This window comes from Anopheles stephensi, chromosome 3, assembly GCF_013141755.1.
Source record: "Anopheles stephensi strain Indian chromosome 3, UCI_ANSTEP_V1.0, whole genome shotgun sequence".
NCBI classification, from domain to species: Eukaryota; Metazoa; Arthropoda; class Insecta; order Diptera; family Culicidae; genus Anopheles; species Anopheles stephensi.
This window is the reverse complement of record NC_050203.1, coordinates 16,310,402-16,432,297: the sequence shown is the minus strand read 5'-3', so window position 1 is coordinate 16,432,297 and position 121,896 is coordinate 16,310,402. Positions and strand designations below refer to the sequence as shown.

The following is a 121,896-nucleotide window of genomic DNA, read 5'->3' as shown; positions in this document are numbered from 1 at the left end:
TGATGGCCTAGCATAAATCTGGTCATCGAATTTTGCTCGCACAATCGAGGCGACGGTGGAGCGAACCGAGACTGAGACGAAAAAGTGGAACCGAACACGAGACTAATTCAATTTGTCTAACAATCACCACGTCACGATTCGACGGCCGAGAAACACCTCATTAGCTCGGGAAAGCTTCGATCGATGCTTGGTTTGCATTAAAGAGCCAGTACGAAGAAGAAAAGAAAAGCACACACGCACACAAGCCATTCTACTTGCTTCTGATGCGCTTGAGGGATTAGCAATTGAGAATTGGGGAAAAAAAGGAACTCCCGGCCATTATTCAAGCTTCGCGCTGATGATGCTCAGCAGGATTACTCGAGCTACTCGAGAGCGAGAACATTTGCAGCGAACTTGGCATTCAAGCATAATGAACGTTATGACGCGAAATTTATTGGAAAATCATCTTTCCGCCTCGTGTTGCAGGTATGGGGAGAAAACAAAGAAGAAGAAAAAAAGTGGACATGAAAACCGGAAAGAGCATCCACCGCCACCGAACGGACGGAAGTCAATTTGAGCTGTCCGTTTTAATTATCTTCCACCGGGAGCGGTGCGATATTCGCGATTGGGATTCATTAGTGGTATTGATTTATTTTGTTCGCTATCGTTTCATTAAAAGATGCATCATTTTTTCTCTTCTTTACGTTCTATTCAAAATTGATTTATTATCGTTAGATCAAACTATTGGGTGATTACTTAGTGGACATCTTTATTGAGAGGAGCTTAAGCTATGTGATTGTTTACGATGAGTAACATTAGAGGGTGTGTTGGGAGGTTGTGTTTAGAATTTTTTAGTGTAAATATCAGATAAATATTGTGAGCAGATTAAAATGTTAGCATTGCTCGATTGTGGGCCATACTAAAACGTCGAATCAGTGCGACGAAGACAAAGTAGGAAGTTGCTGAAGGTTTCGGCTTGCCACTGGAAAACTTAAATCTGGTTCGTCTTCCAGTTCGCTACGGCCACCTAAAGTATCTCTCGAGGCAGTATCTCTTGAAGATCAAAGGCTGAGTTTGTGATCAAGATTGGAGGAGAACTAGAATAGATCACAATTTATCAGATCCGTCATCAGCGACATGTTCGGTACGGGGTGCAAAACAAAACAGAAAGTTCGTTAGCTGGGGACAGTGCTGTCAAAGCTGTGGTAGATCCGATGCAACTCTTGGCAGAAATTTCTCAACTTGGTTTGCCGGCCTGGTCATATAAGAGCAATGTGACTACTCTTGAATTACCCAAGAAGAAACAGAAGAATAATTCTGTTCTTGACTGTTGTCATCAGTAATTTTAGAACGGACGGAACCAGACAAAACAATTGCTCTTATTGAAATAAATAGACAAACTAGCCTAGCTATGGCTGCAAAAATTGAATTAAACAGATAATGCAATGATTTTTCTCAAAATTGATGGACCTTGTTGAAAGGAATAAAGCGATATAAAAAGCCCACTTAACACCAAAGCTTATGGTTCGATTCGCATCGGAAAATGTTAATCCATATTTCATTTCAACACAACCACAACACTTTATAGCTTTCTTGATAGTGGCAAAAGGAAAATCGAATAAACAAACACTTGTCGTTGTGGCATTGTTTCTGCACTCCGGCACTCAGCAACATTGATAAATTGTGCGCACCCATACCTACTACAAAACAACGATGCAGTTGAGAGTGTACTGCCCTTGCATGTATGTTTCCTGCAATGCCACAGCTTTTTCGAGGTTATCGAGAACCAGGAAAAACCCGCGGTCGAAAGGCAACAAATACAGTAAAAAATAATTATAATGCATTAATAACGAGTTGTGTCGGGGGTAAAAAACACACACACAAACAAAAAAACCTACAGCATCCGATCAGATCGGGGTGGAAAACCCCGGTTGACGCTTCTTAACCCGGTGGGATGGGTGCACGTACGATAACACTTTTCAATTTGCACTTAACCACTCACGCAGTTTACAGCCAGGTTTTTTTAACTGTACGCTACCAGACACCCGCACACCTTCAAAACATTGGTTCGATTGGTCATTTTGCTGGCGGAAAAGAGCGGATGTGCACGTGGTTCATGATTCATTTCCAGCCAACCCCGCTTCATCACGGCCTCGGGTGGCTGCGGTTGTTATCCTTGTTAATGGAAATGGATTAAAATTTTATTAGCAACTCTGCAGGGTTTGCTGGTGCTCGATGCGAGTGGGGCTCCAATGAGCTGCCGGTGTCGCAGGACGTTATTTTGCCGTATTTATTCACATGTACACTGCGGGCACCGGATACCGCGCGAGCGCGTGAGGGGGCAAACTTTTCCTTGAGAGCGCCAAGCGAGTGGTGGAAAAATGTAATTATTTATGTTTAAGACAATTTTTTTTTAGGTTTTGCTGTCAATGAACGGGTTGGCTGTTCGAAGGGTGAACCTTTGTGATGCCGTGAGCTAGTATAATGATAATGCAAAAATATATTAAAATTAAATTATATTTTTTGTATTAAATATAATTATCAAATAACCAAAAATATTGTTGAATGTTATGAAAAAAAATTGAGAATTAGGTTTATGAAATTTTATTTCAAAAATGAAGTGAATAAAAATAGGACAAGAAATTTACCATCTTAGGCAATACTTACCTCATGTAAACCAATGCATTGATCTTTTTTATAATGATTATAAATTCTCAACTAGTAAAGGATCATTGACTCATTAGGAAACATTTTTTTCTTTTAATTTCCTTTTATTCACTTTCAACCGCCTGTTCTATCGTGTGTCCGTCCCATTTTCCAATATCTGTTTTACATATCCGTTTCCCTTCAATGCTCGCCTCTAATTGATAGCTGCAAACTGTTTGAGTATACAAGGGTGTTTTTCATGTGCAGTTCGCTTCAAACACTTTCCAACTAATTTTTCACATCTTCCAGAAGCGTTTTCCCATTTGCTCACTTCCATGATCCACCCATGGCACAGCTGTATTTTTCCATTCACTTTAACTGGAATTTTCATACACATCTCTTTTAGCGTTCGGGTGTTGCTCTCGATCGTGTGTTTTGTTTGTTTTTTTTTCTATTATTTTCATATGTACATGTACGTGCAATGATGATATATTTATATAATCACAAGCACACTCACACACACACCCAACGTAGAATTCTTAAATTTCCCCTTCGAGTGCTCGACCGTAAAGGACTGCCGAGTGTGTGCCATCATCTTCTTGAGTTCGCGTGTGTCCGGTGTGTGCAGAATAAATAATTCTGTAGTGGTTGTACAACTGTGTAGGAAATGGTCTGTGTGGGTCTGTCTGTCTGTACCATCCGTGTAGCATTGTGTATTAGTTAAGAGCAGTTTTTATATTCTCCCTTTCGCTTACCGCAATACACGTCAAGATGTCCCGACAGGGGAGGTTGAAGTATGTATAGGGTTTTATTAGTGGTTTTTTTAAACTGTATTTCGTGTTTGATTTCTTTTCCTGCTTTGGTGCTGGAAAACTCAACATGATATCGCTTTCGTTCCGTTCGATTGGTATTTTTGTCACCTTTTATTAGAATCTCACGATGTAACGTCGTTTGAGTTACACATTTTTCTCTCCTGCTCTTGAAGGTGTCAAAGAAATGTTCATGAGATTTATGTGAACCATAATGCACAAGCATCCTTTGTGATGACTACAGTTAATCGCTTGCTGTTTTAGTTTTTGAAATTTGATTTAATTACTAAAAAGAAATAAACAATAATTTAATTTAACTGAATTACTGAACTTAAACAAATGTTTTGATGTTGCGTGGTCAGAGATACAGTGACGGACAGTAGAATAAGTTCATCTTATTTTTTTAAACCTAAAATTGTGGATTAAATGCCGATTTTCAACAAATTGTTTCAAGAATTTTAATTTAACTTCCTTTTTTTTTTGAAAAACGTTCTAACCGATAGATCAATCATCAATCAATTCCAAATTGCCTTGTCATTCTGATGAAAATATGAGCAACACAAATTGAACTTCAGTTTTCATACTATAAATGTAAGTTTTTTATGTTTAAAAAAGTTTGAACTTTGTCACTTTTTCTAATTCTTATCATTCTTTTAATGATTTAATAATTTTTGAACGAAGACTGGACTTTTTCTTCTTCCTTGGCACTACAACTTTGAAAGGTCTCAGCCTGCCATCTTTGGCTTCCTGTAACTTAATTTTACCCGTAGCAAAATAGTCAGTCCTGCGTACGGGTAGGTGGTCTTTTGGATGGGATTTGAACCCCGATCCTGTGACAGCCGGCGTCGTTGTTGCCTCCACCACTGGGCCGCCCCACTGGTCTGGTTCGGTCTTATTCTAGTGCCCGTCACTGTATGACAACAACTAGACAAATATTGCTTGTATTGTTTGTTACCGCATAATCAATTACTATTGTAAATATGGAAACTCTAGTTGTAAAGACTAAAAACTTAATGGCAGCGAATGAATAAATGAATAATAAAAACTTTTTTTTAAATGCCTCTTAAAGAAATTCACAAATAATCAACAGCTTATGAACCAATATTATAAAAATATTTTAGGCTAGGAGCAATTCATTTTCCTTGGAGGGAAACTTTAATTGAAAATCGATGGGTTATTTATTTATTATTAATTCAGTGAAATGTATTTTTAACAGAAAATAAAACTTGAAGACTTGAAAATAAAAAAATCAACCATAAAGCCACCAACCCAATACCTACTACATTCAAAATGATATGTATTTCTATTGCAATCTATATGAACGTATTGCAATTCTCGGAACTAATAATGCAACCCCCTCCCTCCATTTACGAACATCCTACATTTCGATATCGTTTCGTATAAGCAAACTCACCACACCACTTCCGCTCTGAGATCAATCACCGGTGAGTTGCGTTGCCGTGTTTCTTCTTTGTGTTCCGCCTTTCTTGGTCCTGAAGTTGTATCTATCGCACCGTAAGCACTCGGTCAAATATGCGGCATGCGGTGCATACGCTTTTGCACCACGACCCAATTTTCTTTTTTTCTGCACCATTTTCAACCTACCTTACAATCGTTAAAGAAACTACCATTCCAACTTCCCCGAAAGCAATTGAACTAACGAAACACTCACGTACAGAAGAGCAACCTCATACATTCATTATCATTTTCGCACGACGACGACGACGACTGTGAAGGTCCCGGGAGCTTCAAGTACTGAGCTTACCGGAAGTGTTTCGCTCTCGAGCGGTCGGCATTTATTTTCTTCTTTCAGCAAGTTATTTTTTCTTCTAGCTGACATTTTCCCATCCCAACCACCCCGAAACAGTAAAAGACCTATCAAGAGTTTGAAACCATTCATACGTTCATGCGAAAACTGTGGGTTTTTTTGTGTGGGAATAGAATAGTAGAATGATAATAGTGATGATGCTTATGTAGCGACGTTTTTTCTCTATCTCTCTCCCTCTCTCTCTCTCTCCCTATGTTTGAGGTTTCTGTGAGGATATGGTGGTTTGCGGGTCAGGTTCGCGGTTGTGTAGAATGTAGTTCCCGGGTTTTTTCGCTATATTTTCGCATTTTTATGTAGCTACTACCGCATGGCCAGGTAGTCCCTTCGTGCCCCGGAAGGGCAATAGATACTAGCGTGGCATGTGTTGCGTCTACGTTTCTATGCTCTACGTTAGCATTGTATCACTTGCGCTTACGGTTTAAATGCCAGCTCGGTACGATTTCGAGCTCATTATCATTGTGTCAATAAAAATCGCGACCATTTACGACCGTTTTTTTTTTTTTGAACGGCACGCCTTGGGATATTCGCCCTCTCGTATCGGAAGGACTAGTGTATGTACTTGTGTCAATAAATTACAAAGCTTTCTTCCACCATTTTGAGCTCCCTTACAAAAGCGTTACGATCTACAGCCCAACACGTATCGGCTACCCATCACTGTCCAAGTGTCCACGGTTCTGTTCCTCATGTGCTTCTTCAGAATCGATCTAATGCTGCATCACTCTACTCAGATTCTATTAAAAACTATGTACAAGCAGCTATATCTGATCCTTGGTCGTCCGCAACCGTAGCTCTCTCTTTACGGCTTCTCCCCGCGTCAAACGTGTGTTGTATTTGCATATGTTTTTCTGAAGTTTTTGGATGTGTGCCGAAATAGTGGAGACCTTATTTCCGTGAATAAAATAAACAGAGCATCAGAAGACTTTATCCACTCACACACTCGCAAAGAAAAGAAAAAAAAAACCCTAATAGAGGTGCATCTTTTGGGGGCAATATTTGTACGCATCGATGTACAATATGACAGCGTTTGGGCGAACCTCCGAGGACATCCCTTTGCTCAGGGATCTGATCCAACCAACCCGGAAGCGGAAGTACGCCAATTGCATTTCCGCATTGAATTTGCAGCCGTTCACCGCGGACTCACACAGTTGCCCGGGAACAGTTTATTATGTTCGATGAACCCGCTTCAGCAGCTCGCCGCTACCGTCCGCAATCGAACTGGCATCGTTCCAGCTACCGAACTGCTGCTGCTGTCGGCGGTGCGGACCACGATGCACCAGTCGCCGATGCACCGACGAACGATGGTGGTGTCCCGCATGTTTGTGGACCGGTCCGGGACCACCCGTCCGGCTACCGTCGTAGTAGTCGGCCGGATCATTGTTGTCGACGGTTGGATCACTTCCACCCGGGTGATCCGCACCGGTCACGTCCTGGCTGCGACGTGCCTCGTGCTCCGATCGATATGCGGTACTGTTGCTGCTTTGCTGCTCGGCACCCGCTGTGCCAGTTGGCAGCGGTTGGTGGTCGGATGAGCTCAATCGCCGTTGCTGCTGCTGCTGCTGCTGCTTGTCGGGCGTTCTGCTGGGATGACCCGCTGACTTCCGGGGCCGACAGTTTTTGCTCTGAAACGTGGATAGGAAAGCGGAAAAAATAGGGAAAAACAAAAGTAAATATACAAAAAAAACTACTACCAGCTCAAGTGTTTTTGACCGTTTTGATGACATGATGGGATCGAAGATGGAAAGAGGGGAAGGAGAGAGGGCTTTTTGCATTTGCAACAGCAAGCGACAAATTAATTGCATTTCTCTTCTACAAAACAGCGCCTCTACGCAAAGCGCCACCGCTTGACGGACGGAAATGCGTTAGAACAGGGATCCGGTAGTTAAAGCTTTTAAATAAAAAAGTTAACTGCTTCCATAAAAAAGTTAACTTCATAGTGAATTCAGTGAAGATGAAGCTTCTGTACTAGTTGATACAGATTAAAATTAAGAAGGGATTTAAAATATTTAAACAAGTATATAAATTTGTTTAAAGAACTCAAGAACACCCTAAGAAACAGTAAATAAATACTCGAAAATGTTCTGTTATGTGGATCAGAAGATTCCAAGTTAAAATTTCGTTTTGCCTTCAACCAATATCTGTTCTGCGTTTGTGTTTCACCTTTACCTACTGAATTATTGTGTTATTAAAATATCCCAAAAAAAACATTAAATTTCCTTTTTTTACCTTATCAATTACTGAACCGACCTTCAAAATAAATTCCTCTACTGCAAACCTTTGGAATTGTTTGTCATTCATAAGCCTTTCATTACAATTTCACGTTTTTCCAGCGTTCAGTTCATTTTCTGCATGACGATCGAAGTCAATCAATTTACCCAAATTGCGTTACAAAATCACGCACAAAGGATCACGAATGAACACCATTAGTAAAAGCTACGAACGCTGTCGCTAAGATCGAACAATACGATCGAAAAAATGTAGAGAGTTAAATTTTTTAGTAAAATTATTTTATGTCTCGTCTATTGGCAAAATTGGCCACGGATTATAGGAGTTTGGGTCGTTCCTAGCTTGACTCGCTTGCTGGTCCCAGGACAAACGCTTCCTGCCCTTTCTTATGTCCTTCTTCTTCATCTATCCTACCCTTTACTTCCAATTTTGTCTCCTTACCGACAAGTCGATGGGAAGCCTTCAAAGTTTCCAACTGTCAAAAAAATTACTTAAAAAAATAGAGTGGCAGTTTTTCGATGCTGTCATCGTTACCCACGTAAAGAATTTAATGTAGCAATTCCCTACATATCACATTCAAAATGAAACTGAATTTACCCTGTCCCGGAACGATTACCCGAATTTTAAACCGAAAAGTTATGAAAAATTGAACCTGTTTAGCGAAATGAATTAATTTCCCTTCACATTGTTCTGCCTCGCTGGCTGGAACCGTTTTCAACGAAAAACTATGCACACTGACAGGTTTGCTAAACCCATAGTTTCAATGTACCGGGCACTGGAAGAAGGGTACAAAATCCCTGCCCAAAGAAAACGTCTGTTAACATGCCCTCAGCACAATACGTCAGCGTCATAATACCTGTCGTTGTAGACGGGCAGGCACGCTACTATTCCAGCAGCCACCAGTTCCAACGAATCCCGGACTATCATTAGTCAAAACAGATATTATTTACACGAAAATTCCATAAACTCTACCACACAACCCGGGTCGGTTGGTCGGCCGCTGGCGGTTCTCTAGCGCACGCCACCAACCGGGGCAGCACAAATGTGCTGTAAACTTACACCGAAAATGTGCGATTACATCACCGGGCACAAATCTCTAGCCCCATTACTGCGAACGCTAGAGATTCTCGCTTGTCACTCACGATGATTGATAACAAAGCGACCCGCCTGTAATCGTTGTGACACTTTTCCTCCTTCGCGTGTTGCAGCCAACACCGGAGCTTGCTTGGTGGATGAGTTTTGGGAGGGGCTCGTCGGGGACCTAGGGGGCTCAGTTACGTATCGTACCGTGCACGATGAAGTCCTTGTGACATATAGCACTCATTCGACACATTTTTGGGTTTCGCCTTCTCCTGTTGTTGTTGTTATACCCACTTGATACGTTCAACCCGAAAAACACTTTACCATCTTCTGGAGATACCTCTGGGGGTTTGCCGGTAAGCAAGAAAAAAGACGCTTTCTCCAACGTCTCCAACCTACGATAAGATACGGGCGGAAGGTACCGAGCACACACACACACAGTATACTTACTGTCGGGACGTGTGTGCAGCTACCCATTTGTAAGCACCTACAAGACGTTTATCACAGCTTTACGCCCGAAGGTAGGCAACCGTTTTTCGGAAACCAATTTTCTCACTCCAGCTGCTGCAACCGTACAGGCAGCGCACGCCGTACCACAGCTGGCAGGTTGGTGCTCCGATTTCAGCCGCACCATAACCGTTATCGTTCGATTTTATTTATCTTTCTTGCATCGAATCGAACCTCTTAATGACATCCTTATTACCAGTTCGCTCTGGTGCCATGTGCCAGTCAGTAGCGCCCGCGGTCACACAATACGATAAAGAGCGTGCACGGGTTCCCCCCCCCCCCCCCCCCCGGGGGGAAGGGAAAGGTGATTGGAAAGTGTTATGGAAATTGTTTTGATTGCGCAAATGGAGCAGCAAGCGAGCCCGCTGGAAGATGTTGTTGCGGTTTGCGGTCTAGTACGCTACCGAGGCAAAAGGTAAATATGTTCACCGGTTGAATTCATTCGATTGATTCAGCTTGTTCGGTGGAAACAGGGAAACGGTTGGAAGAAGTTCTACCCACCCACAACATCGACCGCCCACGCAGTCCACATCTCCCGGCAAATTCCGCTTTACAATTGCGGAAAGCAGCGTCCGATATCGAATTGCGAAGCTTCGTTTTGTCGGTGATGATTATGATGATGTTGTCTGGGGCTAAGGGGTTGGGCTTTTTCCAAGGCTCAACTCTGCAGGTTGTCTATAAAACCAACAAACATCATGGCGTACGCTTACCCGATACACACACGCGCACGGACGACACGACCACAGTAAAGCCTCGGGCCTTAATGATCCATTTCATCTGTGTGTTCAATTTCTCCGCTTACGCTGTGACGCTGCTGCTGCTGCTAAGTGGCGTACTCATCGTATTGTCTTATCCGTTCTCGACATAAGGGTTATCCTTTGAACTTTCACCCTGCAGCTTCGTTTGCCGCAGTACCGATGTAACACAGGTTGGCTCAAGGGCTTCGAGACTTATCTGTGGAGGGGGACCTACTATCTAGTCGGGCAGCGCAATCAAGATGTCTCTTGCGAGCGTTCGGCGAACAAAACCACAAACCTGAAGCGCACCAGAAAAAAAACGGCCAGGGACACACCAACAACGTACTTCGTGCCCACAAAGAGTTGGCTAGTCTCTCCCTCTCTCCCTCTCACTCTGGGTAAGATATTCCCCGCAAAACTTTGCATGACCCAAATGGTCATCAGCAGTGGACGAATGGATGGGCGCACACTGCAGCACACTTTGTCCCGGAAATGAACCAATTTATTTTAATACATTGTGGTACGCCGGACTTCGGCCCATCAGCGTACTCCATCCCGGGAGCGGAAGCCATTCCGTGTTGGTGAAACTATCTGGCCACGTGATGGTGTAATTTGTCGTTGCTCGTTGTAACCGAAGCCCGACAGTAGCAGTCTGACAGCGGCAAAACCTCGGCAAACCTCCGAATAGATCAAAGCGAACCCAGCGAATACCTTTGCAGGTTCATTTCCGGTTAATTCTGGGATCCAGCTGAGCGAGCGCAGACAAATACAGCCAATCGTACAGACCAAACCGGGCACAAAAATAAAACTTTCATGCAGCTTGTCAGCCGACCGAGCGCGGCAGAACCACGCCTTACTTACCTTTGGACCGCATTCACACTTCAGCACCCACTGGACGTCGACGAACTTGTTCTCGATGTGGATCTGGCGGGACTGGAGCATCTCCTGGTCGAGCGGATCGATAGACGCACTGTCCCACAGGTCGTACCCGTGCTCGATGAAATCGAACGGATCGCCCGAGTTCAAAGGGCACAGTAACTCAACCTGTCGAAAGCAAAACACCATGAGAGGGCATGAGAATAGGATGGTGATAATGTTGCAAATGACTTGTAATCGAATGTCTGTTAGTATGTCACTTTGGACATAGCATTCAAATGTAGCTTACGGTGGACATTCAATGTAGTGTGAAACTATTCTGTTTGGTTGTTGTCAACTTGATTGTTAATATATTTTTTTTTTGGAAAACTTTTCAATATAATATAAAGATTTTCAAACATAAAATACTGCCACGATTGTGTAGAGGAGGTTTTTTAAGTACAATCTTATACGTTCAATAGTACAATTTAGTGAAATTTAGTCTTTAATCTAGTACTCGTAGCACTTCAACATAGTGGAAGAGCTCGTGGAACATAGATAGCCTGAAAGTATGCAATTTTTATTTCATTTTTAGGAAACTGGAAAAGTGCTTCAGGTGAATGATCTTGAGTTAACAGTTTTCTTATGATTATTAGACAGCCGAATAACGCTCAACAGCTTAAACAACAACTACGCTGAATCTCGTTGGATCGTGATTCCTTCTTCACATGTTATGCATGTGAATTGTTATTTCAAGAAATATCCACCAATTTGCATACCTTCAGGCGCTTAAGCTTCAAAACAGAAGTTAAATGGTAATATTACGGTAACCAGTAACTGAAAAGTTTCTAATTACATAATTTATCTGAAAAGCCTCTAACTATATTAGACGCAAAAGCTCCCACCACCGACAACACATAGTTGTGCCAGTCCGAGCGAGACTATCAAGGAGCTATTTACTATCAATTATACAACGCTCGAGGGACGCTTTGGTGTACAAATATTAGCCCATAATGATGATGCGATCAGATTGTAACACACACACACATGTACACATTTATTTACAAATAATAATATCGATTACAGACAAACCCTCCCGATTTCCTCCCATACGCTTACCTTAATAGTAGTGGTTATTGAAGGCACACAACACATGCTGGAATCCTGGCACAGGCTGCAGGACTTTGGTCGATAAAGCTTCCGCGAAACGCACGGACCAAGCCGTAACCGGGAGGAAGCCGTCCGCTGAATGCTCCGGCACTCGTGACCCTTCTGCCGCACGTGTAATTACGGGCAAGACAGTGTTTGTGTGTGTGTGAGAGAGAGAGAGACAATGTAAGAGGAGTCGACCCAGGACGAGTGGATCGAAAGTCATTAGATAATTATTCATCCATATTGCCGGTTTGCCAGATAATGTCCGAAACGGCACCAGAATTTTCACGCCAAACCTGGCACGCGGAATTCTAGCTTAATGAGCCAATGGAAGATTATCTTCCGCAAAGCACGCCAGGACAGCATTTGAAGGATGTGACCTACCAAACCCCTTATGGTGCTACTTACCCGTCTTCGATGTTCGTTTTCACTGAGCAAAGAAACACTGTTGGGACCGTAGCGTCCGCTCCTATCACCATCGTACAGCCGTTGTTTGTGGCCAGCGACACTGCGGCGATCGTTTTCCCGCACAGCTGGACCATCCTCGCCGCGCTCACCGGCGTCCAGCACAGCGACCGGCTTACCCTCGGCAGCGTAGTCACCGGCGGCGAAGTAGTAATTATTGCTCTGCCGGTTGCACCGATGATTCTCGCACAGCCGTATCGTGCTGAGCTTCTGGCAGCCAGGCGTTGTGGTGATGTTTCTGGTGGACGTCCCGATACCGCAACTCTGCGAGCACGGTGACCACAGCGTGGTGGACGAGTTGTAACAGGTCGCGTTCACTGCAACACAAGGGAAGACCGGAAATCAGTACCAACGGTGTAACGGATGTAACGACCGCTCGCAATACAGCGATGTGTGTATGTGTGTCTAGCCAGAAGGGGTTTTTTGTTAGGTGCCCGTCTCGTCTATCAAGATTTTTTGTCCTGCCAGTTTTTTTTAACTGAATGTGGTTCACAAAACTGAACCAATGCACCGTGAACCGAGCTCAACTGGTATATGAGTTCAGAGATAAACCACACTGCACTGGACAGAATCGCTACCGTTCTGATGTCACCCGTTTTCGAAACCGCATAAAGTACACCAAAAATGTATAACCAAATTAAGCAATGAGAAAAGAAAGGAGGAAAAAACAGCGCTTCCTAACCAAAACAGATACATCTCACTCGTGCCACAACCGAACCTATCCTAGCGATACAGCGAAACAAAAAACGGCAACCAAAAAACTCGATTGCGCCATACAATCAGACGACACAATACGGAAAACAACCGAAATTAATGATGCTCCGCATACAGCGTGTCGGGTCCGCATGCAAGGCATTGTGCATGCCCGGGATACAAGCCGTCCATTTTGTGGGGAAATGATATCCATTTTTTTGTTCGAGCATTGAAGATTCAATGGAAAAGGAAGCACAATAAGAACAGAGCAAATGTGCATGTCCAAGCGACGTCGGTAAATCACCCAGAGTCTGGAGTCCGTAGCGATGATGGTTAGCCGAAGCGAGCCAAGATAGTGCGATCAGATGCGATATGTGGCCAAAGCTCTGTGAAGTTGGGTTCGGTAAACATGGTCAAACGGGAAAGCTGAGCATCTGCATAAGGAACCAAAAAACATGTTGAGCGTTGAGTAAAGCTCTGTTGCATGTATTGGTACAAAACTTTAGAACAAATCCTTTAGTAAAAACAATGTTAATATAACTTTTAAATTTAAACTTTTTATAAGCTTTTTTAAATTTGAATTCGTTATAAATATCGGCAAATGGCGATTCAATAAAGCCTTTTAAATCCTAATCCCCATCATTATTGGACATTTGCTCAAAGTTCTGAATTTATTCTCGTGAAGATTTGTTAAATGCAACAACAAATTAAAATCTTTATTTAGTGTTTGAATGATTCCTGATTACGCTAGAGAATGATCAACCCGGTGAAAAAACTATACAACAGTCTGAAGTGAAGGAAGCCCTCTATCTGTCAGATTTGGAAGCACGAAAAGTGGACATATTTAGTAACTCTTGAGATGAATGAAAATAGCAACCTTCTACTTTCTACTTGGTATGTTTTATTTAAAATTGTGGAATAAAACCTCAACAAACATTCTTACCATCAGTTGCAGGCTGCTCACAGAGCCACACTCGGCAGCAGTGATCGGGCAGTTCCACTAGCTTCGGTGCGATGCAAATCGAGGTGTCGATGGGTGGCGGCAGATTCTCGTGTGGACACAGCGTCGAACAGGCATGCCGGCCATTCTGTAACATTAAGTAAAAAAGCATATCAAAAAGATTCTTCAGAGAGACAAAAGTGATCGAATTATATAGCTTCCCATTTCCCACTAAACCGATTTTCCCTCTGTGTTTTTTTCTCGCTTCCAACAATAATACTTCCAGCCTAGTAACAGCTGGGTCGTAAAATTTGTAATTCAACCCGGAAGAAAAGGAAATTTACAACCGGGGTTTCTCTTTTTTTTTTTTGTTACAACCATCTTCAAAAATATCAAAGATCAATCAGTTCAATTCAATAGAAAAGCAGCAGCAAAAAAGAACACAGCAAAACACTCCTTGAAAAACGCGAACATAAAGCGAAATAAATTATCGCCCATTGCGAGATAGGGAGAGCTCCAACGAGAAAAAAAAACACCCGCCAATGTATGAAAGAATCCTTGCCATCAGATCAAATATTGACTATCAAGTAATTGGTTTTCCCTAGCTGAAGGATAAATGGAGGAATGGAAAGAAAAACCGGCCTCTCACACAGACACCCGCCGAATGGAAACGATATCCTTTGGCACCGTTCCTTGTTAGCCAAAAAAAAAGCCCGAGGTTAGGCCTAAATTTAAACTTCCCACCTTGCGAACGTTCCGGAATCGTATTTACATTGCACCGTCGGTCACCGTCGGACAATCTTCCCACACCGGCTCAAAACTTTGTTTGATTAGACAACAAACAGTTCGACGGGTTTGTTGAAACGAATTCTCTTCCACGACGCCCAGGTTCGGATGCCTGCCGACACGCTCCTGTGGGAAGGGCTTGATTGAATTTGGAGCAAAATTACCGAAACGATAGTGGATCAGATTGACCAGCACGGGTCGTGCTCTGGGGAGCAAAATGCTGGGAAATCCCTCGAACATGGGCGACAAAATTTGATGATCTGATACCTGAGCGATTTCCCGGGCAAAAATGTGTTCGCGGAATCGGAAGAAACGGTAAAGAACGAACTGTTGCGACTAAAGTAAATATACCTTCGTGCTTATCTGCTTTAGCGTTTTTTTTTGGTTCATTTTCCGGAAAAAAAGGAAAATGAGAACCTGGAAGGATAAAGGATCTTTTTGCTAAGCATCGCAAAAAAACAACGATACCTTTCGTTGTTCGAAATGCTGTTAAATGTAATTATCGCATTCACATCACAGGGCGGACAGTTAATTACCGAGCTGTGAAACGATCACCTACGAAAAACATCGAACCTCGCTCATACTCATACTTTCGCTGTGTCCGTGGGTATTGATTCGAGGAAAATTTCTGTGTCCACAATTTTTGACCCTTTTTTGTCTTGAATTTATCACCGATTGAAGAATGAAAACTAAAATCATTTCTTTTTACTCCCACTCAAGCATTTGAGAAGAATTCTACCAAAACTGTGTAGCTCAGTAATCCTCGGTTATTGTTGTGAGGAACTCTAATTTTCCAGCGTTCCCGATGCTCGAAAGGTTCTCGGAAGCTTGAACTACTTCACTTCATACTCTATTTGCTGCACGATGATGATGTTGATGATGATGCTCGCAAGCTCGAAACCGTGTCCACTTACCTGACAGACGCACTGTGTGCGGCAATCGAGCTTGAACGTTTCACCGTGATAGTACGTCCCATTTCCAACCGTGCAACTATCTGCAAAGGAAGAGCAAAAATCAACACACGTACACGATTGTTTGCGGTACGATTGATGCGTGCAAGGAAATGTTGAATCGTTCGTTTGAAGACCTTTGCGCAAATATCAATGCGATAAAGCGATTCGCAGAAAACATAAGCAATTCCGGGAGCAACAATTTTGCTGTACGGATCGGACCGAAGAGCTAGGATTGCCGATGAATACCGGCAATTCATCTTCAGTAATTGGTTGTCTTTATGATCGTTGAAAACAATCAAACTACTTCGTTTGTAAATTAAATTTCAGAACTATCGGAGGGTGATTGTCTGTCTTCGGGAGTACATTTTGAGCATTTTAAAACTCTAAATGATTCGTATTTGGGCTGACGGAGGAATACTTACCATAATTTACTCCTATTTGTGGGTCATACATCTTCAGGAGCATGAAATAGACAAGAAAAACTCATTAGTATTCAATAGAGTCTACCTAGAATTTACAGTAAATACACTACGTATTGCTAACCAATTTATTCGTTTACTTGAATGTCCCTAACAGTACAGTACGTACCATAACTTTAAGAACTCTCGTTAAAAAAAGGGTGATAATCGTTTTAGATAAAGATATGAATATCAGATACACATAGTTTAATGAATTATTAAATTTCTTTGTAACTATTTTTCACTTATTTTAAATACCCTGAAACATTTTATTTTATTTATTATTATTATTTCAATCTTTTAATCTCCTTTTGTTATTAATGGTTTGCTTTTTGGTGGGTAAACAGAAAGCACAATATCGAAATGCAACTCAAATAAAGTTAACGGAAAATGAGGAATTTTGTTTTTAAAGACATTTCAAATAATTTTCTTCACCGAAGGCGGCCCCGTGGGTTAGACACAACGGCGCCGGTCTTCAAACAACAGCACCAAGGTTCAAATCCCATCCGAACCGTTCCCCCGTAGTATGGACTAACTATTCAACTACGTAGCATCATTAAGTCTAGTAAGCCAGAAATGGCATGCATGATCTAAAATGTCATTAATGCAATGAGTAGAAGATTTTAATTTGTATTGATAATTATTAGTTCGAACTGCTCGTTCTAAATATATGAAGATATAAGCATCAATTCACAAATGTTTTTTGCACAGTAAATACATCTTTTAGCTTGGTTTGAAAATGACAAAAAAGACTAGCCATCCAACCAACCAAATTAGTAATTAACGCATCTGTCTATCCTCTCCTTGCAATTTAACGGTAGATTTGAAAAATATTATATTGAATTTTTTTATAAATGAAATTCTTAAGCTTATTTTAAATTCAAATAATTCGTTTTGGAGAATTGTGGAAAGGAAAAAAAACATTTTTATCGTTGATCTTTTTTTTTTTGATTACTTTAAAAATGCAACTATTTGCATAACTATGCGATGCACTGTACCGGATGTTAAATAAACATTTGTCATCCGCAAGCCAACCGTGCATCGGATCATCGGCCTCAAGCTCGACCATGAAAACAATAGATTGCATTTCACAATGCCCTGATTTTACCCTACGTGCTACGTAATCCAATCAGAGTTAACGAGCCGTACGGCATCTGAGAAAGCCCGGGTGGACAAAATCTGCTCACCGACAGCACCGTATAATCCTCCCTTAAAGCGGTAAATATTCAATAATCTATATTGAACCGTAAGTTTTCTAACCACTTTCGACTACCTTCGGCAACACGTCAGGACTCGGTGCAACTTTGAGCTGGGAACTTCGTCTGGTCAGAATATCGTTCGAAGCAAAATTGGAATAAGCGAGGAGATCCAACTCTCTTCTTAACAGTTAGCTCGTCTTTTCCCCCATCTCTTTTTCACCGATCAAACGCCACTGGGACTCATGGGCAAGTAGGAAATGAACGTCATCGTCAGTGTCCTTTGTAAAACGGCTCAACTCAGAGTGGTTGACAGCGAGAAAAAAAATACAGCAGTATGAACAAGTTTGAAGAATGAAAAAAAAACAACCACCTCCCATTGCCGACGCAATCTCCGGAAGCCTTTGGTAAGGTTCCGGGCATCGTAAAATTTTAAATTTACTTCCTGGCCATCTCAATAACTTTCACTTCTCTTCATGAGCGCTTTTCCACAGCGAGACTGGATGAGACGTGAAGTGAACAAACGAAAAAGCGAGGGGAAAAAAATCTCTGGACAACGCAACGTCGCCCAGCACATGAGCGGAAACTATGGCCGGCAGCAAAGTGACATATTTACGCCAATTTCCGACCATTGAAGCAAAGCACTGCATGGATCTTGGAGCCCGTAGTGCTAAACCGACAGGACAAAGTTCGGCTTCGTGTTGAACCACAAATTAGAAGAAGCTTTTTTTGGTCTTCCTTGTACTGGGGACACAGAACAAAAAAAAAACTCCATCTTGCATACTCAAGACAAATGAACAAACCCTCCCGGTACAAAAACTTCAACATTTCACCTTTGTACCAAGAAGCCATTCGTTCTTGTCGGCAGGATTAAAGTTCACCATGATCAAGGTACGTACGACAAAACCGACACGGTCACTCGCCCCCCCACCATTCTGCAGGAACGTTTTGCGTTGATTTGCGACCAAACATTCAAGCTAATGGTGCACAATTTACGATGGTCAATGGGGCGATACTTTATTGAATAGTGTCCCATACATTCCAGTTCGATCGCTACGCTTTCCGGCTCAAGATGGTGCTAGGCTCGAACAAGAACAATAAATACGATCTTCGTCTACGTTGAACAGGCTGATGGGGGATGGTAGTCGTTCAGGTGTCGTCTGATGGGCACTCGGAATTAATGTGACTTTGTGTAAAGTGAGCTTCTTCATTACTGTGTACTCTGCTCCCCAATGGGAAGCGTTGAAAAGTGTCCTATTGGATGCTTTTTTTTAAGGTTCGAAGGGCTACCGCAAAGCGTAAAGATGTTTGCTGGAATGGATTTTTACGCACGTCTGGAAAATGAAGCTGGGATATTATTTTTGCTTCTGGGGATAATGCACCCGCTTGTGACGAAAAATTGACAATAATTGCCTAAAGTTTTAATTAAAATAAGCTTTCAAGCTGCTCTCTCACAATTCAATTGAGTTCTTTTGAGAGTGAATTCACGTAGTAAGGCTCAATAAAATCAATTTTTGATGTTTTTTCTTCCTTCTTCTTCCTTGGCACTACAACCTCGAAAGCTCTCGGCCTGCCATTTCTGGCTTTCTATGACTTGATTTACCCGTAGCAAATAAGATAAACGCTGTGTACGGGGAGGCGGTCTGGATGGGATTTGAACCCTTGCCCTGCCGTGTGAAGACGCTTCTACAACCGGCCACCCCATATTTTAATGCAATTCATGCAAAATGTAGGATCTTAACAGAAATTTGTATTGGCCCAACAAAAATTCTATACAATGTACTTTGAAGTAGAACTAGACGACAATTCAATGATAACCTCGTACCAAATAGATACAATTTGAAATTCCTTCCACGAAAAACTTCAAGCGCTTGATGCTCTAATTTGTTGCAAATCATCTTGTTAGGTCCTTTGAAAAATTATCGCAAGACAGACGAGCTCAATTAAGCTCTGACGCAACAGATCGGATAATGAGGATTAAGAAGGTTCGATCCGCTATGCTCCAAATATCCACCAGATGAACGTAACTTGGCTCAATTGGCTCGTTCAATGGCATTTGATCAGTTCCAGCTAATGTTGCAGCTGACTCCTATTATGTTCCATAGCCTAACAGCTTTTGCGAATTGTTTGACGCACTGACCTTTCCGATTATTTGTACTAAATACTCACTAGCTATAGCTGGATGACCTTTTAATCCTATGGACCAGAGATGTTAAACTAATGCTAGCTCGTGGCCCTCTTTGGATGCAAAGCAAACTTTTCGTGGGCTGCATTGATTTGATTTTTTCCTAAGACCCTCCAAATGAACGAAATGCGACAGAGAAGTTGTTCGCAACTTTCGCTTTCTCACACAAGATATTAGAAGCGCCCAATAATCCATTTCGATTGTTGTAACCTTTGAGCTGATCTGTTGAGGACTTCAAATAACAAGGACCTTTTACAACTCTATTGCAAAAAATGTTTATTAAAAGTGACAACAGTTAAAATTAAATTAAAAAAGCTTAGTCCGTACCCTTTAATTAAAATCAACCCCTAAATAAAGCTTCTAACGCAAATAAATGCTGAACGAGATTAATCGATACTTCAAATTTGATGTCAACTGGCTCGTATTGAACACTCTTCAAAAAACCTTCTTCCATCTGCTCCACTTACCTGATTATTCGTGTTGATAGAAAAGGCCGTGATGTCTAAGAGTCCTCCCAGCAAGAAACAGACCCACCGGTACAGCCACATGATGACGCTGCTCTGCAAATGTAATAAAAAAACACCCGAAAAGGGTATTGGTAAATGAAAAAAGTATGCATTAATATTAGAGCAACCTTGATGGTGCAGGTATCGCCGGTAGGCAATTGGCCTGCCCTAATTTTCCCATCGCACACCACCCATTAAACGCAAACACCCATTACACCGATACACCGTTTTTCGATTTATCATAACCTTCGTTGGGTGCCCTCGCAAAGAGACAGACAAAACAAGCAACAGAAGCATCCCTACCAGCAACAAAAAAAACCACCAATGCTCCCCCGGGCTAAGAACTGCCAGTACAGACCCAAACTCCTGCTTTGAATATGTATTTTTATTCCGTTAACCAATTTCATGCAGATTATTTCTTCTTTTTTTGCAGAACCACCACCACCTGCAGCACTGCACGGGCTGGCACCCAGAGCCGGAGGGTAGAGCTAAACGCGTTGACGCGGTAGCTTTTCTCAGCCCATTTATTTTGCCCCAATCCAACGGAGGCAACGATCGCCCACCCGTTACAGCTAACCGTTACTCAACCGGGACAAGGTGAAGGAAAGTAACTTTAGTAACGAGATTTTTTTAATGAGTTCTAAAAGTTTTACCATTCCAGGGTTGATTCGGGCCCGCGGATCGGTTTCAAGGTAAGCAAAGGGCCGGTTTGTTGATGTTGCGGATTGCCCGTAACATGCTGCTTTCTTTTCGGGTTGCTTTCGTTTACATTGTAAAAAAGGAGACCGAGAAATTGGTTCTTTGTATATGTTCTCTCCCCCATCCAGTATTTGTATGATTATGTGTGAAGTGATTTTCCATTTGCCGTAGTATCAATAGCGCGAAACTTTCACCGTCGAGCAGCTTTTGTATTATTCAAAAGTTTCACTTAGTGAAAAATTGTTGTCCCGTTCGTACCTTCGCGGAAAGCGGTGCGACAGGAGCACAGGGACAACAATACCCCAAAACCGAAGGAAAAGACATCCCGTACCGTACTTTACCATTCGGCTGCAGCAGTAATGGGAAGGTGAACTGTCGCGTGCAAGATTTACTCGCACCTTGATTGAATGAAATGGAGATTTTTCCCCCACCTGGGGGAAAATTTTTCCGATGCTCGATTTGTGCTTTCCTTCTTGTTCCTTGCCACCGTTTTCTTCGCTCTGGCTCATTGATATTCAAGCCGAACCGCCGAAAACACTGCAAACCAGCAAGACACCCATCAACGTTTCGCATAAAAATACCTGCCCTTGTAAAAATTCGCCAACCCTACTCCAACCGTGCCCGGCACCTTCTGATGCCCTCCCAATGTCCCTTCTTCTTCACTCTTTTCACGTGTGTATTTTTGGCACACACACACTTTGAGGCCCGACCAATTCGATGCCGGTATCGATTCGTACTTCCGAACAACTTTTCCAAACTCCCAAACTGCTGTACAGCGACTGATTCGATTTGCAACAAACAACCGAAAATGGGAAGGTGAAACGAACCAAAAGCTCAAGCGTAACTGAGCTGTTCTTAAAGCGCTCTGCAAAGGAAAATATCGGCTCACAAAACCACTGCCCGAAAAGGTCTTAAAGGTGAAGAAATTTTCACCCACCAATCCCCGAATTGCTTTTTTTTTTGTTTCTCGCATTTAAGCGAATTTGTTCATCGCCGTAAGTTCGAGGGCAAGTGTAAATAGAGCGCCGAAAAGAGTGAGCGAAGAAGTGAAAGACTGAGTGAGAAAAACGCTAAAGTTAGTCATTTGCTGGTAAAGAAAAGGCAGGTGAAGAAGCTACCCGGCTGCCGACTCAACGGTAGCATTTGTTTGCTTTGGTTCGTAATGTTTACTCTTCGGAAGGATTCGGTGAAGTGTTTTCTTTTTTGTTTTGTTTCGGAGGTACAATTTTGAGGGCGTGATGAAGATCAATTAGCTCACCAAGTGGTCATTTAAAGCGAAGGTGATGAAACGCGCGGCCTTTGTGTGTTAAACTGTATCGGTAGGTTTATTATTTTGATGTCCTGGGGACGGTACCAACTGGAGAGCAAGTGAAGTACTTGTTTGAAGAAAATGAAGAGTTATTGAGTTTCCCTGAATGAAATAATTTGCTTAAAAATATGTCAAATATTTCATAAATGTAGGATTCCTTCGCTCCGTTTTAACTTGCTGTATTTGAAAACAAAACTTTTTTGTTCTGACAAAATTTGCTGAAACTTAATGGAATAACAGCATCAAGCAAAAAAGCTGTGGGAAATGCCTGACGTGGTGATATAATCTAAGTCAGTGAATGGACCTCTCTTCGCAAAAGATGCTTGAAAAATAACCAACAAATCGATATTTGAGCTATTTTGTCAAGTGAAATGTATGAGCTTTTGGTGGAGCAAAAGCTAATGCTTTTTGAGCAGGTTAGCAGGCTAGGGACTATCAGTTTGTATGGAGAGTTAGTAACATTTTAGCTGTAAAACGTCAAGAACAAACTACAAAATTGGCTCGGGTCATCATGTTCCCCATGAGTAGAAAAAATTGGACAGTAGGTCGATACTAGCTTTAGAATACCTTGATGGCAGATTGTAAACATACTGTTGCCCTTCATGAGCTTCAAAAACCTTATGAATAATGTTGAATGTGTTAAGCCAAGAAATTATAAACAACAATTTCCGAGCCTTTTGATCAAAATTGATGACTGCGGAAATGATAAATTTATTCTATTTATAATTTTCTTTATTTTCGCGGTACATTTGGATCAGCAATACGATCAGTCCGATCTGCTAACTTATACATAAAAAAAAAAGATTTTTTGAACCAATTATTTGTTAATGTTGTAGTGGACAATGGAGAAGCCGCTACAACGACGAGCTCTACGAACTGTACGAAGACCGCACTATCGTGCAACGCATTAAACTCGCCAGGCTCCTGTGGGCTGGTCACGTCATGAGAATGACACCGGACGACCCAGCCCGTAAAGTCCTTTTAGGCCGTCCACACGGACAGAGGAGGCGTGGTAGGCTTAAATTGAGATGGAGTGATGGCGTTGATGCGTCCGCTAGAACGGCCGGGATAACGGATTGGCAGACGGCGGCGCTAAACCGTGAGCGGTATCGAGGATTGTTGCAGCAGGCCAAGACCGCAAAGCGGTTGTAGCACCTGATAAGTAAGTAAGTATTTGTAAATTGAAGTATTTCAAAGTTTAAGTTCATATTTTTACCATTGTCCTCTTTGCTCAACGCTGTTGAACGTTACTAATTAAAACAACTTTTCAATATTTTTTTTCCTTTACAAACAATATCTCTTAGTAAACATGCAGATAAATGTAGCCTCATACATCATACAACAACCGATCACAGTTTGTTCCGAACATTACAAACAAACTGAAACACACAGACATACAAAACACGACCTCCCCAAAAGGTCAACTAGGCAGCCGTTCGGCAGCAAACATCCCAACCGTAGGTCAAAACATCAAGAAAGCGTAGCCGTAATTCTACCGGCACCAATCATCCGTCCCATGGCCATGTTTCACAAATGACGTTCGCGAAATGTGCCACTCGCTATGCAAAACGCTATGCCGCGAAGCCATTTCGAAGCCACGATAAATTACCGTCCCGAGCCTGGCGATGACTGGCGATGGGCGAACGCGGCGTGCCACGCTCCGGTGTGTGCCATTTTTTTTTTTTTTTGCTGTTGTGCCGCACGCTCGATCTTTCACACAACAAGACTCGGGAAGCTCTCTGAAGCCCTCAGCAACGAAAAAAAAAAAATACAGACAGCCCTCAGCCACGGCAACTTAAAGGCGTAGCAAATAGATGTCCTGAAAGGAACGACGGGTGTTTTTCTTTTTTTCTTCTGTTGTCGGCTCCTTTTTACCCATCTCCACCCGTGGAAAACGGAAAATATCGATCGCAATACTGCGACGAAACGTTACTTTGCTACGTCCTCTATTATGCGTCTCCTGGGTCCTATGCTTAAGTGGACCCACTCCGCTAATCTTCACCCGGCCGTTTGTCGTTTCCATCGTTTCCTTTCTTTTCCAGTGCGCTCTATTACCCTTTTTGTCGGTTTAAGGTGGACCATTTGCGAAGAGAATGATGTTGAAAAGTATTATCAGAATCGTCGTGTACATGACGGCCTGCTCGTCATATGCCCGCATCATGATTCTGTTTTGCGGGTTTTCATCAGCGACGGGTTTTTTTTTTTTCACGGAAAAACGGCCTACACCACACGCTCGTACACGGCCAATCAGCCACTGCTTACCGTACCAATCGAAACAACCGCAAACGGGACGCGTGTGGCGAGCTGAAGGCGTTAAGTAATCGAATTTATATTTATTGCCTATAAATTGTATTTTATTTTCTTCGGCCCATAAATTCGTGCTGATTGTGGTGAGATAATTCTATGAGAAAGTAAGTTACGCTTGCCACCTTTCCGAATCGGGCCGGCGTGAGTCGGACTCCTTCCCGCAGAACCTCCTGCTAGAATGTTGCCAGGCTCGGCCCATTGGTTTCGCTGTATGCAGGCCTGATCCCTGGCTCGTCGAACCGCGAACGCAAACCAAAAGTCGTCCAGCTGAGGAGGCAGCTAGAATTTTCATCAGTATCGAATATTCATACAGCCTTAGTAGGCAATTTGTTTCAACACATCGTCTGCCAATAATGTATACATTATTCAGTGCCAGCGAGACAGCGGGGACAACGTGGAACCATGCATATTGGCGGTTGGAGCGCAAGCTTCATTGATGTCTGAAATCTTTCACCCGGGCCAGCAACGTCAGCAGGGCACGCTGGTTAGGAATTATCTCATTTAAGGCAAAACCGTGACAAACAAGAACGTTGGCATGAAATATGCACGCAGACAAAAGGGAAAAAGAGAAGCAAATCTAGCAAGAAAGCTGTGTGCCACAATGTATCGAAAGATTCTGTCCTTGTCCCGGTCGGGAGCCATCTTCCGGAGTAACATTTGACTTCCAAAAAACCCCTGGCCCCGTATGGAAATTACTTAATCCGCAATGATAATATTTGTCTGCTCATTATTCAACCGAAACGCATTTTGCTCTAGTGCGGCCGGAATACAAAGGGCAGAGCGCTCCAAGCACTCGCGACTCGCCGGTGACGCGTCGGTTTCGCACGCATTCACATACATTGAGCGTTTATTCTAATTAAATATCGTTCATTTGTGATGCTTGCGAAATGATCACTAAACTGTGGCATGCTCTTTGTTGTGAAGAGCGTTTTTCTTTTTGACTTTGCTGAATGTGTGGATTTAGGCGAATATTTACGTTTGCATAAACTAGAACATATGAATTAAACGGTTGCTCTTGTGAAGCATGTGATCAATATTAAAATTGTGTTACCAAATCAAAACACTCATCGAAGTAAATAATTTATAGACATTTGTGAACAAAATACGAAATGAAAAGCACGAAAGAAACAAAAAATAAGAATGTAATGGAAAAATCTATGGTCCAAACCGGTTAAACTGAAAACAAATTTCAGGAAAATTTACCACAAATGAAAAATACGAGCCAATTTCTGATAAAACTGGAATAAACATGTATCAAACTTCAATTAAAAAAGCATTAAAGTGAGTTTAATGATCCATTGCTAAAAATAAAAGAAACAGTAAGAACATAAAAATAACAAGATTTTTGAAGAAAAAAATCAATCCTCGTCTTTGTTCATATCTTTGATTAAAAATTGTTTATTTAAAACATTTTTAAATAGCAATACGGCCAGGCCGTTCTTTATGCATAAAAAAAACTATTTTAATATTTAAAGGTAAAAAATAAACATACTCCTTAAAAAAAACATATACTAGCCAATCATTTTCCTTTTTTATGATTTTTTTTTTTAGAAAATTTACAAATAACTGTGTACGAACAAATAAAAACTAAAACAGTTAAACAATTTGCAAGGAAAAACTCTGTTGTTATAGTTTGTCTGAACATTTTTGTTTTTGTATTTGTAACTTTGCTGTAAAGTTTTATTTTTATATAATTTTTGCCACATTTTCTAGAGAATGATTAAAAGATGTTCCAATTCCGAGATTTAGCATTATTTTGAACAAAAAATTTCCAATAGCTCATTACTTGGAAATTGGCACCATTACCTCAATTTTATTAGCAATACGGTTCCTAAACAATACGGATGCAAGCAAGAGTCCTTAAAAAATAATTAAAAATTTAATTCCAATTTTAAGACGTTCAAAAGATATTTTTTAATGTATTTGTATGTTCAGTATTGACATTTAAAAAATAGATGGTCTCTTATATTTTCCGTTATAAGTTAAAACAACACAAAAAAGCTCAAGTATGAAAAAGACAAAACTAAGAAATAAAAAAATCTCTTCCAACGATCAATAAGTGATCATTTAACACGGATCTAACAAGGAGAAAAATTTATAAAAATTATCGAAAATAATCACGCGGAAATGAGAAATAAAAATGAAATAACGAAGAAAAAAGAAAACAAGCCAAGAGTCATGTAAGTGTTAACGAACCTAAAGAAGCCAAAATAAATTAAGTCTTTCTATCTACGAACTTTTCTAACAACCACACACGATTCACACTCAGGGCAACTCTCAAACCTTATCGCACGGTGTACCTTGAATAATGCAAAACAGTCAAAAAAATCCTTCTTCTAAGAAAAATCAAATACGCATTAATACCCCTTCCAGGAACGCTTCTAACCATGTACCATTTAAAAATGGGAAAGGAATACTTTTCCCCCCGAAATGTAACCACACAAGCTGTACCTCCAAAAGCCACAAACATTCCTGGCACGTCTGAAGTAGGTGTGTACCGTGTAGCCTTCTGCATTCTGCAACAGGGCAAGTAAAAGGGGTACACAGATTTTTGTTCAGAAACCACCAAACGTAAAAAGAGCCACAGCGCGTAATATTTTCCAAAAAATCTCTTCCAAAGAACGCATAACCAGCTGTGGTTAGGCTTTGGAATTGGTTCTGAGCAAAACGTTCCCCTCGGAGTTCGTCTTCCAGTTACAGCTACGTGAGGATTGCTACGTGTGGCCCAACTCTTCTTGGCCAGCCGATTAACCCGATGCCTCACGGTTAAGCACGAAACGGAAAAGAATTTCAATAATTTCTCCACCAATTCTGGCTCTGGAGAGGTTTGCCTAGGACAACACAAACCTTCTCGTTGGCAGGGAATAGAAAAGGCTTCAAGATGGTTCGGTTTTAATCTGAGTCCGTAATTCCCGCACGTATAATTCCAATCCATTTTCACCGATTGCACATAAAACTTCTTGCTCGACCAGGAACCTCTTTCACTAGCTTCTAACCTTTACTGGAGCTGTCGGAGGTCCACGTAACCCGGGTGCAAGCGTATTCCGCTCAGATGCCAAGAGTTAATTCCTTATCGGCAACCTGACTGTAGGTGTGCGTGTGTGTGTTCATGGCCCATTTTTCCCAGATTTTCCATTTCGAAACGGGCCGGAATGCTGTGTAATTTGAGGCGAACAATCGTTTGCTCTACAAAATGGCTCAATTACACATTCTCCTCTCGGGTGTCGGGAGGTTAGGAAAAGGGAGGGAGGTTTCCCCTGGCGTCCCACCTGTACCTCAGACGAACTTCTCCTCGCTCCGTAGTACATGCTTAAGCCCACTTTCTCGCACTGCAAAACTGGTCCCGATTGGGTGAGCTTCCTTGGCCGTAGTTCTTCAAAGTTAAAACCCTTTGGCAAATCTTGCCTAGTCCGTGTGCACTTCTCGAAGCAATATTGGTTGAACTGTTTCGTTCTTCCTTCCCTCTTCAACACAATCCAATCCGAACGGAAAAAGACGAAAACCCCCCAACAACCAGCAAAAAGGCACAGTGCACTCAGAGTCCGTGAGGACTCAGGACCGACGGATCAGTAGTGCAAAGTTAGGAAAAACTTCTCGACTGATGTATTTACAGAACGTAAAACTTGCTCTCACATAATTGTGTGTGACTACTGGCCTGCCCCATCCACTCCCGAGTCCTGTTCTAAGAAATTCCTTACAGTGGATACGGTTGGACGATAACCGCAACCCGCCACCAGGCCGTTAGCGAGTAGTGGCGAAATGGATGTCGGGAAAACTACATTCTCTACACATACTCCTCCGGCTCCCGGTGCCAAAGTCAGTCAGCCCTCGCCATGCCGCAGTCCGTTGCCATGAAGTCTGTGGTTCTGTGTGTCTTGCGAGCATCTTAAGCAGCAACAGCACCACACTTCAGGACTTTTGGCACGTTTACACCGACACCCGAAGCCCAAGGATCTTTCTAATGACTGGTGCATGGCGAGAACAACAGTGTAAGTGGGTAGCTTGAATTAACTTTTCACACGGTGGGACTTTTTGTGCGGCTTACTGGTCATGATTGGAACTTTAAAAAATCGTGGTAAAAAAAAGAATAATAGGATATTTGTCTAAAACAAAAGTGAATTGAGTAGTGAAACACAACTTGGTCTAACTAAAGATATTTTAAAAGAAATTAAACCCTACAGAAGGAAGACCACAACAAGCTTCATTATATTTATCCGTCCCACAAAGTAACAATCTCTAACGAAAAGTATAAAAATTAATTTAAACAATAAACACCGTTGACTTTTATGTGCTCACTGTACAAATAAAAACTTTAGCCAGCGATCCAGCGTTCAGCTGCAATCGCTTCTGATTTTCTGGTCAATAAATTTGTGCAGACATTCGTCCGCTTCGCCCTAAGGTTAATTTGAAGCTGTCCAAACGACCGTAAGAAACTTTTACAGTGCTGCTGCTGCTTCTTTTCTACACTGTTCACTCTTGAAAGTTGGTCCTTCAGTCGGGTCTGGTCCGTTTTGGGACTAGCCCCCCCCACCAACAAAGTCTTACGCCACAGAATCCCGAAGAGAAGAAATCCCCGAGCCCGTACGTGCAGTCAGTCGGGCTGGGTTTCACAATTACTTTAGCACGTACGAACAATTGTACCAGCCCCCCCGGTTTGGGTCACGTGTGGAAGTGATGTAGAAATTCTTTCACTTCCCAGCTGGCCAAAAAGTTTCCCGCGCGTTCGCCCAGTATAATTCCAGTGAGGTGAGGAATAACACTTCTCGCTGCTGCACTGCTAATAGCCGTACGGCACTAGGTTAGTAACGTCCATCAAAGTGCGTCAGAGGAAAAAGTGATTTCACACATTTGTTTTTTTGTTGCCCTTCTTAACCACCGACAAACATACAGCGTCATCGGTACACAGATTTGTCGAGCATCGTATGGAGCAGCGCATTTGCACAGGAGTGTACGGTGCTCTAGTTGGGAAGGGGTTTCCCAATGATCGTGCACCTTTTTTTCCTCCTATTGGCAAGCTTACGCATACCCGCTTTTCGGTAACAGTCGGGCGAGATCTACATTGTTTTCTTAAAGTGGCGTCGAGATATATAGCCCGACCCGGTCGGTTGGGCTAATATTTGAACAGCTCGTTGGGAATTCCCCATCCAAGTGAGGCCAAGCATCAGCATTCTGCGCTGAGATGCTGGGAGCTGTGTTGCCAAAACGAGCTCTACCGGACCAGCTACGATATTCAGGAAAAGAGTTTAAAAAATTAAAGACAAAAAAACTGGATTTTTATTTATAGATTTTAATTTCCTATTTAAGCTGCAATCTTCTAGCTCGTGACGTGGGGTAGGAAACACAATCACACCAACAACAAATTCCCATCTGTCCAGTTTCACAACAATCTTTCCCTGCTGTGCCAAATAACAAATCTGGCTAGATCCTCGTTGGAATTTACATGCTTAGGATTAGCTTGGCGAAGAATTCCCACCAATATATGGACACACACGCATTCCGAACGTGTCGCGTGTACCGATCGTAGTTGCTTGCAGCTTTGAATGCCGCTAGAGCCGGTGAGTTACCACCCCATAACCCCGGCGGTTACTCAGTCGGAACTCGCGGTGCCCTCACGCACACACGAGATCGAGATCGCACGGGCGCGCATCGCGAGCTAATCATCGCTCGATCGAGCGTCGCGATCTTTTTTCTCAGTAAAAGTTTGTACGCGTTCCGGCCAAGTTGTGCCCGGACACGGTCGTTCCGCCGAACGTTCCGTACCTAAGTTGCGCAGCTACTGTTTTGTGTGTGCGTGTATGTTGTTGTCACTCTGCAGGTGATTCCCAAGCTGGGCAAGGTCAAAAGTGTTGCCGGAGTTTATCTTCCGGAGTTTGGAACTGTTTTGTCGCCGTGGTTCGGGGCTCTCCACGAGTCAGCCAGTGTGCGTCGCATCTGTGCATCTGATATCGCGTTGTGTACGATCACATACACATCTGCACACAACTGCAGCAAATGTGCGTACGCGTGTGAAGGCTAATCCATCACAAGGCAAATCGTAAATAACAACACGGCGCGCGCGTGCTTGCTCGCTGTCAAACAGCTGTCCCGGGGTTTTGAGATCCCGTCCGTACTGTGCGGTGCTGTGCCCCAAGCGAGATGCGATCTGTGGACCCCAGTAGCGTCAGGTGCTGTAAGTGTCATTGCAAATTAAACTTAACGTACGCCACTCAAGAGTCCCACTGGCGGACTACATACTTGAGGCCAAGGTCTCAAGTTGTCTCAAGCGAAGCAAAAAAAAAAAAAACGAAAACCCCAAGTAAAAAATATCTTGCACCTTCGTTGTCGTGGAATGTACGGGACTTGTACCGACTGGGACGCCATAATTAGGGCAAACAGAAGCTCCAGTGCGTACCAATTACTGGTGACACATTACCCACTCCAACCGGTACCCGACTTACACCAGAGCGGTCGTAATTTCATACGACAAAGGTTGTCCTCATCATCGTGCTCGCTAGCACCGCCTAATCGAAGACGGACGATGAATCAGCTCTATCTCAAGCACTTGCGTCACAACACCGTACCGCATCATACACGATTTGAAACAATCAATCTCCGGACGTACGATGCCCTTCTCACGAGACCCCTCTTTACGTTTGCGCACATCTCAATGATCGGTATGTGCGCATATATGCACTACCGTGAAGGTGCTGTCGTGACTGATGACTTTCTAATAGGCGAATCCTATTCTATCTCCCGATTCTAGCACAAACCAAACACATTACCAAACCTCAACGCGTGACAATTCTCGTCTGGCTCAGCGTTGACGCTAATCAATCAGCTTACAGGCAACCCTCAGCAACCTACTGCCGCTGGTAGACGCTGGTATTCCAGTTGGCCAAAAATTCCGCACCCCAGTCAAAACATTGAATATTAATAAGTCCAGGTGTACCGAACGCCCGGTACGAGATGAAACGCCCGCCAGGCATAAGCTGATTTGTGTTAATTTTCGGGAAGCTAATGCAGATTCACGATGATGTTCTCCCTCTCGACAGAGCGGGACACGCAATTAAACCGACACCGCTAACAGGTTTTTCGAAACGGGTTTCTGGGTGTCAATGGCACGGTACATGGTGGTATCTTGAACGGGGTAAAATATTGAAGATTCGTTGGCGCGGTTTGGCGGGTGCGGGTTGTGCAATACCCGCCATCGAACTTGGGCAGACGATGATGCTACGGGGTTCGAGAGCAGATTAGCATGCAGGATGAAATTGAATGTGTTTCATAAATTATGCTTTGGTTGGTTAGGAAACAACCGTCGAGTATTTTTGGTGGAAGAATATAAGCTTGAGTATTTGTTAGAAGTCCACATGGTAGATGAGTTCTAGAGTGTCTAGAGTGATTATCTTGAACTAAAAGATAAAGGAAATTAGCTATTCATCGCAAAAAAGCATGTTTAAAAGCCCTAGGATGATCGCAAAGACCAAGCCAACCACCAAAGAAGAATAATATTTACTTCAGCTCAGGAAATAATTCTCAATCATGCTGTTTTTCCGCAGAAGAACATTTCTTGTTTCAAATAAACCTCTCGTCAAGAGTTCCTCGTGGCTGCTCACAATTCACCCAATAAAAGCAGAATACCTTCCCCAACTTCAAGTACTAGTTACGGCAAAAGGTTAAGCCCACCAGCCCGCAACTACATTATGTTAGGAATGTTTTATTCGTCATGCTATTCACCATGCTAAGCCTCTGACGAACGGTTTCCCACCACCGGTCGTACCACGACTGTTTGCACTTGTGCGAAACGAAATACGTAAACAGACGGACAACATCTGACGAAAGTAGTAGAAGAAAAAAACAACACAACATCCACACAACCCGATGTCGTAGACCCAGTGCTTACATTATTCACTGTCCCGTGCACAGCATCGGTTTTGCTGTCGCAAGTCTCCGGTACTGTGCCCGTACCGGTGCATTGATAGGGGTGCGCTACATTTCACCCGGTTTTCGGTTCATTGCAGATGCAGTCCTGATGCTACTGATTTCCATCGGTACCGTGCATACCTTCCGAAGGCATCATCACCGGCAACAGTCCTCGTTCGTCTCGAGAAATGACTTCGACTGGCGTCTCGCTCGTGTAAGTACACTCATGAACCCAGGGTGTTTTGCAGTTGCACTGATTGGCACTGGACGCGCACTGGAGTTGCTTACCCCCCATCCATTTCCTACTTGCAGGAAGTTTTCCAGCACGAGACCTCGAACGTCGTGTTTTCACCGTTCTCGATCAAACTTTTGCTCACGCTGCTGTACGAGGCAGCCGAACCGGGAACCGCTACCCAAACCCAGCTCGAAGTGGCACTGTGCGATCCCGACCTGAACCGGACGCGTGCCTTTTACGCCCAGTTTCTGAACGCATCGGAGGTAGGTTTTGCTGGATCAATAAAAGCGACATTGTTCTGTTTTTTTTATTGCCTCATGATTCTTCCTTTCGCCCTGCTAGCAAACGAACGGTGACTATGAGTTCGACATTGGGACGAAAATGTTTCTGGATAAAGCGCACGGGAAGCTGCCCCAGGCGTACACGGACCTGCTGGAGGCGACGTACCGCACCACGATCGATCGAGTATCGTTCAATGGTACGAAAGTGGCCACCGATCGGATAAACAGCTGGTGTGAAAAGGTAACCCGTGGTCGAATCACGGAGCTAGTGACAGAAGGTAAGAGATCCGAAATGGTGTCACCTGGGGGGCCGAGTGGCTCCAATTGTCGAGTTTGCGGATGTCTCGTTATTAGCCGATAAACACTGAGATGTTTCCCCTTTTATTTTTGCTCATCGCGCTTCCGCATAACGCAGACATGATTCAGGATGCAGAACTAATCCTCGCCAACGTGCTGTTCCTGAAGGCATCCTGGAAGAACTCGTTCCCCGACGACCAAACGCACAATCGCACGTTCCACGTCACCGACGGCGAAACAGTGACGGCCGAGTTCATGAACCAGATGGATCTGTACGACTATACCGACCACGAGGAGCTCGGTGCGGAAGTGTTACGGCTACCGTACAAAGGACGTCAGTTCAGCATGAACATGCTGCTGCCGCACCGGAACGTGTCCCTGGCGGCGCTAACCAATTCCCTCACGCCCACCATGCTCGACTCGATAGCGCAAAAGTTCGTGCGGGAGGAGGTTACGGTGGTGATACCAAAGTTTCGCTTCAACTACGGCACACTGCTGAACGAAGCCATCCAGAGCGTAAGTCAACGGGCCACATAAATCGTATCGTACGGGAAATAAGTTTCCAATCTCATACATACACGTTTTTTTTTTCCTTCCCCAATCTTCCAGCTGGGTATAAGCGACATTTTCACTCAGAGTGCAGCACTGCCGCTACTTTCGCCCACCAACGAGCAGGCGCCCAACAGTACCAGCAAGAACAAAATACAGGTGTCGAAGATGCTCCAGAAAGCAGGAATCGAAATCAATGAAAAGGGAACGCTAGCTTTCGCTGCTACAGGTACGTCATGAAAGCTTCCCGTTGCAGGAGGAATGTTTTCCAAAGTTGGTGAGGGATATAGGGGAGAAAAAACTTCATCTCATCTTGGTAGAACTTGCTGATAACGTGTTGACCCTCTGTGGAGTAAAAAAGCGAACTGAAGAATCAATCTCCTCATTTGGTTCTACCATTACGAGTTTCCATTCCTTATCATAAGATGGGGTAGGAAAAAAAACCTTCTAACAAACAAATCCCTTTCCACCGAAAATCCCCACAAGAGCACACTGATAACAAAAATCCCTTTTTTTTGTTGCTTCTCCTTTCCTGTGTTGTGTACAGAAATTCAGCTAGTCAACAAATTTGGCTACGACGGCGAACCAATCGTGTTCGAAGCCAACCGGCCGTTCTTGTTCTACATACTCGATGAGGAAACCAATGCGCTGCTGTTCGTGGGCAAGGTGACGGATCCTACGCGCAGCACACCCTAACCGCTGCGACTACACACTAGCCGTAAGAAGATCGTGCATCTGGACAAACGTACCACAGCGATAACCATACGCTTGATGTGAGTGGCCCAAGTACATAAATGTACGCACGACGCAAGCAGCAAAACCGTTTATCTATTCTTTGCGAGCGCGTACGGTGGGTGTAGTTTGTAACGAAACACTAGAACAAGCCAACTTTCATTGCCGATCGCGCGATGGACGCGACACCGACTGAAAAGAGAGAAATAGCCCTCCCGCTCCAAATAGCCGTAACCACTCAATCAATCGCCCTGCAGCCGCGCCAGGCGCAATCATCTGTTTTAAGGTTTGCCACCATGAGCTTTGGAAGTGTAACAAAATATTCCTAGTTCCTTTAGCGTGTAAGTTTTGATAAGAAAATAAACAATCTGCTTTGCAATAAAACGGAACAGAGCGCGGGATGAAGAATCCCCGGTTGTGAGATTGAAGAGTTTGGTTGGGTTTTTACCATCCCGTGGGTAATCGTAGCACACCAGAGATAGTGGACTTCTTCGAATGGCAATGTGCAGAGAATAAGGCCGATGAGTCAATTGTACCGCGTCCCCTTGAAGAGTGATGCACTGCTGGTGCAACAATTACTGAGCCTGTTATTGACTGGAGGGTTTCGTTTTCCGAGTTGCCGTGACGTAAACTGAAAACATATTTACATAACAAAGCAATACAGATTGACTCAATTTGTCCTAATTATGGCGTAGATTCGTTTAGAAGGTTCGGCCTAAAGACGGAGGATTTCGGTACGTAGCTCATATGAATTGGGACCTCGAAGCAAGAATTACCTTTATGGCAACGTTGTCAGAATAATTATAATAGAAACCTATTATGCTCTAGACATCTCTTTCTAAGCTGTTGAGTTCCATCAGCTCTAGTTATATCTCCAACTTAAACATCCAACTTTAAAAATAGCTTGATCATGACTTCTCAGAACTTTTCAATGCATACATTAGCGCGGTTCTTGATGATCCTAATGATAACTATCAACGGATTCCCAGTTCCTCCCGCGACCATGATTCCGTTCACCCTGCGCGAAATAATCTCACGAACTAAGTTCACTCCACACAACGGCACTCATGGATGAACACCACGATCGTGATTCCGGTCCATCTGCGACACCTCGCGCCCATATCAGTAAACGTTGGCTGATCACACGAGCCGGACGAAATGGGAATCTTTTACGGTGTACGGTGGACAGTGCTATGCTGTGTGTTTGCGTGTATGTTGCTCCCGACCAGCTGTTATACCCGGCCGATATGTGTCTAATCTAACACACGTTCCACGTTTCTATTCCATCCAGTGACGAGCGCTGCAACGCCAAGGAAATTCCTGCAAACTCGCTTCAGCGTCGACTACCAACCGTTCGAGGGACCGTGGAACGATGATTTCGACTGGGGCGTAATAAAGGTTCTCGTTCGTTCGGGCAACGTCAGCGCCGCTGGTACGGTCGCTTTAATCGCTGCCACTTTGTTCACTTCCAGGAGGTGCTCCATAAAGCGCCGAGCAATGCAGTGATATCGCCGCTCTCCGTCAAGGCGCTGCTGGCACTGTTGTACGAGGGTAGCGCGAGCCCGTCCGAGACGGAGCGTGAACTGCTGCAGGCACTCAGCGGTGGCAATGATCAAACCGTGTCCAAGCTGCAAACCGACCTGCTACAGTACAAACAGATGCAACAAGATCTGCTCATCACCGATCGCGTCTTTCACGACGTCTCGGTGACGATCATGCAGAAGTACCATAGCATCATAGTGGCACGGTACAATGCGTCGACGCAGGCGGTGGACTTTCAGGATACCGTAACGGCGGCAGCACAAATCAACGAATGGATCGCTTACAATACGCGTGGCAACATTCAGAACATCATCAAGCCGGACACGCTGCACGATGCGCTGATGCTGCTGATCAACACGATCTACTTCAAGGGTTCATGGTCCATTCCCTTCCCAACCAATGCTACCGTAGAGAGACCGTTCTACACGGGAAAAAGATCCACCGCTAGTCGATTCGGCCCACGGAATGTGCCCTACATGAAGCAACGCGAGCGCATCTTCTACTACAAACACTCGGACGAGCTTGGTGCACAGTTTCTACGGCTACCGTACGACAAGAACCAACTGTCCATGGTGGTGGTGTTGCCGGACGAGCAGGTTTCGCTGGGCCAGTTACTAACGCGTCTGACCCCGCAGTCGGTACACCAAGCGCTGGCGGATATGGCCGAGGAAGAGGTGGAGATAGAATTGCCACGGTTTTCCATCACCTACTCGAGCTCTATGCGCGAATGTCTGCAGCAGCTCGGTATCTCGAGGGTTTTTACCGATCAGGCCGAGCTGCCGTTGATATCGCGCGGTCGTACCACACCGCTGAAGGTGAGCACGATACTGCAGAAGAGCTGCATTCTGGTTGACGAACAGGGCACGGAAGCGTCGGCCGCCACCGAGGGTACGCTGGTGTTTACGATTCTTAACCAACCGATCAAGTTCATTGCTAACCGGCCGTTCCTCTTCCTGATCTACGACGAAGCCAAGGGCAACTGGTTGTTCGCCGGCAAGGTGGAAGATCCACTGGTTTGAGCAGGTATCAGCAGATGAAACAGGTGATAGATCCTGAAGAATAAATCAAATTTTATCGTATGTAACATAATGACTTCCCAAAAAATCCATCTTCAATTTTGGAGAGTTAGTCGTATCGGACATTAGTGAAATAAAGAAAAACAATTATAAAAACTAAAAACAAGAAACGACTTTCTATTAACGTCGTGCGATAATCAAAACTTCACTAAATTCTGTTGATAATTATTTTAGACAACAGTTTTCATGTTTGTTTTCTTCCTCCTATTTTTACTAACAGCGTTGACGGATGATGTCGGATTCGACTGTGCCAGTTTGAGTGCGTACTGATGTGTTCCCCTACACACTCACTCGAAACCGGTTTATCAGCATGATGCGAACCTGACTGAACCGCGATCGGCCCATCGGTGCCACTCACGAAACCCCAGGTGGGATGAGATCTCGCGCGTTGATGACCAGAACCATTTTGTCCGTTTCGCGGTTCGGTCGTACGGTGTGGTACAGTTGCCGTTCGGTGTTGTGTTTAACCATGCATAAGTTTAGCATTGTGATATTGTGCTGTAAGTGTCGAAGCCTAGGCTCAGCGTTGTTGGCTCGCTAGTTTCTAATTATCAATCAATAATTTATAAAATTTACGCACGAACAAGTGATCAGGCGTAGATAGGCAAATTTGTCACCGATACCCTAATTAGTACACTTTGCAAAGGATCAATGCCATTTCCATAAGCACAGAAACTCAAGCTTCAGTAAGACTTTAAAATTGTGCCCGATTTTTTGTGGTTAAAAAAGCTTCAGTAACAAAATCGCCCCAGTAAGTCAGCCAGAATCTACAGATAAGAACGGAGCCCGAGCCTGCGGGAAGAGTGCCCGTAGGTGCAGTGTTTATGTGACCCACACCAGCCGAAGGTCGCCACGATCGATGGCATAATTTTTTGATTGTAGCTCCCCGTCAAACACACGTACACACTGAAGCGCTCATATTGGGGTTTTTGTTCCTGACCTCTGTGAGGAACATCTCCCCGAGGAACCTGTTTGCAAGAGGGAAACCCTTCCTCCCTCTGCTGATCCGGGCTTCTTAGAGGCGTTGGACCAGTTTGCCAATTCACTCATTAACTGACGGGGCGAGCCCTACAAAGAACTGTTCGAGGTGTGAAGATCACACAGACACATCACATCAGGTTACCCGAAGATCACATAGTGACGTGTGACGGTGTTAAGTGTTTCTGAAAACTGGTCATACGAGTTTGGTGCCGGTTTGGGCATTCAAATTCGACATTTGGCCATTCGGTGCCACCCTGCCTGCATAATGATGAAGCGACGCGTGCTGTTCGGCGTTCGGGTTTTGCTGGCAGCTTAACCTACCTAGCAATTGACGCGCGTGTGTGCGTGCGGTCGTACCCGGTGGGAATTCCCAAGTGTCGGGAAACAATCGTTCTGATAATACCGGTATTTCCCGGTTCCGTTCGCTGTGGTTGTTGACACTGATCGCTGGCGATCACTCCACTCCATGGCACTGGCAAGCGAATAGGAAGAGAGATGGTGTTGGCCGTCTCAAAGAAAATGGAGATAGTTAAGAAGGGAAACGGTCGAAACGGTTAGCAAGTAGTACCGGTTATACGAGGAAAATCCCACCATTCTACTGTGCGTGACATTCAAACTAGCACAAATTAGCCTAAAATAGTTTGGTGAAGATGTTAATCACGGTGTACATTTTCTACCTTTCCACAGTTGCCGCACTTTTAGTTTTTGATGCAGCAGCCCAAAACGATGTTCACGGCCCATTCCAAGGCCAGCGCAAAAATGATTTCGACCTGAAGTTCATCAAGGTGAGCCGTATGGACCTTCACCATTTACAGAATTCATATTAATTCCAATTATTCATGCCCTCTCTTCAAGGAAATCTTCAAAAACCACAACTCCAACGTGGTCCTCTCGCCCTTCTCGGTGAAAATTCTGCTTACCCTCATCTACGAAGCATCGGACACTAGCTTCGGCAATGCCGTATCGAACACCAAGCGCGAGCTTGCCTCCGTCATCCAGAATGAAAACATTGAGCTGACGCGCAGCTACTACAAGCAGCTGCTCGAATCGGCCCAGCAGGATAACAAGGACTTTGATCTGAACATTGCCACCAACTTCTTCGTGGACGACTTTATCGAGGTGATCAACAAGTATCAGCAGATCGCAAACACGCACTACCATGCGATGCTGGAGAAGGTTTCCTACTCGAACCCGACGCAAGCTGCCGCCACCATCAACAACTGGGTATCGCAACACACCAATGGCCGGCTGCGGGAGATTGTCACACCGGACAGTCTCGAGGGTGCCGTCATTACGCTGGTCAACGTGATCTACTTTAAGGGACTGTGGACGTACCCGTTCCCGGAGGTGGTTAACAACGTGAAGCCATTCTTCGGTTCGAACGGCAAACAATCCGTCGCCCAGTACATGGAACAGAATGGACAGTTCTACTATGACAATTCGGCCGATCTCGGTGCACAGATACTGCGCCTGCCGTACCGTGGCGATAAGCTGGCGATGTACTTTATCCTGCCGAACCAGGACAGCTCCATCAATCAGGTGCTGGATCGCATCAACAGTGGCTCGCTGCACCAAGCGCTGTGGTACATGGAGGAAAACGAGGTGAACGTGACGATTCCCAAGTTTAAGTACGATTTCAGTGAACAGCTCAACGAACCGCTGCAACAGGTAAATTGAAATGGTGTGATGTGTTTCCAAAAACTTTCTCTAACTAACTTCTGTAATTGATTTGCTTTAAAGATTGGAATCCGTGAGATCTTCTCCCAAAACGCATCGCTACCGCTACTGGCCCGCGGTCGAGGAGCGCGTGATGAGGTGCGAGTGTCGAGGATCTTCCAGAAGGCTGGCATCACCATCAATGAAGTTGGTAGCGAGGCGTATGCTGCTACTGGTAAGTCGCGGAGGAGTATAACTCCTTTTCAAGCTCTCCTCCTAACATGTGGCTCATTTCTTGGTGTAATTTTAGAAATCCAGCTAGTGAACAAGTTCGGTGGCGATGGTGTTCAAATCTTCAACGCTAACCGGCCGTTCATCTTCTTCATCGAGGACGAAACTCTCGGTTCGATGCTGTTCGCCGGGAAGATTGAGAATCCCGTGTTTTAGTGTGTGTGTGTGACCGTGCTCGCATCATCCGTAATGATCGCGTACAGCTTTCCTAAATCATAACGCTCTAAGTAACTGATCTTTTAAACGAAATTGTCATCAATAAAAGTTGCTGTCTATTGTAATTTGAGGATCGTAAATTAAATGCTATTTTCTTTTAATTTTGTGAAGTAAGCTAGACAGCTTGACCTAGCAATGCTTGCAACCTTCATCGCTGCACGCTATTATTGTCCCACTTCTTACGAAGCTATCAAGAGAGGTAACCCCAGTGTAATAAATAATATTCACTTCAATGAGCATCCCGAACGCATCAATAAGATCAAAGTGATCATAAATTAAACGCCTGTATATCCCTGTCTCAAGATAAACCCAACGGTGTTTCCTTATTCTATCCCTTAACCATGGTTTGTTTTCGTAAAGATTTCACATCAACATCAATCATTTCGCACAAAACGCCTTTGAACGATCGAACGAGTAGCTTGTTATAGAGAAAGCCCATTCAAAGGTGCATTTAGCAATGGCGCTCCGACCGTGTGTCGGGAAAGATGCACCTCTCCAGAAGCGATTTCATTGATGCACATCGTTACACGGATGAACAATACGCTCCAGTCAATGGGAGCGTAACCATTCTTCCGCTTCATCGCTGCTGCTTAAAGTACGGGAGACGGTGCATCAGGGAACTTCACCGATCTAAATTCGATCTAACCGAAAGTGCTGACAAAGCGTTCCGTCACTTCTTCTGGGTACCTACTGCTACTACCTACTGCCACCATCATCATCATCAAGTGATGTATTATGTCTGGTTCGTTACAGTATCTGGCCGTCACCTTGCGTTCCGGTGGTGCTCTATTCTTCCGCAAGTGTATTAATGGGGGGAAAAAACGATGCACCGATGCACCGATTGCAACCGATAACGGTGCTACCATCGTGTGCCTTCGGTGGGCAAGTCCGTACGTAGCCATAAATAATGCTGACTCATAAAACTGTAATTACCAAGGGTATGTTTAATTTCTAGCGAAGAAAAACCCCCACGGTGAAAGAATGTTTTGTTTAGCTGGGTTGTTTGATAAGCTTTATTTTACGGAGAAAGAGAATTTTCCATGGTTTTTTCGTAGTTGTAACGTTCTTTTACAAAAACCCAGAGAAATTTATAAAGATTCCTCTACCTAGAGAGGTATGTTTTTAATGAGTCTTTGAAAAGCAAGTAAGTAAAGGAGGGACAAAAATGTGCTTCAACGTAATGTTTGCTTTAAGATAAGGAAAATGACTCATGGAAAAATAAATCACACGAGGTATCATTTTTCACCGGGGTATACCGCCGTCCAGGGTTCAATTAATTAGGAAAATTGCGCTCTGTTTTTTGTGCTTCATCAATAGTAAATTCATTAAAGTAAGTGATAACCACCACAACTCTAGAGGGCCATTTTGCTCAACGCATAAGAAAAAATATATATAATTTATCACACTTTTGCGCTAATCAAACCTTAATTGTAAAACAGTCTTTTCCATTATCTATTGCACTGATTTCCTATCAAAAGCAAAGCATTTTTCTTGTGTGCTGTTTTTCCCGCACTGTCAATTATGTGTTAGCCATTTCAACACCTGCGTCTCTTTGATCGACCTGTCTTTTTATTTTTTCTCTTTACAGGTTCACAATATACACGAGGCTTATTTTTGCACTCCATTTAGAGCATCAGTTTTTGCGCTTTTACGGTCGTCAATCGACACCATTTCCCGACTCGACTGGCAACATAATCGACTGCCAATCTAACCCGCGGTGAGTTGGGATTTTTGCTAAAAATAAAACAAATCACCATCAATTTTCTTGCCAGTCAACCATTGCCGGCCTTTTTCAGCGCAGTGGTTCAGGCTTTTTTGTTTGTTGGTTCGATTTTTATCCATGGAATGCGGTTGAACAGTGGATTTTTTTTCCTGGTTTCAAAAAGCCTTGCTTTTTTAATCCTCTTCACTTTTCCACCTCTGGTTTAAGCCGGTTGGTCGACTAAATTTCCGGCCCAGATACCGTTGGGGAGGTGAGTTTTCCAACCGGGGGAAAACCGGGTAGTCCATGCATCGTTTATGGTTGCAATTTTATCGATTCGCTATCGGCCAATCACGTGCTGAGTCTACCCGTCCCGGCTGGATTGAGGACGGTAGGAGCCCATTTTCATCGAACCCTGTCCGTTAATCCCCGGGCACAAAATTCGCTGCATAGGGGAAAAGCGGGGGAAAGAACTCACCCTAACCCCGAGGCGTTATATTCTAACCGATGCCACTAAATCCACCCCGGTGACCTAGCTACACCTAGATGGATGTGGCACTGGGCGAGCGGTGAAATCGAAACCAGGCTGCATACATTCCCGGGGTGATTCGTCCTGAGCGGGTGAATTAACATTCCGAGCGCTTCATTAGGATTACCCGCGTGGCAGAATCAACTTCGACCCCCATGGCCGGGCGGGGGTTCGGTCGACCCTGGACCCGGTACGGTGTTGCAACCCTTATCAAGTCGAGGTCAATCGTTGATCTAATTTAGCAAGTTGAGGTTACGGCTCGACAACAACCGTTGGTTGGAGCTCGTCTCGAATTACGAAAGCTGTGTGTGTGTGGATATGTGTAATGGCAAGCTTCTCTAGGAGAACGGTAGAAGAATTGGCAATGTGAATAGTTTAGATATTAATTTATTCAATCTAAATCCTTTCGATATAAGTAATGGATCGTTAACAAGAAACAGACTTTATTTTCTTAATGCCGTGTAGGAATTTATACAATTGGCCATTTTACATACAATAATTTAACATGAACCCTGTTTAATAGGTCAAGGCGGTAAGAATTGATGTCCGTGCGTTCCTCAATTCAGGATTCAAAGCAGATGTACTATTTTGTATTGATCAATTAGATGCGGCCATTGCTGGGACAATCTATTTACTTTGATACAATACTCAAAAGTATGCCATAGGGTAACAATCATTAAAATTAATGAGCAAAAAACTAAACCATCCGTGTAAGAATACTAAAACATAATCAACACTGAAATACTGGGGCAGACTGGTGGCCGAGGCCTCAACGGTGCCGGTCTTTACACGGCAGGTTCAAATCCCATCTAGACCGCCTCCCCGTACGCAGGGCTTACTACTTTACTAGGCGTAAAACCAAGTCACAAAAAGCCTGAAATGGCAGAGTCCTCTCGAGATTGTAGTGCCAATGAAGAGGTAGAATCAAAACTGAAAGAGAATTGAAAAAAGGTAAAAATAAAAGACGGAAAAAAGAATGAACGATATAAAAGAATAAGAGAAAGAAAGAAAACTGAAACAGCATAAAAGAAAATAATAAGAAAATAATGAAAATAAAAGAAAAAGAAGGAGAGAGCAGTAACAATAATGAACAATAATGAAGGAAGGAGGAAATAGATAAAAAAGAAAAACAAAGGAAACATAATTCATGATAGAATCCGATTTCTTCAACATTTAGGAGATGAGGACATTAATAATATTTTTCTGAAACGCAAGTAATAAAATCAAAATTTAATAATAATTTCAGGAAAAAAGTTTTTCAAGCAGTCACTATAAGAAACGTAGATACAATTATATAAAACGAAAATTATACTAGAAAATCAAATTAAAGTTCTTACGAATTTATTATTTTACCCTCGTTCTAAAAATTCTCCAACGCGTCTCTTTGACTAACCAAATAACATTTTTTTGAAAGATTTTTGTTTTTAAATTCATAAAGTTTTTGCTGGTTGCTGGTGAAAATTAAATTTTCCAATCAAACCAATCAACGAAAAACAAATATTTCTTTTTACTCGTTAGTTAAGTTTGCGTTCAAAATTTGAACATATTTTTTCCCAGAAATCAATCAGTGCACTCTTCCTGTTCATTTCATAGCTCTGCTAATCTATCGCCGAACCGGTTTGGAATGGTATAACCAAAGCGCTTAGAAGGGATTACGCTTAGCCAAGAAAAGCAAAACAACAACAAAATTCCCAGAACACATCCTCGATTCTGGTAAATCAAATTAGCTTCTGGCAAGCTTGCTAGCAGGCGCACACGAAGCACACACTCACACCCAGACGCACAGGAAGAACCTGATGCAAACAAGGACACTCTTATCTTGCCCCAGCGACCCCAGTGGATGAAGTCGTCCTGCGGCAGTTTGATTGGTTTATTGGATTTGTTCGAAACCGGGATCGATGATACAGGAGGTCATCCGAGCTGAACCCGGCTGGGAACGCGGCGAGTGCTTACAAAAATCAATAAAACTAATAATCCCTTCGTCAGTTACCGCACACGATTCCCGATGAGGAGGGAAAAAAAGCGGGACACAAACCGCTTGCCACCCGATTGCAATGTTTTCCTGTGGCCTCCAGGGCTCTGTTTTTTTTGCTCTCTGCGCCACTGCTTTCACTATGTTTGCTCTCTTACCTATCGAATTGGCCTAGTTCCGTACTAGTGGCCGGTAGGCTATCCGGTTGGAATGGTTTGGAAAGATGCTTTTTTCCATCCACCTTTGCCGAGCTTTTTCGCTCCCAAACACACCCAACCGCACCTCTCACCTCCTGCTGCTCATTCATTAGTCATGCAATCGACCGGACCGGAGTACGGGAGCAGCGAGCGCTCGGGGAAAGGTCATACGGTGGTCGGAAAATTTCCAGCACAACACACGCGCGCGGAAAGTCCACACCCCGATCTACACGGGATGCATTAAGCTTCTCGCCCACTCGGTAAACCATCCCGTCTCGGCCTTCTGCTCCTCGTTCTCCCCTCAAATGTAACCACTTGGGTGCGGTTTTGTTCTAGAAAAGCCCACCATTCCCTTCGTCATACAGACACACATATGCGGTTGCGTGCCGAGCAAAGTTCGTGCTGAGGGTGAGCCAGAAGACTCACCGGGCAGGAATTGGCTGAAACCTCTAAATGGTCAACGGGTCGGTAGGTAAGGACTACATCGCACCAGAACTACCCCGGCATCACAGCAACGGGTCGCATGTAACTAACAGTCATTTTTCTAGCTGTAATCAGAGCGCTCGGCTCCCTCAACCTATGTCAACTCGTATGCTCTTTTACCTGCTGCCGTAAACTAACGCTAAAAACAAAGGCACACATTTTCAATGCCACATACGTTTGGCGGGGCGAGCGAGAAAAGAAAACACAACAAAATGAAGGACAAAAACTGGTCACTGGACAAACAAAAAAACGGCACATCACACTAAAGCGAATGTTTGCATATTTTATTTCTGTGCACAACGACGTGTGCACAACAACCCCTAACTGGAAAAGCACCAACAAACCCCGATTTTATCCCTGGCGTTGTTCTATCATCCACCAAACTACATATTTGTTTTCGCGACACAGGCGCTTTTTCACCTACGAGATGGAGTTAGTTGGGGGAAGAAAAAAGATCGAAATATCAACCAAAACAGTTGCACCGAACACGCAGCAGACCTAGGCTACGTTAGGTGCGCTCGGTGTTTCCAACGCACCGGGCCCAAATTCAATTTTGTCCTTGCACAACTTTATTTGCATACTGCAATTCATGGCAAACAATTCACGAGCGCTTTTCCGAGCCTGACTGTGGCCCGTGCAATTAAAATAGATTTTTAGTTGCACGGTTGACCGATTTCATTCCTAGCAGGCCTTGGAGGTGAGGGATAAAGTTTAAAAGCTGAATCGTTTTGAGCGATACAAGCGTTTTAGCTATAAAACAATTGAGAACCGTTTTTTGGCCCTTTTCGTCCAACAATGCTTTTTGTACATAAATTATTGCACCCAAAGTTTTTACCGGGAGATATTTCAGAGTTGGACAGTGTTGTGTTACATTTTAAAAGAGTTGTATAATTTAGTGCTTGCTGTAAATGCCATAAATCATTGAAATTTTCACGCAGACATCTCAGCCCAATGTTTATTACTCGGCGAAATGTAACACCTTACAATTCAGAGGACCATTAACAGCAACTGATTTTAATGGGATCTTTAACATCCTAATCAAGCATTTGAGAGTTAAGGCCGGATCATGAATTGATTCAACAGATGCGTTGGGCTAAAGTTCCTTCTCCTGCACGTACAAGAACGCTGGGATTGTAGAATATCCTCAACCTAGGTCCGGATGCTAAGCTTTCGAAGATTTATCGTCTAAGAAGCTAGCGCTCTACGTGGAGAGGATAGTACTCGGCTGGCTACAGCACTGTTTGCTCTCAGCTTGAACTCTTGCGGTTCAAGCAATTTGTCTTCGAAAACTATCCATGCAGGATTCTTCATTTTCTTGTTCTGAGCCTAGAGAAATGTCTTGTTTGAGACTTCTGCCTCTGTTTTAGATGTTAACTGTTTTATGGATTAAGTTAACTTAAACTTTATTTAATTTAATTTTAAGAAGAAAATAATCTAGAGAAAAACATAATCCATTTTTAAGGAAAGTTTCCCATGTTTTATATACTTAGAATTTATATTTAAAAAATAAAAATCAGTTATTTTTATATTTTGGAACGACGTAAAGCTTTCAACTTAAAATAGATTGAAAACATCTCCAATAAAATCCTTCAATAAAATGCAATAAAATGGTTTGGGTTTCAAGATGACTCTATAAGGCGATTATCAGAATACGAGTACAAAACCATATAAAAAAAATCTTGTCCAAGAGGAACTACTAAAGATGTCGGTGACCAATTTGACGACTTATTCTGAGTGTCTGATACAACTGCAAAGGCTCTTTGACGAAGTCTCCAGATCGATAGGTGATCGAATAATTCTACACCATCATAGAGAACCGTAATTTCCAGAGGATATTAACGACCCGTCGAAACCTTTTTCCTATATCTTACTGTTTTATAACGCATGAATACGTTTTCCTTTTTTTATTTGATTTTTATCACTTATATTAAATTTTACAAGCTTCTGCTAAAAGTTGGAATCCGTTCTACAACACCCTCTATTCTATTCCCCTTTCGATACCGAGTTTTTCACGCTTTGATTGCGATAATTATATGTTCCTCGAGCACCAGAATTTCGCCCACGAAAACATAAGCTAATTGTCTGCAAACAACATTTTCGCATCTGCTTTGACGGTAACCATTGGGTTGAATTGTTTTCCAACACATACATAAAAGTGGGCGTAAAACCAGCCGCGAGAGAATACAAATTATTTCATCGTTGCTTTCCAGCGCCGTTTCCTTTGCCGCCCAACGCATCCACCCATAAGAACAACAATCAACCTAAGCTCCCCGCGTTTCTTGCCCAAATGTAATACATGATCGCATCAAAGTCAGCTACCAATTTAGAATTGGGCTCGCTCCAGACCCAAAATATGAAGAACATACCCACGGAATCGGTGGTGGTATGTTGCAGTACCATCAACTGTTGCTAAAGTGTGCCACAATTTTAAATAATAAAGCTCCCGATTGTTGCTCACTCACACACACACTCACACACAAGATCAAACACGTGGCCGCACACATATTCATTGCACGTAGTCACCCCATCGTAAAGTGGGTTTTACGGTCCGGCCTTTTTTTCCATTTCACCAACCTAAGACACCGTACACCTTCAGCCGGTGAGCTGATTTGGAAACAATGAGAAAATGAATAAATAATGCGCTTCCCTTTTGCTTTCCGTTGCTATTGGGGGACCGACTTTTTGCCTGCTCGATGTCGCTGGGCGGATGATGATGAGCTTGCAAAGTTTGGAAAACACTTGCTCTCCAGAAAAAAAAAGAGGAAAAAGAGCCGAACCGAACCAATCGAGGCCACGCCTGATAAAGGGGATGATGATTTTCCAAGGGGGTAACAACTTCCTGCAAAATGTTACCAACCCAACGGCTGGCCATAAATGGTTTGGTTTTTCCTGCAACCCTTTCAAAACAAAGCTCAAAACCGCACCGCACACCAGAAATAGCTTTAAAGCTGGTAAGCATCCTGTGTACGGGCAAAAGCGTTTGCTCTGGTTGCATTTTACGGACGCAAACACACACGTTCCGGTGACATTTATTCCTCTTTGTCCGGATGGGTTTCATGCTTTCTGTTTTTATCAGGTCGTATTTGCTTCGGTTTTCGGCATGCCGTACATGCCGAGGGAGCAAAAAAACCGGAATGACCATGTGCCAGCATAAGTGGCGTTTCCACATCTTCGTTTGGCTGTCCGGCTTGTGGGGTTTGATGGTTTAATTTTGTGGAAGGTCTCACCATTTTTTTTTTCTCGCCATATCTCTCTCCCTCTATTTGCTCTTCCAGACACATGCTTTAACACCGAGCTGTAGGGTTGACATGTCCGTTTTCCGTCTTCCACGTGCTAGCTACCGACAGCGAATTTCGAGGTGCGAGGTGTTACGGTCCCCTTTGCGCTAATCCCACGGACACGGGGTTTGTTTGTGCTTGGCTAGGAGTAACAAACACAGACACACAGCAAGGATGATAAAGCGTTTTGTCCGAGGGTGCTTGTGTCGAGGATGGAACCGTTAGTAGACGAACGGTGGAGAAATTCCTGGCCACTCCAAAATCTGTCAAACTAAGCGACTCTCTACAAAGTTCTCTCTCTCTCTCTGCTGATGGAACGCTGTAGGTTTTGCTGCTGCTTCGCTTCTAAAAAAACAGGAAAAACATACACACGCAAACGCAAAACATCGTCCATAAAATCAAGATCTATAGCAAACAAGGTGAAAGTCCTGCCGAGAGTTTCTTCTATTTACAGTGCAATATTTCATTTCCCGGTGACATCCGAAGGCTGTACGAAGCTTACCGGTACAGCTTTAAATATTTACCCAACTCGGTACAAAACCTGGCTGGCATTTTGTTTTCCCCTTCTTCGATTTCAAGCTTTAGTGCTTTATTCCATAGCGCCAGAAAGTCAAATGCAACGATGCGAATCCGGTGGTGAAATTTCGATTTTAAAGCACAACCAACAAACGTAACACCATTATGCAGCTCATATTCCGAACGCACAAAGTAACTGCAGCCTTGCTTATTGTGTGCTGGTTGATCGATTGCAATTAAATCGAAATTAGGGATTCAATCCCGTCAGTCATTTGCATAATGGGAAACAGCGCTTTTTTCCCCACAGTTTGCCAATCAAACCAGAGGCTCGTAAGTTGTCAACCGATGGGTATAAATGACAAGCGTTACGCGCACAGGCACAATCAGCGAACGACGCCTGAAAGTATGTGACGCAGATGTGTACAATGGAAGGATTATTTTTAGTGATTAAATATTACCAAAAGGGTATCAATTTTCTAACAGTCAATAAATTACTGGCAGAGGACGCACCATCAAGGCATTGTCCAAAGCACTGACGGTACACATACAGTAACAGCATGTGTAATTAAATGCTTCAGTATTAATTTATTGAAAGCTTTTACGCGCTGTAAATTGATGATCAATTGAAGAGAAATGAGCTCCCACCGGGCGTTAACAGCAGCCCCAAACCACCAATCTTTGGGGTGAAGAATTGATTAAGCGAAATTAATAAATACTCGTCGGAAACGCCTCGATGCCACCACCGAAGCTGATTGTTTTATTGAACTTAAGTTATGCCCAAAATTATTACATCGGTTATCATTAATTTCCTGGCACGCTTTTCCTGTGTGAGTGTTTGCAAACCGACAATCAAACACATTTCACGGAAAGGGACTCGTTTGAAGTAGCGTCACAATTATTACGATACGCAAAAGCATCTTCACGGTCTCGGAAAGAGAGATATTTCCGTTCTTCCCTTCATTTCCCGGACCACTTCTTCGGTGCTGAATTCCACTCACTCATGCTCGTAAAATAATCGTCAATCAATCGACGTCGATGATGATAAATCATTTTCCTTCCACTTGGATCCTCCCGAATCTCTCACTCTCTCTCTCTCTCTCTTCGCGCTCGCTACATTCAATCACAGAACGGGTAGGAAAATCGGTGCCAAAGTGATGCGAAAACAGATTCATTCACTCGAAAACGAGCATCGTTTCGACGACGACTTTTCGCAAGACCATCTTCTGCTAAGCATCCCTCAGCCCAGTGCTTTAATTGAGAACGCTTTCCCGTGGTGGACGATCGGTGGCGAACTGACGGCGGACTATCGCTTCGATGACTTTTCCAGCACATTCATCAAAGTTGAGACTATATGTGTTTGTGTGTGTGTCACGGCTCGTTGTAGAGCCCGACCTTGACAAGAAACGGCACATCCATCTTCACGCTTGTAACTCAAGCCAGCCAACTCGTTTCTCAACTTCATCACGCTCACCAGTGGTCGGGATCAGCTTTCCGAACGCGCCCAAAGAAATAGGATTCTATTCACTGCTGCAAAATGTTAATCTTCTCAATTTACATGATAAAGTGAGGAAACATTTTCGCTGTTATCAAAATATTTCCCACCATCGTCGGGTGCGGGGTGGAAAACTTCAGGGGAAACCGAACCCCATTCGCCTTGCGCCTGATGCTGGGTGGGAAATAAATTGGAAAAGTGCGCTCCCCCCGTAATGCTGCGTTATGTTGCCATTGCTCTCGATGCATTTTGTTGCACCATCATCAGCGAACGCGACATCCGTGATCTTCGCGATGCGCACGGCAAAGAAAGCAGCCAAGATGCAGCTGCACCAGGCCTGCAGCAAGAGGTGCAAGCTGTCGGGCGATTATGTCGCCGTTTTTGATGGGTTTTTCGGGTGCTTGGCAACGGCAACACTTCTGCACCAGCAAGGAGAGTTGCACGCCGCGAACAGATACGGCACTGTTACGCGCAAGTTTAGATTGAGTGTCGACAGGATGTACACTAGACCGTGTGTTGTACGAGCTAGTTTCGTTAACCGGTAGAAGATGGTACCAATGGTGATTGGGGGGAACGTGTTCACGAAGCAGATTTTCCTCAGCTATACTTCAACACCGTTTTGCAAGGGATGCAGTATTTATTATACGTTACTTGTGGTGTAACTTTCGCCAAAGCTACATATCTTGGCACTGTGGAAGCTGAAGCGAATTATCTATCTGTAATTTTTTCGGTGAAATGGAGTGTACCGACGGGAAAGAGTTTATGCTTTCCAGTTCCTTTCATGGGGCTAGAAAAAGTCACAACAGCGAAATGGGAGAGGGGGAAAAGAGCTGGTGATGAAATAAATCATAAGCCATCATCAGGAGGGGTGTTGGGTTCACGGTTGTACATTAGCCTTGTCTTGCTGGTTGGCAGTTGCCGTTGCTATCTGTACCGCTGGCAACACTGTTGTTACACCCATTAGGTGTTGGTGTAAAGTAACGACTCGTGCATCAATCATGATGTTGTTGAAGCATGATGACTGTTTGCTTGAATATTACACGTTACGATTGGGATTGATGAGGATGTACGATGGCGAACTTTAGTGTTCAACCGGGAAAAGAACTAATGGAAATGGTTGATATATGAAATTTTTTTGGGTAAAAAATTAACATTTTTATTAACAATATTATTTTTTTTTATTAGATTATAAAAGGTTCATATGCCAAATTTGCTTTCAACATACCATGCGACGGTCCGAAGACCTAGGTGATAACGGCGCCGGTCTTCACACAACAGGACCGGGATTTTAATATCACCCAGACCGTCTCCTCGTACTTATGGCTCACTACTTTACTTCGGGTAAAATTAAGTAAATAATTATAATTTTTTTGACAATAACGGCCTCAAAATAATATAAATAAATAAATAAATAAATAATAAGAAAAAAATTCTAATGGCTTAATTTGATTCTGTAATTTATGCTTCAAAAATACTGTAACGATATAAACTGATACTTTCATTCAGTACTCCCATTTTTAAAGACACCTTAGCAAATCATTTCGCGCATAATTATTCACCAGCCATAATGAGCACCGTAATGGCCAAATTTACGGCCAATTGTAAAACAAAATTCTCGCGCGCGACCGAAGCTGCGCCAGCAAACCCCGTCTGTCTGTCGTTTTAATTAAAGATTCTCATTAACATGCGTCATGTATTAGCGTATCATTAGCGCCTTCACTCTCGGTGACGATGACGCTTTTCTGCACTTAACATACATTTATGTCAGTAACTTCCCAAGAATCTTGGGCACTACCCCTTCAAGAGGTTACGCATATCCTCGCAGAGACGCAAGAATTCACTGCAAACTGCACCGTACCCAAGCCAAACGCTTCTCGCCAAACACCCGGGTAAGTGCAGCGTGAGAAGCGTACGCCTAACAAACTTCCCTCCTTGTACAACTTCTTCCGGGAAACGCTTACCATCCAGCATAATCCTACATGCACTTCCCACAGTGACACACCGAGGGTGACGTATTGTCACAGCACTTTCACACTCACACTCACACACACACCCACTTGGATAGTGAGTCTAGTAGAGTCTTGGGAATTCTCAACAGCCACTCGAAAGTTGGCCGAACCAGAACGATGGTGACATCACGCGGCGCGAAACCGTATCTATGTCGCGCGTAAAAAAAAGAAAAGCAAGCCAGGCCCGCGCTCAACAAAATGGCCCGGTCTGTGGCTCACACGGCAATGATGTTTATATTTGCATAATAAACTTTTCACTTCCACGGCCAGAAAGTGTTCCCTGCTGATGATCGCTGGCGTTGTTTGATACAGGGGTTGACGTTAGTCATTCGGTGACTCGACTCGTTCCGGCTGTTCCGGCTCAGAATGGCCATTTTGTTTCTTGGTCTCGGTCTTTTTGGTACACCTTCTCTTCAGCATTCTATTTTGGCTCGAGTGTATATGTGTGTGTGGTTTTTTTTTATGCATCTGTAACTCATGTTTTGAATCACATTTTTCACATCACCAAACCCCAAACGCGTGCTGCACCACTTTTCCCCCAGCAATGTTTGGCCTTAGGTTTGGAGCGCCATTTTGTTTTAGCTTTCGTTCTATTTGCATGAAAGCGCAACTGTATTAGCATCGAATTGCTATTTTCAAAGCGAACAGCCGTGAACGGGCTCAACGCTCGCAGCCAGCCCGCCTAAAAGGAGCAAACTTCAGAACGACAGTTTTTGACTTTCATGTTTGATTGGCATTTTTGTTTTTTTGGCAACCGTGGGAAGATTTTCTCCCGAGCAAGCACTATCTGCTGCACACCGGCATATCGGCTGTGCTAAGAAACTCCCGAACGAAATGTTCCACAGTTTTACGGTTCAGCTGGTACGGGGAAAACACTCTCAAGCATGATCGATCGATGCCGTGCCCGCATCCTCGGCCTGTTTCTTCGATCGATGCCCCTCCCCCACTGCTACAAACATTCTCAAAATCGAATGCCAAAAATTTCCATTTCCTTTGCGCAAGAAAGTAAAACAGGCCCCTTTTTGCTAGTACTACGCTCACTGTAAAGAGGTTATGAATATTTAATGTATTCTACTTTCACGAAGGCATAATGCCGTTTCTTGTGCATTCGCTTCCAAGTTGCTTGCGATTGATCGAAGAAATGGTGGGCCAGAAACTTACTTCCCAATTGCTTCCCAGATCCGACGGTGGGTAATTTAAAATTAAAATTCATCTTCAGCCTCCTAGGCCAGATAAAGCTAACGAATGAGTTTAATTGAATTTCAGCCAGCTTTATGCCGGGCCCTAGGTTCGTCCCCGGCGTAATCGAAGGGTAAATGCCAATTTCAATCATCTCGAACCGGAACCGGGTCGAACGAATCAAATGCATGCATCTTGGAAAGGCACCTAAGTAATTAGCTTCGAGTGGAGGGATTGATTCTTGGGTCGTGCTTTCGGAATTGCCTTTCAATTAGACTTTTCCCCGTTTGCCTTACGAAAGAGACAATTTTCATGCTAGGTTGTGCTTTGCGTCCCATTTTTCAATCCTTTTAATCCTTGTTTTGTTTGCATATACACTCGGGAGTTGAGAGCAAAAAAGGAAAAAAAGAAATGCTAGGGTGTCAGCTATTACTTCACGTTTGGTTCTATCAATAAATCGATTTCACTTTTAATTCAAATAAGTAATCACAATCGGGAACCCCTTTCCGGGGTACAGCAATGTCGATCCAGTCGATCGTTTTCAGCGGTATTTTTCAACCATCCCGAATAGCAAAAGCATACAACATGATTAGTCGTTACCGGTCATATCCTGGCACAGTGGACAAGAATGCGTTTCATCAGAGTCATAATTTTATTAAACTTTAGTAGGAACATGCATTCTTTGTTTGATTCACCTTACAACTGACAACTTTTTTTCAACAAAATATTAAAAAACTAAAAGTAATTTAAATTTTTTTTATTTAATTAAGGTAATTTTAAAATTTTAATTTATATTTATTTATTTGTTTTTATTTACGAGACGTCTGACTGTATTTCAACAGCACTTGAGAGGTGTTTACAGCCTTATTGGTCAAAGCGTAACCAAATCACATAAAAATAGAAATTTACTAAAAAATCAGGGGCAGGTTACAAATATCATAACAATATCAAGTTATAATATTTTTTATGTCAAATATTACAAATCAAAAGTCAAAAGTGTCAAAAGTTATCACAAATTAATATAATTAAACACTAAATATTAATTATAAGCAAATTAAAAAATTGAAGGGAATTGGTATTAAAAATAAATAAATGATTGAATAATTTAACTAATTTTTTTAAACATAAATTGCCAACAAACCTCAACCTCAGTTTGAAGGAAAATTGTGAATCAAGAAATGAAAATAAATTTTAAAATTTTAAATGAACCTTTATAATTTATTTGAATTAAATTAATTTGCGGCAATTAATTTTTGATTTTTTTCTGTATTCACCTCACTTCTTCACACCATAATCTTGACCACCCAAACATTTCCCACAATCCCGTCCTTAAAAAAATAAAACCATTTGCAATCGTCGCTAGAATAGCGAATGAGTGATCGATTTTTCTCTTTATTGTTCTCCCCTGCATTTTAAATTATTTATCGATCCCAATCGATTCGGGTTCTGTGTTGTGTGTCTGTATTTCAATGCCTCTTGTTTTTTTTTCGAATGAGCCCAATTTCCAGGCCTGTTCTTTTACATTTTTTCCCTCGGTCGCCTGTTGCGCGCTGTTCTGTTTTGTTTGCCGGAAGGAGTTGCAGGCACGTTACATCCGTTCAGTATTTCTACGCCTTTGTTCCATCCTTCTTGTTGGTATGCTAATGATCTGAACGCCGCACGCGCACCCACCTCACCCTTTTACCGTCTCCATCTTGTTTGGTTCGTTCTTCGCTCTTCGTAGTCTGTTTTATATCATTACCCGTAACATCCGTACAAAACCCTGTGCTGCGGGCTGCATTTTAATCACGTTCATCGCAATGGCAAGTGTAATCTACATCGTATTACCGATTCCGAATTCGATTACAGTGGATGTATAACAACAATGACGAACGAAAAAAAAAACGCTCGCAAAGTAATGGGGTTAACACCTCCTTCATACCCATCATCCTATCCAATCAAATGATGATTATTATTTCGCTATTAATTTGACTGCTATCGACACTGTTGGTCGTGGTGCGTAACATTTCGTAACGAGCACTTGAAACATTCTTAGCATTTCAAGCGAACCGGGCCATCTCATCAGCCTCCAATCGATAGAACAGCTATCCTGCCCTGCTTTGATTTGATCATGCATCTGTATTTTCACTCGAACCGCACATAAACAATCCTAGTCCGGAGAATCTTTTTTTACGCCTGGCTGCAAGCCGTGGTTACTTTCCCGGTTGCTTTGAAATTCGATCTTTGTCCGCATTTGGCAGCCGGCATGGGAAATGGTCCACAATATTTATCTTCCATTTCCGGAAAGTCAGGTACGGTTGCAATTTCGGGGGACAAGCGTTCGATAGGGTGCTGTTTGATGTTGTCGGTATTATCTCGGCTTTCAACGAAACACCAGGCGTCTCCATTCGAGGAACGGTTTACATTTTGTTGCCGCATATCTGCTTGGGGTGTTTCAACATTGTGGTACCATTTAATCGAGGAAACTTTGCAGGATGGTTGTTTCAAATCTACGGAATCATTCTATGAAAAACAAAAAGTTTTTTTTTTCTGGCAATTCTTTGCATCTCTTCACTGTAATTTCAACAAGAAAAGCTAGAAACTTTTATGACTCTTCTCTCGCTATTCATCAGCTTGCAACATTTTCGCTATTTTTGCTATCTGCTGTTCTTATCTTCATTACCAATCTCCTATCTCGTAGAACGCTCCTGCTTTAATTTAAATCATTTCCACCATTCCCTTTATGTTAAGCTTCTTTGTCCGTGCCGATGGCAATGCTTTATCCGCATTCGCTTCGCACTCGATCTTCTAATCTCCTGCGTCCAGTTTGTAAATCCTTTCGCTTTACACCCCAAAAACCTCAAAGAATGATTTCATTTCCGTCCTTGTACCGGCTTTGTTCACACGGCGCGCACAACTCCGTGTTTTCCGTGTAATTTTCTCACCCTGGCTTTCTTTTTGACACACTCTCCGGCAAGTAAAAGGATTTGCCCAACGGGCTCGACAAGTCACCACAAGCGGGGTCCGCACTTTGCAACAGTTTCCCATTTTGTGTTCCATTGTGCAATTCCAAAGCATTCCACACCAACTTAATTACCGTGCACTTAAGCTCCCGTAGGGCATAACGTGCCGCAGTAAATTTCATTCGGGCCGGGGTGACTTTTGTTTTATTCTTCAACTTGCGGGAGGGAAAAAAGTGTCAAGAAGAGGTTTTGACACAGAAGGCCACAGAATGGAAAGCATGCTTTAACATTTTATTTTGAGTGAAGAAAAAAAGGGGTTAAGACAGCGAAGAACATGTTATTTTCGTACTGAACCTCCCAATACTTCTTCCGTGCTGAAGCTGTTTTTATGGCAGTAACGCACTTACAATCGCAAATCTTGTACCACCGGTTATGGGGGTTCAATTTTTGGGCTTCAACAGCACTGTGAAACATCATCAGCCGAAACACCATAAACGGTACCGAAATATGCTCGACGATCAGGATCAGAACCCGGACGAAAATCGATCCACCTTGTTAACAACTGTCTGCCACACGTACTCGTCTGTTTGACTTGTTTCAATGTTTCGAGAAGATATAAAAGCAACACGGAGCAGTCAGGCGTGCCTCAAACCATTATAACCTTCATCGGCAGATAATCACGGACAAAGAAAATTCAATTTCATAATTTCCTCTTTAGTCTTCGGGGCTGCGAGGTTTGCGATTTTTCAAAAAAAAAAACCCTCACGGCTGATGGTTGCTTGTTACTTGCCGTCTCAGAAACCATATCACGTGAGACCCAAACTGCCAACGACCCGTGACGACGAGAAAGCCACAAATGGTTAGTGGTAATAGAGTGAAGTTTTTGGGAGTTTTTTGAAGAGCGAACGGACCCTTTCACCCTCCAACGAATATCGAACACGTTTGACTGAACCGTTCCGAATTTGACGTGAGAATAGTTTTAAGCCAACGATCTTTGAACAGTCACAAACCGGATCAGTGATTGGATTAGTAGCCTGGACGATGGGAGATAAGATGTGCTATCAGGCAAACTCAAATAGGGATGGCATTATCTTAGGATAAGGCACTTCGGTCGTAAACAACAGCATAAACTGGTGTTTGTATCTTCAACTGTTGCCATTAGGGTGAAAAGCTATGTATTGCTGGGAATATATTTCTTAGGAAAGTAAACTTGTTAGTGAATCTATGATGGGACCAATTCTAGTGAAAAATGAAATTCTAACGCTACGAAAGTCATCCATTTAATGGTCTCGTGGGCCAAAACAATAAACAAACACAAAGTTCATCTTCCATCTATCGGTGCTCGCTAACTGCGCAAGCATCAAAAGCTCTCCAAAAGCCTTAGCTAAAGTGCATCAATAATCATTAAACAAATGAGCTCCAGGAATCGCGTATCCCTCGTGTATGATTTAACACGCCCTAAATTAACAAGCAGAAGAACACACCCAAAAAACGTACTAATAAATGAAGCCTAAACGCTTCCCTGTAGAGCCGTTTACAAGAGGAGCAAGCTGGCAACACTTACATCAAATATTCCTGGAACTGTGGCGATTCTTTGAATCGCTTGGCTTGCGCTACCTTTTATATCCCGTGGGCCCCGGTCCAATAAAACCGATGTACGACTATGATTTTGGTAGGCGACTATCGAACTCCAGTAGAACAGGACTTCCTCACACAGCTGGATGGTCAATAAAGGCACGCGACCTTTAAAACTGTCATGTTTTGTAGCAATTGTGCTTTGGTTTTCAACGCCCGGTTGCCTAACGCACCCTGCTAACGATTATGATTTTTTTTATGGTGTACTGTCATTACTCTGCTGGGAAAGAGGGCCAGGACTTACATGCTGGATGCTTTAAAAACTGACCAGGACGATGATGATGGTTAAAGCTCAAAAGAGCATTAAATTCGGCAGCTACGGTTATGGTACGACTTCACTACAAGCATCAATGTCGTTACCGGACCGGGCTACCCGGAAAGGGGCCCTAACTTGATTGTGTTGTATCTCCGCTTTCCGTCTTGTTCCGTCTCGAACAACGTCAATAGGAATTTCTTCGCTCCGTCCCAAAACGATCAATTTCGGCATGATGGTGTGACACGCTCGGGATTCCGCGAGGGATTATTAAAAGTACTGGCCTCCTTCGCCGGCTTGTCCCGTCAACAGTGCGTGTGACTTCACAAGTCCGGCAGCCGTCACGTACCGTCTGTGGTGAGTGTTATTACCGGTGATGACCACCAAAGGGAGTTCGGATATGGATTTTTACCACTTCCGGCCGTAATAGCATTTGGAAGTAATCGAGTGGGATTGTTATTCACCCCTTAGCGGCCCACACACAATTGCTTCCTCGTCCTATCAGCGCCACCGCCAAAGAGAAAGGAAACTTTGTTTGCGAATTCGTTACCGTACAGGCTAAGCTCCTTCATAAGTCTGTTTAGTAATCTCGGTCTGTTTGGAGAATGAGAATTACTTTCTTCGCTTTGTATCCCTTTTTTTGGGGAGGGCGAGCTGTACACTTAAGGTAGAACTTGACTCACATCCCCTACCTAGGTTGGGACGGAGGCCAATCTAATTTTCCAACATGTTTTACTAAGATTTATGCTTCAGCAAATCAGAGTAATGCGTTTGTCGAAACAATTTCGTCAGAAACACCCGGACAAGACCTGCGAAAGTCTTCCGGTGTTCGCTGTGTATGATTTATAGATCAGACCATTCCTAGTGCCTTTGCCTAGCTCTTTCACCAATCCATCCTCGAAATAATCGACCACGGCTCCAATTACAAACCACCGCCAACTGGGGCGAAAGGGACTCGTTTTATTGAGTTTACAGCTCCCGCTCCAAGTGCTCCGGCCAGCTGCCGTTCGTCATTTTTCGCCCGTCAAAGATTACACATCGAGTGCAAACAGTTTCCCACTCCACACGCTTAACCTACGGAGTAGTCTGCACCCGTTCGGGCTCGGAAAACTCAGCCACTAACTCAATCATGCTGCCAAACTTTACTCACCCTTTCTGAGGGGGGGATTCGTTATGTCTTGCCACCATCTGCAAGCCCTCACCCGTCAAAGTGATGTAAATATTTGACGAACATCCGGCACATTAATGAGCCAAACCGTTCAGACGTTCACCCAAGACGAACGTCAGACGACGGCCTCAAGGATCGATTGCGAGCGCGCCCGAACCTTCCTGCGAACCGTACGCGAGAGGTCACCAATTAATTATTGATGGCAGAAATTGGCGCCCTTTGGCGCGGGTTCCAATCTCGACGCCGTCTTCCAACGGGGCGGACCCTTGGCATTATTCCTTGAAGCGATTTTTGGATCGCTCCTTTCGTTCTTTAGTTAGCAGCTTTTCTCCTACCATACGCTGCACATTGTGTCGTGTGGATCGATTTAATTTACTTCGCTCCATACACGCAACGCTGGTGAAAACTCATCCTTCCCGCGGCAACGCACGTCACCACCCGGCCGTTGCGGTGTGTGTAAAGTTCCCAAGCGTTTTACAAAATTAAAGTGAGCGATACAGTTCTGTGCCTCTGCGTAAGTGAATATTGCTTTTAATATCTACCAATTTTGCTGCTGCTCGGCGCGGGATGCGGCCGGGAGAAATCACTCGGGACTTTCGAGACGGATGGGGTAGGATTCGGTATGAAAGTCATCCCTTTGTGTGTCCATCGAGTTTATTGAATAATGAGAAAACGCACCCACGACCGGGTACCACGCTCAAGCGGTAGTAGCGTGCGATTCGTGTGGTGGTTTGCATAATTAAGGTACAGCGTGCATGTGTAACTTTTTTCATGGTTGTTTTGTAATGTTCGGGATGGTGAAAATGAACACATTTTTCATGCGCGGTTTATCTGTGAAGAGTTTTCTATGCCATTAATCACACGATTACAGGTGGCAATATTTTATGGCTCTTTTCTAGTAGATTCTACACGGTGGAAATCATGGCTAGACATTGGAAACATTAGCTAGAACGATGCTAACACAAAGCTTTTGAGCAATCTTAAAAAGAAACATATTTGTATTCTCGAGTATCCCCCTATTCATTAGTTTCTGCATCATAATACTCACCAAATTCTACCAATTAATTCGTTTTTTTTCTATCCTTTCATTACATTGCAGTCCACTCCGAACCTAAACCAATGTTTGTCGAAAGCTGTTTTTACACGATACATAAAAATACGCAATCAACAGTCGTAAAACAGTGGCAGCCCGGTACGATCCAAACGAAACCGGAAAACTGGTAAACGTTCTACCTCGAAAGCACAGTTAAACGCCATCTCCCGCTCTACGGCAAATCATTCCAGCAATTATACGATCAAAGCAAACATCAGCACCATCATCATCATCATCATCATCAAACGTGTCAACCATCAAAGGGCTCATATCACGTAATGCTGGTTTCGTAATGGGTTGACTCTGGCTCGTTCGAGTTTTTTTGCTTTTGCTTTGCCCTTTCCTGGAGCCCAACGAGTAAGCTTTGTAGTAATACCACGTGGGCCTTTGCCGTTTTTGTTTGATATGAGGCCAGACGGAGTTAGGCGCGAAAATTGGCGGGGTGAATGAGGGGGATCGGAAGGATCACAGGGAGACCAAACTTCGTTAATGAAATTCGTCACATTCCCCAGTTTTGTGTGTCTGCAAGCTTTCCGTAAGGGTGTGTGTGTGTGTGTATGGAGGGTGTTTTTTTTGGTGCTTTCTTTTGCTGTAAATTGCAGCTATTCCTGGAACCATTCTCCCAACCATTGTTCTCGGGTAATCTTTTTTATGATGTTTCGCCCCTGTTTGCATTGTGTTGCGCTTTGGTTTCACACCTCTCTTAGCGGTTACCCAGAGTACTTCGGTAGCAGGCAAAGCTGGTCTGGTAAAGTGGGCTCGCTCAAAGTCATCTATTCGCCTTTGTCACGTGGATTGCCCGGAAGATCGTAAACAGCAAACAGCAACATTCTCAAGCCTTTCATGTACGAGCGTCGGGATGGGATGGAAGGGGAGACAACAACTTCATGTCGTTCCGGGCGGGAAAGTTTTAAACGGACCAACATTAATTTCAAACCCATAATCATCGCTATCCGGGAAGCATCTTTTAAACAAACCCCGAGCCGATGGGCCTTCCCAACTTTCCGACACCCGGTCTCGAGACCGGCGAAGTCGCCGTGGTACGATAAAATGATTTCGGGAGCTGTCAGCATTTATGAACGATGAAACTTTGCCATTTCTATCTACCCGTACCCCCTCATTCCTCTCTCTCATCTGCTCCCTCCCCCCCCTGTTGCACCCCTAGCAAGCAGTATATTCAGGTTCGGATCGTATCGTTGCACGATACCGATACGATTACTGATACGAAATCGTCTCCGCTTCAAAACGATACAGCATTTGCAAAGCCCCGGGAGCGCAAAACTGCACCAAAAACTACCATAAAATACCTCGACCCGAGCCCGGCTTCTGTGGTGTTTGTTTGCCTGCGAAAGTACAGCCCCGTGGTACAATCAGGTTCTGGACAATAACAACAGCAAAGTAAGTTTTAAAGTTTTTCAACGCCCGCCTTTCCCGCCAGTCTTTTTCCTAGCGTCCCCCCACCCCGGACGTTTCGCTTGTTTGTGTTACGGCTTTTGGGGTCAAATAAATATTCAAAATATTGTTTCTCGCAAGCTGTCATACGCTAGCGTACTGGTGAACGGACGGGTTAAATGTACATGCTACCCAGCAATGGGTGCGAGAATAAATTGCACTGCTTGGCTGAAAGCTTGACAGGAGCAAAGGTAAATCTGGTCCCATTTATCTTTGCAAATGGGGATTTTTTCTACGAAGCGTAACGATGTTTTGCGTCACAATACAGCAGCTTAAGGAAAATGCATTACGTTATATGCTCGTAGCTCGTTATTTCGAGGAAGGGTACTAGACATGTGCTGATGAAACACTGAGCTCAGTGATGTTGAGCCGTAGTTCGAGTCTTGAGTCTTATTTATTCCTAAAATATGCGTTGTATCAGCTTCCTGAACCAAGGAGAATGACTACACAACTCCTGATAACAACCAAGTAAATCCTACAATTTTTTGAACACCAAGAAATACTTGTTCTCAAGGATCCCGTTGTTTCCAATTCCTCAGAAATCAACACTCATTAAAATAACAATCAAAGAACACTATTTTAGCAATCGAGTTTCAAAGCCTTGTCTTCATTAATATTTAAGTCCTGAATTTAAATTCAAATGCCCTTTCCCATGAGGTCCCAGAGCACCGAAACCAAACATCTCCAAGACTGAATGAAGATTAATGTGGTCTATCTCGAGAGATACCATGTCGATAGTCCTGGATTGTTCTTACGGTATTAGTAAATCAAAGAATCATCAAGTTGTAAATCAATGGCCTTTTCAATCAAATCTGAATAACATCGTCAAAAGGAACAATGGCTACATCCTTCTCAGTATCAGTGAATAACAAACTCGCTAGTTATTCGTAAACAATCGATTACTACCCAAGAAATTACATTAAAAAAATCCCGAACATGATCATTTTATGTAAAATATTTCTCACTTACCAGTTATTTTATATTGAATGTGCTTCAAACCAAGCCAAGTCTGGATGTCCCGCAAGTTTCTCCTGTGCTATTTTGTATTTCCTTTGCGAATAGTTCCAATTCAACATACGAAGACACACTCGGCTTCAGCACCTCGCCTGGGAGCGTCCAATGTGCAGACGCATTTTAGAAACAATTTGTATCAACTGTCGGATCGCTTCTGCGACCAGTGAACACGTTCAGCAAGGGAGTATTTTCCCGCACAACAGCGCACCTGCACCACACCTACCCGTACCACTCCACAGACACTTCACAATCATCAACCATTCATATGCAAACCACTCGCAAACAGTGAGCCAGAAGATACTTTCGCCTACCGTTGGCAAAATTGTGCTTCTTCACAATCACTAGCAGCACCTGCACAAAAGAGAACGCACTCACACTCACTCACTTGCTCGACCTGTATATCTGCCGGTCACGGAAACTGAAAGGTAAGAATCAAGCAAAACGGAAACACACATCAGCGAAGACGGTTGGGAAGATGGGGAAGGATTTCCCGTGCATTAATCATCTGCCGGCGTGAAGATCTCTTCGCCCTCGTCGAGGTTAATCCGAAGATTTCGGTTCGAGGTTTGGTTCACATATCACACGCAAGTTTACCCACGCACACACACACACGCACACACACACTCGCAAACAGACACATCTGCGTTGATGGTAGCGCCCGCCATAGATGGTCGTCACGTGCACGTCCCACTCTACCCATCACCACTCGTACGTTTCAAGCCTCATGAACGTGTAAATTTCATTTTCCTGCTATTACAATTTTATGAGATTACAGACAACAGTTGCCTTTGTTTTTTGCGACCTCGCCCGGCATATTTGCTTCCGGTGTTCCGTGTGTCCACACGCGCGAGTCTAGCACGGGCTGTGCCGTATCGTTGAGGGCCGGGCACGAAACCTTGTGTTCTTCTTCCGAAAATCAACCCCCGGTCGATCTGGAGTGCTCCATTTGCGAAGGGGAGAAAAAACCTTCCAATCGTCTACCGACCAAAAGAAAATGGATGGTCTGATACACACCCGCACACAAACACACTCAAAACACAAATACGCGCACAGCACAATTTCACTCAGCCATCTTAACCATCATCCACCACGAGCCACGACCAAAAAGGAGTCCGATACACCATTCCTTCGGTATTGCTTCGGGGTTTATTTTCTTTTGCTCTCCACTTTCTTACATCGTTTTGACACTGCAATAAGCACGGCCCGAGCTGGGACCCGGTGCACAACTAACGTAATCAAAATTTATGTGGATTAACGACGATGCCAAGTGAAAGTGAAGCTAGCGGAGCAAACGTTCGCACACGGACCAACACGAGCAGCAACGAAAAGCAACAACCAAAAGCGCCCGCAAAACGGAGAAAACCCATCACGGGGGTACACAGGCTGCCAAACGTCTTGATGAGATTTTCGTTCCTTGTAACCGGTTGGGGGTTTTGCTATTTGCTGACGATACGGTGCACCACGCATAGTACGATTCCCATTTTGCTACGCGGAATTAGGAACAGTTACAGCCCAACAAACCTTTCGCAACACAATGCGCACGTTAATTTGGACAATTTATTTAGTATTAGGTTTCGTGCTCGCGTTCACTACGGGGATTGTGTGTTGGCACAATATTAGAAGCTTTTTTTTTTTGGCGATTGGTACTTTTCACAGGACGAAAACAAAGCAGCTTAGAGTGGCACTGATGTCAACACCTCTTGTTTTTTTTTTTTGCAAAGCTACTTGATTTTTTCTCATCAACAATTTTTTTTTAAATAAAATCTTTTCTCACGACAAATTATAAACAAAACCTGTATATCTGATGATGTTTTGAAGATTTTTTTCAGAATATCACAAGGTACTGGGCGCCTCCATTAAGCATTGTTATTTGAAAAACATAAAAAATCCTTATTTTAGCCTTAATCTCATACTTCTAGCTCAAAACAAATGCACTTTTCACAACGAATCTTATCAAAGGATGATTAAAAAATTATTCGATCTAAATATTCCTTAACTGATAAGGTTCAGCACAACACACACGAGCATTTTTCCCGTCTGTGGCCGGTAAATCTTTGCGCACTCGCGAAGAAATACGATCGACTCCAGTTCTGCATCACCATCCGTGAAGCTGCCCAGAGCAAAACAAACTACAAGAACATTTTCACTTATACATGCCATGCGATGCCTTCCATACCTCTTCTTCCTTCCCCACACACTCTAAGGAAGGGAGTCTAGCCCGTAGGAAAGTTTGCTTCACTGAGCGAAGTCGTTTTTTATTTGCTATCCGACACGAACCACACTACCGAACACCTTCCCGCGCGACTGAACACAGCCGTGAACGTAGCGTGAAAATTGGTTTCGAGAAATCCGCTTCCAAACGCTCAGACGACTATTCCGAACACGTTCCTACACGGCCAACATCTAGCTGGTGACTGAAGGATGCACAACCGACGAGGTTCTCTTTTTAAAAGCTTCCAATGGCAGGGTACAATATTTTGGTCTCGTTTCGTTTTGTTGCTCTCACGCTCACAGCTCTACACTCTCGCTCTCTCAAAGAGAGCGTGAGAACGGTACAGGGTTGTAGCCATTAGGGAATACCGAACCAGACTGGTGAAAAGTGTTGCACGAGCTGTAAAGCAAAACGCTGCACATAACATTGAAAGGTTTTGATGTGTTCAGCAAACGGGTTAGTTGAGTCTTTAAATCGTTAATCTCTCGGTTTTCTCTTTTAAAAGATCCTAGATTGCGTTTGCTGACCTTTAATAATTTGTTGTACAATAATTTCTTAGTTAATATTTATAATATAAAATATAATATATATTTTAACAAAAAAAATCCGAATTAAAAAGGCTTAAACCATACAAAAATTTAATGATCTAAGCTAGATACTTTAAAACGTATTTTACTTGAAATTTTCATCTTAAAATAAAATGTTATATTTTAGATAAATCTAATCGGAAAACTAAACATAAACGTTTACACTAATCCAAGAGATGGTTTGAAGCTAAACATTCCCTCAATTATTCATCATCTACATCTAACCAATCAGCCATCAAACATTCGAAGGAAACTTTTCAAAGCAACATCAGACGAAAGCTCACAACTATTTGCCAAACTGCAGCCACACTTTCCTATGCGTCTAACTAGTGCAATTTTATTACTTAGCTAAACTTTCCCACAACGTTCACACAACCCGCCCTTCTACACCAGCAATCAAAAGCATCAGCCCAATTGGGTACGATCGCCCAATTTCCAAATCCACCCCGAACTTATCGCTCTCTAGCCCATTGCTCAAAACTTTACGCCTTCTAGCAATTATTGTTTCTCAACCTGATCGATCAAAACCAGTATTCGAGCTTGGGCCACAAAAGTTTCCCCCCCTTTGTACAACTTGCCGTTCACACTGGCTACTGCGCGATTGAACCGAGGCAACTTATTTTCCAACAATTACCAAGCTATAAGCTTAAAACTCCACTTGCTAATTCGACACTTGCTTCTCGATAAGATTTTCTGCCCGTTTTTTTTTTCGTTCGTTAACCTATAAGCTTTTCAATGTTACACACAGTTTGTGCTTCCTTTTACTGGCCTCTTCGCTTCGGCATGAGGATGAGATGAAACTTCAACACACCGTGTAGTTTGCTTGCATTTAAAACCCGGCACGACCACCCCACAAGCAAACTCCAAATAACTTACAACGGTAAACATTCGTTTCCCGACGAAAGGCCATAAAATGCTCCCCTGCTAGGGCGTATGGTTTCCTGGTTCGAGACTGTCGTAAACTAACTAAAAATAAACCCCGGTTCGCGTTGTTTTGCCGGTATGCCTGGCTTTCCATCAAACTCTGCTACGAAGACAACAGAACCGGGAATCGCGAGTTGGTTGTTGGTGGTTGGTTCATACGTGACGAGCCGAGCGCTACCTTAAATTGAGCCACAGAAAGGTGGTTTTTTTTTGCATGAACTTAATTTGTTTCGTCTATTTTTTTTTTTGCGTCTCACACGGATTGCGAAGTTCATTATACAGTGCTTTGAAAACTCTATAACCACGCATTTTATTAATCTGATAGTGTGTGGTTTTTTTTCTCCTATAAAATCTCTTCACTAACGTGTGATGAACACTAAAGGCACCCTAAACCCGGAACCGAAATAGCAATCGCACCATCCCTTCCCAATTTCAACCGCCGGAAAGCCAGTTGCATAAAGTTCTGCAAGAAAATCCATTCGATATTAAAAACCATAAAAGTTACCACAATCTCAATGGTAAACAGTGATCCTTTGGTGTGCCTTTTGTACCGTTCATCGTTTTTTTCGTCCTTCTCTCGCTATGCTCGAAATCGCTACCCCACCACGTACGCCTTCTGCTTTATTCATAATCAGTTTCCAAACCCGTAAGGAATTCAACGACCTGAAAAGAGGAACAAGCCGTTCACATACGCCTTTCGGAACGCTTCCACCCTGGCAAATGCTTCGAGCCCAAAATGTTGGCAACGACGATAGACGAACGACTGTGGGAACGAAGCGAGAAATCCACATCCTAGGTGTGCCTTTTCCTTTTTCGTCGTCGTCGTACGCATGTAAAACTGCACCGTACGGTATGAAAAACAAACATCCCGTAACAATGGGAGCTTAAAGAAGCGAACAAACAAACATCGTTGCGCGCACAGCGTCAAGAATTGAGTCCTTGTCGTCATAAAGGATTAAATGTGTATCCCATCGCGTAACAACAGCACCATCCGAAATCCTGCATCCCATCCTGGCCTATCTACCTGGCAGTGCCAATCGTCCGCTCTTTTTTCTTCTTCTTTGTTTTGGTGGATCTTGGAATAGAAAAATATTCTTAGCTGGTTTCGTTGCGATGATGCTCAAACCGAATCCACCGCCATCAACATCACATACGATATAGGTGCGTTCGTCTTGATTCCACAATGGAGGCGCCTGGTGTTTGGTGGTGACATTAAAATGGAGACGCCTGGTGCCTTATAATTGTGTAGCACGCGCCGTCACGCTCGTCCAATTCGCAATCTACCTTCTGTAGCTTCAACTCTTCATCACAGTCGCAAAAAAAGTAAAGCGTACAAGATAACTGCTACCAGCTCAAGCGAACGTTCAAGCCGAAGAAATAAATGACCCTTCAACGCACCGCACAAAGGTATCGCAAAAAGGATGTGTTGTTTGTGTGTGTGTGTGTGTTTTTTAAACCAGATATTATTGCACGGCCAAGTACCAACCATGAAAGCGAATCGAAAACAAAAAAATCGCACACAGTAACAGGGCCTCATTGTGCGCTCTAGTGCAGCGGCAGCCATACCCGTGAAGAGCCCTTTTGGCAGGCAGCACAAAGAGACAAGAGCGTCATTCATGACCGACACTCGCTACACACCTCTGCTTTGGTGCTTCACCCATTTGCAACATGGCCTTGCACATCGACAAAGCGTGTGACTGTGCGTGTGTGTGTTAGCACGGGAGTTTTCCACAGCCATAGACATAGATTTCTTTAGCGCTATAGAACGCTCCAGCCAACTAACAATCCAAACGGCTGGCTGAAAGCCACCAAGTAAAGAGAGACACACAACGAAAAAAAAAACACAACAAAGCACGAACAACATACAAACAAACAAATAAAACTAACTCACACACACAGAGAGGCAGAAGAAGGCACAGCAAAAAAAAACCGTTTCCAAATTTGCATCTTTATAAGCTTGTCATAACGGTGCAATTTTTGTGTGAGGATCACTTGCCCTGCCCTTTCGCTTTTTGTTGGCACAAAAGGTCACTCGGTATGTGTCCACAACGACAACGGCCCCAAAGAACAACAAGAAACAAGCGAGCAAAACCTTTCCGAACCAGGGCGGTCAATGTCAGTGACTCCATAAATCCTTCGGGTCAAACCATTTCACGCCATTGCACTCTAACAATGCGGTGTGTGATTTGTTTTCCTTGGAGGATTCGTTTCCTTTCCCAACTGTTTCGATGTTGAGGGATTGAGTTCGGTGGAAGCCACTGTGGGAAGTACCAGCCATGGAGGGTCAACCAAAGTTTGTCTATGTAATCCAGATCGGGAAAATTGTATCCTGGGAACAATGGATCAAATTTAGCTGGAGCTGGGTCACAATCTGGAACTGCTGCATGCATGCGGAAGAACCGTGTTTGATTGAATGATAGGGTTGACAAAATTTAAACCGGGAGTTCATCTAGAAAATTCAATCCCAGGCTTCTTGTCAAAACAAGCCTTTATGCAATATCAACTGCCAAGTTCTCCTATCATCTCCCCATTCCAATCATCAAGTGATTTTCAATTAAATTTGTTAAAAAAATACGCAACTACACATGATTGCCAATTATTGAATCCTCCAACCATCATCTAAACCCACCCATATCCTAGCAAGAAAGTCCTCAAACGATAAAGGCAACGCCTTCCTATCACTGTGACCTACATATTCGCATCGAAATTTCCCATGCTTCACGCAAGCTGCCGAAACAATTTTCCTCTACTTCCGGCTCTTCATTGTGCGCGGGTGCCGAACTCATCGACAGACCGAGACAGTCAATATCTATTACTCACTCACTGGGCAGGGCAAATACAGAGAATAAAGCGCACGGGAAGGAATCAGGAGCTAGGAGCCGGAGATGTATTGAGTGCGATGGCGGTACACCGTACACCGGCAGACCCATATCATGACTGTTTCCCGAAAATGTTGACAACTCTACACCACTAATGCCAAAGTTCTTTTCCGCCCTTTTAACCAAATTCTATGCTCCACCGACGGCACGTCGGATTGCTGCCAAAAAACCATAAATCACGACCATTTCCTCAACTCTCTTTTTGCCCGGAACGGCAGCCCGCGCGCATCGACCGAACCTGGGCTGAGCTTAAATTTGTGATGCCATCTCACCAGAAAACTTATTCCTTTCGTGCCCAGAATGCCGTACACCCTTGTGTCAACGTACGGAATGAGCACATTTCACCTACCGCGCGGGTGGTTTTCGATGTTCAAATGCTTCGGCCAGGTTTCGAACGAAGAAAATTGATCTCCAGCGCTACGAACAAACGGTGTGTTTTTGTTCGGAACAGTCTCGAGACATTGCAAAACAATTCCAAAACGCTTCGGAATCACAACTTTCGAAAAACCATTCAAGCGAGCCGACTTCATTCCACCGTTTTGCTCATCGTTGTGTTGTGTTTCTGTTCATTTTTTTGTGTGTTTGGTGTGGTTGCTCTTGCACTCCGTAAAAAGCTTCTTTCCTTTCAAGTTCCCAACACAGCTTCCCACCGATTGGGTGGGAGAGCGAGGGTAGAGAATGAAAATTGCTCCCCGGAAAGCAGTACGTCAAAGTCGACAGACGGATCTAGTTGCCATTACCATGCTCTCCCGTAAACCCACGGTCGTAATTGAAGTCGAGGGCGAAGAAAAACGATGGGGCAAAACATCAAACCGCCAAGGAGGAATAAAAATGCCCCAGCCATCATCATCCGCCGCCCCATCCCCATCAACGGCAGTAACAACTTAATGAGCAACGAAAACAAACCTTGGCGGTGGTGATGCTGGCGTTCGGTCGGGTTCCCCGAGCAATGGAATACATATTAATATTCCTTCCCAGGGTGAGTTCTCGGCAAACATCCTTCATGTTACCGAATGTCTGCGTAGCATGGCAAAATTGTACGGATTCTCGAAAGCCATTGCGTGTCTGGTCGTACCAGACGTATCCCGTACACGTCGAGAGGATGACCAGATGGGGATAAGGCTACAAACCCTCAACAAGGGGGAAAAGGGGGGAGGAAACAGATTCATTCCCGGAAAAGAGTGCGAATGAAATGGTGAGTGAAAGAATCGGCTCAAACCTTTTCACAAAACAAAGACACATTGGCGATGGACACTAGGCACGAATAGAGCTGCCAGTGTGAGAAGCTCACAGAGGAGTTAAGTTGCTGTGCTGTGGGGTTATTTATTTCGAATGTTCGCTACTCCGTACCCAAGAACCCCAAGCGTCAGGATGCAGGACGATCGATACACAGCCTTCACGGACTACGGTCGGGACCGTTCGTTCCGAGAACAAGTGATTCGGATGTTGTTTGTGGACCATTAGATCACTGGGACGAGGCAGAGGCACAAAATTTGCTGTGTACTTTGTGTGCCTACAGAAAGACACATCTGCATAACATGTTTGAGGCTGTTGCTACTGTTTATTTTTGAACTGTTTTGCATGAAATAAATAACAATGGCTATCAACGAGAAGCTCAATTCAAAAACTATTTTACTACATTAGCCCGGCTCTTTTCCAAAAAATATAAAAAAGAAGCAATTTCACAATCAAGTAAAATATTGAAGAGTGAAATAAAAATAAAACATTGGAAAAAGAGTTGCTGCTGCCGTATTACAATCACAGAGCATTCACTCCCTAGCATGCCTTTTATGTTATAAACCCGTTGTGGAACTTTGCAACCATATAATGGAATTTTACACATACGCAGGAGTAATATTCAATCAGCTATGGAATAAGGAAGTGGCAATAAGAACAACCTTTTTATCTCATTTTCTCCTGAAATTCGTGTGAAATGGAATAATACCGCGTGGTGATGTAAATAAATTAGTGGTGGACATTTCTCAGTTTAATATCTCGACAGGGTTGAACCAAAGGTTCGAAAGAAAATCTAAAGTTGCTCGCACAGCTTCAGAGTGCCATTCCTAATTTCCCCTAATTGTGTACAAGATTCCATTATAAACGTTCCATCATAAACATCCTTCGGAGTGACTCAACAGTTCCATTATATCGACGAATGCTCTGAAATGTAAACTAATCAAATTAAAGCTAAGATATTTGCATTCCTCTTTAAACAGGTACCTTCTGCATTCAATATGTTTCAACATTGAATCGGTATTAGTTGAACTTTAAAGCGCACAAGCCTAATGCTACCATAACCAAGCGTTAAAATCCACCTGTCTTTTATCGTCCCAAAACCCAGACAAATTAATTTCCCTCGCTCCATCGCTTGCACCCTTTTTCGATCTCTCTCCTCTTCCCTTACCACTCTAACACTGTTGAAGCCTTTCAGCCCGCCATCGTTCCCGGTAAGCCTCTCCGAATATGACTTTCTTCCCGCAGGGCATATTTATGTGCCATTTTGTACGCCAGGTCCGATTTGTCGAGGCTCACGCCAGCTCCTGCCCGGACTAAGCCCGAGCCAGACCCCGAGCCGATGACGGTAAAGGTGTAACTATGAGCCCGCGCAACCATGGCTCTAATTGAAACAAATGGCTAGTGCAAAGCCCCCGACACGACTGGCAGCATCAGAGCAGCGACAGCAGCAGCACCACCAATGAAACATTGTCACTAAAAGGACAACAGAAGCTAGACGGCGTAGGCACGGGGAGGCTCGGGAAGCATTTTCCCCCGCATTCAACGTAAATAATATATTAATAGACTTTAATTTTTCTCCCATCACTATAAATACTAATTAATTTGAGAATAATTCCATTAGATTAACTGTGCAGCCGTTTTTGCATTCGGCAAAGGTTTTTGGTTCGCTTGCCGGTGGTTCAGCACAAACCCAGCAAAGCAACCCGCTTACACTCGTTGCCATTACACCTCTCTTTCCCTTGCATCCCTCAACCAGCAACAAAATTCACCCCTAACCGGAAGCACGTTCCAGCCATCAACGAGGACTTGCAGACCTTTTTTCCTTTCCCTCGTTCACTTCGCGGTCCGCTTACAGCTAGACCGTCCTAAAAACTGGAAAAGCACATACTCGAAAAGAAATTAAGGAGCGGTTACATGGAACCATCTTGCAACACCCCTTTCCTCCCAAAAACCCCTCGAAGCTTCCGCCCCATAGCTCACACCGTGGCACGACGTTTTTATGACGCGTTTCCTTACACCCGCTTTCCTGCTTGGTGCGGACCGGATTTTGGTCTTATCATTTTACGAAAGCTGATGGCCCGGCTTCGGTCCCGGGCAGGTTTGTTGACGGTTGTTGCGATGAAGAAAAAAACCCCCCAACCGCATCCGATAAAATTCTAATAAAAAACAATCTTTTCACTCATACTTCGCACGCAGCTGGGAAAGGAAAATGTGAAATAAATTATTACCTGTGCGCTTACGTGCGGAAGCACACCCCGGTGGAAGCGAGTGGATTGCGTTATCGTCTTTGCATGCAAAGTATTGCCTGTTAAACTGTTTGTTTTTTTTTAAATATGGGTAAGGAATGATTTTTTATTTAACTTTTTTGAGTGAAATTTTACAATACTATTTCATGAGTTTATTACACTTGTTGGAAACGGTTAATCTCTTATTAATCTTTTGCCAAGTGCAATTGGCACGAATGAATTAAGCCCACATGTATTAAAAGTTTTCCAGCAAGGCTTATGTTCATGTTGCATGTAAAAAAGGTGCAATTTAATTAAAAAATAATTATTATTTTTAGGTTTATTTTTATAGGATAGGGTTTTTTTAAGGATAATTTTTATTCCTATAGGTCAGAACTTCTATAGGAATGTATTGAATCTACTACTACTTGCTAATTAAATAATGTTCTCAAAAAATTCAAATACTTATTATCAATACAAATTTATTCAATGTTTTTACAGAACTAAATCATATTTTTCCTAACAGTTACTTCAGACACTCATGAGTCCTTTCACACACAGATGCATGCTCCCAGATAAAGCACACTTTTCATATTTCATTTCAACACCCCTAAGCACCGACTCACATCCACTAATTTACACACTTACCTTCGCATCGCTCTGAAGCACGCATACAGCGTGCAATGCGTTAATACTTACGCCTATAATTTACGTCTCCCCGAACGAGCGTTTTCTTCGCGAAACACATTTCTTTGTCCTGTGACTACGTCTCACCACAAATCTCAGCTTCCGAAAGCTTTCGCAAACCCCGTCACCATAACGACACTCGATTAAGGTTGATAAAAGGAAAATGCTTGCCAGAAATCCATATACCAAGGGTGAATCTGTTGTGTGACGTAAAAATGAGAGCAGAGAGGATTAGAAGCCGGTGGTATTATGGATGCGGTCCGCTCACCATCGAAAAGGGGAGTGAAAAAGAAGAGGAAAAAAAAGGAATTCCATTAAATTTAGATTATGACATCACTTAATATTTCCAGATAATGATATTTTACGATACATCATTAATGACTCGACGCGTTTTGCTTTTACTAGTTCACTCCGGTCGCTGTGGTCGTGCTGCCTGCTTTTCTCACGCTTCCCGCAGCACAGATAGGACTGCCGGATGCAAGTGCTGCTTGGCAAAGATATTCAACCCACGGAAGCTCACAAAATTCCCTTCGCTTTACATGGCATCCCCTTTCTGAGGATGGGGAGCGCACGTGAAGTGCTTGGGCCTCACATCATTCGGAACAACTTCCGTTTTCCGGTTTCGATTGCGGTGACGATCGCGCCATCCTCCCGTCCCCCACCCCCTCCCCCCCCTCCACGATCCCCGGAACATATTGACTTTTATTAACGCTGTCACTGGCAGACGGCAGCTCTACGTCGAGAGTGACACCTCCGGGAGCTTAATAATCGGTCCCGATCGGTTTTCACATCGGCATGCGTCGTTTGACACGTTTATGCATTGGTTCGCGCGAGCGTCCTGCTTTCTTTTATCGGCCAAACGACCCGAAACGACAGTTCTTACATCATCCAGCGACTTGATGATGGTAGGTTGAGGCTACGATCAAACGAGAAATGAGATTTGCTTTTTTTGTACCGGTTCTTCTATCCCGTACTCAAGATATCTATCACAGCGCTTTGAATCGTCGCCTGTTTTCCATAGGTGTAAGATACAATCGGAAACGCACCCTTGGCAAGCTTTGACCCTGCCCTGGCCCCGGGGTGTGTTGATAAGGGTCCTCAGGAAATGACCGACATTCCCATCGGCATCATCGATTGGAGCGCAAAAGCCAGTATCGAACGAAGCATAGAACAGCATCAAGCTTCAAGGAAGTCTTCAGTCTCATGCCTTTGTCATCTTTAAGGGTGATATCGGAAAGTCTCTGATTAAAACACCACTTCAAGTGTGGAGGATTGGTGTATGAAACGTTCTAACGCTTTATAGCATGTTTAATCGATTTTCTCGTGGACTTACATAAAACTAGCCGGTGGATATCGATTAAACTTGGGCATTGTGATGGGGATGGAAGCCGGTTGTGATTCGGTAACAAAATGATTGAGTTGCACGGCGAGTATTGAGCTTTGGCAGGTTGTTTGCCTTCGTTCAAATAAACGATTTAAAAAACTTTTAATCGTTAAGTTCAAGTCCAATATATCATAACATATAACTAATCAGTAATGCCAATAAAAGAGTATAAGAGCTGTAAAATTCCAAAGTAAACTTCGCTTCATTAAGTTCATCAATAAACGGATTTTTTTAACATATTCAAGGTAAGTTTCCCGAAGCATTTGATTTTTTCAAGCATATCACTTCCTCTTTCATTGAGTTGTTCAATCGTTTCGATATTTTAAATGATTCGTTCAACAGTACAGAAACATCCCATCAATTAGTGCTGTAAAATTTTTTAACATTTACTAAATATTGCTAACCTAATTTATCAACTTAATTAATTAACTAGCATCATCAAAAAAATCATAAACTCGCTGAAAAAATCAAATACATGTGTGAGCAAAAAGATAATTTTAAAAACTTTCCATCTGCATCCTTAAACATCTTAAAAAATTATTAAAATATTTTTTCAAGCAATAAGAAACATGAAATATTTTAATTTTTTATATAAACTCAATTAAAATTACTGTTCATAAATTATCTTTAAAGTTTACTTAATTTTGATGATTTATCTGTTTCTTTGATTTTCATTCAACGCGCTGCATACCTGTCTAATTATACTATTTTATTGAACCGTACGATAAAATACCCATCTCATTACCAAGAAAAACGTAACATCAACATTCCTACAATCCTGCCATCCTCATTACGGTTGTTGCCTCATCCTCATTAACAATCTACCCTCCACACCAGGCGCAATAGGAAAGAATATATTCTTCTCTGTTTACAACAGTTCAAACACGTTTCATGCATTAAACAAACGGGGACCGACGGCGCCCTCCGGGGGTCAAGACCTGCAGGTTACGCGCAGTCCATTCTGCGTCAAATTAGTGCCCGAAATTTATCGTTCCGTGTTTTCCTACCATTTCACCCTCGCCACGGGAAGGCCGCAACATCCGGCCAATACCAGGAACCGAGGAACCCATTCAATGTCGAACCAATCCGAGAGATTTGTGTGAGTGTGATAATGATGCTATAGTGGATAGTGCACGCACCGGTCGGTTGAGGCAAGGTGCTTTTGCACCATAAAAACTCTCTCATACACACACACACATTTGCTCAGTTCGCACCGGAAGACAAAGAAAAGCTTCGATAATTACGATTGACACTTCATAAAGTATTCAACGGTATGGCATCCTTTCCAGCTGCACGTGGAACGAGGTTGTAGCTGGTGGCTCAAAACAACGACGAAAAAAGTCCTGCGGCTCGGGAACTCGATGAAGGGCTTTGATATTGTATCCGTGCTCTCGATACGATGGGACTTGCGAGTGGGTTTGAAGCATCCTTTCGGCATTGGCAAGCAGCGGTTGTAAGCACAATGGCACTTGCACCCACAAGAATGTGTCCTTCGGTGCTCGGCGAACCTTGCGCTCCCACGTCACCGCCCTCGAATGGGCAATGGAACATACCCGGCCGAGAGACCATAGACTCAGCGATTTAATGCACGTCCAATTAGATAAGCACGTTTCGAACGAGGCTCATTTACCGGGATCGGGTCCAACTTACACGGATTGCTGCACACTTCCCGCATTTCCAGCAAGACCAATTTCCGCAAATGAGTGCTCGTCACGATCACTCGAGCATTGGAAACGGCCTGTCCTTCTGCCGTTTTTAACGCCTTGCTCGTATCATTTTTCTTCGCTCCGGTAACGTTTGTGCATTGATTATGCGGCTGTAACAAGCAAGCGTTCCCGGCCGTTCCATTTCACGTCTACCAGCGTTGCAGTGATACGGATTCCTTCGAGTGAACCCGAGGATGGGGGGCCACAAAAACACATCATCCCCGAACAAACATGTTCGACGTTCATTCTTCCATTCGCGTCACGTCTGGATCGATTGGTGTTGAGGTGGAGCAACACAACACTTGCCGATTCCGGCTCCGACGCTTGTGCGCCCCGTGGCAGGCAACATCGCACACGTGTGAACGGTTTTTCGGGGCAAACGGCAGCTGCAGCTTCCTGCCGAGTAACCGGTTGCGATTGTGTTTGAAATCAAATTAAATTGCTCTTTCTGCTATCGGCCGGTTGGGACCACGACGCCGGTCCCGGTTTCGTTCTGCAACAAACAGGAGAAGAAAAAAGGAAAGCAACAGCAAACTGCACGATTTCTTCATCCCGACGATCTCGAGGATGTAAGCACACGGGCAAAGCGATGGCTGCCGAAAGTCAACGCAGATGCTCATCCGGGGATTGAGGTGGCTTTTTCCGTACGCAACAGTATCCTCGGAAACCGAAACGAAATCAAAAACCGTTTGACGTGTCTGCCCTCCCAGTGGCAAGGGGGCACAGCCACAGCCACACAAGCGTTGCAGTGACATTTGGTGCTGATTCATGAAAAAACTAGGTAAAGTGTGTGATTTTTTTTTCTTTCCCTAGGTCGAAAAACGAACGTTGTTGGCCGGAAGGTACGATTTCTTACCAGATGGTTCCCCGTTTGCGGAATGATAGTTTCGAACTAACGAATGTCACACCAACAGACGGCAGGCACAGCACAGCACAGCTTGCCCGAGCGAAATGGGAGAGCAAATGGTAAATAGACTAAGTGCTGATTGCTGACATTTTACATTTTCGAACCAATCTCCGGCATCGATTCCGAGGTAGGTGTTGAGGGTGTTAAATTTATTCCTTGCTTTGGAAGTGGATTTTTTGCAAAGGACCTGCTGCATAGAACGAATCAGCATATAAAGGTAAAGACTACCTTGCTTCGGGTATGCATCAAGTCAGGGACATCATAAATGGCAGGGCAAGTCCTCTGAAATCCAAAGCCCACAATCTCGAGGATATGATTCAATTTTTAATATCAATTATTTGAAACATTTGAGCAAAGAAACAAATTACAACACATTCTCCATGGTCGATGAAACTAAAGTTTGACAGTTGATACTAAACTTCCCAAAATTATTAAAATAATAGCATTTATTTAACTTCTTCGACATGAGCCTTATTGGCTTTTGTTTGCTCGGAACGTAACAACCTACTTCGAGTGCGGCTAACCATACAACCGACTGAAACATCACTCAAAGCCCCACAGCTATCCGGATATCCTCGTACAATAACTACTACCATCAGCACTTATGTTCCGTTTGCTGAAGATATTAGCCTGCACAAACCTACCCCCGAAACTCAACCACAACCGCTTCAACGTGCATCATGAATCCGCTGCTCAACGCGGATATGGCATATGTTAATCCAATGTCATTGTATCCACCGTTCGAGAACCGTTCAAGTGCTGCCGGCACTCACACGGTACCGAGGCAGACTGTCGTCACTATCGCTATACTGCGGCGATCTTGTGCAAACGTGCCGTGGTCAGAGCAAAACTACAACAACCACCAGCGAACGCACGGACGGACCGAACGGACGGCTACGGTGCTGATGGGAAGGTTGAAGTTAGTTTGTGCAGTACCGACTGATCTGCCTGCCCGCTTTGTCGCACGACGGGCACGAAGTTTGTTATCATCGTTGAAGCAAATTCAACAAACGCAATATAGCATCAGTACGCTCCTTCATTATCGCGTCGCTGATAGCAAACAGACAGCCTTCCGAGAAAGCACGCTAGCAAAAGTTGCACATTAAGCGCAACTCGTTATCCTAGACAAGCACGACGGCAAGTAGCGTTGGCTTCGGACGCTTGCCACACCAGGGCAACCTGGCGAGAAATTTATCGACAAATCAACTTGCATACATAATCGATAAATGGTTACGCTGTGGCTCAAATATCCCCCCCCCCCGCGTAGGATATAGGAGCTGTTAACGAACTTTTCGGCTGACAGCCATGAATATCATCTCTGACGGATTATCTACCACCACACCCGGGGAGGGGGTCTGCATAGCCCAGGAACACGACCTACATCGATCAGCGAGTGACAACCATCTTTCGATATGATAATTCCGCTTCTACAGTACCTCGTTCCTATCCACTGCAACATGGAAAATAAATAATCCCAACCCGGTGCTGTATAATGTTGTACCGACCATTCTTTATGTCGGTGTAAATTATGCAACTCTTTTCCGTGCGCTAAACAAAAGCCCGATAAATCACAAAAGAAAATGGGACTGGGGCACGAGGACACGGGGCATCAAGTGATTGCTGTAGTCAGGAGGCATCAACATAAACTACACGCCACACACAATTTGAATGCGATTACACTGTGTTGCGGTGTGTGTTTTATTTGTCGAGTGAAAATATAAACGGGACGCTCACGCGATAGCAATCCAATCAATATGTTAACTATTCTCCGCGAATTTATTTTGCGATGTAATTTTAATAAAATTAATACACACTGGATATTTGTACTTGAGTGCCACAATGTTTGTTATTACACTGTATTGGTTAAGCAACTTATTTGATTTAACTGGAAAAACATTGTAAGTTGTAAGGAGTATATTTATATTTTCATGGAAATTCTTCAATTATTTTAATTTGCATTAATTTTATTGAAAGCAATTAAAAGCTCAAAACATCCTTCCTCAAAATTTACTCGTGTGATTCCTGAGCTCTTCAGCAATTTTAATACACGAAAGTTATAAATCAGCTATGCATGTATTTAGTTCACAAAGGAACGCGTCTGCGTATAATTATTGAACCGGATTTATATTAGCAGCAAAAACGTAAAATGGGAGCTGGCAATAATCAACCATCCATTTGCTGATCAATAATCCTTAACCACCGTAATGAGCCCGTAAATATCATTTCAAACTACAATTTAGCCTCAAAACGCATCACCACCGCCCATCATCGGAACCTCCCATATTTGTGTTACAATCCCAAACCACCCAACTCATGGTTGTGCCTGCTTTTCACACAACAAGTGTGCTTTGCTGTTCATAGCGGGGTAGCGCATCACTGGCCAGCTTTCTGGAGCGTTCTGAAGTGTTCCTGCCCACACGACACAATCGACGCCTCCCGACGGTTGCAAATCGTGCACAGGTGATACATGTTTGCACCATGAAGTAGATGTTTAATTATGGTTCAATTTGCGTATCCCCGTCCGTACACGCGCGCTCCTCCAGCAACCTTGCATTGAAGGCTGAGAGATATAGGAAAATTGATCCGTTCGTGCCTTTTCGGGAATCATAATGGACGTAATGAAACATCAATTTACAGCTCGATCCACTGGTTGCCGAATCACACGCGCGATTTCGGCGTGCTTTTGCTCCGAGTTTATTCATCGTTTAATTGATCAAAATCTGTAAAAAGCTTTCAAAGCGTGTCTGCACGTTGGCGGTGGTAGTAACAGAGCAAAACTCTTTCAACAACACCGCAACTCATTTTTAAATCAAGCTATGTGTTATGTGAGTTAAGACGACAGCGCAGTAAGTAGTTAAGACGACAGCTCAACACGAGAAACGCCACGCAGCAGAACGCGCCACCGATAAACAAACAAACCACGCACGACCGATAAACAAACAAACCACAAAGCAGCGCGCACAACATAATTTGCAACGCAGCATTATTCAGCACGCAGCATAATTCAACACGGACCAGCGCACCAGCATCCATCCAAACAGTTCAGTTGATACTCAGACGCTAATCCGAACGGTTATTAACTCCGCCGGTCGATGGAAATAAAGTTAAGTTTTTTTTAAAAACACTTCTCCCGGACACCGTGCGTTAACTGGCGCCCGAATAGGGACCGCGCTATGTGAAAAATAAAGTTAAGGTGCAAGTGAAAAGTAACCACGTTAGAGTGAAAGTTACCACCAAATCCTAAACTAAAAAAGACTTCCTGATCGCCGAGTGCAGCCGTGTGAAAAGGATCCCGAGTCACCTGTGCAGTTAGCAGCTCACGCAGGACAAAAAGGAACCATCCATCACACTGAGAAGGAAGAATATCATAGCCGGTTTCCCAGCAAAAAACAACACATCGCCCGTTAGAGGAGCGAAAAACAACATAAGGCCCGTTAGAGGAGCGAAAAACAACATAAGGCCCGCTAGAGGAGCTGATAAAGACAACATAAGACGTACATCCAACGCCCGAAACAGGATGCGTATGGTACCGTAAGTACAGTGAATTATAAAAAATCGTAAGTGAAAATTTCAAACAGTGAAAAAAAATCAAAAACGAGTATTAAAAACGATTGCAAATTAATATTACATATTACTAACTCAATCAAGTGAAGTTAAAAACGTGTTTAAACTAACGAAAAAATCCTGGAGGATCTAATTAATTCATTACAATCTCTAACATTGAAAATGTCGAGACCCGAACTTGATCAAATTATCAACCGCATTGCCGCACTCGAAGCGTGCAATATTGCCCCCACTTTTATCGATTATTCTGATCCACCGCTTTATTTCACAAAGCCAGATGGAACAAGTGTAAATCCTGAAACTTTTGGAAAAATTCCCGATTTGGTAAAAGATCTACCAACATTCACTGGGGTTCCCAGCGAACTGAATAGCTGGTTAAATGATGTAGACAGTTTAGTGAAACTCTATCAAACTAAAGGTACAGATACCATCGAACGTCAAAATAAATACCACATGATCTGCAAATTCATTCGTAGAAAAATACGCGGTGAAGCGAATGACTCACTCGTCGCTTCAAACGTAGGCATAAATTGGAACCTGATCAAAAAAACATTGATCACCTATTACGGCGAAAAACGTGACTTGGAAACATTGGACTTCCAACTCATGAGCGTGCAACAGAAGAACCGCTCACTTGAAGTATATTACGACGAGGTGAACAGATTACTGTCCCTCATCGCAAATCAAATAAATACCGATGAAAGGTTTACACACCCCGAAGCTTCCAGAGCTTTAATTGAAATGTACAACAAAAAAGCAATAGATGCTTTCATGAGAGGACTCGATGGAGACGTTTACAAGTTCATAAGGAATTATGAGCCAACATCGCTTGCAGGAGCATACAGCTATTGTATCTCTTTCCAAAATATTGAATGCAGAAAAATGTTAACAAAACCGAGAACATACACTCCACCAACGGCACCAAGGAATATGATTCCCTTACCGCCACCAACACCAATAAGGTACACACATGCCCAGCCACCACCTAGGCCTCATTACCCAAAACCTCCAATGTATGGAAATCGAAATTTTAACAATTTCATTCCAAGGCACCAACAGCCCTTTCAAAAAATGCAATCTAATCAATTTCAACGTCAACCTCCACCAGAACCGATGGACGTTGATCAATCTATCAGAACTCGCCAAGTAAATTACGGAAATCGTCCAAATTCAAACAATGTGAGACCACCAAAACGACCTAGAGTCAATAATATCCAAACAAACGCCAGAAACATAAACAACATTAACCATATAGCAGATGCCAATCTTGCACAAACATTCGAAAACGTAAACAACAACGTGAATAACACAACGGTTGACAATGTGCAACAGTCATTCGAACGATATTTCAGAACAATTGAAAAACAAGAAGGTAATAACTTCAGAGAAACTTTTGAAGAAGCAGAGCTGAATTTTTTAGAATAAACTCAGCGTTGCCTTACTTCTTATTCTATGGTAACGCTTCAGAACCACTCAAAATGTTAATTGATACTGGATCTAATAAAAATTACATACATCCAAAATATGCAATAATTTCACACAAGGTTGATAAACCATTTTTCGTATCATCCGTAGCAGGAGATATTAAAATCGACGCTTATTCTCAAGCACGATTATTCAAACCATATTCAGATAAAATGCTAAAATTTTATCATTTAGAAAATTTAAAATCGTTTGATGCCATAATTGGACACGATTCACTAAAGGAAATTAAAGCAGTAATTGACACAGCCAATGAAATATTAATCATTGATGGCACACATGTCATTCCATTACAACAATACCAACTACAGGAAGTAAATAAAATAAACATTCGTGATAATCATCTGAACCAAAACGAAAAAAGAAAGCTACATGACCTATTACAGGAATATCAAGATCTTTTCCAACCACCAGATTTGAAACTACCTTGTACATCGCGAGTAAAAGCGACAATAAGAACAAAAGATGAATCACCAGTTTATAGTAAAACGTATCCCTATCCCCAAGCACTTAAAGGTGAAGTTAACAAGCAAATTGAAAAACTCCTAAATGATGGAATCATCAGACCTTCGAAATCCCCATACAATGCACCAGTGTGGATTGTTCCAAAAAAACTGGATGCTGCCAATGAAAAAAAATATAGACTTGTCGTAGACTACAGAAAATTGAACACCCAAACAATAAGCGATAAATATCCTATTCCGGATCCATCTACTGTTTTAGCCAATCTAGGTTCAAATAAATATTTCACAACTCTTGACTTAGCGTCAGGATTTCATCAAGTACCTATGTCGGAAAATGATATCGAAAAAACTGCATTTTCAATAAACAACGGAAAATATGAACTCGTACGCATGCCATTTGGTTTAAAAAATGCCCCTTCAATATTCCAACGCGTCATGGACGACACTTTAAGGGAACACATCGGAAAAATTTGTCACATATACATCGATGACATAATCATTTTTAGCAAAACAGTTGAAGAACATCTGCAAAATTTAAGAATTGTTCTAGAAACTCTGAGAGCCGCTAATTTCAAAATACAACCGGATAAATCTGAATTTCTAAAGACAGAAGTTGAATTCCTCGGATTCATAGTCTCAAGTGAAGGACTTAAACCAAATATAAAAAAGATTGAAGCCATAAAAAAATTCCCAGAACCACAAAACCTTAAAGAACTAAGAAGATTCTTAGGAATGTCAGGTTACTACCGCAGGTTTATTAAAAACTATGCACAACTGGCAAAACCCATCACAAAACTCCTAAGAGGGGAGGATGGCCATCGCCAAATTTCCAAACACGAATCAAAAAATTTCCCTATTAAATTTGATCAAACCGCAAAAAACGCATTTCAAACCCTTAAAGACATAATATCTTCTAATGATGTTTTAGCTTTTCCAGATTTCCAGAAGCCATTCGAACTAACAACAGATGCATCGGAAAAAGCACTAGGAGCTGTGCTTTCACAAAAATGTCACGACGGTGATAGACCGATAACCTTCATTTCTCGTACTCTTTCCAAAACAGAGGAAAATTATGCAACCAACGAAAAGGAAATGCTTGCCATCGTTTGGGCACTACAAACATTGAGAAATTTCATATACGGAGCTAAAATTAATATTCATACAGATCATCAACCATTAACATTTGCTTTATCTCCGCAGAACAACAACGCAAAACTGAAAAGATGGAAATCTTTCATGGAGGAACACGATTACCAATTATTCTACAAACCCGGAAGATCAAACGTTGTAGCAGATGCACTTTCCCGTATACAACTAAACTCATTAACGCCAACTCAGCACTCAGCTGACGAAGACGATCATTCTTATATACCTTCAACAGAAGCACCAATTAATGTATTCCACAACCAACTAGTATTTAAAATTGGAACTAATTCTTCATACCAATTAATTACCCCTTTCCCAAAATTCAGAAGACATATTTTTATTGAACCAACATTTACTTCTGATTTTATCAAGGATAAATTCAAAAAATTAATCAATCCAAATGTAATTAATGGAATTCACACAGATGAACAAACAATGGGAATTATCCAAGAAGTTTATAAAACTCTCTACAATCCAAAAACAATCAAAGCTAGATTTTCCCAAAGACAAGTACAAGACCTATGCGATGAAGAAACACAAATTGAAGAAATCAAGAATATTCATAATTTTGCTCACAGAAATGCTAAGGAAAACTCATTGCAATTTATAAAAAATTCTACTTTCCCGGAATGAGAAAAAGTATTCAAAACATTGTAAAAAATTGTGAGATATGTAAAACAGAAAAATACGAGAGAAAACCCCAAGAATTTATACCAGTAAAAACACCAATACCGACATATCCTGGAGAAATTATCCATATTGACATATTTGCTTATAACGCAAACTTTTTATTTATCTCATCTATAGATAAATTTTCAAAATACGTTAAAATACGACCGATAAAATCGAAATCAATTGCTGATATAAAGGAAGTTTTACTACAACTCCTATATGACTGGGACTTACCAGCTCAAATTGTAATAGACAACGAATGTACGTTTGTCTCAAACGTTATCGAACAATCAATACTAAACCTAGGAACAAAAATATTTAAAACTCCAGTTAATCGTTCAGAAACGAATGGACAAATAGAACGTTGCCATTCAACAATTAGAGAAATCGCTAGATGCACAAAAAAACTCAATCCAGAGATGAGCATTATAACATTAGTACAACAAGCTGTTTATAAGTATAATCACAGCATACATTCATTCATAAAGGATACACCACGAAATGTGTATGTAGGAGAAATATCAAACGATCCGCTAGACAGATCAAGAATAAGAGAAAAAACAAATGAAAGAATACTACAGATATTCAAAAAGAATGAAGAAAAAATCAAAGATGAAAAATATAAGGATTACGTAGAAAACGAATATGCATTCGAAAAGAAAAAGACGAATAACAAACGCGAAAGTCGTTTTAATGCAGTAAAAGTAAAGGAGAATCATCCAACATATATTATCGATTCAAACAATCGAAAAATACATAAAGTAAACTTAAGAAAGTAATGAAAAAATATTAATACTTTTTCAAAATTGTTTTAACTATCGTTACAGAATACTTACGATCCTGTTGATCAAACTAATTTTCGCAGACATAAACATATATGATTTAAATAACAATCCATTAGCCATAATACCGATAGGTAAAGCTAAGATTCAAATTGGATACATAAGAACAATACATCCAATAGATTTAACTGATATAAACGAAACAATAGAGAAAACATTACAAGATAGTCCAAATGGAAATTCTACTGAATCTATCGAAAATTTGATCAGCATAAAAGCTAGCATGCTAAAGGACACTTTTGCGAAAATCAAACCATTTGTGAAAAGACAAAAACGATGGGACACGATAGGAAAAATTTGGAAATGGATCGCTGAAACTCCAGATGCAGACGACCTACATGTCATAAACTCCACAATGAACTCCCTGATAGCAGAAAGCAACAAACAAATAATAATCAACCAAGGCTTCAACGACAGGTTGAAACAAATAACTGATGTCGCTAACCAAGTCGTAAATATTGAAAACGAACGCTATGAGTCACACCAAGTGGAAATTCGGAAACTTATTCTACTTTCCAACATAAATATGCTACAAGAAAAATTGGATGTCATAGAAGACGCTATACTGTTAGCTAAAAACGGTATTCCGAGCAGTAAGCTACTATCCCTTGAGGATCTGACATCAATAGAACAGTTTCTTGAGAAGAATAACATTAAATACAACACACCGGAAGAATTGCTAAGGCAATCAACTGCCCAAGTAGCAGTAAATGAATCTCATATACTATACATGCTAAAGTTCCCCAAACTATCTTCAAAAATCTACGAGTACGAATACATTGACTCGATAATACAACACGATGCACGTATAATCGTCACACAAAACTTTATATTACAAAATCAAACCCACGTATATTCCATGACAGAGAAGTGCCAACAACAAGAAGATGTTTATATATGTGGGAATGAGTGCCTGTGAATAGGGACCACAACGCTCACGAAGAAGGTGAGTGACGCTAGGGAGTATAAATAAGCAGGACATCGAGCCAAAAAGGTAGTCGCTCCTAATTATCCATCGGGTCAAGACACAGCGTACATTCCAATAAAGAATAAATAAGACTTAGAACTATCTCTTTCTTACATGGGGGCTCGTCCGGGAAGGAGTACAGTTCTTAAGTAACTATTGTGCTGCGTGCGCTAGTTGCACTGTGTGTGCGAATGAGTATTGTGCTGTGTGCGCGAGTTGTACTGTGTGTGCGAAATACTATTGTGCTGTGTGCGCAAGCTGCACTGTGTGTGCAAAGAAGTGTTGCACTGTGTGTGCGAAGCGACTTGTGCGCTGTGTGTGTGTAACCGAAAAAGGATTTTATACTGTGCATCGAGTTGCGTTCTGTGTGGGGAGCCGACTGTGACAAGGATTGTGCTGTGTGCGAACAACAACATTGTGCTGTGTGCAGAAGACGGTGAAAAACCATGGAACAACTGGTTGAAGAATTCACACGTACTGGTTTGGTACGAAAGTGTGAAATGGCCGGATTGCCAACTACTGGCACAAAGGAGGATTTAGCCATGCGCTTAGTGGAAGCGCAAGCGAACGAACAGGTTGACATGCACGCTCATGATAACGACGTTACGGGTGTGAGTGGGTTTCATGATGCGGAGGGGTCGGTTTCAGGAAATGCACCGAAATCCGAACCAGCAAGTGTGGCCTACATGCAACCATATTCGTTTCGTGATGTGGAGGACTCGATCGAACCATACGGCGAAGATGTACATCGCGACATCAAAATGTGGTTTAAGGAGTTCGAAGGCGTTGCCACCATGGCAAGGTGGACGGATGAACAAAAGTTCATAATGACGCGTCGAAAAATGGTCGGCGTGGCCCGGAGTTTCCTATCAACGCTTAAGGATGTTGCGTCATATGCGGTTTTGCGTGCGGCATTAGTGAAGGAGTTCGGGCATATCATCCGCGCTAGCGATGTGCACCGGCGACTCGTTACTCGGCACAAGAAGCGCAGTGAATCGGTATTAGAGTACCTGTACGAAATGCAACGCATAGCGAGCAATGTGGAGATTGACGAGAGCAGTCTCGTGGAATATATTGCCGATGGCATAACAGCAGAGGCTCGAACCAGAGCCACTTTGTATAGGGCAAGAACGATCATGGAACTAAAGGAAGAACTATTGTTCCTCGAGCGGGCCGAAAAGAAAGACCAAGAGAGACGGGAAAAAACTTCTCGGAACGTCGTCGAGCCAAGCTGCAGAAGAAAGTGTTACAGTTGCGGTGGCTTTGGACACGAGTCTAATAAGTGCGCTAAAGCAGGACGCAGGCTTACGTGTTTTAAGTGTGGCGAGGCGGGGCATATTGCCCGTAACTGTGTGCCACGAAACGGCAGAGAAGAAAGAACATCGGGAAATGTAAATGTGGTGGAACACACAAAGGTGTTGACGAAAAAAGTGCTCCTTGGAACTAAGGAGTGTGAGGCTCTCGTGGACACTGGCAGTGAAGTGTCGTTGGTCAGGCAAGATTTTATTGGTGAAAAGACGATGAAACCATCGTGTCGAGTGATTCGTGGAATCGGAGGCGTGTACAGTAGCGTGTGTGGGGAAATCGAAACAACGATCACAATCGAAGAACAGGATTACCCCATCTCGGTTTTAGTGGTAACAGCGGACACAATTCGTCAACCAATGATTGTTGGCATGGATTTTCTGCAGAAGGTGCCGTACTGCATTTTGAACGGTGATATAAGTTTTGGCTCAAGAGTGAAAGTGATGCCGGAGAACTGGATTTTCAACATCAATGTGGAATCACAAGAAGTCGACGCACCAGTTAAATACAAAGACGATATTGCGAAAATGATTCGGGATTACGTGCCAGCAAATAGCTCTTGTAGTGACAGCGAATTGCACATTCGATTATACGACAACGTCCCAGTGCGCGCGTACCCAAGGCGTCTTGCACCATTGGAACGAACGGCGGTAAAAGCGCAAGTGGAAGAGTGGTTGTGTGATGGTGTTGTGCGTTCATCAAATAGTCCTTATGCTAGTGCGATCGTCGTTGTGCCGAAAAAAGATGGAACGCGGAGAGTGTGCGTGGACTATCGAGAAATAAACAAGAAAATCATTCGTGACTCGTTTCCTATGCCGGTAGTAGAAGATCAAATTGACCAGTTGGAAAGTGCTCGTGTTTATTCGACATTGGACTTAAAAAATTCGTACTTTCACGTGCCGATTGCTGAAGAAAGTCGTAAGTATACATCCTTTGTGACGCAAGAAGGACAGTATGAGTTTTGTCGTGCGCCGTTTGGATTGTGCCTTAGTGGTAGTGCGTTTAACAGGTTCATAAATTCGGTATTGCGTGAGTTGATTAATGATGGAATAGTGTTAACATTTGTAGACGATATAATAATTCCATCAAAGGACGAACAGCAAGGTACGGCGTTCACGTCTGGTGCATTTGAAAAGTATTGTGCGGAAAATAATATCGAATTGCATAAAATTGTAACAGGAGTTCCGCGGGGAAACGGACAAGTGGAAAGGATACATGGGATAATAATTCCAGTTCTAACGAAATTGTCAGTAGAAAAACCAGATGAGTGGTTTAAGCATGTCGATAAAGTTCAAACCACCATAAACAATAGCTGGCAAAAGGCGATTGGAATGACTCCTTTTGAGTTATTTATTGGAGTGAAAATGAAAACAAGGGACGATGTTATTCTTGCACAGATATTAAGAGAAGAAATGCAAACGGTGTTTAATGAAGGTCGGGAGGAATTGCGTCTGAATGCGCGAGACAGCATTGGTAGGATTCAGTTGGAAAATAGAAAGTATTACAATCTTCGCCGCAAGAAAGCTAAAAAATACGAAGTTGGAGATGTGGTAGCACTTCCCTTTACCCAGTTTGGGACAGGTAGAAAGGTGAAAAGAAGATTTTTGGGACCGTATATCGTTCAAAAAGTGTTGCCAAACGACCGGTATGAAGTTCGTAAATTAGATGAGGGAGAAGAGGGACCATGTCGAACGACCACGGCAGGAGACATGTTAAAGGATTGGTCTCATTCACATTGAGTAACATCAGGAAAGGCCGTGTGGGAATGAGTGCCTGTGAATAGGGACCACAACGCTCACGAAGAAGGTGAGTGACGCTAGGGAGTATAAATAAGCAGGACATCGAGCCAAAAAGGTAGTCGCTCCTAATTATCCATCGGGTCAAGACACAGCGTACATTCCAATAAAGAATAAATAAGACTTAGAACTATCTCTTTCTTACATATATGTCCGCAAATCGGCATACAACAACCCACAACATGCATTCAACAAATTGTGAGAAGAGAAGATTCACAATGTGACTACGAAAAGATTTATAGTCGAGGCTTCATAAAAAGAATCAAAGACGACACAATACTAATCAACGACGCAATAGCAGAAATCGCATCAAACTGCAGCAAAATGAACCAAGTACTGAACGGTTCCTACGTCATACAATTCGAAAATTGTAACATTATCATTAATGGAGAAATTTATTCAAACGACGAAGTCACCATTCCTGGTAAACCATTCAAATCAACAGCAGGAATCAACATCGATAAGGGTGAAATCGAACATAAACCGCCTCTCCAACTCGTACAAAAACTCACCATAGAACATAGAGAAAAACTAAAAAGTATTAACTTGCAGAATGATTCTCTAAGATGGAAAATTAATGTATTCGGAGGAACTTTTGCATTCATATGCCTATGCGCATTTATAATCTGTTTATTCTTCCACTTCAAGAGAACGACGATAAAAGTAAACATGACTCAAGCGAAACGACCAGAAACGTTCGTTAGCAGACCAACTTCATTCCACGCAGCAACGAGACTTTGAGGGCAAAGTCATTTAAGAGGGGAGGAGTTAAGACGACAGCGCAGTAAGGAGTTAAGACGACAGCGCAACACGAGAAACGCCACGCAGCTGAACGCGCCACCGATAAACAAACAAACCACGCACGACCGATAAACAAACAAACCACAAAGCAGCGCGCACAACATAATTTGCAACGCAGCATTATTCAGCACGCAGCATAATTCAACACGGACCAGCGCACCAGCATCCATCCAAACAGTTCAGTTGATACTCAGACGCTAATCCGAACGGTTATTAACTCCGCCGGTCGATGGAAATAAAGTTAAGTTTTTTTTAAAAACACTTCTCCCGGACACCGTGCGTTAACTTGTGTGTGTAATTATGTTTCTTTTCACAGATACTCGTCATCATCAGCATCCATTAAAAAGGGAAATGGGGAGCTGGTGGATTGAATATTTTGTGTACATTGACTAATTGAGCTGACAAATGGTTTACACATCATGAGTAGCGATAGGGAGTGGGATTTTTAATAGATAGACCTCAAGATAATTATGGATCTTACCTGCTTACAGTTCGTCAGCTTAAAGGTTCTAAAGAACAGTTCATTGAAACGATTTCATTGGTAAATGCTATAAAACAACTGATTTTTGCTAGGAATATAGTCTAGAGGGCGGTTTTCACACAGCAAGACTGAGGCTCAAATCCCATCCAGACCACCTCTCTGTCTGACGAAGAACTGACTATCCTGCTACGGCAGATTTTTACGAGAAGGCTTCTTGAAGGTTGCAGTGTCAAAGAAGAAAAAGATGATGCAGTCTGAGATAAACATTTTCAAAATATCGAACCTAGTTCCATGAACATGATTGGTTGAAACAGTCAAGCGGATCAAGGACTTTGGAGGCCTCGAATGGAGTGGCAATTGAGGCACCTATAATTGTGATACTAGGGGGCTACAATAAGATTTCGCTCACCGGCCAGGCCCCGAGTTCGATCGTTCTTTTTGAGGAACGTAACGAACCTGCCCGGTGGCGGCCCCGTGGTAGAGGCGACAACAGTGCTGGTCTTCATACGGCAGGACCGGTGTTCAACTGAGGGCTGACTACGTGGCATCCTTAAGTCTTGTAAGCCAGAAATGGCAGGCATGACCTAAGAAGTCGTTAGGTCGACCTAAGAAGAAGCAGAACGAACCTTCTAGATCAATTCTGGATCACTAGAGTTGGTCCTGGTTCTGGTGAGATTAAACACCCATTGTCAAGTTGTTGAAGACTGGCATCGCTGCTACTCTGCTACCGAATTGATACAGTTCCCATTAACATAAGCTTTTTGACAGCTTGACAGAAGCTCTCTCTATCTTTCTCGCTCTTTTTATCTTTCTCGTAATCGCTTTCTCGGTATGTCTCTATTTCTTTTTCTCTCTCTTGCTCGATAAGATCACGATATCTCGGCACCTACCTAAGAAGTCATTAGGCCAAGTTGAGTGTAGGAGAAGATTTCCTGAAACAAGCAGCTAGGACTACTAGGACACTAGAACATGGCACTAATATTATAAGGCATATGGCAGTCAATATGAGGCGCAGTTAAAGCACCTTCAAAATCCCCTGTTAGCAAACTTACTAAAACATCAATATCATGCCGGTGAGTCATAAGCCCTGGACATAATATATGTTTTATTCGTATGAAGTATACGTTACGTAGATTTTGTGATTTAAAATCTCTTATTAAAAACAATTAGTTCACATTACTTTCATAAATTTATTTTAACTCCTCAACACAACTCAATCGCACTCGTTTTATTCAAGTGATGAGCTGCAACGTGCTATAAATAAATTATTACCATCTATTTACACAAACAGTTCTCGTTACCATCAGTCAGCATTCATCACACTTTGTATGTGTTACATTTTAATCGACAGCATTCGACGCATTCCTTCTTTCAGTTTCCATCATCCACTTCTTAAGCTGCTGCACAAGCATTTTGTTTGTACAGCAATCGGAATCCTCGATTAGCGGCGTCCGGTGTTTCATTGCCGTTGGTCACCGTGTACAGCACAAACGGTCGTGTACTACCTGCGGAAGAGCCAACTAAAACATTTTAACGTTTGAAGCAACGAATTAAGCACCGAAGGCTTTGCTTACTCGTTACGCCCGGAAAACCAAGACCACAGAAACGATCGGACGCCAAGCCGGTAGGGTTCGGTATGATGACGAAATCGGTCCCACAAGCCGCACCGGAAAGACTCAGCATAGACATACCGAGCAGCGCGGGATCAACAGCAACAGCATCACCGGTCACCGTAAACGCGAACCTATCTTCTGGAGGCTATAGAGATTGTAGGAAATCCCAATTAAAACTCCCTAAAGACCATTTCCTGAGTTGAAGAGAAAGCCTTATCTTACCAGCGAGTAGGTAACAGAGCACTGACCAGCGGCCGTTCGTATACAGATGCCATAGTTGGTATTGGCGAGCTGTCGACTTCCCCGTGCACCGGCCGCATTTGTTAAAGGATTTTCTCCCAGCCCATAATTAAGGCTGCTAATCTCGCCGGACGATTCCGTGTAGTACTGTAAACAGCCGGCCGGTGCACGTTCCGCGCTGGCACACGCTATCTGCGACAGCTCTATGTTCCACAGGCGATTAAACGAAACGTCTGCGTTGGTGGCGATTCGCAACGAGATCGGGCCACTGCCGACAAAGTTCACGTACAGATGTTGGCCCGTGTTTTCGCCACAGATCGGCACCACTGCCGGGCTCGATCCGACGATCGTTAGCCGATCGGTGTTGCAGGAACCATCACCAGTCGGTTGGCTGAGCGTCAGCGTACGGAAATCGATCCGAAGCTGACAGATCCCACTGGACGGTGTGATCGTAAATGTACAGCTGGAAATTGAAATCGAGATAGAAGAAATCCTCCAGAGTACAATAGAATTTCTTGAAGTTGTCCAACTCCTGTCCTTACGTTCCACCTCCAGCATAAGGTCCCGGATAGCCAGCGTTCGTGAAGTAGGTACTGTTGAGGTTTGTCGAGCCTCCGCAGGATTGAGTGTCTGGAAGTGAGGGAGACCGAAACATTTTTTTCCACATTATCGAACGTTGATCGAACATAACGACGGCCCCGGACGGCCATCATATCGTCATTATACTCACACACACAGCAGACGGCCTGGTTGGTACGGGAGCTGCACGAACCAGACGCTAAGCCACCGTTGTCTTTGCACTCGCCCGCAATCAAACAAGTGCCCGTTAGGCCCGAGGGTGACGTGCACGGAACGTTCGCAATACGGCCAATCGTGTAGAAGGGAAAAACTGCATCCGAAATCGGGAAAAAAAAAACAAAGAACAACCACAAACCACAGAATTAGACAGTCGATTTTTTCACTGGCAAGCTAGCGGACAAACACCATACGGTGCCGTACACACACGTTATGTGCGACACTATCGGAAAGTTCCTCTTTTTCCGGTGAAATATTTCAAAAACCTTATCTGCAACACCGTAAAACAACTTCGTCCCACCGGACTTTATGATGTGTGCCGTGGTTGTTTCGATGGAAAAAACAGGACAAAGCACGATGGTAAAGGTGTACAAATAGCGGATAAAAAATCCGAATTTTTCGCTTTAGTTTTATGATGTTTAGATCATGAACTATTACAGCACGTGCTTTATCGTAAAGAGTCGGTGTGCAGTAAAGGCAAAGAATAGCCAAAAATGAAGCAGAAAATGTTAAAAGTTATAACAAACCAATCGCAATATTTTTTAAAGATGTTTTAAGTGGCAAAATGATACGTTAAAGTTGAAATAAACAATAAATAGAACAGATTGCCAGACTATTGGCCAACAAGTTTTTTTGTGTGTTTTAGGTTGAATTGTAGTTTGAATCTTCCTTTTGAATCAGTTAAAGTGAAATTAATTTCATTTTGTAACAAATTCCTAAATTCGATGACTTCATTTATTCATACTCTTCATGGGGTGGCCCTTTAGTAGATGGGACAGCAGCAAGACTGAGATTCAGATTCTGACTGACCATCCAACGATCCGGTATCAATCAAGGCTAGTAAGCCAGAAATTTCAGACATAACTTAAGAGGTTGCAAAGCCAATAAAGAAGGCTAAGATACTCTTCATGTATATTTTACTATTTGAACGCCATTTGAACTGATTCACAGTCACATCTTTCAACGGGTTAAGCAAATATTGCAATCCCGTTGTTGACAGTTTCAATCATACAATGGAATCACAAGAGAACATTGCAACACTACTGTGGAACATTTCCCACACATTTTCATGAAAGTCCGCGAATGTGCTTGACATCGAGTGGTAATGTAAACTGAACGTTCCTAGCACGTTTTGCAAACTTAAAAGTTAACCAGGATTGGTCCATACAATCGGCAAAAATTCCTAAACTGATTGCCAAGTTCCATTATATGATTGTATCTTTCCACAACGATATTTCAATATTCGATTATCCATATTCAAGCGATTCAATCCACTGATTTATTTCAGTGATTCAAAAGTGAAGTTCCGAGTGATTCAAATATTCCTTCATATGGATCGAAACCCTGTACATGCTCTAGAGTCAGGTTAATTTATATCTCTTGATTGATTGCTTGCTTTGCTTTACACTTAAATTATATGGAAGTGAAACAAAATTGTCTTTCATCTAAGATTTTTTCTTATGTATGTTAACGCCAAGAGTTTAAGCTATTTGTGCCATTCACAGATTTCTTAAGCTGCATATTTCTTACATTATTTTGTTTCTATCGGAGAGAACTTAAAACGCTTATCATTGGACAAATCATAAAATATCTTCGTTTGGTCGAAACCATTGCTACAATTAATTTTTTTTTCCAATCATTTTAGATTTTCCTCATCGATCAATCCAATTTGTGATACAAACTAATGGCTCACGACATCATCAATTTATGCCAACTTTTCACCCAACAAAATCACACCTAACCGATAAAATAAAAAGTATCACACAACATTCCAGCAGCATATCCCAAAACTTTTTCTTCCTCTATTTTTGCAACACTTGTTTTTGCCATTTTTCGCACCAATTTGTGTCATCGCGTAAACCACTCGCTCTCTCTCTCTCTCTCTCTCTCTCTCTCTCTCTCTCTCTCTCTCTCACTTCAGCACAATAACTCACATCTTCCACTGCGTGACGCCGTTTGCACGACATCCAGCTCATTTTTTTCTTCCGATATCGTTACATTCGATAGCTGCAGTGCATCGTAACAACTGCAGCATGCAGCCAGTACGCCAGCACTTAATAACACTGACCACCAATTCATTGCACTACGAAATTAATTAAATGTGTTGTTTCGATTGCAAAAGGAGTGAAACCTATTGTGACAGCTTCCGCTGCTTTCCGGTAGCAGTAACACCTATCCGATCCAGAACGGTCGCAAGACTACGGCACCACTTTGTTGCGCGGCCGTTGGCTAGCTTTGCCGTTCCGCTCCGGAAAAAGGTGATAATTCCCACACGCTCGATGCGTGTGCGGAAACGTGTACGTATGAGCCGTTTGCTGCCTAGGCATGACTTACGAGCGCAGCAGATTCTTTCACCGCCATATGAAGATGTTTAGCCGAGAAGCTGAGTGGAATGGGAAAGATAAGGAGAAGAAGAAAAGAAACGGAACGCGGTAGAATACGGTCGTCTGAAACGCATGACTTGACGAAGGCACCGGTGGACTTTCTTTTTTCACGCGTCTAAACAGAGAGTGAAAACAGACCGGGAAGTGTTTTCGATGTTTGCACTACCGATTAGCTAAACTGCGCCGATGCTCCTGGCGGTGATACTGGACTGTGGATATCACGAATGAATGACCAGCTAACCTAGATTTTGCTTCAGAGTTCATGAGCTGCGTATGCGTATACGTCATAATTGAGCTTGGTGACGTTCTATTGCATTTGACAAGGCGTAGAATGTTGAAGTGTTGGCTGCCGTTCGATGGCACTTGTGTACTCTTGAATAGAAACGGGTTTTATTCATCTTGGAACATTACTTACTTACTTATCAGGCGCTACAACCGCTTTGCGGTCTTGGCCTGCTGCAACAATCCTCGATACCGCTCACGGTTCAGCGCCGTCGTCTGCCAATCCGTTATCCCGGCCGTTCTGGCGGACGCATCAACGCCATCACTCCATCTCAATTTGGGCCTACCACGCCTCCTCTGTCCTTGTGGACGGCCTAAAAGGACTTTACGGGCTGGGTCGTCCGGTGTCATTCTCATGACGTGACCAGCCCACCGGAGCCTGGCGAGTCTAATGCGCTGTACGATAGTGAGATTATCATACAGCTCGTAGAGCTCGTCGTTGTAGCGGCTCCTCCATTGTCCTTCCACACATACGGGGCCAAAGATCCTTCTGAGCATCTTCCTCTCGAACGCGGCTAAGAGGGCTTCGTCAGTTTTGGACAGAGTCCATGTCTCAGAGGCGTATGTGAGTACTGGGACTATAAACGTTGTGTACAATCCCAGCTTCGTCCGTCGCGACAGGTATTTAGAGTGGAGAAGTTTCCTCAGGCTGTAGTATGACCGGTTGGCAGCCAGCACCCGTGCGCGTAACTCAACATCAATGTTGTTGTCGGTGCTGACTTTTGACCCCAGATAGGTGAAGTTTTGGACGACTTCGAAGGTGCGGTCACCTATCTGTACATCACCCCTGCGTAAATCAGTGTTTGTTAGCAGGGCCGCTGGTGGTGCCACCATCATTTTGGTTTTCGCCTCGTTAATCTCCAACCCGAGGTTCTGTGCCGCACGCTCGATCCTTTGATAAGCTTCTGCTACATAGGAGAGCCTCAAACCAATGATGTCTATGTCATCAGCGTATGCCAGGATCTGGATTGACTTATAGAAGATGGTCCCCGAAGTTTCCACCTCTGAGTCACGGATGGCTCTCTCTAGCGCCAGATTGAAGAGGAGACAGGCGAGCCCATCTCCCTGGCGCAGGCCCTTGGTGGTAGCAAAGGGCCCTGAGAGTTTTCCATCCACCTTCACCTGGCATGTGATGTTGGCCATTGTCATTCGTACAAGCCTGGTAAGCTTGGCCGGGATTCCAAAAAAGCTCATTGCGTCGTACAGTTTTACCCTGGCTATGCTGTCATAGGCGGCTTTGAAATCAATGAAGAGATGGTAGGAGTGGAGCTGTTGCTCCGCCATCTTCTCCAAGATTTGCCGCATCGTGAAGATCTGGTCAGTGGTTGATTTTCCGTTTCGGAATCCTCTCTGATAGTTTCCGACTATCTCTGCAACGAATGGGACAAGTCGATCTTGTAAGATTAGGGAGAAGATCTTGTAGGCGGTATTCAACACCGTAATACCCCTGTAGTTGCTGCACTCTAGCCTATCTCCCTTCTTGTATATGGGATAGATGATGCCAAGATTCCAATCACAAGGCATCGATTCGCTATCCCATACCTCAGTAATAATTTGATGAATTTCCTGTTCGAGTGCTGCACCACCGTTTTTGATCAGTTCGGCTACTATTCCGTCGGTGCCTGGTGCCTTGTTGTTCTTGAGCCGACGGATGGCCATTCGTGTTTCATCTATGCTAGGTGGCAGTAGCATGATATCATCTGCTAGTGGAGCCTCTAGCTGTTCGTTGAACTGATCATTTAGCAATTCATCAAAGTACTGAGCCCATCGCGAGAGGACCTCTGGCTGGTAACTGACCAGATCCCCATCCTTATTCCGACAGCAGGTCACCTTAGGTCTAAAGTTATTTCGGCGACCTGCTATCTCCTGGTAAAACTTTCTTCCTGGTCCGTAACGCACTCTGATTTCTTGAAGTTCCCGCACCCGCTGCTCTTCCCAAAGTTGTTTTTTGGTGCGGTGAACTCTTTTCTCTTCTCTCCTGAGCCGTGAGTATTCCTCTGTGCATGCCCGCGTTCTATGCCGCTGCTGCATTACTCGGTATGCGCAGTTTTTACGTTCTGTCACATGTCTACATTCTTCGTCGAACCAGCCAGATCTGGTGTTGCCCCGACGTGGTGGGAGTGTGGAATTAGCACAGCTTATTATTTTTGTTTTTAGAGCGTTCCACCGTTCGCTCGTAGTTTTATATTCGTTTTCTGGTAGTAGAGCCTCACCTAAAGCGGATTTGAATGCCTGTTGGACGTGACTGTCCTTTAGGGAGTCCGTGTTGAGCCGAGCCTGCGTGTTAACTTCGCCCCCATTGACGCGGGGACGGGCGATTCTGCAACGAATCACTAAGCCAACCAAATAGTGATCGGAATCGATGTTGGCCCCTCGATACGTTCTGACGTTCAACAAGCTCGACTGTCTTCGGCGGCTAATCAACACGTGGTCTATCTGATTGGAAGTGGCTCCATCCGGAGACATCCACGTAGCTTTGTGAATGTCTCGGCGCGCAAACTTGGTACTTCCCACAACCAGATTGTTTGCAGCTGCAAACTGGACCAATCTACTACCATTGTCGTTACTGTGCTCATGTAGACTGTGACTTCCAATGTATTGGCGGTACATTGGCTCCCTACCGACTTTTGCATTGAAGTCCCCCAGGATGATTTTAACATCGTGCCTGGGACACTGGTCAATGATTTTTGTGAGGCGGCCATAGAACAGGTCCTTCTCCTCTTCATCCTTGTCTTCGGTAGGGGCGTGAACGTTGATGAGGCTGATGTTGAAGAATCTGCCTCGCATGCGCAGGGTGCATAGCCTATCATTGATAGCCTTGAAGCCGATGATTTCGGATTTCAGCCGCGGACCGACGGCGAAACCCGTTCCGAGCATATGGTGGCGGTCGTGGCAGCTGAAGTATATATCGTAGCGGCTGCTCCCACGCCTGTTATGCACACCATTCCCTAACCAACGGATCTCTTGTAGCGCTACGAGGTCCATGTTCAGTATGGCTAGGGCGTCATCAAGTTGCTTCAAGGCTCCGGCTCTGTAGAGAGTGCGTACGTTCCATGAGCCCATAAGAATATTGTTTTTTGGACGGTGCGGGGGTCTGATATCGTATAATCCGGGTATCGCATAATTATTTGAGCTTTCCGTAGTCGCAATGTTACTTGGGGCAGGGGGACTGGCCCTGCGCCCAAGCCCCCAGGTACCTCTGGAGGGCCTCGTGGCAGTTTGGTTTAACGTCTGGTTACCCCCCCGACGTACAGACAGACCAGTTGCCTGGTCTGCCCACCCCCCTCCTGTTTAGCCTTTCTCCACCATCCGCCCAAGGGGTTGGGACAGGCCCGTGTACCCAAGCTTGGATATGTGGTGGGGAAAGTTACCACTCTGTACGACGAGGACGTGACGGAATAGGAGTTGGGTAGGAGAGCTTGTGTAACCCCGAGAGGAGCTTCGGTTCCTACCCCATTAGCAGAGCTTGGAACATAATATTATTTTAATTAAGTTAAATTCTAAGGTAGAGAGCATATTACAGTCCATATTGGCATTTGCCATTAAGCTCTTATCTTGTAAATCTATTTCAGGACTCATATTGTTCCGAACGGATTTTAATAATGCTAGGCGAAAGCACAGTAAACAATGTTAGATCAACATATTCTACTAAAATAACATTTGTATTAGAAGGTCGTGCAGATTTTACGGCAGATGTCGCTACTATTTTATAGCACATATGCTTCATCTGTCAAAACTATCATTCTGTGGAAATGACGCTTAGTATTTTTTCTTGAAACTTGATTTTATATTAGAAAATCTTGAACGAGCTCTGTTCTATTTCTATTTCAACTCTCTATTTATTTAATGCAATTATCTATAACACCATTACTTCAGAAGATTAGTTCCCATAAATTCAACGGTATGCTATCGAGAAGTGTAGTTCGCCAGATTGTCGACCACAAACCCACAGCAAAGTCTCGGGCTCCTCATCAATGTTATTCTTATCTTTATATCTTCCGCACCATTGCCTGCATCATTCTAAAACCAGACCAAAGCATTCAGCACATTTTCATTCAATTACGTTTACTGTTGAAAAGCAGAATTGTGCAAACGTTTCCCTCCATCAGCGATAAGCGATGTAAGATAAGCGTCTTATTGAACAGCATAGCGTTTTATACCTTTTTTTTCTGTTATCTTTCTACCACAAAACAAACAGCCTCTTACGGAAAAGCCGCTCCGAACATAAATAAATATCATATACTCAATGCATTTTCACACGAATCATCACATTCACACAAAAGAGAGTTTGAATTCTCTTTGAGAGCTCCGATGGATTCCGATTGTAAAAATAAACCATTGCCTGCGCTTCTTTTGTATCCACTTGATGAGTGTGTTAAGTGACGAGTGAAGTCTACATTTTGATCACTCCCCTTGCCCAGTAAATAGCAAAACACCGAAGCGTGTCAGGAAAATGCCACATAATGTTTTTAAAACACTCTCTTTTTCTCTCCACTGCCCATGACGTGGTACGAACTACCATCCGCTACACAACCGCTCAAGCCAGCTTGATCCAGGCAAACCAAAAAGGCATCAAATTTAGAAGTCAGCATAAACCACCACAACCCTCCGCCTCCATTACCACCCACCCACCGAAGGAGGCCTTCCACCACCTGGGGTGAGTTTATTTGTTTTGATCTCATATGCCATAAATATACTCTCACAATGGTGGTCTCGTGAAATACACTTACCTTACCTAGTTATAGCTACTCCACCCGCCACTACCATTCACAACCGTGAAATTCTTGAAGCTTCCACACACACATGTTTTGTGCCAGAATGTTTGCTTCCGTTTCGTTTATGAAAGAGAAGAAAGAAAGCTTGGAAGGGACTCCGAGCGGATCCTGCTAATCCACTTGATGGGATTCTATATTTCATGGACGGATTGGCGGAGGGTTTTTATGGCGCGGTTCCTTCATACACACACACACACACACACACACACATTGCTTCCCTTACTTACGAATGTTCTTACCCTTCGTCTCTCAGCCCTGCCCTTTCCTCCCCCCTAGGAACTGTAATGGGTGAAAGAGCAGGATCTGTTCCTTTTTTGTTTCTTTCATGTCTTCATGTCTCACCATCCTGGACCCAGTAAACATCTTAAGAGATGTTTGAATGTGTTTTAAACGGGGTTTTAGTGTTTATCTTGCCAGTTGCTCATAAATATTGCAAAATGGAAATTTAGGTGTTAAGCGATTCAGCCGTGTGAACTCGCAAGCAACAGGAGTGTACAGGGGGAATCAAAAATTCTAAATCGCTGCTTTTTTTTTGTTTCTGCCTGTTTTTTATGGGAACATAAATTATTGAAGTATATCTAACTGTTATAGATTGTTATTGTTTGCAGTATGTTTAATGACACAGATCGTTTGAAATGATTATAGAATAAAAAGCGACCTGGAGCATTTCTCTGCAGTAAGAACTAACCAACCCATCTGCGATTATCGTTATGCTAACATGGAGGAGTAGTTTTATAGCTTAGTTATATTTTTTTAAAGTTATTTCATCAGTTTTAATCCCCACAACTTTAATGTAGCAGAAGTGTTAATATACTTTACTAGTGGATTACCATCGGTGCATTAATATCCATTAAAAGCAACTGATAAACCCAGGAAATGCATTAAGCACTACTCTTTTATAGCACTCTGTTATAGCCATAAAGATAAGTGCAGTTGAATGTAGTAAACAGTGATAAGGAAGAGGTTGTCTAGTTGAGCATGGAGCAAACTTATATAAGATGAGAAATCTTACCGCCGTCCTTCCATAGAGATAAAATATTGCAATGACATTCAAAAACAGTTTGTTTGAAATAAAATAAGCTCAGCTTTTACCGATAAAGCTTGTGTCAGAGTGAGGTGATAATTATAGGAGAATAATCCTAGCTATAACACTCTTGTACTGGTTTCGTTCACCTTGTAGCAAAGTTGCTTGATACAAAGAATATATTTCTATCGACTTAAGAGAGTGTACCACATTAGGCCACCGATATAAATTTAAATGATTTATGCAGAGAAATATCATTTATTTTGTTTTCCGTGAAGCTCTGTGCAATTGTTTTCCATAACTTTAAAATCATCTCTTCAGAAACTCTAAAACCGTTCAACGAATTCTTCCTCAAAAGCTTTCCGACTTCATCAAATACTACCTTTGTTCATTTTTTGTTTTCCCGGATGGTTCTCAAGCATTTTAGCTGTCTTGATTGGTGATGCATTTTTTTTTCTTTATACTTTACCCCATTTGCCTTCCAAAAACACACCTCGGAAAGGACAAAACGACCAGATTGTATATACATTTGCATGCAATGACACGCAACACAAGGAGTGGTCCTTCTATTTATCTCCTCCTCTTTAACCCTCTCTCTATCCGTGTCTGTGTATCCCGGATCGTTCAAATGACAATTCCCAATCACCGTCCCGAACCGTCCCAGATCATGCGACGTGCCCACAGACCACCTCTTGAGCTGGTCCACCGCAAAGAGCACGACCAGAGCGACACCGAGCTTACCTCGCCGCCGGATGGCTTCGAAAGCCATTCAATTAAGCTAAATGTAATGAAAATGCTCCAGCCCAAAACTAGAGCTCGGTGCTTACTCTACTTAATTATATGCCATTTGTGAACCAGCCAGTGGAATGGGCGGAATAGTGTGTGGCAAACTCACGCCCGAAGGACCAACGGGAACGGCTTCGAAATCGCCAGGCACGAAACCAATAGTGTCGCCATTCGGATCTGTACGTAGCTCGCCGCTCCGGAAAGCGCACCGGATTTGTGTCTGATCCCCGGTTTCAAGTTCTTGTCTCAACGAGCGGACGACCACTGGCTAAAAACGACACAACACCGACACGTCGTACCAGCGTCGTGGCGTGGCGTTCAGTTCGGATTGCTCCGGGTTTGGCTTTTCGGCGTCTGATTTTGTTGGCACATTTACACTCTAACACTTTGAACGGTGGAAACGGATTTGCCGGCGCGTTGCTCGTTCGCCACTTGAGGCTGAATCGTTTCAGTAAATTAGAATCATGTTTGCAGAGCAACAATTACTCACGAAATCGTTCCCACGCACACACGTGCCACATTGTGCGCTCGTGATGTGCGTTTATCCTGCACTTGGTCTACAAGGATCCACCGCTGCTCTCTAGCTTCACCGAATGCCATCGTACTGCACGATCGGACGAAATTATGTAATGATAATCTGCTTACAGAATAACAACGAGGAGAAAGAGGAGGAACCGGGGGGATGAAGGGAGAGGGAGAGAAAGAAGGGTTGAAGAGTGAAAGAACAACACAGAATAGAGGTGACATCTTTTGCCGTGCCGGATGACGCACGACACACGCTGCTGCCAACCAAGAGCAGCTCATTTCGTCAAGCACACGGATAACATCGTGCCTGTTTGCATATGCTTGCATGCGGATAGGGGAAGGTTTCGGGGCTAAACTTTTGCCAGTTGTCACTCTTGCGAAGCAAAACACGTTCGCCAGCACATATAGCTCGCCATTGTTTGTATCGTTTGTATCAACCAATTCGGGCCGCTTATCATGCCGGAGTGCTGCAGTACTTTAATCGAAACTTATCTCGACAACACTTTCGATGGGTAGTTTATCAAAGCAGCATGCTGAAGAATGTGTGCTCGGTGTAATATGCTACGGGACGTTCACCTTAAAGCTTTAACGGTGCATGTTTTTGCTTACTGCAAGCAACATTTAAGAGGAAGATTGTAATGTTTTGAGGCTTTTAATATAGTAAAGGTAAAAAAACACTTCTTGTAGTCGAAATTCATACAGTGCCCGAAAGACAGACTTGCCTTAAGAAGCTTTAAGAAGGGATTTGACGAGCTCCACGAGCTGTACAATGATATCACTATCGAGCAGCGAATTAGACTCACGAGTCTCCTCTGGACCCACGCTTGCTATCCTTTTAAGCCATCCACATGGACGGAATGGACGAAGGTGGCTCAAATTGATATAAAGTGTTGGCGTTGATGCAACAGGATATCAGATTGACAGACGACGGCGCTAGACCGTAAGCAGTAGCAAGGATTATTGTAGCAGGCCAAGACCAAGGTTTGTAGCGCAGGACAAGTAAGTAAGTAAGGCCCTATGCCATTTTTGCCTTTGTATCATGCAAATTTTTCAATCCCACATTCTAAATCCAGTTCTCCACTTATAATTTCTCTCTTACTGTAAGCTGGCTTTGAGAAAGCCATGAAGATTTTTAAGAAAATCCTCTCCTCTCACTGAGAGTTCTGGCCTTTCAAAGGCAATAAAAAAACGAATTTAATTTTTGCCACATCCCTCATCAAAAAAAGCTTTAAGTAATCAACCCTAAATGACCTTCTCTAATAGAACTTTCTCTCACTTCCATCTCATGACCTTACAGTAAGAAAAAAATGCATAAAACGACAGTCTTCTTACTTTCAACCTTTTTACTTCATTAATCATAAATATACTCTTATCCTCACAATGGAAAACCAGCAGTGTTTAATGACACAACAGCTACGAAATCAAAGCTCAACGCTCCTCCGAAAATTGACGATTCATTCCATTGTTGCTAAGTGTGTGCAAAGCTTCTTTTGCACAATGAACCTTCATCAACGAAGGCAACCCCGCAATTATGACGGTTACACTACACAAACGACATAACGCAACCCACTTCAACGCATAGAGACATTTTGAAAATGTTTTGCTATTTATTTAATTTTCCTTTTACAATGTTTTTTGGCTGGCTCACGGTCTCTCTCTCGCTCTCTCTCTCACTCTCTCTGTCTCTGTCTCATTGCATTACTTTTTTCCTACTGTTTTTTCCTTGCGTGATTTTTTGCAACCTCTTAAAAATAAACTCCATACCCACCGCTCTATGACAGTGGGGGAATGATTAACCAAATTTGGATAATTAACGAAAACTCAATTAGAAGAAAACCGTTGGGAGAAACTTTCGCACAAGCAGCATGCTCTCCGGTCCTTCGAAACAATGAGCATCATTATGAAAAATGCGTTTATTTGTTCTCGGTTCCAGTTCTCACTGGGCTTTAATTTTTTTTTCGTTTTTCGCTAGCTTTTCATGGTGCGAAAAATAAATTGTAAATGAAATTAATGTTTGCACAACAACAAAAACACGTTAAAGGTTAACACGGCAGCCAGACGGAGAATGAGAACCAAAAGCAAAAGCAACCTCGCTCGCTACATGTTGACTTTCATATGAATGGTGAATGTAATGCACCGAAAGCAGCCACCAACCCCAAACGCGTTAATCGAGTTTACGCAAGTGAATAAAATTGTTTCTGTTGTTTCTCAAAATCCGACGTACTTATGTTAAGCGAAAATGGTTCATTTTTGATCGGATATTTTGCAGATTTCACTTGGGTTTTTTTTTTCAATATGAGTTAGTTGTTTCCGGTAGCTTGCTTTCCATTATAAAATGAAAGAATATATTTATTTAACTCAACAAAAAATTCATCTCTTTTTCTTAATAGCAGTGCAGCAAACAAAGAAAGAGAACAATTTAAAATTAGCAAAAACATCAGTAATAACAATCAGTAAAAACATCAGTAATACAACAAATGAGCACTGCTTTGGGACACAAAACAGCAGCCAACTCATCGCTAATAATGATGACAAATTGCTACATCAGTAAGCCGAAGCCAAACCAACCCACAAAGCAACTTCCTGTCTGAAGGCATACTTCCTTCCTTTGCAGTGTTGTGTTATGCTAAAGAAGCATAGAAATAAAAAATTCACCTTAAACACGAATAGTGCTAATTTCTGACCTGAAATCCCTTTGAACCGCATCGATACGGTTGGTTTAGCCGGCTGACGCTAGACGCGAACCTCAGTAAACCCGCGATTACTTTATTGACATTTTTGCTTTGCTTTGCTCCTTAATTTTTCATGATTTCAAAGCATTTTCTACACACAGCTTTTTTTTTCTCGCTACTAAACGTGTTAAAAAGTACACATCAACGGGGAAAAAACATCATGATTTGCAGTAGTCTGTTCCTTTTCGTTACTTCAGCGATGTGATCCGGATCTAATCCCCAGATCACCGCTTTCCGGAATGCTTGCCCGCAATGCTGCCAAGCGCTGTCTTGCTGCACATCCATCGCCACCAAACGGTTTATTTCAATCAACTGAACCGAACAAAATTCACACGACACGAATCCCAACTCATCCGTTGGCAGACGGCCAGCGCACGATTTAAGGACCAATTTGACCCAAAACTCACCCCCGCTCGAGAGCAGCTTCTGCACGGCTACATGGAGCACGGCTTTTAGCGAAAAACTTCAGTAACATGGGCTGCAAAAGAAAAACGGGAAAGGTGTAAATCGGTGGTGGCCCGTTGTGACCCCGATGGAGGCGCCTGGTCACGTACGGTGGTCGAGTCACGGACAGGATCAAAATCAGCTGTACCACGTTTCGTGCCACGTTTCCACCACCTGCAAACCTGGACGCTTCCGTCCGCATCGGCTCGCTTGTCAGCTTGTAATCATGAAAATTAAATTTATTCAAATTAAGAGCCCTAAAGTTTGTGCTCCTTTCCCGCCCCGGGTAGTGGTAGACCGCCCAGCCTGCCTGCTCACCGTGCCTTTGTTTCGGCGTTGTTTAAAGCCAAATTTGTCACCGACCGACGCGCTTGCTTGAAATGGTTGCGCCATTTAAAAACGGTAGCGTTCGTCAGGTGAGTGAGACAGCGTGTTGGTCGGCATGCAAGCGCGTTTGCGTCTCGACCGGAAGCCACCGGATCGTGCCGTTGAACGGCCACGGTCATTACGCTCGTTGCCATTGTCACCGTAGCCGAACGCGCCGTAAAATGTCATCACCGAGACGCAAAGCTTATTCCCACCGGCGGGACCAAGCGTACTACGGTCACGATCCGTACCATCACGACGATGATGATGATGATGAGGACGGCGATGGCGGGAGAAAAGTTTTCCATCACGAAAAATCTATGCACGGTAAGAGCTGGAAAAGAAAAAGAAAACCAAAATTGTTCTCTTATCGTCCTTACGTTGCTGCAATGCTACCCCCCCTGGGTTGGTGCTCTCAGGCACTGGAACTGCTCTTTCCGAACGTTCCATGTTGCTTCTATCCGCAGTACTTAAATAAACGTATTATGATTATGTTTTGGGCTACATCAACAGCTGCACCGAAGCGAAAGTTTACCAACCGTTGTGTGCAGTGGCAAACTGCTCTCACTGGGCTAATTTGGGATGTGCATAAATTTGCCCATCGACAAACTGGATGCCCTGGATGCATTGTGTGGTTTGTTTGAGTGTGTGTTTGAACGGGTTATTGGGTGGATGCACGATTGAATACAACGACCGTCGGTAGAATTCCGCAAACCGTTGCACTTGCTCATGGAATTTAATACCTCGTGTGTTGTGAACCATCATCGAGTTATTTTATTAAATTTTAGTTTTAAATCATCTTCACTTGTCCATTTCCTTCGAAGTATTTATTAATTTATTTATTTGTATGCTTAGTATATTGGCTATGAGACTTTAATATCAATTTATGGTTTCATTTTAAATTATACTTTTTTGACTTAATATATGTTCAATAAACCATTGAGTTACTATCAGAACAGCCTTGAAATGAAATAGAAACACTTTGCTGGAAACTTTTGTTGAGTTTTCCCCACCCTATCAAATGGAAGGCAATTGGAAAAGAATAAGATATTAAAGTTAAGGCATAAAGCAAACACTGATTGTAGATAGTTGTAAAACAAAACAACGATGATATAAATAAGTAAAAATCAAGAAACTAGGAAAGAAAAAAAGAAAAAACAAAGATAAAAATAAAGAAGAAGGAAGGAAAGCGAGTAAACAGCAAATAGAGAGTTAAAAGCAAAGAAAGGGACAAGTAAGCCAAGAAAGCATGAAAGAAAAATATATTTTTCAATTCCTTCCCGTATGAAAAGCTTTACAGAGCTTCCGAAATAAATGAATAAATAATAAACGCTTAAGAAAAGCTTCCATCTAAAAATACCACAACGACATAAACTACCACTTATTCCTATTGCTCTTACCATCCCAAGTGGCCATTGCGAGCCTCCAGATCCTTAACCTCATCACATTTTCCCAGCCTGTGTGTGTTTTTTTTTTGTTTTGCTCCCATTTCCCGGCGCAATTTTTACGACACATTACTCATCCACCAAATTGAAACGGACCAGCTTTCCTTTATGCAAGCCACTTAGCATCATTTCAATTTAAATTATCCCAGCCACAGCAGTAACATCGCATTACGCTGATGGCTCACGGCAAAGTTCCGTCTGTTTTCCGATTCCGCTTTCTAACTACGCCACCACATTCAACACTCCCATTCGCCCCATTCGTCCCTAGCTCCTGTAATCATGGAACACTAGGAGGGGGGGGGGGGAAGCAGCTTCTTAGCATGCCAACCGTAGCTCTCGCCAATTCACAGCTACCAATCCTTAAAGACTGCTTTTAATTTCGATTTCTCTTTTAAACGCTCATTTATGAGCAGGTCTGCTGTCAATGCGCGGAGCGTACGTTTTATTATGCCTCATCGACAGAAATCCTGGCAAACCTGGCAGAGCAGACAGAATCGAGAGCGGAAAGTCCATCGGGGAACCGACCGGTGTATGAAAGGTGGTGGTGGTAAAAATGGTTCGTGTAATCGCAATCAAAATGAAATGCGCTGGTATTACTCAACTAAGCCGCAACGGCAATGCTAAGGCGTCCGGTCCAGGGTTGATCGTTTTCGGTTTAAAACGATGATGTGTTTTTTTTTTCGGAGTTTGTTTTAGCATTTTTTCACTCTCTCTCTCACTGTTGCCCACTTTGTAAATTATCCCTGTGCCAATTGGCTTAATGAGAATAAATGAAGGAGATTAGGGGATTTTTTTGCCACAAACGGTCACCCATTTGACCATGGGGAGAATGAGGAGACAAAATAGCTTAATGCTTCCACGAAAGCTTGTTGCTGATAATCCAAGGCGACTATGACATGCAGTTATTCGTTGAAGTTAATGCTTTTTTTCCGCCAGATTAAGGTGTTAAGTTAGTATTTTTATTAACATCTAAACATTTTTGTTAATTTCTATTACCAAATTTAATTGAAGAAAATGTTTTGGTTTATTATATTCCCTAAAATCTATAAACGCCTTTGAAACCTTTCATTCTCTCTTGAAGACCTAATGTAAAGCTTTCGGAGGGATCAATAATTAAACTTAGACCCCATATCCATTTAAATGCTCCCAGTGAATACCACGACTAGCACTCTACTCTAACGCCTATTTTTAAATAAATCTCTAATGTACGACGTTGCTCTAAGCACCCTAAGGGCACACAGGGTTTCACCCGATTCCCACAGGTTCGTTAAAACTTTCCTAAATGAATGCATGTAATTTAATGTTTTGCTAAAAACATTCGTACAAGTGTGATGCCTGCTAACAAGCCTTCTCAAGCCCGTTAAGCCCGTGTATTTTCCTCGTCAGACGGGTGAAACGTTTTTCGATTCACGTCTCTTTTTTTTTTTGCGTGTTACTTTCGCCCATAAATGTGTTCCAATTCTCACAACGAGCTGCTTGGGTTTCATACGCTTCTTCCTCCTGGGTTCTCTATTCAGCTTTGCCAACATATTGCATTGGATTTTCTCTCGCTCACTGTAGCACATTTGCAAAACTCAACTCAACCCGCGAAAGCTCGCCCCATTTACGTGTACAAGGGCGTAAAGCCTCCGGGTAGCTTTTCGACCATCCTTGGCCTAATAACTCGCGGCTCGGTTGAAGAATGTTTCCGCTGGTTTTTCCATATTATTTCCACTCACATTTTTTCCAACTCCGTATTCGTTACATTTGCGCACGGCTTCCGACCAGACTTCCGCTTCGTTCCGCTAATCTCTGTTTCTGTTTCTACCGGTTAACCACTCAAACGACAGCTTCAACCCGCCGGTACACACCTAACACCCCTGCAATTTGTGCTCGCTTCGTGTTTTTTTTTGCTCAACGGCAACGCACACGGCAAAAAGGACACGAAAGCAGAAGTCACCGACCAACCCACCGTTTTCTTCCCGCCTTTTTCCATCACTTCCAACGTGATGTTAGCCCACGCGAATGCCAACCCGACGGCCCGACGAATAACGCAGAAAGACCAAAAAGTTCAACGGCAACAGAAGAAGTGTAAAGTTAACTTTTAATCATCTCATTAAAAATAAAATCTTGTAACAAATTTATGCTATCATTTTACATTCCACCCGCGCACACTTCGCTTCCGGTGGGCGGTTTAAATTACGCAAAACAAAAGGATACACCAGCGCCACCACCAGCAACAGCGAGATCATCAACCACCGAGAGTGGCCACTCGGGAGCTTTTTGCCGTGTTTTCCCAGTGTCTTTGTGGAAGGATTAGACTAAACGATGGTAGGCACCTCGGGCACGATCGGCGCCACCTCCATCTACTCCCGAGCGCTTCATGGTGAAAAATTAACTTCGACCTTCGTTTTGCTTATGCTCCAGCCGGGCGAGCTACACGCACACGACACGGCTCAGCAGACAATCTTGATGTGTGAACATTCTAGCGACTAGCATGCTTTGGACCCCTAAGGTTTTGACCTCTACGGTTATCGAATTACGTTTATGATGCTTATTTATATTGCTCTGCTACTTCCGGGCATTGTGTGGGGTGGGACAATTTATTATAGAAATAAAGGTATGTTGTTCCTCGCCTCGGTGATTATTATTTTTAAATGTGTTTTAAGAGCTTTTGTTGACCGTTGATCGACAACCCTTACCAGTGGTTTATTCTTTGTTATTAATGATTACAAATTGGTGTATTATTATTTTAACACGTAGTCTAAAACGCCCCATAAAATATATGAAATAATTAATATAGCAGTACCGGTTCAAATCCCATCTGAACCGTTCCTCCGTACGATTGACTATCTAACTACGTTATACCATTAAGTCTAGTAAGCCAGAAATGGCAGGCATTGACCAAAGAGGTCGTTAGGCCTGGTGGATAGGTAGATAGATAGGCTGTACAAACACTTATTGTCGAGATGAGCTATTTTTCAAAACTTTATTCTGTTGTTCTAGTAATCTGGATGGTGTATCTATCATGTTTTATATCATGTTACTCTTAGAGAAGCTGAAGTTCTCGAAACATTTTCTGACCCTTTACAAAAATGGACGAATTTTTTATATAATATGGCTTTGATCCATTCAAAATCAGAACATCTATTAGAATGGCAAAGAATATGCTGCACATAGATTTTATCAGTTAAACAAAATAATTTGTAATTTTTTAGCAAGTGGACCCTAAACTTACCCTACGGCGTCTAGGGTCTAGGGACGTCGTTCCCCAATAGTAGTTATGGGGAATCCTGTATAGAAGATCCTCTGTTTTCCAATAATTCGGTACATAAGTACATGTGATCACCAAGGGTCAGAAGAAGCTGAAAACATGTTAAACGGTGCTCGGAGGGTTGACGCAAATGCAAATGCAAACGGCTTTACCCTGCATGAGATTTACTTTTACGCAAGAGATCAGGCTCAGAGGATCGAAATGGACTTAAATGTTAAGCCACCAGCCGCAAAAAACGACAAACTTCAAAATCTTTCTGGTCGTCTAGCTGTGACTCTCCCAGGGCTCTATCGAGACTTGTATAAAACTTTCTACTCTCTTTTAATTGACGGCTGTAGTTTAGATTGTTCTCTCAAGACTGTCAATCAGCTTCAAAAATTAATCTTTTAGGCGTTTTGCTTGTCAGAAAAACCATCAGTAGAAGATGATATTTAAGCTAACAAGAATATTTTCTTTCGTATCAGTTTCGCTATTTATATTGAGGCTTCACTTAGAGCTATCCATCCCTCGAATCACATCCCCACTCTTACTGATTAAAACCCAAAAAAACCGCATTCACAAAATCAGCTCACCACTGCGATTGAAGATCAAGCTGGTACGACTCTCTCGACCATCGTACCTTCGCATCATTGCGTTGTGAACTTCTGTCGAGCATTGATTGTACAAAGCGAAATGTTGGCGAAAATCGCGCTTCTAGTGTGTTGTGCAGTGACACTTCTAAGCCAAACCAGCCAGCATAACTACACACACACCGATCTCAAAGGGTTTCACTTTGAGCTACTGCTAACTCATCTCACCGAGCTTGAGGCACGAATTCAAACAACTTTACAAGAGATCGCCTTCAACCAAACCCGTCAGCTGGAAGACCTGAAGCTCCATAGTAACGTTCCGTGTGGAAATGTCGAAACGATTGGCAAAAGCAATACCATTTTGCCCAACGTGAACCGGATGAATTATCGTCGTGAAACAATTGTTGGGCTCGATACCGATCATAAGCTCGACGGTGAGTGGACAGTGTTCCAATGGCGATTCAATGGCTCGCTCGCGTTTAATCGTACCTGGGCCGAGTATCGGGCCGGTTTCGGTGACACCCGGGCCGAACATTGGCTCGGTTTGGATAACTTATGGCAGCTGTTGGCGCAAGGTACAGCTCACGAGCTTTTGGTCGTTATGGAAAACATTCAAGGCACTACGGTGTACGCTCACTACTCGATGTTTGGCATCGGCACGTTGGCGGAACGGTATGCGATCAAGGTGATTGGCAAATACAGTGGCACAGCAGGAGATTCGCTAACGTTCCACATCGGTGCCAAATTTACGACGCACGATCAGGACAACGATTCGCATGCATCGAACTGTGCCACACTGTACAATGGTGGCTGGTGGTTTAAAGACTGCTACTCGTGGTATGTTTGGCAGTCAATGCAGTTTTTATATTGATAAATAAAATTCCAAATATTTCTACATAATTCAACAGTTTCCTAAACGGAGAGTACGTCACTGGATCGCAAAGCACCGAGAGAGGATTGATTTGGTTTTCTTTTACCGGACCCTTCAGCTCGCTGAAATCTTCCAAGATGATGATTCGACCACAACGCACCTGAATTGTTAAGCTAAAATATTTGAATCATGAAATCCTTTTTGTAATTCAAGTATACATTTTTTTTCATAAATTATAGCCTAGTGAACATAAGTTTGAAAAGTCATTCAAGCTAAAAAACTTCTATAATTAAAGAAACACTAAACCAAATACATATTCATCGTCGTATCTTATCGCATGGCATCTGCTTTATTGCTTCCAAGGTTCTCGATGAGTCGAAAACCATCGTAAGCCACTCGTTATCCGCTCAATAACTAATGAATCCTTCACCACAGTAACAAAACCAGCTCTACTAACAGAGCTCTTCTATCCTGTACCATTCGCTTTATTGCCCACTTTCATGCAAACTGTGCCTGCATTAGCATCAGAATGGCTCACTTTGTAGCAGTTCGCTATTCATCGATCTCACACCACAACCCTCGGTGGTCATGAAATAGACTGCCCTTGAAACGGTTGTATCCTTCGGACCTGTCTTCGGGCTCGACCTTCGGGTACAGTCTCTGCACTGCGTTTGAAAAATGCCAAACACCATGCTAGGCATACCGCTAGGAAAATCAATAAACGCTATTCTGGTGGTGGGACTTTGTTCCATTTTTTGTTTTCGCCGTGGAAAAACTTCCTTTGTTTGTTTTTATTTGTTTTCCGTCATTTTTGCAAGCACACGAAACAATACACCATGCGAGCTTCCGATTGCCCAGAAGTTTTCCCAGCCCAGCGTTTGTGTCTACCTTATACGGAACGACCGGCGAACAAAAAGCGCAAGATAAACCCATCAACAAATACACCGAATCAATAACAATTTCCTACCTTTACGACATCGAACATCGAATTATGATAATCTACATGGTTGTACCGATTGTTGTACGATAGCCATGTGCTATTTCGTACGTGTTGACGGCGTGTTTGTCGAATTAAAATTGCATTACCACACTATCACGATGGTCAGCTGATCGGGGCTGGAAAGGGCTCGCAAATGCATTCCAATTGTTTCCGTAAAACAAATGCTCACTTCCGTTCTTCTTCGTTATCGATCCGTTTTCTGCAGTGTGTATTACCCGGAGTGACGGGATTTCGACTATTATTATTTGAGTTTCATTTTGTTCTTTCGTGCATCACTCCGCCTCTGCCTTTTGTTTCCGCTCAGACTGCAAAATAAACCGGACGCGTAAACTATTCACAACAACTCCGAGCGGAAATTAAATCCCCAAACACGTACAGAATGGGAGTAAAAAGACTCTACCAAGGCAGACCAAACACAACAGAAAAATATGTAGATACGAGAGCTCAAGCGTATGAGCTTGGGCTGATTGTTTGTCCCTTACTACAGGCACACACACACCCAACAAACAAACGGATTGCACTTTCGTCTGCATCGTTTTTGGTAGCAGGCGACAAACGGAATGACCATCGACCGGTAATACAAACCGGTTGGCAAAACGAAAGATGAAGCGGCTGTTCAGTCGTCTGAGTGCTTTTCAATTAGCACATAAATGTCGAAACTTTCAATGAGCTACTAATGTGACCACTCATATGACAATTTCTAATTAAACTGCATTACAAAAGCCATTTTGCAAATTTTGGGTTTTGGCATGTTTTTGGTTTTCGATTATTTTTTGTTTTACCTTCAGCTTCAAGATTTGAATTTGAATGTGTGGCTTCACTCCTTATCTCCTTACACCTCAAATTACTTCTTCTATTATCCGTTATGTCTCGAGAAAATTCATCATGGTGATTACAAATAATATTGAAGAAATTATCCTCCTGAGTTAGGTCGCTTGGAAAAGGCCCCTTGGAAAAGACCACTTGGGGTAGGCTCATTGGACTAGGCCCCTTGAACGACGAGGGGCCCTTTGTACTGAGCCCCTTAAGCTAAATCCCTATGATTATGTCCCTCGGGAGCCTCCAGAGGGTTATAGGCAGGACCTGCAGGGCCTAGTCCTAGGGGTTAGGCCCAAGGGACCCACTCTAAGGGGCCCGCTCCAAGGAGCTTTATCCTCGAGGACTAGTCCAAAGGGACTGCTCCAAGGGGTCTAGTCCAAGATGCCTAGTTTAAGGAGGTAAGTGCAAGTGGCCTGCTCCAAGGTGCCTTGTCCAAGGGGTCTAGTCCAAGTGACTTGTTTCGAATACAAAAGCTAAGTCCAATGGACTAGTTCAAAGGGCCTATTCCAAGGGGCTTGTTGCTCGAGGATTCCTAGTCCAAGGACGCTGTTCCAAGGAGTCATAATCCAAAGTTTAATAGGATTGATCAATACGAGATTAAGAAATACGGCCAGGCCATCCTACATGAATTGAAAAATTCTATTTTTTTATATTTATTGATCCAATTTAAAATGTTACTTAACCCTTCTACTGTACAGTGCACTTTACTTTTATAACCTTTTAGCAACACGACCAAGCCTTTCCGGAATAACAATGCAATACAATTACATATTTCCTTCCAAATCAAAATGATATTTGTATTGATTTTAATTGACATTTAAAGCGAAATAATTGCATACCACTCAACCATTGTACCCTTTAGTTCGTAAGGCCAAATTCATTATTTTCCGTTGACAGTTACGATTGAACCATTTGTTCATCGTTTACCAACCAATAAAACCTTTCTATCACATTCATAACCACAAATGCATAGCAATACGGCCAGGCCGTTCTTTATGAATAAAAAAAAAAAAATGAATAAACAGCGTTCGTCAATAAAATGGGTACAATCTGAATTGTACATTACATGTGACTCATTACGGGCTACTTGATGCTCTCATGCCAGAGCCAAGTGAAGTACAAATAAAAAAAAAAAAAACAATTTGCGTGCATCAATCTCATTTTCATTTGCGTTTTTGTTTTTTTTTTGCATTTATGAAACAACAAAAAACCCAACACACACAAACTCATATTATTTCCATTTCCTTGCCGGTGCAAACAATCGCGCTACAATCGTAAAAATGAATTTCCAGTTTTTTCCATCCATTTCTGGTCTGGTTTTATCTGTCATTTCGTATCCTGATGACAGACATACCGTAAGTGCACATCAGGTCCAGGTATTTGGATTTTTGCCATTTTCCCTAAAGTAGGTCTATCATTTTGCGAACTAAACAGGTACGCGAACATGGCATGAAGGAAAAGGTTTTGAGTGCATTTTGCCATAAAGTTGTGGAACGTTGTTGTAAGTTTAGCTTAAAATGTCTGAAATGAAATATTGGAATAAGTTTCCTTGGAAATAAAACCATGAAATGATAACTTAAGTAGATTTTTTGTTGCACTAAAGATAATTGTAAACTCTAATTTGGTTCAATATTGATTATTTCCATTTATGATCTTCTCAAGTCCTCCAGGCCTCATAGCTTCGAGTAATCAAGTCTGAGAATCAAACAGAATCACTGTCAAACAAATTTTTGTAATGCACCTGTCTATAACTCCTTTCAATGTAAACAAGATAATCTTAACTATAAAGATTATAACTCTTTTCATGTAAGCATTAATCGGCCATGTTGGTCGTGTTCAAATCTCGCCAAACAATCGCCATAAAATACACTAATCGGCTCACACCGAATAAAGCGTGCTCGCGTAACAAACAAACACCCTTTCTTCCATTGTAAGACCACGGCCAAACACATTAATATCCCCAAGCTCATAATCTACCTCAAACAGATATCATGTTCAATCTATCGAAACGCTTAACATGCAGCTTAGCCTACCCTTTTGTTTATTCCGTTTAAACACAATCCACAAACCCGTCGTCCGGCACACGTCTAGCTGGGTTATGGGTAAAATGGGTGCTTAAAAATTAAAGCCCCTCGTCGGCTGCGAACGGTTTCGACTTCCGACCTAATCAGCTAATGTTGTGAAGCACCGGAACGTCTCAATTTCCAGACACCGAACCATACCCTTCCAAAAACCTACCTGCATTCCAACCGACCATGACTCTCATTCTCCTTCTCTCTCTCTCGCTTTATATGTTGGTAGCTCTCTTTCTCTCTCTCTCTCAAATAGATAGTGCCCATCACTATTTGTAAATCTTGGCACGAATTTCCCGGACGCACACAGGACCAACCGATTCCATTCATCCGGTTTCGCCCACGGAGAGAGAAAGCTGGAGAGAGAGTGTGTAAGAGAGTGAGAGAGCATGAGTGTGAGACACTTTCCCCCAAAAACCTTCAACTATTTGCACACACACACGGCAAGAAACAGTCACGAGGTTCATCACGGCGACACGTTTTCCGGGGACCATCGGCGAGATTAGGACTCCAACAATGCGCACAGGTCGTACTATCGCCGGAAGCTATTCAAACAGATTAATGATTCATGGTGGCTCTTCCTGACTCTTCATGCTGTTCTCCATGCTGAACCGAGTACCGTTTGTGCTATAAAGGATGAGCAGCAGTAGCGTATATGAATAATAAAATTGAATAATCCTAATGGCCGAGGTGCCTCAACACTACATATCCGCTACTGGGTGACTTTCCACATTTTGTTAAATCTCCTTTCCTGGAAGCCAGCCTTTTGCCGTCTATTCTCTTTAGCAAATCCTTTATCTACGCGTTCCTCTGAGGCTTTTTCGTGTGTGTGTGTGTGTGTGTGTGTGTGTGTGTGTGTGTGTGTTCACAAGGTTAAATCTCTCACTCACAACCGATTAACAAAAAAAGAGCCATCCTTCTGCCAACTATTTCCCAACGTGCGCTTTACATTGTACAGAAGCGCTTTACAGCGATTGTTAAGCCCGTCGAAGCTAAGCGTTCTGCCGGCTGATCCGCACCATTTTTTTCTGTCGAAAGGCCACCAGAGAGCTTTTCGCTGTTGTGTCATTCGATTCGCACTTCATTTTGCTATGATTTATTGCACTTCCAGGAGGGAGTACAATTTTTGTGATTTACTAAAGCGGTTTTTAGCTTTTGCCACACGTTTTGAACAACGTGTAGAGCGGGCGAACGCTGAATCAATAGCATCTCACGACCGCGGATTGTTCTGTCAGGGGGATAGCTGCTGCGTAATCTAACCATAAATCAACCCGTGCCACAAATGAACCACAAAGCATCATGTTTGTAAAATCTATAAATTTATGAACCATGAAAAAACTCTTGAACAGCTTGTTCATTTTTTTAACGTTCATTCAATTGCGACCTATGTAAATAAACAAAATGATATCATCATGTGGACCACAAATATTTAAATATCATCACTGCGACTATAATAATCATCCCATCAGAGAATATATAAATTATATCAATATCGCAGACCACTTCATATCGTCAACTTTTATAGTTCCTAAGATAAAAAATTATAGCCCTGCTTCTTAAATTTATATCGGATAATTATAAAGTGGAAGCTGTGAAGAGGTTATGAAGTAGCCAACCCGAAAAGATAGGTATGAACTACCATCCGAATCGGTCCCTTGTATGCAGGATGACTATCAAACTACACGTCCACTTAGTATCTCTGCGAGACCATAAATTATAGGTCAACGACTGATGGGCTTATCGTGTCAGTACTATGAATAATAACTAACAGAACCATGCTAAACCTTCAGGCATTTACTACATAAATTTAAATACTAACGCGCAGCTAATTGTTCTAGGCTTGTCACAAACGTCCTTAAAAATTCGTAGAAAGAAATAATGTGAGGTCAATATCCTTATTTAAAGCAAATATGCCTGAAGAGCTTTGCGGGTTAGTCGGTCCAGTTCGATATGTTTAATTTACTTCACTGAAGCTTGACCTGGTAGCGACTCGTGTTATATCATTCCACAATTCTTAAAAAAAAACCTTCGATTCTCAGCACACGAATGAAAGTTATTGGACAGCATATGACAAAGCTCTTCCAAATCCTTTTAAGAGGCGAATGAGGTCTGAAAGATCCAAAGCCTCTCAGAGGTTTCGCGTATTGAAACATTAAATAAGTTCTACAATCCTTAGGTACGGTCCGGTGGTGGAGGCGCCTGGTCTTTACATGGTAGAACTGGGGCTCAAATCCCCTTGAGACTGAATCTTCGCGCGCAGGACTGAGTATCCAGCTACGGGTAAAATCAAGTCACAGAAAGCCAGAAATGGCAGGCTGAACCCTCTCAAGGTCTCAAGGTGCCAAGGAAGACGAAGAAAAATGCACCTGTTGCGAATGATATTTTAGGTAGAAGTTTTCAGAAGATAGTTAAGGTAAGAAAGAAATAGATTGGACAGCAACTCCTATTAAAATTAACTTCCTTCAACAAACACAGTCATCATTCATGGATTCATTGTATTGATAATGAATCGAAACGCTTTCATGAAGACAAAAAACCGAGAGGGCCTATGCATAAATCAAAAAGCAACGAGACCATCGCTTCGGTCGATGTCCTCTAAAGGTTTGATGTCCTTTAAACGTGACTAGTCACAGCACTGTCCTTTGATAAGGGTCGTGCAATAAGCTTTAATTTGTTGCAGTTAACTTGTGGGTCTGTCCTTTCGAAAACAAGACAGCGATTCAATTACATGGTTATGTCTTTTACATCAAAGTCCTCAAACTGTGACTTGGACATTAGAATTGTGCAAGAGTTTTGACATTTAAATTAAATCCCTCAAGGATTGTGGTTCAAATATCATCTGGATGAAATCTCGTGTAAAGATAAACAAATGGCCCCTAATCCACTAACTACCCTACATTACCTAATAGATCGCTGAGAAGGTCCCATGATTGTGAATATGTTTAAAATAATTTTTTTTGTTATCCTTTGTCAAATTGAGCCCGTGAGACTTCCACGTACCATATAAACCGTACAACAAATCCGACGTCTAATTTTAGACCTTTTGAAGTCAACTTTGTACAGGTGTGCAAACAAGCAAAACCCGATCAAAACACTGCCTACAAACATTATGCTAATGTCCCGCATGTTAAATATAGTTCAAAAACCCATTTCCCACCACAATCCGGCACGCACGAGACACCGATGCTTCCGATCCAGTTGACCCAAACCCAACACAAAAAAAAGGAAGAAGGTATCAACTTATACATAAGCACATTCATCCTATGTTTGTTCCATCCAGCCGGGCACACGCCACAGCGACACAGTGCATGACATCTTGTCATGCTGCACAACTTTTACTACCAAGCTCTTCTGCAAGGATGGAACAAGTTTCACCAATCTTTTTTCCTTCAGGAGGTCCTCACGCAAAAGTTTCGGTGGGATCTCCCCCAATACACCAGCTAGACAACACAGAAGAACAAAAAATCAAACACACAATACAAATCTGAACCCAGAAAATCCAAAACGGACAACTTTTCGGTACGGGCAGAGAGAGTTAATCGTGGCGAGAGCGTCACAGCTTCCGTCCATGGAGGTTTTGTTTTAAAGAACTCTGGGGTAGGCAAAACACAAAGGATGGACCAGTGAAAGTGGTATGCAAACGTGGTAGCGGACATGATTTTTCCACGAATCTTTTCAACCCTTCAGCACGCGCGTGTGTGTGTGTTTGTTGTTGCTTGAAGTGGTAACGGGAACAACCATGGAAGGATGTACCGAAAAAACTTCGACCAAGCGTGCAAGTGAGTGACTTCCTTCGGGATTGGAAATGAAGGACTTTTTCCCCATTCCGATGGGTCTGTTTTTCTTTAGCAGGTAGATAAATTGGATCAAAATAAAAGCATACAAAGTACATAATTTCTGCGAATCTTCTCTTTTTTTGTGAGGGTCACAAATTCATCTTCCAATTATCTTCTCGCCCAACTTGGTGTGTTCTTGTGACACATCGAACCCCGGATCATTGAGCATTATCGTTTCGGACGGGGATTTACCACCTGTTTTCTTTTCGGTTGTGGAGAAATGAATCTTTTATTTCTTTTCTACCAATTTTTAGTTCCCAATCCCTACGTCAGCAGCTGCCCTCCGAAAGCTCTGCCGACTGAGTATTTATTTATGCTGAGTTTCAAATGATCATTCACTACCATTCTCATGCATCCCAACCCCGGGACGTTGCTGCTCCGAGGAAGGAAGTGTATGGATTTGTGTAACTTTGTGCCCATGCTCTTCCCCGACACGAGAACACGCAGATATGAATAAAATTGTGCATATCATAACATTTAGTTCGGTTCGGTGCCAACACGCCCGGATCGAAGGAAAGCTACACTTCTCCATACGCTTTCCGGAACTTTCATTGCAGAAAAAAAGGAAGCCACCACACACACACACACACAATCTGGCAAATACGCTCGAGGACGGATGTTGTTTTGCAGGGCTTGTACCCGAAGAAAAGCACCGAAATAATCCGCATTCCCTTCGGGCAAAGCGGGTTCGGGCTGTTGATTTGGGCCAAAACGAGATGATTCAACCATTTTGCGTGTTTCCATTGTTTTATGATGGATTTCGGCTGTTGCGGTGGATTTTTTTCATTGTTTTTTTTTTGTTGCTTCCGTTCGTTT

General features: G+C 43.0%; 6 protein-coding genes across 10 annotated transcripts; 4 read left to right on the top strand and 2 right to left on the bottom strand.

The window, feature by feature from the left end:
* Positions 1 to 2,729: 2,729 nt before the first annotated feature.
* Positions 2,730 to 65,807, bottom strand: LOC118512663. Of its 4 annotated transcripts, XM_036057413.1 has the most exons (11): positions 65,159 to 65,804; positions 64,158 to 64,208; positions 62,938 to 63,400; positions 19,960 to 20,052; positions 16,076 to 16,106; positions 15,615 to 15,694; positions 13,918 to 14,062; positions 12,225 to 12,598; positions 11,784 to 11,936; positions 10,671 to 10,853; positions 2,730 to 6,881 (listed from the first exon to the last, which is right to left on the bottom strand). In XM_036057413.1, exons 4-11 carry the CDS (start codon positions 20,038 to 20,040, stop codon positions 6,426 to 6,428), a joined length of 1,503 nt encoding a protein of 500 aa, XP_035913306.1. In that variant the 5' UTR covers positions 20,041 to 20,052; positions 62,938 to 63,400; positions 64,158 to 64,208; positions 65,159 to 65,804; the 3' UTR covers positions 2,730 to 6,425. The 4 variants fall into 4 exon arrangements, with proteins under 4 accessions (XP_035913306.1, XP_035913308.1, XP_035913305.1 ...); XM_036057415.1 differs by lacking the exon at positions 64,158 to 64,208 and having other exon boundaries at positions 19,960 to 20,047; positions 65,159 to 65,807; XM_036057412.1 differs by lacking the exon at positions 64,158 to 64,208.
* On the top strand, positions 29,964 to 34,729 carry LOC118512664 (serine protease inhibitor 27A-like). Its single transcript, XM_036057416.1, has 7 exons — positions 29,964 to 30,482; positions 32,311 to 32,426; positions 32,525 to 32,710; positions 32,790 to 33,006; positions 33,144 to 33,541; positions 33,635 to 33,803; positions 34,122 to 34,729. The coding sequence occupies exons 1-7, from the start codon at positions 30,449 to 30,451 to the stop codon at positions 34,268 to 34,270; spliced, it is 1,269 nt and encodes a 422-aa protein (XP_035913309.1). The 5' UTR covers positions 29,964 to 30,448; the 3' UTR covers positions 34,271 to 34,729.
* On the top strand, positions 30,489 to 32,136 carry LOC118512665. The gene is made up of 2 exons (XM_036057417.1): positions 30,489 to 30,966; positions 31,056 to 32,136. Exons 1-2 carry the CDS (start codon positions 30,642 to 30,644, stop codon positions 31,166 to 31,168), a joined length of 438 nt encoding a protein of 145 aa, XP_035913310.1. The 5' UTR covers positions 30,489 to 30,641; the 3' UTR covers positions 31,169 to 32,136.
* Positions 35,358 to 40,153, top strand: LOC118514604. Its single transcript, XM_036061600.1, has 8 exons — positions 35,358 to 35,516; positions 35,598 to 35,704; positions 35,779 to 36,861; positions 37,250 to 37,424; positions 38,593 to 38,690; positions 38,761 to 39,573; positions 39,646 to 39,796; positions 39,872 to 40,153. Exons 1-8 carry the CDS (start codon positions 35,465 to 35,467, stop codon positions 40,006 to 40,008), a joined length of 2,616 nt encoding a protein of 871 aa, XP_035917493.1. The 5' UTR covers positions 35,358 to 35,464; the 3' UTR covers positions 40,009 to 40,153.
* A 26,612-nt stretch (positions 65,808 to 92,419) lies between the features above and the next one.
* LOC118509035 lies at positions 92,420 to 96,494 on the bottom strand. Of its 2 annotated transcripts, none has more exons than XM_036049075.1 (6): positions 95,832 to 96,494; positions 93,833 to 93,991; positions 93,645 to 93,732; positions 93,085 to 93,565; positions 92,824 to 93,007; positions 92,420 to 92,754 (listed from the first exon to the last, which is right to left on the bottom strand). In XM_036049075.1, the coding sequence occupies exons 1-6, from the start codon at positions 95,974 to 95,976 to the stop codon at positions 92,642 to 92,644; spliced, it is 1,170 nt and encodes a 389-aa protein (XP_035904968.1). In that variant the 5' UTR covers positions 95,977 to 96,494; the 3' UTR covers positions 92,420 to 92,641. The 2 variants fall into 2 exon arrangements, with proteins under 2 accessions (XP_035904968.1, XP_035904967.1); XM_036049074.1 differs by having other exon boundaries at positions 92,420 to 92,769; positions 95,832 to 96,477.
* Positions 96,495 to 112,585: 16,091 nt separating this feature from the next.
* LOC118514602 (microfibril-associated glycoprotein 4-like) lies at positions 112,586 to 113,517 on the top strand. Its single transcript, XM_036061598.1, has 2 exons — positions 112,586 to 113,319; positions 113,391 to 113,517. Exons 1-2 carry the CDS (start codon positions 112,586 to 112,588, stop codon positions 113,515 to 113,517), a joined length of 861 nt encoding a protein of 286 aa, XP_035917491.1.
* Positions 113,518 to 121,896: the final 8,379 nt, after the last annotated feature.

What these genes read in the sequence shown, in the direction of transcription:
- LOC118509035 (XM_036049074.1), bottom strand. Translation starts at nt 95,976, where the DNA reads ATGAATTGGTGGTCAGTGTTATTAAGTGCTGGCGTACTGGCTGCATGC. An exon ending in GGCGTCACGCAGTGGAAGAT is followed by an intron (nt 93,992 to 95,831) that starts GTGAGTTATTGT and finishes TTTCGGATGCAG; the next exon opens with TTTTTCCCTTCTACACGATT. An exon ending in GCTCTGTTACCTACTCGCTG is followed by an intron (nt 93,008 to 93,084) that starts GTAAGATAAGGC and finishes CAATCTCTATAG; the next exon opens with CCTCCAGAAGATAGGTTCGC.
- LOC118512663 (XM_036057415.1), bottom strand. Translation starts at nt 20,040, where the DNA reads ATGTGGCTGTACCGGTGGGTCTGTTTCTTGCTGGGAGGACTCTTAGAC. An exon ending in ACAAATAGGAGTAAATTATG is followed by an intron (nt 15,695 to 16,075) that starts GTAAGTATTCCT and finishes CTTCCTTTGCAG; the next exon opens with ATAGTTGCACGGTTGGAAAT. An exon ending in AGTGTGAATGCGGTCCAAAG is followed by an intron (nt 6,882 to 10,670) that starts GTAAGTAAGGCG and finishes TCCACGTTTCAG; the next exon opens with AGCAAAAACTGTCGGCCCCG.
- LOC118514602 (XM_036061598.1), top strand. Translation starts at nt 112,586, where the DNA reads ATGTTGGCGAAAATCGCGCTTCTAGTGTGTTGTGCAGTGACACTTCTA. An exon ending in TTTAAAGACTGCTACTCGTG is followed by an intron (nt 113,320 to 113,390) that starts GTATGTTTGGCA and finishes ATAATTCAACAG; the next exon opens with TTTCCTAAACGGAGAGTACG.
- LOC118512664 (XM_036057416.1), top strand. Translation starts at nt 30,449, where the DNA reads ATGCGATCTGTGGACCCCAGTAGCGTCAGGTGCT. An exon ending in TCGACTGGCGTCTCGCTCGT is followed by an intron (nt 32,427 to 32,524) that starts GTAAGTACACTC and finishes TCCTACTTGCAG; the next exon opens with GAAGTTTTCCAGCACGAGAC. An exon ending in AGTTTCTGAACGCATCGGAG is followed by an intron (nt 32,711 to 32,789) that starts GTAGGTTTTGCT and finishes TCGCCCTGCTAG; the next exon opens with CAAACGAACGGTGACTATGA.
- LOC118514604 (XM_036061600.1), top strand. Translation starts at nt 35,465, where the DNA reads ATGGGAATCTTTTACGGTGTACGGTGGACAGTGCTATGCTGTGTGTTT. An exon ending in TCGACTGGGGCGTAATAAAG is followed by an intron (nt 35,705 to 35,778) that starts GTTCTCGTTCGT and finishes GTTCACTTCCAG; the next exon opens with GAGGTGCTCCATAAAGCGCC. An exon ending in TAGCATTGTGATATTGTGCT is followed by an intron (nt 37,425 to 38,592) that starts GTAAGTGTCGAA and finishes ACCTTTCCACAG; the next exon opens with TTGCCGCACTTTTAGTTTTT.
- LOC118512665 (XM_036057417.1), top strand. Translation starts at nt 30,642, where the DNA reads ATGTACGGGACTTGTACCGACTGGGACGCCATAATTAGGGCAAACAGA. An exon ending in TGCGCACATCTCAATGATCG is followed by an intron (nt 30,967 to 31,055) that starts GTATGTGCGCAT and finishes TCCCGATTCTAG; the next exon opens with CACAAACCAAACACATTACC.